The sequence below is a fragment of the Silurus meridionalis genome, chromosome 13 (genome assembly GCF_014805685.1).
Source record: "Silurus meridionalis isolate SWU-2019-XX chromosome 13, ASM1480568v1, whole genome shotgun sequence".
Lineage (NCBI taxonomy): Eukaryota > Metazoa > Chordata > Actinopteri > Siluriformes > Siluridae > Silurus > Silurus meridionalis.
In genome coordinates, this window is record NC_060896.1 from 18,100,639 (window position 1) to 18,244,817 (window position 144,179).

The 144,179-nt window shown below is 37.2% G+C and overlaps 5 protein-coding genes and 1 long non-coding RNA gene across 17 annotated transcripts in view; 5 read left to right on the plus strand and 1 right to left on the minus strand.

Moving 5' to 3' along the window:
• st14a (ST14 transmembrane serine protease matriptase a) overlaps window positions 1–16,531 on the plus strand; it is a 21,126-nt gene extending 4,595 nt beyond the window's left edge. For all 3 annotated transcript variants that reach the window (XM_046864187.1, XM_046864188.1, XM_046864186.1), the window contains 18 exons: window positions 1,444–1,603; window positions 3,210–3,340; window positions 3,440–3,510; window positions 4,167–4,333; window positions 4,423–4,452; window positions 4,540–4,774; window positions 9,504–9,649; window positions 10,803–10,906; window positions 11,006–11,103; window positions 11,422–11,555; window positions 11,679–11,783; window positions 12,111–12,218; window positions 12,311–12,427; window positions 12,625–12,744; window positions 13,108–13,291; window positions 14,357–14,625; window positions 14,843–14,979; window positions 15,133–16,531. In XM_046864187.1, coding sequence (XP_046720143.1) covers window positions 1,444–1,603; window positions 3,210–3,340; window positions 3,440–3,510; window positions 4,167–4,333; window positions 4,423–4,452; window positions 4,540–4,774; window positions 9,504–9,649; window positions 10,803–10,906; window positions 11,006–11,103; window positions 11,422–11,555; window positions 11,679–11,783; window positions 12,111–12,218; window positions 12,311–12,427; window positions 12,625–12,744; window positions 13,108–13,291; window positions 14,357–14,625; window positions 14,843–14,979; window positions 15,133–15,294 — 2,478 coding nt within the window. In that variant the 3' untranslated portion in view covers window positions 15,295–16,531. The remainder of the gene's footprint in view (window positions 1–1,443; window positions 1,604–3,209; window positions 3,341–3,439; window positions 3,511–4,166; window positions 4,334–4,422; window positions 4,453–4,539; window positions 4,775–9,503; window positions 9,650–10,802; window positions 10,907–11,005; window positions 11,104–11,421; window positions 11,556–11,678; window positions 11,784–12,110; window positions 12,219–12,310; window positions 12,428–12,624; window positions 12,745–13,107; window positions 13,292–14,356; window positions 14,626–14,842; window positions 14,980–15,132) is intronic.
• A 6,893-nt stretch (window positions 16,532–23,424) lies between these two features.
• On the plus strand, window positions 23,425–76,932 carry aplp2 (amyloid beta (A4) precursor-like protein 2). 4 transcript variants are annotated; one of them, XM_046864093.1, is made up of 18 exons: window positions 23,426–23,700; window positions 46,785–46,958; window positions 47,831–47,960; window positions 53,998–54,110; window positions 55,623–55,888; window positions 56,840–57,045; window positions 57,179–57,346; window positions 59,135–59,268; window positions 59,465–59,539; window positions 61,449–61,607; window positions 63,732–63,860; window positions 66,475–66,574; window positions 66,887–67,051; window positions 67,559–67,594; window positions 71,179–71,264; window positions 73,581–73,658; window positions 75,258–75,434; window positions 75,577–76,932. In XM_046864093.1, the coding sequence occupies exons 1-18, from the start codon at window positions 23,629–23,631 to the stop codon at window positions 75,676–75,678; spliced, it is 2,370 nt and encodes a 789-aa protein (XP_046720049.1). In that variant the 5' UTR covers window positions 23,426–23,628; the 3' UTR covers window positions 75,679–76,932. The 4 variants fall into 4 exon arrangements, with proteins under 4 accessions (XP_046720051.1, XP_046720049.1, XP_046720052.1 ...); XM_046864095.1 differs by lacking the exon at window positions 73,581–73,658 and having other exon boundaries at window positions 23,425–23,700; XM_046864094.1 differs by lacking the exon at window positions 67,559–67,594 and having other exon boundaries at window positions 23,427–23,700.
• Window positions 76,933–85,066: 8,134 nt separating this feature from the next.
• On the plus strand, window positions 85,067–91,141 carry LOC124395802 (ATP-sensitive inward rectifier potassium channel 1-like). 2 transcript variants are annotated; one of them, XM_046864646.1, is made up of 2 exons: window positions 85,067–85,645; window positions 89,611–91,141. In XM_046864646.1, exon 2 carries the CDS (start codon window positions 89,634–89,636, stop codon window positions 90,726–90,728), a length of 1,095 nt encoding a protein of 364 aa, XP_046720602.1. In that variant the 5' UTR covers window positions 85,067–85,645; window positions 89,611–89,633; the 3' UTR covers window positions 90,729–91,141. The 2 variants fall into 2 exon arrangements, with proteins under 2 accessions (XP_046720602.1, XP_046720601.1); XM_046864645.1 differs by lacking the exon at window positions 85,067–85,645 and adding an exon at window positions 87,157–87,405.
• A 4,318-nt stretch (window positions 91,142–95,459) lies between these two features.
• On the minus strand, window positions 95,460–97,036 carry LOC124395751. Its single transcript, XR_006927673.1, has 2 exons — window positions 96,447–97,036; window positions 95,460–95,567 (listed from the first exon to the last, which is right to left on the minus strand). It is a non-coding gene; the product is annotated as an uncharacterized LOC124395751 (long non-coding RNA).
• Window positions 95,619–117,421, plus strand: prdm10 (PR domain containing 10). Of its 6 annotated transcripts, none has more exons than XM_046864550.1 (24): window positions 95,619–96,500; window positions 99,277–99,418; window positions 102,628–102,789; window positions 103,621–103,680; window positions 104,090–104,194; window positions 104,990–105,170; window positions 106,821–107,062; window positions 107,203–107,403; window positions 107,506–107,578; window positions 108,099–108,216; window positions 108,287–108,404; window positions 108,501–108,782; window positions 108,911–108,922; window positions 110,055–110,399; window positions 110,496–110,651; window positions 110,958–111,137; window positions 111,266–111,376; window positions 111,597–111,797; window positions 112,053–112,196; window positions 112,355–112,525; window positions 113,427–113,564; window positions 113,839–113,980; window positions 115,372–115,472; window positions 116,305–117,421. In XM_046864550.1, exons 2-24 carry the CDS (start codon window positions 99,344–99,346, stop codon window positions 116,494–116,496), a joined length of 3,510 nt encoding a protein of 1,169 aa, XP_046720506.1. In that variant the 5' UTR covers window positions 95,619–96,500; window positions 99,277–99,343; the 3' UTR covers window positions 116,497–117,421. The 6 variants fall into 6 exon arrangements, with proteins under 6 accessions (XP_046720506.1, XP_046720510.1, XP_046720508.1 ...); XM_046864554.1 differs by having other exon boundaries at window positions 113,427–113,510; XM_046864552.1 differs by having other exon boundaries at window positions 95,619–96,437.
• Window positions 117,422–117,571: 150 nt separating this feature from the next.
• si:ch211-151h10.2 (uncharacterized protein LOC567699 homolog) lies at window positions 117,572–125,909 on the plus strand. The gene is made up of 9 exons (XM_046864556.1): window positions 117,572–118,004; window positions 118,417–118,612; window positions 118,704–118,768; window positions 120,319–120,457; window positions 121,792–121,937; window positions 122,147–122,327; window positions 122,418–122,501; window positions 122,697–122,792; window positions 125,428–125,909. The coding sequence occupies exons 1-9, from the start codon at window positions 117,871–117,873 to the stop codon at window positions 125,707–125,709; spliced, it is 1,323 nt and encodes a 440-aa protein (XP_046720512.1). The 5' UTR covers window positions 117,572–117,870; the 3' UTR covers window positions 125,710–125,909.
• Window positions 125,910–144,179: the final 18,270 nt, after the last annotated feature.

The window sequence follows — 144,179 nt, forward strand, 5'->3', positions numbered from 1 at the left end:
CTTTACTGGCAGTAAATGTATAATTTGGACTTTATAATGAGAGTTAACAGAAACATATTCCAAATTAAAAGCCACAAAAATCCACTGCAGATTTTTAGTTGCTTTTTTTGCAAGGAACTAATGAGGAAAACATCTGGCTAATGGACAGATGAGCAGCTAATTGTCCAATTGAATTGTCCAATGGAAAATGTTTTGCATCGTACACCTGATCTGGATATAAAAGTCAAAAATTTTAATTCATTTAATTTAACTCTGATATAATGTGGTAGACAACTAATATTAATCAGTTAATTTTATCACCAACTTAAATCAAATAGTTGAAAAAATACATATCCGAATCCTTCAGATTTATTTTTAAACATGGCTGCATGGCCAGTGGTTTATTTTCTCTGTCGTTTTGGTAAGAAAGCTTTCTGCTTTCTGAATTATTTTCATTTCTTTCATCTCTTTCTGTGTTCCAAGTTTGCTTTCATTAGAATGGCCAGAATTGCTTGCTTTAAGAAAGGTTTTTTTTTTTTTTTTTTTTTTTTTTAGGAACTTGAGGGTTGTAACATAAAAACCCAGCATTCCTTTTAACAGTGGATTTGTTTAATCAGAATGTTGTCTACATTTATTAATTAGATTTACTTAAATTATGCAGTATTTGCTTTTTTAAATCAATGTATTATTTATTTATTGTCTATTAGAGTCTGAACCCACTGGTCATGCACTGTTTGAATCTTGAATTGTTTCCCTTTCGAAGTATTAGAAATGACACTATTCTGGAAAGGGGTTTTGGTGATTTTGAAGCATGTCTCTGGGGATATGTGCTCATTCAGACACGAGAGCAGTAGTGAAGCCAGTCATTGATGACTGTTCAGAAGGCCTGATGTGATTTTAAATCAAGTCCACCCGAGTTTCTCTAAAAACATGATTCATAAGAAGATATTACACATGCGGGACTAACTTTTTATACAATGCAGATAACAATTTGCCAATCTACTTACATTCAAAATAATCAGCTATAACAAATAAACTACTGAGAGATGAAGTAAAGACTATTGCTTTAATACAACTTGACGTTGTTCTGTTGGAAGCAGAAAAATAGGTGTGTACGGATCTTTATTAAGATTCTTTCTTTATGAACTCATGAGACTTGTTGTGCAGTCTCAAAAAACATTGATTTCATTTTTAATGGGAACATAAAAAAGCATTTACAATAATTATTTACAGTTTGCCCCTCTTTTCCACATGACTAGAACTAGACAGAAGAGCAGCTGACAAACTCTAAAGAAAAGAAATAGCAAAAAAGAATTAGAAAATCTTTTAATTTAAATAAACCTTTTTCTCTCTTTTTTTTCCAAGTGATACATTTATTATAGCACCTATAGATAATAGTAAGAAACCTATAATGAAAATAAGATGGATACTTTAGGTTCTTTGTTTATTTTTTTGCTTATTTAGGACAAGGACTGGGACCAAGCAGTCACATTTCTGCCAGCAACAGATTCCAAAAAGCTGGAGAAGAAGAAGCATCCAGGGAAGATTGGTGCTATATTTGGTGTAATCTTCTTTGCAGCTGTTGTGGCTTTGATGACAGGACTTCTTGTATGGCATTTCCACTGTAAGTTTTTGTTTTAACCTACATTTCCACTGTAAGTTCTTGTTTTGTTAAATGTAATTTACATAATTGTGTTTTAGACCTGAATGATCATTTTGGTATTCATTTTAGTATTTATCTCAACATTTGAGCAATTTAAAACAATCAGAACTGTAATGAACCAGGCCTTGATGAAAATGTAGATGTATTTTGCCTTCACACATAATGAGAAGGATGTTTAGTGAGGCAAAAATTTAATTTCATTTATTGTTTTTTTTTTTTATTTGAGCTTAAATCTGGTGCTTTTCAGTCTGAGTAAGTTTATAATGTCATCTCAATTAGAATTTCACCATTCCACTGAGAGAATGATTGTTTACATGTGTAGAGTCTTTAAAAAGGTTAAGGAACACATTAACTGTTTTTCACAATCTGTTTGAACACAATCAGAAAAAAACCTGAATCTCTGAGTTTCATGAAATGGATGGTTAGGAAAAAAATGTATATGGCTTTAAAAAACTACATGTGAATAAACCACAAATGTGTTGGAGAAATATACTTTGGTCCTTTCAAAATGAAATGGTTTGGTCATCATGCACGTTGCCATGTTTGGCGTAAAATAACCACAGTGAATTACTACAAACTCTTTGTTGGGAATTCCCACCGGACCAGTCAACATAGTAGTAGAGCTGATGACAAGCTATGACTCAAAAATGGCAGCCAGTGCTTTATTAGAAGCCTGTGTTTGGTGTGTGCAACATGCTATTTAAACAGAAGATCCTGGTTGACAGACTTCATTGCATGCTTCACCCTATAGCATGCAACTTTATGATTTGTGCTCTAAAATGCTCTAAAGTAATACATGATCATGGAATGAGAACAGGATTATTTGTGTTTTAATGGACATATCATCCTCATGGCCACTTTTCCTAACCAACCCCTAAGCAACTACAGTTTTACAACTTAGACCAACAGTCAAGTATGGTGATGGAGCGGGATAATTTGCTTCTGTCCAGCCGCTTAAGATGGGGTGAAATCGTTCCATGCAACAGGACAATTATCCCATACACACTAGCAACTCAACAACTGAATGGTTAAAGAAGAAAATTTACTTCTTGTTGAAACAATCAAATCAAAGTCCAAACCACAGCCCCACTGAGATACTGTGTGTGGATCTTAAGATTAATACAGTTGTGTATAAATGAATGGCATCAAACATCAATAAACTGAAGCCATGGTGAAAATGAATGCATTTCCTTCACGTTATTGCTACTAAATGTTTCTACATGTTAAGAGGTACTTTTGTTTTCTCTACAGGTTATATTTTAATGGTTCACTTTTCAGGACAAATCACTACATATTTAAATCTGTTGTGCTTTTTTAGTTGTCCCCTATGGTTACTTTGTTGTATATTATTGGTTGGTAAGGACCTCACAATTGCACTTTATGCCCTAATAAATTAAAACATAGAACTTAAGACTGATATTATTTTCCACCCTGTGATTGTCGGACATGAATACATCTGATTCAGTTCCTTTTTATTTATACAGAAGAACCTTTTAAAAACTCTGATGTCTGAAGATTTTTTATTATCTGTTGTAAAAAGGTGTAATGTGCATGTTTGAACTTTCAGTCCGGAGGGACAACAGGGTGAAAAAGATGTATGCTGGCTCTATGAACATCACAAATCAAGATTTTTTGGAGGCTTATGAGAACCCCAATAGTACAGAGTTTCAAGCCCTGGCCAGACAGGTTACATCTCAGGTAGGTCATATTGTCACAATATAATGGTTAAATCTGCATCAGTTTGTATATTGTTTGTTATAATGAAAATAATTGTGTCGTACCATTGTTTAATTTCAGTTAAGAGATATCTACACCAAGATTCCCCAGCTGTCCAAATATTATGTTCATTCTACTGTGCAAGCCTTCAGGTATTGTTATAAACCTGTGAACTTAAAAATGCTACAGTGTAAACCCATTTTTATTGGACAAAACTTTCATAACTTATCTCAATTGGTTATATTTATAATGCTAATTTTATTAGAGTGTTAGCTTGGTTACTGCAATTACAGGGTGTACCTAGAAGAACTGATGCCACACAAAGTATCCAATATTACATTGGATATGCAAATATTGATTTGGATTTCTCCTCTTTACATTACTTTCTATTTTATTAATTGATAAAAACAAATTATGGACACTTATTTCTGAAAGCATTCTCACTATGCATTTTTTCACAGCTGCCTAAAACTCTAACACTATGCATTTATATGAATACTATTAGACTTAAAACATACAAATATTAAAATATAATTTTAAACATCCAAATAAATTAAAATGATTGATGATAATAATAATATTATTATCATTTTTTATTTTCATTATTTTTTTATTATTAGGTCATTTAACAGTTTGGAATTTTGACAGGTTAGAGAAACACACCCAGCGCATGCAGTTAAAATAAATTTCATGTTGGAAAAGTGTTATATCAGCCCTTAGTTTGGTGACTTAACCCCAACAGTGAGTAAACCTATTTCGTACTATTTTCATTTTATAAGAATGTTGTCACTTTTCCCTATATCTCCAGTGAAGGCAGTGTAATAGCGTATTACCTGTCAGAGTTCCACGTTCCAGTGTCACAGGCGAGTGCTGTGGATGACACCATGAAGAACATGGATGACATGATGATGAAGGCTGGGCGGCGTGTATCGGAATCAACAGGAGAGCTGAAATTTAATAGAATATTTACATCAGGTACATAATCGTTGCATGGTTTTACACATTATATTATATTCCAATTAATATTTGTTTAATTTTATCTATGGGTCTTTTTCTGTTGATAGCTTTAGATTCACGGATGTTTGCAAATCCTTGTAAGTCTTACCTATATGATTTAAATAAAAATAAATGTATATGTGTGCTATGTGTAAGGAATGATACCTACTTGTGTTTCCCTACAGCATATTACAAATATCTAGTTCACACCAAGACTAATCAAGTCATTGATATCATGACACCTGGGTTTCCAAACTACCCATACCCACAAAATTCTTTCGCTCAGTGGCAATTACGAGCTGACCCTGGCTATGTCCTCAAGCTGGACTTTACTACTTTTAACATTGAAAAAAACTGCAAGAACGACTTTCTAAAAGTGTATGACTCACTGGTGGCACTTGAGAGCCGACTCATGGCTGAGTAAGTTTAAAGTGTTTCTTTTCTTTCTTTTTTTTTATTATACCAATATATTTTCAAATGTTAGATACGATGTTAGAGGTCTTTAATCAACAGGCATGTCTCATTTACAATATAACCACTCGTGGTATCTCAATGCCTCCATATGTTAAAGCTATTCTACTTATTAGTTATTAATATATCATATATGATGAACATTTGACAGCTGCAGTAGTTGTACTAATTCAGTTCTGCTTTATGTAATTTTGTGGTTGAGTTACACTTAATCCAGTGGTTGCTAGTGGCAACTTAGAACATTTAGGTATTTAATTGTTGAAGTTATTGTGAGCAAAACTTGTAAAACCACATATAAAATGCTCAGCACATGGCTTGAAGTAATGTACTCCTATCTTCCAGAAGTTTCCAAACAAATGTAAGAAAAATCTGTGTGTGGAATTGATTCTATATGTTTGGGGTTGACGCTTAGTTTTCAATGTTAAATGCACTTTTTATATATGTTTCCGAGGGTGTCAATCAAATATGTCAACTTTCTTATTCCCAGTGGTTGATCAATATCAGTCTAGAGTGACTATTTATGCCTGACTTCATCTGCGGTTGTTTTGAATGCATAGTACAGAAAGACAAAATTGTTCAGAGCTGGCTAAGCCTTAAACAAGTTCAGTCTAATCTAGTTCATCAACAAATCTAGTTTAATTTACTCTTTCCTGTGCACACCCTGTGCCTGTTCATTCCACTGATGCCGTGTTTAGCGAAGTGGAAGGTTTTGCCCTAAATTTTATATCATAAAAATCATGTTGTTTTTCAGAAACCCTCCTGTTCTTTGCTCTCGTCTACTACATATATTTTTAATAATTTGCCTCTATCATGCATATATTTCATAGTCATGAAATGAAGTCATACAATAAAACGTGTATAATTACAATTTCCCCTAAGCTACGATTAACATTTGCACTCACATTCCTTTAAGAATTGCAGTTGATGTACTGTAAACATTAAAAAGGATAAATGGTGGCAGATTTTTTTTGTCACCTTTAATGTGATAAAGCAACCAACAAAATTTGAGTAAAAAATAAATGAAAGGCTTTTAAGGACAAAAAAAAAAAAAAATACAATCACATTTAAACTGTAAAGTAATTATCATACATTTATAAACTATGGTGATGCGTTCTCACAGAAATATATCTACACCGGGGTAGGCATCAGGGTACGGGAGAAATATATAGGGTTAAACATATGAATTTAAATTGATATTCCTATCCTGTTTCTTTCTATGAGTTGCTTTGTGACAATATACATTGTCAGATCTGCTATAAAAATGAGATGAAATCCAATTGTATTAAGTTCAATTAAAAGTATAAACCTTTTTTGACATGAATAATATGCCCAAGGTAAAGCATGGGGTTGGAAACATCATTCTATAGATCTGATTCTCCTCAGATAGTGTGAATTGTATATAGCGCCAAATACCGTAATTTCCGGACTATAAAGCGCACCCATATATAAGTGAATTTTAGAAATATATTTTTTTAACATAAATTAGCTGCACCTGTCTATAAGCCGCAGGTGTCTACACTGAAACTAATGAACTTTTCACAGGCTTTAACGAAAGACACATTACACACGGTGTAACGGGTGAAATATGTTGCGCTTCCTTTAGGAGCATATCGGTATTTTGGGAATAGCCTGGCACTGCATTTTTTCCGGTATTACTGCATGTGTGCAGGACAAGGATTATGTCCTTATTATTTTCTGATGCTCATTTCTAAGTTTCTTTGTATAACCTGTAACGCTGTTGCCAAGAAAGAATTAAAAAAAGCACGGGTTTGGAATCCTGTCTGTGCTTATATGATTTCTGTTGCAGACTTAACGCGTTACAACGGCTTGTATCTAAACAGTAGTCCACCATGAAAATCATTGTTCACTGTTTTCCGCCTTCCTTTCACAACTATTTCTCTCGGGAGTTTATCTTTTGGCATCGTCGTGCGTTTAAAAAAAAAAAGTTTTTTCTCCGGATGCCATGCAGCTGAGAACACAGCTGAGGTGCGTGTTTTCGTTTCCGTTCCAATTTCTTTGGTCTAATGTTATGGGGTTCAGTTTTTTGGCTTGAAGTTTGTGAAACCTGGAAAAACCCAGGAAAAATTCATAAATAAGCCGCTTCGTTGTTTAAGCCGCGGGGTTTTAAACATGGGAAAAATGTAGCGGCTTATAGTCCGAAAAATACGGTACCAATTTACATTTATGACTGAAAGTACCGGTATGTAAATACCCGACCATCTTGCATTCTTGTATTTCTTTATACTGGAATCATACGACAAAACCTGTTCCACAACCTTAATGCCCCAGTCTATTAAAAAACAAAAAAACAATGGTTTACAGAGTTTGTATGGAAGAGCCTAAGTGGCTAATACCAAGCCCTGAAATCCACTGACCCACAGACATGCCATCACTCTTGTCCCATAACCATGTTCCACATTTTATTAGAAAGACTTCCCAGAAATGTAATGGCAGTTATATCAAAAAAAGAATGGACACACTCCCGGTTTTCCTCATAACACCATCCCAAGGTTTGTGGAATAAACCGCAAAAGAAGCATTAGTATTACGCAATTACGCCGAGTTGCGTCTATTCATTTTGAATGTGTATTATTTAGCTGTGTGTCTTAGCTAGATAGCTAAAACAGGGTAAACAAGCTTGGCAACCACTGTATCTCTTTCTCTTGGTTTTCTCTCTCTCTCTCTCTCTCTCTCTCTCTCTCTCTCTCTCTCTCACGTGCTTACACATGTAACTTAATATCTTGATACAATGTACACATACACTCATTAACAATATTTATATATAAATCATTGAAGGTTACCCTCTAACTATTTTCAGCAAAAAATTGTAATGTTTGGCCATTGGCTTTTTTGGAAATATCCTTTGGTGAAATTCAGTGGTGAACCAGTGTATTAATCAGTGTTTTTTAAACATATCTTTGTGTGTGCTTATGAATACCTATTTTTCTGTCTGGTGGGCCATTTATGTGATTTAATTATTGTAATATCCATTTATATTTTAATGTACTTGTTTCTGTAAGTGCTATGACCCATTTTTTTCGTGACTCGCATTCATGAAATGTTTTTCCATTAGTCAGTACAATAAGACAGCAACTTGTCCTTCAGGTTTTTGAATGCCACATCATGAGGGTCCACCATATGGTATTTATTGGAACATATTCAGTATCAAATTAAAGTTAAATCATCATAGAATTCTCAAAATGTAACAGCTTGTTAAGCTTCGTTGACTTCCCAGCTCACCGTGACCTTCTGAAATTATATTTAGTAAACATGTCATTATTTGCCTTTTTTTTTTTTTAAAGCATATAGACCATTAGGGTTCTTATAATTGAGTGATTTAAAAAATAGTCAGGTACCATCTTTTTCATTAGGAGTACCTGTACACATACACATTTATGCAGTTATCTAATCAGCACATCACGTGGCAGCAGTGCTAAGTACAAATTGTGCAGATACAATTCAGGTCAAACATCAGAATGAAAAACCTGTTATCTCTGTAACTTTGATCTTGGCCTAGATGTTGGTAAAATAGGGACTGGTTTGAGTATTACATAATTGGCTAAACTCCTGGGTGAAAAAAGTGAGCTCAAATAAACTCCTTCACTTGCATCAACAATTATTTGGACCACATATTGAGAGGTCCCATGACATGAACGGCTACAAATGTGAACCTTTGAATCAACTGCAGACCTTTTTTATGTTCTTGATTCATCATGGCAAAACAAGGAAATAGGCCACACTTGGGCAATAAAATTGGTCTGTTTTCCAAATACGTTCCAATCTTTGAACATAGAGTGTGTAAAAATAAAAGGCTCAAATTTTATATCAATAAATGCAATGTTTTTGTGAAACTTTTGAATTAAAGCTGCAAGTCTTCACTTAGAATGATATCATACCTATTGTGGTGGTGTACAATCATAAGTAGAAACACTGTCACTGTCTAAATATGGTGCTTGTTGGCCAGAGCTTGTGTCCATGAACCTTTGTTTAAGCTTGCAGTTTTGCTTATAGGTGCTAAATATAAGACTCTATGATGTGAAAGTTTTTCTGTCATATGCATTGATAATTAACAACTATATACAGTTTACAAATTGTTTTCACAGGACATAATGTGATAATTTGAGAACTCCAAAAGCTAGTTCTCGTATGCATACAAAAATGAACTGAATTAGCCATTTGGAATTACCAGCTAGTTATGTTAACCAGTTACATTGACAATACACCTGCTAGTTTGCAGCCTTACATAGAAATAGGGTCTGGGGGGAAAAAAGCCAAGAGAGCACATATTTCAAGATATGGCATATGTAAGTGGATGCCTACTTTTGGTTAGCTTATTTTAATATTCATTAATAGCTCCTTAGTGTAATGTAAAAGTTTAATGCAGCTTTTTTTAATGAAACAATAATAATGACTGTATCCAATTACATCCTCCTTTATAGTAAGTTAAGGATTTCCTTAAGTGTATATTAACTTTCCATATGCAGCATGCTGAATAATCTTTGTCTCTAAGGGGCACACAGCATAGCTTACATTTCAAATGTTCTGCATTTGCAGTAGCACACACAAAAAAAAACCACTTTCTACTGCAAAAAAAAAAAAAAAGACAAATAAATAGTGCTTTTTTTATTTGAACTGTTCTGATGTGATAGTTGGATCTTATTGCCTTTTTTGTATAATAGGAAATGTGGAGCCTACTCTCCTAATAACCCTCTTGGCTTCATCTCATCTGGAAATGTGATGCTAGTGACTCTGATAACAGATGATCAGGGGGACTATCCTGGTTTCAGAGCACAAGTGTCTCAAGTGGTGGCTGGCAGAGCTAGAGGTATGAATGAGAACTATTTTGATGCGCCATTGGTTGTTTGGTCTGCACATTTCACTTATTGTTTTTTCATGCATACTTCATAATCTTATCATTGTTGAAACTGAGGAAATTATTTTTGCTTGTGCTGTAATGCCTTAGTTTGATATAGTGTTTTCCCATTTATAGAAAATGTATTATTGCATTTTTATTGTTTTCTTTTTTTTTTTTTATTAAAGAATCGCTAGAGGATGACAAAATCTTTGCTGTGAATCTTAGATATGCGAATATATTCGGTCTACATTCATGCTTTTGAAATTAGTTTGGTGGCCAGCAGAGCATTGGAAAGGATTAATATAGGGTGTGACTAGAAATTTAGATTGTTGAATTTCTGTTCAATTGAATCATTCAATTTAATTGAATTCAATCAATTTAATACATTTCTTATGCAGCAGTTTTTAAGCAGTTTCTTAATAAGGAAGCCAGAGGTGATAAAGGCAAGAAAGGTCTCCCTGAGACGACATGAAAACAAAACTTTGAGAAGAGCCTCACTGAAAAAGAAATCTATCTTGTTCTGGGTGACAATGAATAGTGCAGTTTTGAGTCATTACTCATACACAACTCTATACTATAGAGCAGGACTGATGAATTGGAACACGGCCTGCACCAAGGCTTTGTCATCTGACATGCCCAACCTCACTAATGCTTTTTTGACTGAATTGACTTCTAAATCACACAGCCACTTTTCAGAATCTGTTGAAAATTATTCTCAGGAAAGTGGAAGCTGTTATTGAAGTAAAGGGTGGAATAGCATTGTATTATTCACCATGCTGTTTTAATTGGATGTTACATATGCCATTATTAATAGGTGTGTTTATCAGGTTGGTCAAAACAATTTTACATTTAGTGAGATAATCTATCATTGAAAGTACCAGTTAGTAACTACCAGCTTATACAAACACGCCTGCTCCAAAATACTTTGTAAGCAAGAAGACATTTAAGTATTGTTTGAACTAGGTTTGAGCAGCAAACCCATGCAGTAGGCTAATTATCAATAAGCATTAGAGAGGAGAGTCCATGACTCTAGCAACAGTCAGTTGCAACATGTCTTCAGGAATGCTTTATTGTGAATTTGATTAAAGCCTATGTTCCTCTCTCGTGTTTCGGCCTTCTGTAGAATCTACATGTGGTGGAATTCTGACCGGAACTTCTGGAACCTTTACATCACCAAACTATCCAAAATATTATCCACCAGAGAAGAGATGTGAATGGACCATTCAGGTAAAACAGCCTCTTGCACTGAAACTGCATGCACAGAAATGTCTAACTACTGCCATAACTGCATATTATAATATTGTTGTGTGAACTTGTGTCTTGAAGGTACCATACAATATGTTTGTGAAGTTGGTCTTTTCTAAATTCATGATGTCCGTCGGCGGTGCCTGTGTACATGATTATGTCAAGGTCAATGATGAATTGTGAGTGATTTTAATGGTTGGCCACATTACTATTAGGCACATGTATTAAAATAAACAAGCTAATAGTGTAAAATAAACATTAAACACATTCATTAAATAAAACAACAAATTATTATTTTTTTATTAAAACCAACTAAAAATAATTCTGAATATAAGCACTAAAAAACGGGCTTTTTTAATTTGCATGTATTTTTATCCAAATAAGTTCATGGTATATTAATACAGCACTGTTTGTATGGATATTTTAGTCAAAACTTCACTATGAAATTTAAGACTGTTAAAAATTAGCTGTTCAGGTTGTTGACTTTGTCTCCAAAGGCTTTGTGGTGAACTCCCTTCTTCCACCATGCGTACCAGCAACTCAAACCAAATGACTGTAGTTTTCTACTCTGATGCATCATATGTTGATCGAGGCTTTAATGCAACCTACACAGCCTTCGAGCCCAGCAACCGTAAGTACCACGCCATAGACTCCATCAGGAACCCATGGTGTACTGTATTTGAGCCACATTGTTTAGCACCAACAGTACAATCTGCATTAGTATTAACGAATTTATTCCACTTCTCATCATCAGCGTGTCCTGACAAGTTTCTGTGCAACAATAAACGCTGTGTTAGTAAAGCCCTGCGCTGTGATGGCTGGAATGACTGTGGAGACAGTAGTGATGAGAGGAACTGTGGTATGTATTGACCTGAAATGCACCCACATAGTTATCAGGCTTGCTATTAATTAACTTGCTCAAATCCTGGTCCAGTTTAAGTAATTGGTCTAAATCCACAGTGAAAAAGTGATCTTTTTTTTATTTTATACTAACCTCTTGACATTACAGGTGAACACCACAATCTGTTAAACTTCTTGTACTTGTTTTATTAGATGAAAGCTGTAATTATTCAACCAGTAAAATGGATTCAAACATACGTAATATAATTTGGAGAGCATAAGTGTGTGTGAGAGTGAGGGTTTGTTTTTCAGAAATATTCATTATATTCATTTTTCCCTTGAATAGAGTGCAGTCCTGACATGATCAGCTGCCTGAATGGTTTGTGTAAACCAATGTTCTGGAAATGTGATGGAATCGATGACTGTGGAGACAAAACTGATGAAATGAATTGCGGTAAGTGTTTTGAAGCGCGGGAATTCTTTACTGCAATTGCACCTTGTATGAATTCATATTTGACATTAGGTTTCTCTCTCTCTCTGCCTTAGCTAACTGCAACAAAGGACAGTTTGCATGTGGAAACGGTGCCTGTATCTTAGATAAACAAAGGTGTGATGGGAGAAATGACTGTGAAGATAAGTCCGATGAAGCAGATTGTGGAAAATGTAAGTTGCACATTATATGATAGTTTGCTGTTTTTGTGTAATTAAAATTACCTGATGTTCATACTAAGGTTATCTATGATGCAATTCATTTCTAAGTTATTTAGGTTATTTCTTTTTTCGAAAGTTGACGTGTTACTTGTATGGTGCTGTTGATTTGTTTATAGTATATATTTTTCTGGCCCCTTTTCCACTTTCAGCCTCTGTATGTCAGGAAACTAATTTTCAATGCAAGGACGGCCAGTGTGTCACAAAGGAGAATCCAGAGTGTGATGGAGTGCAGGATTGTACTGATGGGTCTGACGAGAACTTCTGTGATGGTAAAAAATTAAAACACCATGGAACAACATTTATAATTATATTTCATTAAATTTGATTTATATAGTGGTTTTCTGTACTGAGTGCATTTGAACTAAACTAAAAGGAAAATAATAAGTAGACTGCAAGTAATAACACATGGGTGAGCACGATCACTTGTTGCGCATCTTTTTAAATGACCTTTCCCTGTCAATATCTGACTCTCAACCAGGTTTTAACTGCCACACAGTGGTAACATGGAATATTGACTCCTTTACTATATGTACTATTGGAGCAATTTCAGTATCCTCATGTACCATGTTGTTCATCATCTTCTTTTGTGTGTAAGGCTGAGGTGCCACTTCTAATAACATCTCTCATTATAGTATGTGGAAACCAACCTTTTAAAACCTCGCGCATTGTGGGCGGGCAGGATGCAGCGGAGGGGGAGTGGCCTTGGCAGGTCAGCCTACATGTCAAAAACTCCATACATGTGTGTGGAGCATCAATCATCAGTGATCGCTGGATAGTCACGGCAGCTCATTGCGTACAAAACGAAGGAAAACTCAAGTAAATATTGCTGTTTTAATGCTTCATATTTACCAGTGTGATTAGTGCCCAGGCAAAACTTTCAAAACATGGTGTAATGTTTAATTATTATTATTATTGATTGTAATTGTATGGTAATTGCAGTAGAAATTTTAATTAATTCTCTTCAGAGTTTATAGACTCTTTTAACAAGTTATCAGCACAGGATAGTTTTGAGAAAATGGTCACTAACGAAGAAACATTACGATGCAGTTTTTTAATGCTTTAATAATTTTTACACATTTATGTCATAATTGTCTATTACATTTTGTCTTACTCACTTTTTAAATGCAGTCCCTTATTATTTCTCATCTTGCACGCAATGCACAACATGCAGATATCAGCAATCAGCTCGGTCATCTATTTCGCTCACAAATTACTAGTTCATGCAGTTCATTGATTAAAAACCACAATTAGCAGTTCGTAATGTTTTACAAATGTAACGAGATAAAATGTGCTAAATAACTACATCCATTTCAAATAACAACAACTAAGCTGTTATATTGTTCTATATTTTTGGGACCTAAATTAGTGAACTTACATTATTTAAGTCATGTTTAATCTCTCCAAAGTGCTACATTCCCCTGTTCTCATTGAACTAGTAGACTCGCATTTGAACTAAAGGAATTACTTTTTTGTTTGATCCATTCAAGGCAGATAATTATCATTTGTTCAAATTGTTCACAAACACAATCTGTAGCACACTAGTTCAAACTCAACATTAATTCACTTTCACAAAAAAAAAAAAAAAACCTTGTTCTATCAATAGATCAAACCAATGACACATTCCTTCAGAGCTGCCAAATAGTCACGTGCTTGACACAGTAGGGACAAGTCAGTATGTGTCAGTACATCAACCTGAATTTGAATGTTTCTTTCGCTTGAAAGATTCGTTCAGAAACACAGATTTGTTCGTGAATTAAACCTTTCTATTAATTCTTTTCTTTTATCTTGTCCCTAAGTTCCTTAAGAATATGTACTAAAAAAGGGATTTTGTATAGACCAAATAAATAAAATAAAATGTGTTTTGTGTGTTTGTGTGAACAGGCTCGCTGAGGCTGGATCTTGGGAGGTGTATCTGGGCCTCCACTCACAAAAGCAGACAGATAAAGCAGAAAAACGTTACCTACAGAGGATCATTCCTCACCCCAACTACAATGAATTTACCTTCGATTATGACATAGCTCTCATGGAACTGGATAATCCTGTCACTTTCAAAGACACCATCCGGCCCATCTGTTTGCCATCCTCCTCTTACGTCTTCCCTGTGGGCAAACCGGTATGGATCACCGGCTGGGGGGCCACCAAAGAAGGAGGTGGGTTTCACAGTTTAATTGGTGTTTAATGCGTTGGATGTGAAATGTTCATTACCCAATCTAAGGAGTGTATTTGGTCATCAAAAGCTCATCACAAAAGCTTGGTGTTTTCTAATGGGTGTGATTAAGCAAAGTTTTTCCCTGGCAGGACTTGCTAAATATTTGAGTGTAATAAATATTAAAATCTGTACGTGTGTGTGTGCCTGCATGTACACAGGCTCTGGAGCAACAGTCCTGCAGAAAGCTCAAGTGCGTATCATTAACAGCACAGTATGTGATTCACTGATGAATGGACAGATCACTTCTCGCATGACATGCGCTGGTGTTCTATCAGGAGGGGTTGATGCCTGTCAGGTATTGTTTCTTTCTTTTCCCCCCCATTGAGTTTATTTGTTCTAGTCATGTGACCCTTTAAAGAAAAGAGCTCATATTACATAGTTATAATATCGTTTGCCTGGTGAGTAATTATACTTTTTGTATTGTTTTTTTTTTTTTTTTTTTTTGCAGGGTGACTCAGGTGGTCCTTTGTCTAGCGCTAATTCAGCCGGGCGAATGTTTCTGGCAGGTGTGGTGAGCTGGGGTGATGGATGTGCCCGTAGAAACAAACCTGGAATTTACAGCACTGTCCCCAGATTCCGTGCCTGGATTAAAGAGAATTCGGGAGTATAATTGCCAAGTGTAATAGGAGAATTGAGTTACCAGGACTTTAGTGAAGCACATATGAGCAAAAAATGTTCTTTGTTCTTTTAATGTGCTTGAGACAATGAGTGCAAAAAGAACAAACAAGCTGTTTAGAGAGCTGTTTGATAATGAGGCTGTCTGTGAAATTAGGTCATTGTTGTATTTGACCCCCAGCATGATGAGCCTGTGTCCATGAAACAGTCTTTTATATAATACCTGCCCCCAAAATACATATAACAGTCATTTAGTTGATGGAAATGTTATATGGCATAGAAAACTGTTTTACATTTGCTTACTCAATGAAGTTCCAGGGTTTTTTACTGTAAATAGATTCACTGTTTCTACTTTAAAATGTATTTCTTAATGACGAACTGCTCGAAAAACAAAATTATTAGATATATATTTTGTAGATATTAAATGTTCAGAATTAGGATTATATAGTTCTTAATCTTCGAACACTCTGGGATTCATAAATACAAAATACACTCAAATGTGACTAATGATTTTTATACCTTCTGTCTGTTTTTTAGTTTGCTTTTTTTTTTGGCATAAACTTTTTTTTTGTAAACTTTTATTAACGTGCCATTTTTTTTTCATTGATTTTGTGATTTTAAGAAGTATGTTCACTCATTTGCTAGTTTTGTTTTTCTTTTATTTATCTTTTTTTTTATTATTTATCTTTTTTTTTTTTTTTTTTTTTTTTTCAGGTTGTAATTCTATATGCCAAAATGACAATTTTTCTTATGTGTAAATGTCCTTGCTGTGCACAAGACGAGTGTTCTGCAACTGTGTATCTTAATAAATGAATCATTGTCCCTTTTTTCTTTGGTTTCGATGTGAGTGAACAGGTGTTGTTGCCAAAAAGGAAGCACACTTGTAGATCTCTTGGGCTCACTTTTAATAATGTAATTTGGTGGCATTTCATGTAGTGTATACAATAAATGCTATTAAACAGCAATCATTCTTATTCTGGAATATAATATGCATGGTAGCAGCACTTGGAGTTACAAACTGAGTATGATCTTTCTATATTCTGACAGTGTTTTAAAAATGCTGTAATAACCTTGTTAGTTTTCTTTTGGTAACTTCCTTGCCAGTGGATTACTCACCATTCAATGTTTATGGGTTTCATCTGTGGTGCTTGCTGCAACAGCACATGGCCTCAGCATTGTTTATGTGCAGATGGTATTAAATAAATAAAAAAATACTAGGATTTTTTTATTCACCATATGTTGAGTGGCACTTATTGCTCATATTTTCTTTTGCTTCCCCTCTAGGCATTTTGCACGGTGAGTCATTTTTCCCTCATTATACCATGCACAGTTTATGGCCAAGCCTGCCTCTTCAGCCTGCCCCTTCAGCTGAGTCTCCCTAATAATGAATTATAGCTTATTAACTCTCATCTGGTCACACATTTCTCCTGTAGGAGTATTTTACTGTAGGTGTACATCCAACAGTGCAGGACACACATGCTGATTGGGACTGTAAAAATAATTTAATTAAATTTTTACATAATTGGCTGTTTTTCAAGTGAATTCCTTTATTAATTGGGTATACCATAGGGGGTCTGCTAATTAATGTTTGAATCCCAAATAATATTTTGTTAAAAAAAATTTGAACATGGTTAAAAACATCATAAAATGGGTAAAAACTTCACAAGATATTTTACAAATATGATTATTTATATAATTATGCAACAATTAAAAATATTATTAAATGAAAGTTCTTTTAACTTAAAGCTGATGTTCATGTAAAATTAATGAAACTGTAAATCTAGTTAAAAAAAAAAAGACAACCGTAAACAAGTTAATAAATTGTCATTTTAATTGCAAAATATTTATGATGCATAAAACTTGTAGAAAGATTTAAAAATATACAGACAATGATGCATGTACAACAACATAGTTCTAATTGTCCAAACATAATATAACTAGCATAATATAATTCTTCTTCTTCTTCTTTTGGCTGCTCCCATTTGGGGTCGCCACAGCGGATCATCCGTCTCCATACCACCCTGTCCTCTACATCTGCCTCTTTCACACCAACTACCTGCATGTCTTCCCTCACCACATCCATGAACCTCCTCCTTGGCCTTCCTCTTGTCCTCCTACCGGGTGGCTCCATCTTCAACATTCTTCTACCAATATAATTCATGTCCCTTCTCTGCACATGTCCAAACCATCTCAATCTCGCCTCCCTCACCTTGTCGCCAAAACATCCTACATGTGCTGTCCCTCTAATAAACTCATTTCTAATCTTGTCCATCCTCGTCACTCCCAACGAAAACCTTAACATCTTCAGCTCTGCTACCTCCAGCTCTGCCTCCTGCCTTTTACTCAATGCCACTGTCTCTAATCCATACAACATCGCAGGTCTCACCACAGTCCTATAAACTTTCCCTTTCATTCTTACAGATACCCTACTATCACAAATCACTCCTGTCACTCTTCTCCACCCACTCCACCCTGCCTGCACTCTTTTCTTTACCTCATCTAGCATAATATGATTGGTTTCTATTAATATCAGTGGTTATGTTTGACAAGTTTTATACTGAGGGTCCGTGCCCCATGTCTCTATTGCCTATGGGGTCCTTGACCTAAAAAAAACATTGAAGAACCCTGGTGTATACTGTGAAATTAAATGTCGTTTTCCCAGGACCTTCATGCAACACAACAGTATGCAAGACTACATAGAGTGCAAATACACTGGTTTTTGAAGTGCAAAATAATTAGCAGTACAAAGTGTCCAGCACAAAAAATATAAAGAACACCACAAAGCTGTAAGATGTACGCTATTGAATAATGTAGCAGTAATAAACTTAGCAGCAACACCGGCAGCTAAATGAGTTCCATAAAATAAAAGTGGGCAATGGAAGGCAGCAGGGTGTTGAGTGACTGTGTGAGCAAATGTGAAATGTGAGCAAAGTGGAGTCCATGAACACTCAAAGCAGACAATGAACATTGTCTCAAAGCAGCTTTACACAGATAATGTGGTGATAAAAATGAATAAGATGTTCTTTATAAGTGTAAGTTTCTCCCTGATGAGCAAGCTGGTGGCGACTGTGGCAAGGAAAAACTCCCCGAGATGGCACAAAGAAGAAACCTTGAGAGAAACCAGACTCAAGAGGGAACCCATCCTCATCTGGTTTACCGAATGTACATTTATTACAGATAAACGATGTACAGTGATGGTGATCAGAAGCAAACTGTAGTCCTAAATCAATGTAGCAGACTGTTGACATTAACTAAAGTTCAAATCTATCCTCAAAGCTCCCGTTCTTACTCTGTAATTTAATGAAACCTCGGGGCGTTAATGAGAAACCATCCCCAGCTGCACAGAACGACCTCCAATCGAAGAGAACACTATCCAAAGGCAGGCCTGGACGAAGTGGGCAGATCCAAGGAGAGAGGGGCAAGAACAGTGGTCACTGGAGACTAATGCTGGTCCCTTTATTGGGAATTGAAGAGGTGACCTAAACAACTATTTGTTGTTGTCACCTGTTGTTGTTGTCATACTAATATATAATGTATGTAAATACTTAAACAGCTACATTTATAATTTGGTTTTATATTTGATATATTTTTATAAAAGGAGGTGTACAAAAAATCTTTACATCATTCAAAAATTATATGCACTTTATTTACAGTGCATATACTTTTAGTAAATATATGTACAAAAAACTGTGTCTAACAAATCAGTAGTTTTCACTCAAATTTTTGTATTTCTTCAAAACAGTCACCTAAAACTATTGGAAAGGCATGAAAATATTACAAAAGATTACATTCTCTTAAGTTTACATGTAAATGCGTTAAACAATTTAGAACCCACCCATTGTTCAAGTGATCGAAAATATTGAAACATAAATTAAATATAAGCACTTGGTTTCATCTGTGAAGTGTATTTTTAAACAACATGATAACCAGAGAACTATCAGGAATGTAAAACTACTAAACATAGCCAATACAATCATTTGGAATGTCCTGAAAATAAAAAAAGAAACCACAGGTATACAAACCACCAGACATGAAACAGGTTAGCAACAGCAACTAATGAGGACATACAATAGTCAGTGACTTCAAAAACATCCTTCAAAGGGCAGGAGTGAAATTATTACAATCCACCATTTAAAGTCTAATCACAGAAATATTCATTCCAGTGCAACCCACTCATCATTCGCGTATCGTCCAAAACGCTCCACGGACGATGCCATCTCCACAACCCTCCATCTGGCCCTCAACCACCCAGATAACAAGGACTCGTATGTTCGGATGCTGTTCATAGACTTCAGCTCAGCATTCAACACGATCGTCCCTCAGCACCTGATCGAGAAGCTGAGCCTACTGGGCCTGAACACCTCCCTCTGTAACTGGATCCTGGATCCTGGACTTCCTGACTGGGAGACCTCAGTCAGTCCGGATCGGAAACAGCATCTCCAGCACCACCACACTGAGCACTGGAGCCCCTCAGGGCTGTGTGCTCAGTCCACTGCTGTTCACTCTGCTGACTCACAACTGTGTAGCAATGCACAGCTCGAATCATATCATCAAGTTCGCCGATGACACGACCGTGGTGGGTCTCATCAGCAAGAACGAAGAGTCAGCATACAGAGAGGAGGTGCACCGGTTAACAGCCTGGTGTGGAGCCAACAACCTGTCTCTGAACGTGGACAAAACTAAAGAGATGGTTGTTGACTTCAGGAGAACACAGAGTGACCATTCTCCACTGATCATCGATGGAGATCAGTGGAGATCGTCAAGAGCACCAAATTCCTTGGTGTTCACTTGGCGGACAACCTCACCTGGTCATTTAACACCAGCTCCATCACCAACAAAGCCCAGCAGCATCTCTACTTCCTGAGAAGGCTGAGGAAAGCTTATCTCCCTCCCCCCATTCTGAGCATGTTCTACAGAGGGACCATTGAGGCATCTTGAGCAGCTGCATTACTGCCTGGTTTGGGAACTGCACCGTCTCGGATCGCAAGACCCTTCAGAGGATAGTGAGAACAGCTGAAAAGATCATCGGAGTCTCTCTCCCCTCTATCATGGACATTTACACCACACGCTGCATCCGCAAAGCAAACAGCATTGTGGACGATCCCACACACAACCGTCACACACGCTTTTCACTCTCCTACCATCAGGGAAGCGGCTCCGAAACATTCGGGCCGCCACATCCAGACTGTGCAACAGTTTTTTTCCCCAAGCCATCAGGCTACTCAACAAACAACTGATCTGAACTCTCACACACACACACACACACACACACACACACACACACACACACACACACAAACAAACTGTGTGACTGATCTATACAAACCGGACTCAACACACACTCATACTCACTTCGTGTGATCTGTACAAACCGTACTCAACACACATCACACACTTTGCACACCCATGATTCAGTACCACTCACATCAATTATTATCACAAAATGTTTACATGCCGTTTTTGCACATCGTCCGGGATTGCTGCTATTTGTTCTTTTGCACAATATTCTGTCTACATTTTTTTGCTACTGTTACTTTATCTCGATCGCTGCTATTTGCTCATTTGCACAATATTCTGTTCACACTTTTGCCACTGTTCACTTTATCTCGTTATGACAGGTTTACTGGCAGAGCTATTTTGTGTTTTGTGTATTTGTCTTGCACTGTCCTGTGTTGTACTGCACTATCTTGTGTTGTCTTTTTGCACCAGGTTGCACACATGCACTTTATGGGGCAAGGATTTTTCTTACTAGTCCTTGGCCCTGTGTTTTCTGTTTCTGTGATTGTTTTTTATGTTGTTTTATGTAGCATCAGGTTCTGAAGGAACGTTGTTTCATTTCACTTTGTACTGCATCAGCTATATATGGTTGAAATGACAAAAAAACCTCTTGACTTCTTCTTCTTCTTCTTCTTCATTAGCAGAAAGAATCAGAAAGCCTGATTGGAATTTGAAGGAAGGATTTGCTCATGATCCAACACATTGAAGCTGATTGATTAAGCATGGTGGAGGTTGCGTTATGGCTTGGGCTTTAATGACTGCGTATGGAATGGCTCTCTAATCTTTGACCGATTATGTTACTCATGAGGGTAGCAGCAGAATTAATTGTGAGGTCTACAGAAACATTCTGTCTGCCGATTTACAAAGCAACGCATCCAAACTAATTAAGAAAAACTTAATCAGCGGGACAATGAGCCACAACTATTTGCCAAAACAAACAAAGCAAACAGGGGATGGGTGGAATGTTTTAAAATGGCCAGGTCAATCACCAGAACCTAATCAAACTGTTAATGTTTTTCACATCCTAAAGAGGTAAGCAAATGATTACATATTTATACAAAATATTAATTACAAATATTAACTTTAATTGATGACCACATTTGATAAAAATGACCACAACTCTAAAAAAACAGAGTAAAGCCTTACCAGATATAGACAGACTCCCAGGGTGACCAGCACCACAAACACACATTACAAGCACAACACAAAAAGCAGTAAACTAGTGAGATAAAAATGTGCAGTAGGGGATTAATCACTCCAACCAGTGACTCCACTTAAACTAAACAAAGAAATTTAAATATAACACTTTACATAAAATGCCAGTCAGCACACACGATAATCTGTCCGGTTTCCTTCTTACTAGTTGGTCAATCACTGACAGTTCATACGAAGAGTTATGATCATATATTTTTAGCTAAAAATAAAGCAATAAATAAAAACAAACAGAACACAAAAAACAAACAGAAAAATCAGCAATTAAAAAAAAAGAAAAGAAAAGAACAATATCTTAATCATAACTGTTCACAACAAAATCTGCAAGACTCAGAGACAAAAACACTTGAAAAAGAAAACAAATGTAAAATTTAATTTACTAATAACTCAACAGAAATTCACCAAAGCGAAAACAAATATTCAATGTTTCTACAGCAGCCTAATAGCATTGGAATGTTAAATAAATTGTGAAGAATAAAATTAAAAGAACATGTTACAGAATAATGTCAATGTCACAAGAATACAAATAGCCACACTGGAATCAAATCATGTCACAGCATTTCTATTCCTCAGAAGTTCGGGCCACCAGGTAAAACCTACTTTATATCACAGAGAAACCAAGCATTTTGGCTGTGGATGTGATGTTTCCGAATGAATCGTTTGTGTCCTGTGTGCTATTCAGCCATTAACAGTTGACATGTGGAGCAATATCACTGGTAAAAGATGATTCTGATCACCTTCTCTCAGCTTCTCCCACGGGGGCTAGCACATGAACCTATAAACATTAATAAACTGTTGTTAGTTTGAATTGTATAAATAACCAGTGCATGTGATCACATGATTGTTTTTATCTATGATACCTGGATGCATTAAGTCTATCCTCTTTCTGTTGGTTAGGTCATTTCTCATTTTTACAACGGACTGTTGACGGAACAAATACCGCCTGTGTCTTTGTTCAGTCCCTTGTCATTTCTACACTGGACTACAATCTGCTCTTGGCAGGTCTTGATAGACATTGAACCTCTTCACCTTATGTAGAATGCATCTTTTAAACTTTTTTTACACTTGATGCAGCAATGAGCACAAAATTTCTCTTTTTTTTTTTTTAGGTGTGAACAGCTCTGGAACAGAGGGTCATAAAGCAGCCATACATAAATCACATGTTACTTAAAAGAACGTTATGAACGGGCTCTGCCACCATTATTTTATTTAATTTTAAAGAACTTGGCCATTCGAATAGAATGGTGGCGCATGAGAAAACGATTGAAAAATAAAACAAATTGGGTGTTACACAGATGAAGAAGGTATATAAATATTGTGTGTTGACTGTGTTTTGAGTGGTTTTATAGAACTGCCTGGCATTATTTCAGCTGAATAAAGTCTTTAATACCACTTTTTAACTTGGGTATTGATTTGTTTTTACTACTGATGATAATTGGCCACGACAGACTTAATATATTTCACATTATGAAGCACAAAATCATAAAAAAGGACATACTGATTCGAGTGACAAAGGGATCATTTAATGCTATGATTTAAGGCTATGATAATAACTTTCGACTTCCGGTTAAATGCCGAGCCGCCTGTAGGGGGCGCGCATGGGCATGTAGGTGGAGTGCTGATTGGACGGCAGACAGGAGACGGCGCAGTACATTCCATGATTAGACGAGACACACGCAGTGGCTGGTTTATAGCTCTGTTGTGCTGGTCGTGTAAAAGAGGGAAAAATACACACACATTTTCCAACGATCGACGATTCACGAAGGGAACACAGTGCTCCGGGTGTACGCGTGTGACAAATCCTTTTCAGCAGCGGTGAAGCGGAAAAGCTGTTTGGGAGATGGGATCAATCCCGGCTTTGACTATCCTGATTTTGGGAATGGTTGTCCCTAGCTTGGCTGGATACATGGAGGTAGGCTATGACTCGCAGCTATTTAACCCACTCCGATCAGCACAATATTATATATAAAAATACTTGCGTAATGTTTTTGGAAATGTCCAGGTTTTCCAAATTCTCCCAGCGTTTATTTCCCATTTTAATGGATTCTCTGAATGATGAAATGCGTTCTTGAATTTCCTGAATTCCGCCGACAGGGACGTATATTTTAGGTCAACCCTTTGCCTGGGCTTTGATTTTTGCTTCTGATTATTATTATTATTTTTTTTAACTATTTAATGGTGCAGGGAAGCAAGATATAATATTTTGAGCATTAATGCTGTTAACCTAGAGCACTTTTACCATATTTCAGTACTGATTTTCCATAAGGATGTAATATGTAAATAGATCTCTTATCCCCAATGCATACACATTTATTGTTTTTAATGTCAATAGTCTAAATATGATTAGTAGTATAGGGTTTTGGTGTATAATGCTACCTAAATAATGCAAACTGATACAACTGGTGTATAGGGAATTTGTTGCACCGCATAATAAATTAGCAAAATAATCACAATACTGTATTTTATCCATCATGCATCCTTAACTATAGTCTTATCTGTTCATAGAATATCTGTAGTTACATTTGGAAAATCATACGCCATTGGATGAAGATTTTAAAGCTGTTAAATGTTTATTTTGCTGCAACCCTGAGCTGGACCTGTCCCACATCACTGTGGTATTATGTAAGGTGATCTGAGTTATTGGTGTTGAAGGACTGATGTTTCCTCTCTTTCGTTTCCTGGCTTGCATTGCGTCAGAGTTGGACAAGGGACAAGGCCTCATCCTTTGGGCTGTGTTTATTAATGAATACTGAGTGTATGAAATCATAACCAGTTTTCAAAAGAATACTGATTACAAGAAACTATAGCAGTTAAACATGCTTTTGTATGTCAAGAAAATATTACATGTTACAGCAGTTACAATTCTGGTTTTGGGATAGAAACATCTGTAAAACAAGCACATTTTTCTCATCAAAAAAAGAGTCAGTATTTTCTTATTTCCAGTAAATTAAGAGTAAAGAAGGAAGTTTGAAAACAAAAAATTGCAGCTATATTTGAAACACACACACACACACACACACACACACACACACACACACACACACACATTAATTCACTAGCAGGAAAGAACTGAAGATTTGGGGAAAACAGCTACAAATTGATCACGACACAGCTCTCATTGCAAACATATATGGATGACATAGATCATTGCAAACATTCCTACCCGCTAATCTGGCTCCAATCGGGAAAGAGAAATGCTTGACCAGGAGGGGCTTTAGGGTTTCCAGATACAAGTTCATTAGTAAAGGACAATGGGTGAAAACAAGCTAGAAATTGCGCCAGACTATTACTGGAAAGAAACATTTTGAATATATCTCTTATTATACAGTGATTAGATTGCACATTTGTGGCAAAGTAGATGCTCCATAATATATATATATATATAATGTATGTATGTGTATATATATATATATATATATATATATATATATATATATATATATATATATATATTATGGTGTATTTTTTTTCTACAAACCATTTCAATGCTTGTTAACAGAATGAATTTGGAAGATGCACATCCAGATTAGCAAAGGAAATGGAGATCCCTGTTCATTAAATGGATGAATTGTTTATAAATTTTTGAGTGGGTTCTTTTGTTTCAGCAATAGAATCGCACCAAAAAAGTGACGTCTCTCTACAAATATTCGAGAAGCTGTGCTCGACTTTGTGTGAATAGAGGACCCAGCTGACCAGTTTACATCAATCATTTATTGGTCACTACTATTATTAATATCATTCATTAGTACAAAGGTGCAGTCTACATTTGTTACAGTTACTAAGAACTTGCATTTGCTGGGAAAAAGTTATCTAACATTGGTTCCTCTTTCTTTTTATGACTCCCAAACTGGGGATATTACCTAAAAATCCTTCTCTGTTCTAGCACCTAGTTGGTGGAATGAACTTCCCCTCAAAATCCAAACAGCTGAGTCACTAGCAGCCTACAAACAATGTCTAAAGGCCTACCTCCTCCAGACGTGCATATATTAGCACTTGGGAAAGTTTTTTTGTCTTTGTCTAACTTTACTTCCTCCCAGTGGAGTTCTTAAGCTATTCTTTGTCTGTGACCTATCGAAACAGCATCAGCATGTATTTATTGATAGAGACTTCAAAGCACTTTAGTGCCACTCTGGATAAGGGGTGTCTGTTTGGCAAACGCCATAAATGTTCAATTCTGTCCGATGTGTGACTTTCAAGTTTCCTGATAATCCACATAAGCCATAATGAGTTACAGTTGTTTAAGTAAATGAATCTCAAAAGAACTGATTGTTGTACGGTAGCCTTCACCATATTACATTCTGTAAGATGAACTTTTTTTTTTTTTCTCTGATACAGTACTTGTATTGTAAGATTACAATATGACTTGCACAACATGATACACAACACATACACCCATTTGAATTGTGTTATTTCTATTTCCTTTTGTGTATAAACTATTAGTGAGTAATGGACAAATTACACCAAGAATAAAAAGTACAACTATGCTTAAATGTAAGCTGGTTCAAATTGCTCCTTTACAATCTCAGCTTGAGTCGTGGAACAAAAATAATTGATTTTGAATGCACTTAAGCATCTATATAAAGAGTAGAAGTATTAAACATTGGAATCTTTTTAATTAATTTATGCAATTAATGTCAATTTGTAAATAGAAATAAAGTTATTATAATAATAGTACTGTTTTTTTTTTTTTTTTAAACAGTGTAACGGGCAGTAACAAATCGCTTCTTTTATACAGATTGATGGTTTCTTTTGATTCAAAGCTTTTAACTGAAGAGCTTTTTTCATTTTTAGGAGGCAGCTTGAGACCCTATGGCATATCACATGCACATTCAACACTGGTACACAGTTTTTGGTTGAAACACAAAAGCCCTAGGAAAACGTTTTGTGCCACTTATTAAAGCAGCCTTTAACTGCACCCACAATACCAGTTTTTCATACGTCCATTAATATTAACATTAAATAACACGTGTTCAATTGAAATCAAGAATATGATATGGATGGCGTGGCGGATGGGGTGAATGGCTTGATATTATGCTGTTGGAATTTTTATTTGATTAATATAGATCTGTGCTATTCTTAGCTGGTGCATGCGCGCTGCGTCAATCACATAGTCAGCAAGCGAAGATCTCAACTTTGAAAATTCATATGTATCCTCCCACTAGGGACGCAGTGCTTATTATAAAGAATGTTTCAGTAGAATCGTCTTAGATTATTTATTGTTAGGGCCAAGAGCCGAACCTGGGTCATGGCATGAAAGTCGGACATTTTAGCCACGAGTTACAGGAGATGCTGTTAAATTTTTAACATAGTTTAATGAAACTCCAAATCATCAACGGGAAACACAAAATCGAAAAAAGCAAATGTTATCATTCAGTAAATACAGAACTAATTATATAGGTAAGGCCACAGATTATCTCCTTGAAAAGATATTTAAGCAATAAAGGCAGAAAAGGAAAAATCACATAGGCACAATAAACAACTGGAAAGATCAACAGGACTTTTTTTCTCGAGACATTTAGGAAAACTAAACATAGTTCAGAGAAGTTAAGAAACAGGGCAATTTAAATAAATATTGTGAAATGAAACACAGGTGACATAATTACCAGTAAGAGGAAAGATGACATGAGTAACATTAGGGACCTCGAGTGATGAACACAAAAAAATAATGTACCGTAATTTCCGGATTATTAAGCGCACCCAAATATAAGCCACACCCACTGAATTTTACTGAATTTTAAGATGTTTATTTTGAACATAAATACGCCACACCTGTTTATAAGCCGCAGGTGTCTACACTGAAACTAATGAACTTTACACAGGCTTTAATGAAAGACAGTGCCTGTTACACGGCTTATATCTAAACAGCAGCCTACCAAGAAAGTCATTGTTCACTGTCTTCCTCCTTCCTTTCACAACAATTTCTCTTGAGAGTTTTTCTTTTGGCATCGTCGTGTGTTTAAAAATCACCATCGGTGAAGCTTTTCTCCCGATGCCGTGCAGCTCAGAACACAGGTGAAGTGCGTTTTTTTTTTTTTTTTCATGCCCGGTTGTTTTCAGCGTGACGAATGATTCGCATTTCAAAAAGTAGCGGCTTATAGTCCGGAAAATACGCTACTACAAGGATACTACAGGATATAACTATTATAAACTTTGCCTCTTATTGCCTAATTTGTTGACATGTGGAGGCCATAGTGCGAACAACTTTTTAAAACTAAGCTTTGTACATTTATTCAGATTAGCTAGAAATCGTAAGAAGGCAGTGGTGAATTGTTCTTGATGATGGTATTGAAATGGTTTGTGATGAATTACAACCACTGGAGCAAAATAACTGTACTGGTGTGGGAGTGCTTTAAATCCTCTTGTGTGCAATATATCTACAGTGCATGCAATACAAGCTCTGGCGCACAAGGAAAAAAAATCTGTTTGCTCAAGCACAATCATTCCCCACAGTCAGGAGCTGTTTCTTTTCTCAACTATTGATTCTTCTCGAACTTACTCTTGTTGACAACAGTGGACTGGCCCAACTGGCTTGACTGTAACCTCAAATATCATTGGCCAGCTAGGGTAAGGTTTATTCTTAAAAAAACAAAACAAGATATAACACTGCTAAGTTTGTGTATATTTGTGACCATTCCACAAACTTTTGCAATTGTGTTGGAATGTGGCGTGTCTTGTATTCGGAATGAAATCGTATATTTAGCAGATTTGATTTTTAATACTATTCGGTCATTCTTTTATTCATAATCATAAATTAGCTAAACAGTAATTTGCTCTAAATGAAAAGAGAAAAATTGGATAAAGATTAAGCCAAAAGGACATTTTTTGGGCTTTTGTTACTTAAACACCACAGTAACAATTCTGTGTAATTTACCTTCCAGTGAAAACAAGAAAAACAGCCTCTCTTAGCCTCTCTTAACCTCTCTAACATTTAAAAACTGCTCTTACATACCTGGAAGCCTTGCCTCTGCTCAGATCCCGTTTCACTTGAAGATAGGATTTTCAGTCAGAAACACACACGCACACAAATGTTCATTTGCTGAGTTTAGAGCTGAGAAAATTGGAGCATTGTGCATCGGCAGTGGTTCACTGATGAATGAGAAGATAGGCACAATTTAACATCCAAGACTTTAACCAGTAATGTATATGTAAATAGAAGCAAATGGGTGCACATTGTGCTTTTATCCTCTTTCATAGTAGGACAAAAACACCCACAAAGATTACCCAAAATATTAAACATATGTGCACAAAAACTTAATTAGGACTGGCTTACATGGAAAGTTGACTTTATTGGTACTATTAGTATCTATGTACTTAGTAGCTGTAGTAATATTGCTGCAATCCAAAAAAGTACAGTTTTACAATCAGTATTTATAAATTGTAGTTATTTTTATTTTATTGTTTTGTAGATGATCCATATAACCATATTCTTAGTGTTTGGTCTATTCTAAACAGAATAAAATAGCTGATTTCAAAGGCCTGGTTACTAAAGAGACTCACCTTATATGGTCTTTTATTATAATACAATATGGGATGATGGAAAACCATGTTAAACCTACAGTACACATTAAATCCCTTCTTATGTAACTGATAAAATAAAAAAGCATATCAGGCTTTCTTAGCAGGTAATTAGCAGACTGTTAACTATATTACTACGACAAGAAAGTCTGATATGATTGCACACACAATAACAGTGATTTTACAGAGTTTTAGTATTTTATTCAATGCTACAAATGTTAGAATTTTGTGTAGACTTAGCATTGTTTGGAAACACATTTTCAAAGTCTGTCTCAGTACTAACATGCTGAGCCATGCAGTAATACATGCAGTCTTGCCTTCAAAGTAAATTATATCCATCCAGCTTATTAAACTTCAGCTAGCAGCAGTAGTATTGATATGTAAAGTTACTTACAGCTTTATACAAAATGTTAGGTTTTAAACCAAAAAAAATGTCATTTCTTGTTCCACAATTTTGGGTGGATCTCCACAGCAGACCATCCACACTTTAGATTTGGCACAGGATTTACTACAGATGGCATTTTTGACACAACCCTTGTGAATTTATTTGAGCTTGGTACCGGCACTGGGGGTGCACTAAAACCAACAAACCGTCATATAAACGTCTAAAATAGAACCCCTAATAAAACTAATAAAATGTCCATTTCATTTGGGCTGTACTGAACAAATCTGCTTTGTAGCACGTAATCTAGAAAGCTAACACATTTTAACAGGAACTGGGTGTACAATGAAACAGCCCACAGAAAGATATAAACCTTAAATTGCAAGTTAAAGCTGATGTTATACTTAGAAAGTGGTAGCCATTCTTTACCCCCTGGCTTAATTCATTATTATATGAGATAATAAGAAAATAAATGCTATTCACATTATCTGTCAGCGGCTCATATTGTGTTTGTCTATATGTAGGCATGTTAATGTATATATTCTGTCTCAATTTTGTCTTAATAGGGATCAGGTAAATGTCCAGAAAAGGTCAAAACGATCATGTTTTCTTATTATTCTTATTATTTGTCCCAACAAAGTGATAAATGCATTCACACACACACACACACACACACACACACACACACACACACACACACACACACACACACACATTGTGTTCTTTGTCACTTTCAAGCAGGGGAGTGGTTTTGATATTCACCACAGCATGGACAAAACCAGTCTCAAGGACAGAATATCACCCCCAAGCCATCTGTAAATTTTTCCACAACATCTTGCCTGCATGGTTCATTAACACCCCATTTTTCTCTCCACATTGACTCCCAACAAGCACTATCTCCACTCTGACAAACAGTGACAGTTAGGAACTGCTTTCTAAGTTGGGGTTAAGCTTCCTAATGAACTCATTAGAATTTTGCTGAAAGGGATGTTGAAGATTCAGCAAACATTTAAAAAAGGTTCTCCGGTTTGATGAGACCAAAATGTAGCTTTTGGCCTTGGTGCAAAATGCGTTTGGCCGAAACTCAACAATGATAATTACCCTGAGAACAATATCCTTACAGTGAAGCGGTGGTGGTGGTGGAGTGAAGAGTTAAGAGTTACCTGTCCTCCTCTGCCTTTCTTTTCCCATCACTGGCTTTTGGTGGACAGTCTTCTTAATGCAGAGATATGGTTATGACACATTCTTTTCACATTTCTGCTTCTATTAGGTACAATATTCTTAAAAATAAGTATTTGAATGTTTGTAGGATTTACATGGATTTATCAGTGTAGCAGCAGACGAACCAATAAGATTTTAAAAACAGGGTCACAACAAGTTCAAATGTCTGAAGTAGTTCTTGTTTGAAGAAATGATTTGAAGGTCTTCACAGTGTTGTTTGTGTAGTAGGTTCTGGGTAAAAGTGTATTTTTATACTGAGATCCTGTGCTAATTTAACATTAAACAGAAGGACATATTTAGGACATTAAAACATACCACCACAATATTACATACTTGTGATGAGCAACTTGAACGTGAGAATGTTAGATCTTACGAGCTCATAATTTTAAAGATGAACTGTGCCTAACCTTTCAGGCTTCAACCGCTGTGACTGGCTATTAAGAAGCATTTCTTTTTGGTTTTTGTTTGAGTTTTTGTGCATTGATGAAAAGGTATAAACTCTGGTTATTCTGTGACATGAGTGAGAACAGGGAAGACTTTTTTTTTTATTGGGGCTCAGGTGCAGACTGGTTCTTGGGCCAGAGAACAGGATCACCGTCTATTTTTGTTCTTAACTTCTGGCCTGATTATGTCAGGAATTTAATCCTCTCACTGCAATGTAGACACTAATAGTGGATAAAGAGAACTAAGGTTGCCTGTTCAGTCACATGACCTGAACATATAGAAAGAACAGAAAAAATAGTAGTTAATTGAGGCTAGATTGGTTAAAGTGGAAAAACGGGTTGCACACAAAGCTCATTATTTGGTTGGGTAGGAACATATCTCTGTTTTCTTTGTGCTAAGCTGAGACTCTTAACCCTCTCAAGGTTGTTGCTTCAGGTCCCACATAAGGCTCCCACACTGGGTCACATTGGTATAGAGTCTAGGTGTTAATTGCACTGACAATTTTTTCTGTACCCTGCTATGAAAACTCCAGATAGTAAGTACCATCCAGTTGCCATTATATCAGCATTGACTCAAGGGCACGTGTCCGCACAGACAATCAGTAAATGTGAGACCTAGCCTCTCCTAAATATCATTATAATATGTGGAAACGAAATGTTTCTACACCAGTGTTTATTAAATTAAATATCTCACTGCAACATCAGACCGTTCATTTAAATACCAAACTGATTTTAATGGAGAGTTCTGCTGGTGTGAAAATCCCCTTTAAAGCCCCTGACATGGCACTGATAGAACTACGCTGATTCACAGCTTCTGTGGCATCCTATGACAGATTTAAGTGCACTGTGTTTTAATGGGTGGAAAGATTAATGCTCATTGGACAGCAGGCTTTTAGTGCGTAAATTTTTGGCTCATGTCCAGGTGAACTGTGGCTTACTTATACTAACTTAATGCACAACTTCTCAATGTGACTATTGGAAAACCTTTTATGGGGCGGAACCTCATAACCAGCTGCTAATCACTGAAATGGTAATGACCTTGACTCACATCTTAAACTTACACATTTTGGAACCAATCAGACTCTCACAGCATCCCGAGCTTCAGAAGTCAATCAGTAACTGCTACATATTTTTTTTGTTTATTTATAGCTCTTTATCGGTCACTGAACATGAGATAGCTATTTAGCAGTTAACAAGCACTACTAATTTTGGGAAATCGGATGATCTTATATATATATATATATATATATATATATATATATATATATATATATATATATATATATATATATATAATATAATGTGTATGTCAATAGCAGATATATCATATATACATAAATGTACACCATATAGACAAAGGTATTGGAAAACCTGAGTTTTCCAGCTATATGCAGCTTTTGGAATGCCTTCTTTATTTGTTTGGTTCATGACTGGCATTTACCTGTTATTACAAAGTTAAAGCCACATGTGTGTTTGTGTGAAAATGAAGGTACATCCTTTTTGAATTCTATGGTTTTACTTATCAGTATATAATAAAAGTCAATTCTTAAGCATGTTTGTGGACGGGTGATGATTTGCACTACTTTGCAGCCACAGGACCTCAGCAACTTGCTGTCATCGAATTGTCTGCGAACTCTGTATTCCAAAGTAATCTAGATTATGTAAATGTGAGGTCTGACGTTTAACCCTTGCAAGCATGGCAGCAAATATACAACAAAATGGTTGGAAAAGAACAGAATCAAGATGTTACAGTGGCCCAAGCAAGGTCCAGACTTTAAAAGAGCTGTGCATAAACAAACGCCCACAAATTTCAACAAACTGAAGTAACATTGTAAAGAAGAGTGAGCCATACTGATGTGGGAGAGTGATAAAGAACAGGATTACCTCAAGTTATTGCTGCTGAAGGTGGTTCTACAAGCTACTGAATCATCATGTGTATTTAGTTTTTCAGACATGCTTTCTCCAGTTCTGCTTGATTTCTGCAAAATAAAAATTGACAATCTAATATGTCATGTTGTTCATCTGAGGTTGTATTTAACTCATTCTAAGAAGTGATAAGGACCACATGATTTTTATGTCCTGATACATAAACTCAAACCAGGGAGTTCTTTAATTTTTTCACATTGACAATTTGTTTAGTTCCGCTGGCCAATGGTAGTAGCCATATATAGCTTTAAACTGGTTAAATACAAATAACATTAATCGTGGAGAAAAAAGATGCCTTCTATAGTTAGCATTTTGATATGACCTCAGATCTGAATAAGAGACCAGCAACGACTCTCTTGGTGTTCTGGGATTGCTATTGTGAGTTTGTGTGGGAGTGTTAATCAGCTAGGACGTCATTTTCCCAATATGGCCAGTCAGAGGAAATGATGACTCCTTTGTTTTTACTCACAACAGGTCATTCACACTGCGTCACATGCATTGTGTTGTAATAGAGTGGTCGAATTCCTGTCATGATTTCTAGCGGAACTATGCATCAGATGTGAAATTTCACACTTTGCTAGATAAGTGAGAGCGCAGGCAGCCATTTGAGCTACTCTGTGTGCATTTGCATAGAGCAGGCCTTTGCTTTAAAGAGCAAGCTCTGTACTGCATCATGAGCTTTATTTTCACTTTCAGCTGGACAAAGGGCAGATTGAATCCGAGCACTGGCAAAGTGGCTGATATGAGATGGGGTAGAGATTTACAGTGGAACAGAAAGGCTTGTAAAAGTGTTGTTTTTTTTTTTCTCATTGTACTGTTGATTGTTATTGAAAATCTGCTTGACATTTATTTGTTACCTGTTTGCACTAATAAATGTGCTGTTACTACTAATCATTCAAAGTAGAGATCTTAATTTCTTTTTTTCACATAACATGAATTAGCAAAAAAAAAAAAAACCAACAACAAAAAAATGACTTTAAATGCAGTATGAGGCCATATGATATTGATGTTGTGGTAAATTGTCACTTATCATCTACCTAAAAAATGTTGTTCATGGTTTTGGGATTCCCTACTGGCAGTGGCCTCTTTCAGAAAGATCATGGCTGTGCTACACTGCAAAAAATTGTACAGGAATAGTTTGAGGAACATGACTTGGTTTATGGTGTTGGCTTTGCCTCTGTTTTCTCCATCCAAATGAGCGTCTGTGGAATATGCTGAGGTCAAATGCAAATGCAAGTAAATTTACAGTGGTCATTTCAAATCACCCCAGTGACTTTTGTTCACCAAGATGATTTGTTCAGATTGTTCATTGTATTATATTCTTGTATTATGCTTTGTCTTCCTCACCTTTCCAACTGTTTACTTATGCACAGTTCCTCCTTTATGTTGAAAGGGTGTGGATTGGAACGTTCCACATTCTTTAATCAACTGTCAGCAGATCTAGTTAGTCATGTTTTACAACAGTACAGAGACTTGAAAATGGAGTTCAATAGCAAATTTTACTTCAGACTTCACCAACACTTCACAACAGCTGAGCTGTTATATTTTCTATATTTTTCAAGTACTGACTTTGGAACACAAAACAAACACAACTTACATTTGCAGTAATCAACTCTTAGTCAAGGCCATTTTTATTGTGTAAGTTTATCATCAATTACTATATATTTTTGTATAAATTGCGATTATGCTTCATGCACAAATATAAAATGTGTTCAAAGTATTGTGTTCTCTTCGTAGCATGGCTTTCCCTTTTTTCCTCTTGTTGAACTAGTAAGAACTAAACTGATGGACTGACTTCTTTATTTGTTTGGTTATATGATTGACATTTACCTGTTTTTTTCAAATTGTTCAGGGTCTAGTTCCTTCAGCTTGTTAAGATTCTGATAATGAGTAACTGTAGCACAACCTCTGGATACAGTCAATTCTCCTGATCACATTACTTATTTGGATTGTTGGATTAAAAAAAGAGTAAAAAAAAATCCTTACTTTGTATTTGATTAGCATAAAATATAAAAAAATAAATTGCTATTGTGGCATGTGCAAAGGTTTTGACGCCCTTTCAATCGTGACATCTCAGATCTTAACCCTTTTTTTGGCTCATTACAACTTGCTAGGCAGGTCACAAATTGGAATTATGAAATAAACATTTGTGTCTTAAAACTAAAAGTCTAAAAAAAGCCGCCTTTAACAACCATGGGCTCCTCTAAGCAGCTGGTGCAGGATCTGGCTGTGAAGCCAATTGAGGCTTACAAAGCAGAGGAAAGCTACAAAAAATATCAAAGCTCTTCCACTTTAAAATTTCCACTGTGCAAAATGTTGCTATCAAAGACAATTAAGAGGAACTGCAGATGTCAAGGCAAAATCTGGAAGACCTGATAGAACTGCCTGCATACCGATTAGAAAGACCAAACAACAGTAAGTTGTCTCTTAGACAGGACCATAGACTTTGTGATGATATAAGATAATAAGCATGTAAAGGTCATCAAGAAAAAAATTACAATCATTGTTACAAAAAATAAATAAATAAAGGAAGTGCCATTTAATTAAAATCGTATTGGTTGGAGATGTTCTACTTAAAGGTTGTGTAGTAGCACAGGTGGCACAGGAATCGCATGGACAAGCAAAATGGATTCCAGTAAATAGTAGCTCATTTTGACAGCATATAATGTTTTCATGAAATGAGACTTCTACAACAGGACAATGATCTGAAACATCCCAGAAAGCCCACCATCTACCATGTCAACCAAGAAACACAAGCTGAGGTTTTTGAAATGGTTTTAGAACCTTGCAAAGCACCCCAAGAATAGAACTAGAAGCATTTAGAATAAAAGTGCAGGAAAATCTTGAAAAATTTAAGCTGGCTACAAATATAACATGGGAAGACTGTGAAATCTGCTGAAGGGGGTAGTACTGAATATTACAGTATACTAGAAACTAGAGAAAATGAAAGTCTTTATAAAAAGATACAATAGAATCCAATGACTGTGGTTTTTATTAGCGCTGCAACTAACAATTATTTTGATAATCGATTAATCGTACATTTGCTGCTTTTAGATTTAGTGTTTGTTTGCACCGGTTTGACTGAATCCATTACTGTGTCGTACACAATACACAATAGCACTTTATTAAACGCCACCATTTTCACATGATGAGGATTATTACAGTTTTTTCTTACCGTGCTGATGTTTCACCTTCATCCCTGACACCAGTGTGTTTTCTTTTCACGTGCTCTACTTTGCATAACTTACAGGTTACAGTCTTCTTTATTGATTTTAATATAAAATGCTCACATGCCTTGGATGACTTGGGATGAACACTTGTTCCTGCTGCTGGTTGACCCTGTAATGTTTGCCATTTTCGCACACGGCTGTGTTCTTTTACCGTCACGAGAAACCGAAACTTTAGCAGCCCAACTAACCGATAAAGGCATTCTTTGATAACGAATTTTATTAACGATTATTATAGATTTTATTGATTAGTTGTTGCAGCTCTAGTTTTTATTAAGGGGAATTGGCAGTTTGATTGGATGGATATGGATAATATGTGGCAATATTTCACAAATGATTCTTTGCTTTTATTCTGTTATCATGGTTCTCCATGAATTTAATGTCATGTCAATGTTTGTGTTATTGATCAAGTAAATGCTTAAAATCTTGCATCCTGTTCTGCCAATACCTCTAACTGCTTTATGCTTAGAGGTGGTACAGGTTTGTATTCAGGTCCAGTCTATCAGGATGTATTTCCCTTCTTAACCAATCAGCATTGCTAACATGGCACAGCAGATTCACAAAGTCTGCAGCTGAGATGTTTGGATTTCCCCTGTGTGCTGTTGTTACCTCTAAAACGCCCTCTTCGTGTCTCAGTTTAGATATATACTGTGCAACCTTGGCGGAAAATTGATTTTTAAATTAAAATCTACAAAAAAATGTTTTCCCATTTCCAGTTATCGGTTGTTTATTCGAAAATTATTCAAGTCTATCAGTTTAGAAGATGGAAAGCATGCGTTAACAGGAGGAGCAGAGCTACAGAGTGATGCAGTCACAGAAGTGGAAGCATAGTGTTGAAGCACATTTTAGTATTCGGCACATCTTTGAGAAAGTTAGTAGTGCTGCTGGGGAATGCAGCGAGGAAATCACACTGGAGGCATTATGAAATTCCTTAGATCAGAGGTGATTAAAATGTGCAAATACAGTCAGTCTCTGTGTGGGAGGAGAAAATGTAATTGACTATCAGATTCTTTAAGGCTTTTATGCATTTTGCATAGTTGTATGCTCGAATGAGATATTACTCATTATGTGACTTATATTTTATTTTATTTAAATGTAAGTTGAGCCTTTTAAGGCGTAAATACGAATCGGTTGATCATCTTTCAAATTTGTATTTTAATTTTTACATGTTTTACATTTATTTATTTATTTCCAGAAATAAAGCTAGGATATAAGGATCTGATCTGATGCGAGTGTTTGTGAGAGTTTGAGTGAGCTGTAGTGTTGCTGGAATGTGTGGGAATTGCTTGTAGAAACTCTGGTTTGCTGGAACTGATGTTCTCTTGGACATTCACTGCAACATACAAAGACCTCATGTGAAGTTGTTGTGTGTGCATTATTGAGGCCACTTTACTTCTTGCTTTCTCACACAAACACACACCCACACACACAATCTCTTTCAGTCTCTTTTTCTCTCTTAGTTTCAGGTGCATAACAAATAATTGTACATTTGTGTTGCCAAAAAGAAGTAACAGAAAGGAAAGAAGGGAGAAAACATTAAAGAAATTAAAATACCAATCGGTTAGAATAAACTGTTTCTAAACAGTGAGAGCTTCGTCCATCTTGTATTTTCAAACGTTTCAAACTTTTATTATAACACGGCAAACTTTCGTTTCCAGAGTCTAGCATTCGCATGCATATGAATGGAAGAAGGTGAAAATAAAAGAGTACCCCTTATGTAAGAATCCTAGCAAAGCCCCTTTCTAGCCGGAGTAAAGGCTTTAAATAGTACACTTTAAAAGATACATGACTATCAAGAACACCCAGGCTAACATCAGTCCACAGCTAGCTTGTGCTGTTACTGACTAGCAAAAATTGCATGCTCGCCTGTGATATTAATTTCTAGACCATGCAGGAAATGTGCCTTTTTTTTAATGTGAAAAATTGTCACCTCACTTTTTAAATTGTGATATCCTTTCGCAGATATATAATAAGCACATTAGCTCCATCATCAGCATGTAATAATGACAATAAAAAAAATTGTCATGTAATATGAAGACGGGGGAAAATAACAGAATAACGAGGTGAGGAAAGAAGATCCACAACCTGAAACATGAATGACAAATGTGTGCCAGACTGAGAGGAGTGAGGTGAGCTTAAATACAGGACACAGGTGTTATTAACATGACACGAATAAAATGTGCTCTGGCTAATAGGAAATTTAGTTCATGTGTGGGTTCGGCATATCTGCTGGGAAACAAAAATTTGGTTCTGTGTTTATTACAACCCCAATTCCAAAGAAATTGGGACTAGCGGTTGAACGATTAATCAGTTAATTTTGCATTTTTCTAATTAATTGCCGGGCTTTGAGTTCTTATCATTCATTCTTAATCTAGCTTCACATGATATATTCATTGGTTCAACCAGCCGTAGTTTAGGCTACAGGTAGGCATGGGGACCAAAACCCGATTAAAGAGATCTTATTAATCAACTGTTAGATTTTATAAGATAAAGGAGGAAAAAAAAGAAAACCGGACAAACCAAATAAATCTGCATCATATATTAGCCAGCGGCTGCCATGGTTTCTAAATATCAGCATCGTCCAGAGAAAAACCCACATAGGTCGACCTCTAGTTGGGACACTGTGTAAAATAAATAAAATGATGATTTGCAATGATTTGCAATTCTCAGAAATCCATATCCCATTTACAAAAAACCCTTCATCAAATTAAAATTGAGGATATATACCAAAAATAAGGTAATTTTAAACTTATTGGCTGCAACATGTCTAAAAAGATTAGGAACAGTGCCATGTTTACCATTGTCAAGCCAAGAATCATTTCAACCTATAGCTGATACAGTAGACAATGAAATTAGACAACGTTTCTCCAGAACCCTGGTGCTACATAAAACAACATAAAGCAACATGGAGCTACAAGAAAACTGAGCTAAGGACTAAAGTAAGTTGTCCTCGCCACATAAAGTGCATCGTGTGCAACTTGGCGCAAACAGTGCAAGACAAGACAGTGTAGGACAAACACACAACACATAATAGCACCGCCTGTAAACCTCCTGTATGTTATACAGTACAATGTGCAAAAGAGAACTGTATACAAGAGTGTACTGGTACATAAACACAAAATGTAAACACAAAAGGTTGTGCAAAACAGCAATAGCAGTAGTTAGATGAATGTGCAAAAACAGCATGTAGACATGTAGTTATAATAAAATAAGAATATAGCAATCTGTATACATCTGTGAACTGAGGAGAATGAGAAATGAGAGGAAGTGTTGAGAGAGAAATGTTATTCTATTTGTGTCTGATACAGGATTCTAGCTGCTCAACAGTTCTGGGTGTTCTTTGTTGTGTTTTTTGTTTCATGCAGTATACTCATCATCCAGTATTGGTTTGTGCCCTTGTCTCTTGTGAATAGAAATTTCTCCAGATTCTTTGAAACATTTCATGATGTTATTTTCTGTAATTAATGAGATATTAAACTGTTTTGCAATTTTATATTGAACATTTATTCTGAAATTGTTCCAAATTTGTAGACACAGACTTTCACAGATTGGTGAAGCTCTGCCCATCTTTAATTCTGAGAGACTTTGTCTCTATAAGATACAGTATTTATACCCAATATGACCTGTTTTCAAATAACCTAATTAAAAAGCAAAATTTTTTCCAACTGTTTTATTGTAATGTAAATGTAACTCTTACTTTCTCTAGACTTTTAGTTGCCCCTTCCCAGCTATTTTTGAGACCTGTTGCAGCCGTCAAATTTAAAACCTTTCTTTCTTTTTTATGTTCTATTATAAATAAAATATGGGTGCTGTTGTCCCACACACACTGAACTGCGGTGTTTGAAGGCTATAGCAATTTTATTTAAAAACACCATTGAACTTTATGCTAGAATTCTCAGATCCCCAGTTCTCAGTGGGTTTGGTTCATCAAACTAAATGTGTGAATTCTTTCATATGGGTAAATGTCTTGGGAGGGTCATGGCACCAGTGTCCTTCTTAGCTAGCTTCTGTGGAGATTGCTCCGAGCTGGGAAGTTGTGAAAACTTGAAAGCTGTTTAACTTCAAAAGCGGAACACAGAGGGACACAGCAGCACTCATTACATTACTTCAGATGTTTATGAAAGGATTTTGATAGCATTACGAAGAAAGCAAAAGCACTGATAGGGAAGCAGTGCTATCAGATCATTTAAAAGGAAATAAAAAAAGAAATCTACAGAAAATTAACATCTGAACAGTTTTCTAGTGTAAAGATTATACATTCAGTAATGGATAATAAATGGTGCATATGAACTTCTGTAGTGCCTGTGACATGTACAGTAATATGTGGTGGCATGAAAGGGAAAGAAACTGGGATGCGAGTGAAAGAGGGCACGCTAGACACAAAGGGACAGAGTATTTTACTGCTCTTTGGTTTGACTGATTTACATACCTTTATTCTGAGCTTTTATTCCCCCGTGTCCTTTCTCTGTTTTCACTCTCTCTGTTTGGTGTCCTGGTGATGGTGTGGATTCTGGCACTCAGTAAAGAGCCTGGGGGATGACACCAGTATATGCGTAGATTCCACAAGTGTGTGTGTCTGTGTCTGTGTGTGTGTGTGTGTGTCTGTGTGTGTATTTATCTCTATATTATTTTATTTGTTGCGTGTGGCTGATATGTATATATGTGTGTATGTGTATATATATATATATATGTGTGTGTGTGTGTGTGTATGTGTGTGTGTGTGTGTGTGTGTGTGTGTGTATGTATGTATGTGTGTATGTGTGTATATATATATATATATATATATATATATATATATATATATATATATATATATATATATATATATATATATATATATATTGTATGTGTATATATATATATATATATATATATATATATATATATATATATATATATATATATATATATATATATGTATGTGTGTGTGTGTTTGTGACCCCCACCCCCTTTCTTTATTCTATTTCTACATCTGGTTTTCTATCTGGTTTTCTTTGTGACTCCGTGTGTGGCAGTTACTCTTTGTGTGTCTGTTTTTCTCTTTCTCTCTGTCTGTCTCTGTTTTTTTCTCTCTCTCTCTCTCTCTCTCTCTCTGTCTCTCTCTGTGTCCATGTATTTTTGTGCATGTTTGTGTGTCTCTGCGTGTTTGGCAATCTCGTGCGTGTTTCTCTCTAGATGTCGCCTACACCCTACTGCTTTAGAAATCTAACATCACGACTAGCAAATGTGACGCAATATTTATAATTAATGCCGTATATTTTTTACCACAGCACCATTAAAACATTCTTCCCCAAGTAGTTTTTTCCTCAGTTTCCAAAATGGTCTCCTGCCATCATGTACATCTGTCATAGCTTTGAGAATCTCTTCACCATATACACATACATGATATTAGACCATATGGTTTATACAGATAGGACTCGTCTGTAGACCTTTTTCAAACTTGCTGCGTTGGCTCACATTGCAAGTGTCATGAATTTGTGTTAAAATTATAGTCATTATTATAGTCAAAGTTCTGAATCTGAGGACAATATGGCAGCACACAGACAAAAAATAAAAGCAGAAAGTGTGTTATTTAAATCAGTGAGCTGGGGTTTTTTCACACCTTGTGAGATTCCTGTGAGTTTGCAGCCATAAACAGCATCGCTGAGGCTGTGTTTACATCTTTTTTTCCGTCTGTAGGGGTTTAGTTTAATGAAGGACTAGGTGGAGCTGCTTCCTGTTTAAGCCAAAGAGGAAAATAAGGATAAAGTAAACAAGTAGATTCTACAGAAGGGAAGACTTTTTATATACTGGATATCGAGTGTTTTTGCAAATTGTAGAATTTTGTGAATTTTTTTTAACATTTAAATTTTTACATTTAATATATAGCAACCAGCTTAAAACAACATAAAATATTGTTGTCACATGCTGGCAGTGGCAAGTCATTTCCAGATATTTCTGCAGCACTTTAATGTTGGACAGCTCATGGCAGCCTCAATGATAAGTTGTCGTGTTGTACTTTCATCAATATTTGAGGGACATCCTGTTTTTTGTTATTGTCACTGTGGTGCTTGATACAATACATAGCCTTCATATTGTTCTATATTACATCTAATGCAATTTGAATTATTTTGTGCCACTCTCCTGATTAATATCATCTGACAATAAGATACTGTATATGCTTTATAAGCTTTCATGTGGAAGGAAATGCAAAACTCTCATTTTTAGTCATTGATGGCAGGCATAATAATCGCACACCTGATAATTATTTTAAGCACTAGAATTGGGGGATTTGTTCTGAGCACAGCTACATGCCCCTATTATTAAGGGCTGTAAACATTTATGCAACCAGGTGTTTGTAAAATACTGTTATTTTTTATATAGGTATATCCACTGTTGTTGATAGTAAAACTAGAAAATTACTTGCCATTTTAATCTTCATGTACACATGGTTTGTAGTTTCAGAAATTCCAGATCAGAATGATAAATAATTGTCTGTGTTTTTGCATTATGCTCAACCGAACAGGGACCTGTAAGTGGTTTTATTGACAGAAAGTGATGCTTTTGCAGTATGGTAGAGGTTGTAGTTTGTGACTTTTGAGTATATAAATAATTGTTTTTATTATAACATCTAGGTGATTCGATGCATGTGCGTGCAATTTTGAAATTTCATACTTTTTTAAGGGATTTATAATTTTTTTTTCTGTAGAGTTACTTCAAAAGGATCAGCAAAAAAAAATAAAAAATTGTAATTCTTTTATACCCAAATCCGCTGATGCAATACAGCCAAAAGAGAATGAATTCCTGGCGAAGGTGAATACTTTCTGGAGGCACTGTACATGTCTGATGTTTGCTAAGTGGAACATGGAGAGAAAAAGGGCTGAATAATTTGACTAAAGATTAAATAGGTCTGCAACAAAATGTCATATGTGACACTTTACAGTTATTTAGTGATAGTGATTGATGATTACAATAATGATCAAAAACGAGTGATTAAAAAAGCCTGTATTTTAATCACTGTTTCCATTTTCGTGTCAGTGTCATGTAAGCAGTCTCCGACGTGAGTTAACAGCTTTATTTAACGGGCAGGCAAAAATCTACAAATCGAGATCTAAAATCATACACAGGTCGGGCGATCGGCTCTCCACAAGACTAAAGCAAAACAAGAACGCGAATGTGAAACCAAAACAAGATCAAGAACAAGGAATAAAAAAATGGAGATGAGACGTGGTATGGACTGAGGAGGGCAAAATACTAAAGAATACATTGTTTAGAGGAGATGGATACACAACCAATTACTTGATGCGGGGGACGGGACATAAACCGTAACAAACAAAACACACATGGCAGAGCATAAACATTAAAGCAGTAAGCAGTTTCATACATGTCATGAGCTAACCTTAAACCAGTTGGCACAGACTCATTCAGACTATTTCTTCTGGGGACATTAGTCAAGAAATTGTAAATGAACTGTGTAATTTTATATATATCTTTATTTAAATACATGGTGTGTCTCTTGGGAAAGCTGTTTGAATAGAGTCTGCTTTAGCACATGCTAGAAGGTTCTAGGAAAGCCAGTAGACATGCACACTTTCAGTAACTGAGAAATGTGGAATTCAAGTGCCTAAAGGCTGACTCAGTGATTTTCTGTATTTTTATAATTGTTATAGTGACTGTTGGTATTCTGTTACTCATAATTAGGGTTTAAGCACCTTATCTGCTGTTTATGTTTGTTATTAGGGAGTAAAAACAAAATGTGCTGGAGCCATATTGTTGTTTGTGTTCCTATTATTATTATTATTATTATTATTATTATTATTATTAGCTTGATGAATATGGCAGCCCTTGAATTGTGCTGTAAATTGATGTGAAATCTGGCTTGCTGCTTGACCATACTGCCATTATGCCATAAGTCAATTGACTTATGTCACTATGGATCACATGTTCAAGGTAAAATTCTGCCTATAACTTTTACATCATTTGATGATTGATTAAAGATCCCTTGTTCAAACCTAGGGTCTTTTTTGACAGATATATATATATATATATATATATATATATATATATATATATATATATATATATTAGAGTTTTCACACAGCCAATTTCTGGTTCAGTCTTAACCAGTTGCCTCAGATAAACTTCAGACTATTCCTGATGAAAGTTATGAAAAGGTTTTTGATAATCAAAAGTGTTAGTCTGTAACATGCAAAAAAAATTTGCTGGGGAAGCTGCAAAACAGGAAATAAGGCCTATTTTGATGATCGCTTGAAGATTCATGTGAATCTTGAGAATTCTAATTAGGACCTCACCCCCAGGGGCTCGGTGATGAGGGAAAATTTGGTTTAGCATCATATTTCTTGTTGTCCCTGATGCCCCTGTAAGATTTTAAGGTTGGCTGATGTAAATAAATATTATAAACGTCTTGGTTTCAAACGTGTCCCTCAATGAAAAAATATCTACTCTTCAACCCATGTACAACGGTATATTCAATCATGTTCTATAGGATTACAATGCCTTTCCTGCTAGAACTTACAACACACACCAAACCTTAAAACCTGATATTTACATTTTTGTGTCATTGGTGTATTTTTGTACAGTCATAAAGCATAGGATCATATATACTGACAGTACATTGTTTAAACCAGAGCTGTAACTAACAATTATTTAAAAAATCGATTAATCTGACATTTTTTTTAATCGCTTAAGTGGATTTTTCTCCTTAATTAGATGTTTTGTATATATTTTATTATAACTGTATATAAACATGTATTTAAAAATGCAAAAGCCACAAATTTAGTTGAACTATCTTTAATTTTTGCACTTTATAAATTTTATAATGGCTGCTTGTGGAGCAGTGCATGGGGGGTTTCTCCTTCAACCAATTTACTCATACTGGGTTGTTTCTTTCTGTAAAAAAACATAAACAAAACACAGCATTTGTGTATACAAGGTGATGCAATTTGTGTAAATCAACATTTTTTTTATTGTTTTTAATGATAATTACAGATGGCAATTTGACAACCATGGGTAAAAATCTATATAAAATATATTATTTTGACAATTTTTGTTTAAGAAATACAAACATTTTGTTCAAGCGTCTAGAATATACAATAGATGTAATTTTGTATAATTTATTTATTTATATGCATGAATTAAATATGCAAACATTGAAAACAAGCATTTGAACATATATTAAAGCCACAGTACATGACGTTTGAAAACGGATAGATGAAGTAGACAAATGCTATAAAAAGAGAATGGAACAGAGAAATGCAGCAAGATAACAGGTGTGGCTAATTGGTGTACAAATGCATAAAGATTAGCTGAAAACCACAACAGTGACAAAACATTTTTATCGTTTGCTGCTTTTAGATTTAGTGTTTGTTCGCACCGTCTTAATTTAATCCAAGCAAACTGATTCCGTAACCTGATGCTCGCAAGGCACGACAGAACAGATCCAGTGCGACTGTCCCGAAGTTACAAACAAAAACGGTTTACACAATAGTGCTTCATTAAACTACACCATTTTTTTATGAGGACTATACAGTTTTTGCTCATTGTGCTGAAGTTTCGCCTTCATCCGTGACTTGGGACACACAATTTTTCCTGCTGCCGCCTGACCTGTACTCTCTGGCATTTTGCAAGCGGCTGTGTTATCTTATAGTCACGCTAACCCGTAACTTTAGCAGCCCAAATAATCCATAACGGCATTCTTTGACAACGAATTTCATTGTAGATTTTATTGATTAGTTGTTGCAGCCTTAATTTAAACTGTATTTAAAAAGTGAACAGTAATCAAACTGTACCATAAACTATCATTTTAGAATCTCTTTACAAGCGCTGAAACGATTTTAGTCAGTATAATAATCAGTAAGAGCTTTCCTAGCTTTTTCTACTGCTTGACCTAAAATCTTTGCCGTGGGATTTGTCGGAGACTGCCGCTCTCAAATCCTGAATTTATTTTTTTTTAAATCTGCACTGAACTATGGCAGGCCTTGACTTTGATGGTGAACTTGCCCAAAAAAAGCATGTGGTCTTATCATGTGAAATTTCTGTTGATGACTAGTGTTGGAGGAAGAAAAATCAATGTTGTTATTTGACCCCAAGGTGGTGTTAGCTACTGAAGGGTAAAGCAATATATATTTGCAATTCTATTAGTATTTCTGATTCTGCTTCTTTAAAGGCTCATAGGATTGAACAGATGTGTTTTTTTTGTTTTTGTCCAAAGGGTAAAGATTAGAGAGACATTTATGTATTAACGCATCTTTGTCTTTTCTGTTTTTTCTCTTGTCCTGCACAGGCATTAGCAGCTAACCCAGGAGCCGGCTTTGCGGTGGCGGAGCCTCAAGTGGCTATGTATTGTGGGAAACTCAACATGCACGTCAACACGCAGACAGGTCAATGGGAGCCGGACCCTTCTGGGACCAAGAGCTGCATTAAAAACAAGGAGGGTGTGCTGGAATACTGTCAGGAGGTGAGTTAGTTGTTTAGGATTAATGCTCTGTAGAAATACTACTATAACAGGGAGTGCTGGAAGAAAGTCTCTGCCCGTTCTTTTATGCAGTATAGATTGGGTTTGAGGAAAAGCGTAGCTGCTTCTTTTCATGGATGGAGTTCAGTCTAAATATGTGGTTAGATAATTCTTTTTTGTTAAGCACACATATTCTCTTGAGTTGCCACAACAGGTTGGCACACTTTTTTTTATTTATTTATTTTATCTGTCACAAATGCAAGGCAACACAGGGGCATTTACTTTCTTTGTTCTCTCTCTCTCTCTCTCTCTCTCTCTCTCTCTCTCTCTCTCTCTCTCTCTCTCTCTCTCTCTCTCTCTCTCTCTCTCTCTCTCTTTCTATACATAATAAACAGTCACACTGATTGGTAAAGTTTTCTGGCATAGGATAGTCATCAGGACAAAGGTTTTTATGCTATCTGGTTTTCGATTGCAATTTGTGTTTTTTCAGTAATATTAGATGATGAGATGATGGTGGGGGATCAGCTGTTTATCTTGGCTATAATATAGGTAATAATAAAAATAATAATAAATTGTATTCGTTGTCTTAATGTTTTGGTATAATTAAAAGGACACACTTCAAGCTGCACTGCTTTACAAAACACATTACACATAAGGGTGGTAACAGTCACTCTGCTGCACCTATTGCACAATCACGATGTGCTTTATTTTAGTTCGACAGCACATTCTGTCATGGTAAACCTTGCTTGGTGTACATTTATATGGCTTTTTATTGCGAACCTTTTTGTGGTGTTTCACAAAAGGATATAAAAATAGTCAGGCATGCCTCATTGACCGCTGATGATGTTAAAATGTTTCTCTCGCTTTTCTGATAGATGTACCCCAAACTGGAAATCACAAATGTTCTGGAAGCCAACCAACCAGTCAAGATTGAGAACTGGTGCAAGAAAGGAAAGAAACAGTGCAAGTCTCAAGCTCACACTGTGGTCCCATACAAATGCTTGGGTGAGTCATAAATATATAAATGTATTGCTACAGTTTATAACTGCATACTATTATATACTTCTTCACCAACTTCTAAACCAAAAAGTTAGATTAAGCAATAATGCAGGGCAAGCAGTGTCAGTTCGGTTGTGCTTGGACATCCTTATACAATAGGCCTTATTTTTCACAGTTTGACAAAATATTGAGCCTCATGGTTTAAGTTGAATTCTTATTATGGCTTCAATTAACAAAGGTGTTTTTAATAAAAAACAAACAAACAACAAAACATAAAAAAAACAAACAGTCCTACAATCATCCATCTTTTCATCCACCCATCCATCTATCCATTTATTTTTAGCTGGCCAATCACATTGTTCTTCAAGAACTTTGGGTTTTATCAGGACTTTACAAAACAGCTTGGTGAGAACTAGCTTCAATTCAAGTCATTTTTGACTATATTTATTATTAGGTGATCACCCTATTTTTGTTCAACCCTTTTCTCTTCGTTTGTTGGCTAGGGTGATGGTGCCAGTATATAGAAGGTTCACCCCATAGAACTATTTGGCAAAAAAGTTGTGAAATTTGGCACACAACTTAGGGAGGGTCTAAGGAACATTCTTACCAGATACGGGTCAAGTGCTGCCAACTCTTATTACATTGGGTCAAATTTGATACTTCCCATCCCGAGGCATCTTGAGGTTTGGCCAGCTCCAGTCACGTCCCACCTCATGAAGATTGTGGGCCTTTAAAGAAGTAGATGCCGAACTCGCAAACATCCCGTACCATCTAGAGACGTACCAGTGCCAATTGGATCTCACTACATGTGTGGTTTTGACATTGGACCTCCTGGAGTGTTTAAAGGCTCTGGCATGGAGAATGTTGAGCAATTTTATGAGTTGCTCAGTAGCTCCTAGTTTTATAACCATAATGACTATATAAGACTGTAGAAAGAACATTACTTATAATCTTATACTCCAGTACTCATGTTAGTTCTCACTCTCCAGTGTTCTGTATTGTTGAAAGATTTATGATCACACTCTTGATATCACCCAAATGAGGATGGGTTCCCCTTTTGAGTGTGGTTCCTCTCAAGGTTTCTTCCTCATAACATCTAAGGGCGTTTTTCCTTGCCACAGTCGCCACAGCTGCTCATAAGGGATAAATGCACACCATTCACCTTGACTGTTCAATTCTGTAAAGCTGCTTTGAGACAATGTCTGTTGTGAAAAGCGCTATAGAAATAAACTTGACTTGAAGTATATTTATGACGATCACTTTTGCCCATCATTTAAAAGACAAACATCCCTGGATTTTCTTGTTTGAGCCAAGTTCAGTATATCATATGCTTCATAATTAGACTGTTCTCTATCTGAAAACTTTTTAAAATATTGTAGTCTTTTTTTTTTTTTTTTTTTTTTTTTTTTTTTTTTTTTAAAACCAACTTTGGCACACATCTTCAGAGTAAGTGTCCCTGAAGTTATCAAACACTTTTTGAAACCCCCAAAAGGCTGTGTTTTAACGATGACTATGCTCACTGACATCTTCAGGATGTCAGTGACCTGAGACTATGCACCAAAATTTGTTTGCATCAAACTGCCATTTCTTCTCCATTTTTAACCAGCCTTCACAAACAATGCATCACATTATTGTAAACAAAGTCTGGGGGGAAAAAAGAAGAGAAAATGTAAATCATTCTCAGAGGACATAATACATATAAACAAAATGTGCAGGTGTGTCTCAGCAATGCATGACTACACTTCAATTAGTTATAGTAAAATAATTATAAACTTCAAAAGTATCCACATGATAGAAATACCTTGTCCTTCATCTGTACTCTTTTCTTGATCGATTTTCTTTGACCGATTTGAGTTGTGGTGCTGGAGAGCGGAAAAAACCGATAGTGCTAACTATGGACTGTGAAATGGTCTGACACTTAGAGGCTACATAAAATGCCCATTTGGTTTTGTGTGTGTGTGTGTGTGTAAAGAATTGACAGTGCATTAGTTGGGTTTCAGAGTGTGATTGACTAGTGCTGCTCAACTTTTAGCCACACGTACACATCCATTCACAATTTAAATGATGAGTCTTGGAGTGCTTACTGGGTATTCTACCACATGGTCTCTTGTCTAGCCTTCAACCTGCAACTGCTGTGGACAATTTCCCTCAATGAACAGTATATACACCTTCAATTTCATACAGGATCCTTTGATTTGAAGCTCTAATAATTCCTATACTCCAGTTAGCATTTTTGACACTTTTCCCTATGTCATTCGATAACCTGGACATGGACAAATCAGAATTTATCTAAATGCTTGAAGCTCTTTATTAGTAGCTCGGCAAAGATGCAATGGGTTCTACAGAATACTTATTGAACACAAATCAGCAAACACGTTAGAAGCTAAATAAAATAGTGAATATTTTGAATGGGTTGAAATTTAAATTTGACTACGTGGGCATACATGCATTATTTTTGTGGAATGTGATTCTGTGTGTTGCATGCGCAGTAAAGGGCATGCTCATGCTTGGTTGGAGATAAAAGTGGATGTGATTTTGCTTGTGCACATCCCAGGGAGTATCTTTGGCTGGGTCACGTGGTCCGAGGCATACTGTGCTGGAGAGGTGCAGATATCGACATCTTTTGACACAGGAGCATGATTTGTAAGATGAGGAATGACGTGTCTCAACAGGATTTTTGTGAATTCATTTATCCTCTGTAAACAAAAGTTGAGATCTTGATTTAAAGTGCACAGAAGGTCATGGTTGCTTTATGTGTTCTTTTAACCATTAAGGAGATGGTTGGATTAAACTTGCTAGTGAAAATAAAGATAAGGATGAGGGGAAGGATGAATGCGAACTGGTAGAATAGAGGCTAGTCTTGGACACAAGTGCACACAAAGAAATTGAATTCTTCCTTCGCAATCATGCCTGATAGTTGGTTTGAGGCATTCTTTTTTTTTTATGGTGCTGTGCATAATGATGGAACATCTTCATCTTGGCCTTTGTGGTCCTTATGTTGTATAAAGAATTTCTTGTCTTTACCATGTAGACACATACCAGAGTGCTAAAAAATACCACACTGCTGAAAGCTCTGCTTTTATAGAGGTAGTCAGACCTTCTTTCTTGATGTTTTGCATTTTAAAATCTCTTGTGGCCATTAGTCATCACCTAAGTTTATTTGTTTGTTTCTAGAAGTTGATGAGGACAAAATGTTATCATGAGGTTGTCTTTTCTTTTCCTTTTGACTATAGCTCTACTATGCAGCTATCCAGTTGTTTTTGGCCATCCCATCCTTAAGCACCTGGTAGTAAAGAAATGCCCCCAAAATATTTAGCAGTGTCTAGCCTAGAATTTCTGCTGAGAAGAAGTGAGCCTTTCTAAAAAAAAAAAAAAAAAATGCACACACCAGCTGACACTTTCTTTCTGTTTACGGTACTACAGAAGAACCGTATCTCCGTTGGCACTGTTGCTTATCATGGAGGTCATAATGACAAAAAAAAACAATAAAAGCACAGTGAGGAGAAAACCTCTCCTGAAGGACCTGCTTATAGTGTTGTGAGAGAGATTCACCAAACAAACGTACTCAAAATATAAAATGTAGACTTTTACAGAAATGTAGCTTTCAGAAGGGGTTCCACAAACCTATCGAATTAAACATTTAGGAATTAAATGCATTTTTTAAAAGGGCAGTTAATTTTCCCCTGGCAAAACAAGCTGATTGGTAAGATTCTTAAGAAGAGATTCGAAGTGTTTAAATTGCATTTGACAGTTGTTCTTGGGACTACTGATGTATCCAAAGGTCACGGAAAAGCATTAAAAGTAAAAACAGACCTGTCAGAGATAGAAGAAATTTAAGAATTTGTTTAATTCTTAATTTTTTTGGCGCAACAACCAGCAGAGTCTAGAACACTCTGGAGGAGGCAGGTGAATCACTGTCAAAGTCAACATTCAAAAAATGCCTTCATGACATGAATTTAAAGAGAGTTAACTTCAAGATGCACACCACTGGTAACACTCATGGGCAGGAAGGCCAGATTAGACTTGCTGAAGAACATCTAAAAAGCCTTCCTAGTTCTGGAATAAGAATTTTGACCCATGAATCCAAGATTGACCTGTGCAGGACCGATGAATAGAGAAGATTATGAATAAGGAAAGGAAGAGGTTATGAACCAATACATACATAACCTGTAAAACACGGTGAAGGCAGTGCTATAGCCTGGGGTTAAATAGCTGTTGTTGGAATCTTGTTTGATCATTTCAAACCCATTGTAATGGTATACATCGACAAAAATTACAAAGCTTGTATAACTGTCTAAATACTTATTAACCCTCCTGTAAATGGAAGGGCAGCAAGTCTAGTTCAATCTAATGGTAAAGTTGCATAGTTACAACCAACAAAGAGTTTAGGGAAAAAGACCTATAAAACTGTGGTGTCCAAAGTCTCAGCCCAGGGCTAAATGTTTTCTATAGACATTAACAGCCCCTGCAGCTTCTCTCTTAATAACCAATTTTTTCCTTGTACTACACCTGCAGATTGATTCAGTGAATGATCCTTAGTTTACAAGATCTACAAACTGCTATAAATAGAAGAACCTTTTGTAAAAAAAAAAAAAAAATTTTTTTGGCTTCATTGCATTCAGTCATTTAAATGGAGGGACCACTTATAATAAATGCTGAAATTTCTACACTATTCTCTCGATTGGATGCAGGTATTCTCAAATTTCAGCTGAAATTACATTCCTTGTGCTCTTAGATTACTTGAAACGGCAATATATCGGATCTAAACGGGCTCTCTTTGAAACAAGTTGCTATAGACTGAAAATCTTCTTTTGACAGTATTAGAGATGTGAGAAAAGATACATTTAAGCTATAACCTTACCTAAATTTCACTTTTGCCTGGAAACTTCCACTTTGAAGAGTTGGATTTTGGCATGATACAGTCTACTTTTACTTCAAATCAAATTTACATAATTCTGCCATCCCTGCTTTTTTTCTTCCACCCCTGCTTTTTTAGGTGTGAGCATTTTGTGTGTGTGTGTGTGTGTGTGTGTGTGTGTGTGTGTGTGTGTGTGTGTGTGTGTGTGTGTGTGTGTGTATTTGGAGGGACAGTGGTAGAATTTTCTTTCCCTCAACCGTCTCATTTTCCAAAACACCATCTCTCCCCCTCACTCTCCTCCCTCTCTCTTTGTTTGGCGAGCAGAGAGCATCTATTCCTTTGTGTTTCCTGTGTACATCTCTATATCTCCATATCTCATCTCTCATCATCTTTTACCTTGAGAGGTGACACACTGTCTCTTCTCTAGAAATGTCTGAAGGTTTCTCAGCACCTGAAGGGTAATTACACTGGTTTGTGCCTGACTCTAATAGTTTTCACTACAAAACGTGTAATGTTTTAAAATTTGGAAGATTATTTTTCACATGATTGATAGCTAGTGATAGCCAGAAATGTTCACCAACAAAATTAATGGTCCATTATGCAAAGAAAAGCACACAACAAAACCCTGCAGTTATACAAATGAGTCACACTTTAATGGTTTGTTGTGCTACCAAAATGATGTGCTATTTTTTATAGTGTTTTATTACACTTATGCCATTGTGATGTGATCATGACATCCTTCTGAACTGTTTAATGGTAAGTTTAAATGTATGTACATTTTACATCTTTTAAAGGAACAATACTATAGACATGAAACTCGGATATATTTTAGAATAGTCAATGTGCAGCTTGTATAACAGTACAGATTTACTGTCCTCTGAAAATAACTCAACATACAGTCATTATTGCCAAATAGCTGGCAACAAAAGTGAGTACATCTTTAGTGAACTCAAAAATAGGTTCAAAGTGTAAATATTTTGTGTGAGCATTGTTATCTAACACTGCCTTAATCATCCTGGGAATGGAATTCACCAGAGCTGCACAGGTTGTTGTTGGGAACCTTCCACCTCCATAATGACATGTTAAGTTAGTTTATATATATATATATATATATATATATATATATATATATATATATATATATATATATATATATACACAATTTCTTATGGTGTATGTTTGCAGTTGGAGATTTTGTGAGCGATGTGCTCCTCGTGCCAGCAAAGTGTCACTTCTTCCATAAGGAGCGCTTGGACAAGTGTCTCAATCATCAGCAGTGGCAAGGGGAAGCAAAGGAGGTAAGCTGAGGAACATTTTTGAATGGTTATATTGCTTTTACCACTCTGTATCCTCTTTTCTCTCTACGGACAACAGATACACTAAAATCCTCACATTTGCGCTTGAAGATCTGTTTAGCTGCTAATTCCTAGTCCTCTCATGTTACAGGCTTCTGAAACACAAGCAATACAATCTTATAAATGCAACTTACAAAACCAGTGCAGGTTACTAATTCCACTTTTACTGCTACAGGGTTAGTCCTAGCTTCATTATTTTATTTTATTGTTTTACATTTAGATACACCTCACTGTCACTGGTGAGTAGGAATGTAGATATTTACATACATATACTATATGGACAAAAGTATTGGAAGCCATGTTTTTCTCCAAATTATTACCAAAATGTTGGAGACACACAATTTATACTTAGATTTATGTAATTTGGCAGACGACTTTATCCACAGCGATTGACAGTTACCTAGTTATGCAGCTGAGCAATTGAGGGTTAAGGGTTTCGCACAAGGATCCAGCAGTGGCAGCTTAGTGGAATTGGGATTTGAACCCATGACCTTCCAATTTGAAGTTCAACAGTTTATCCAGTGAGCTACCACTTCCCAATTGGATGCCTTGTTAGTATTCAATCTTTGGTTTACATGGAATACAGTGGAAAATCTTGTGTGGTCTGATATAGAGCTTTGACCTCAACCTTATTGAACAGTTTGGGAATGAATTGGACTGATGACCCTCTCTAACACCTGACTTTTCTTATGCTTTTGTGGCTGTATGATCACAAATCCCCAGTACACTTCTGAATCTTCCTAGAAGAGTTGAAATGGGGAATGGGATGTTCAAAGCGCATAAACTTTTTCCATACAATGCACACGTATGCGAATGCATATGTGTACAAAATCACGTTACAATCCATATCGATTTTTTCTGCCTGATGATTAATGTGATGCCACAGATTTAATCCATATAGCAACTTTGTTCAGTATCTGGTGTACACCCACTGGTAATGCAGGAAAGATAACGACATAGAGAGAGACTTGATAAGGAAATAATGTATACCTTATTTTTGCACCATTGTAGAAACAAGAATTTAATAAATAATCCAAAGTTTTTTTGCCTTGATTCATTTCAGACTATTTTTATTTAATACATTGTGCAGGCCAGTAGCAGCAGATTAGAGAGCAGGTGTCCAGTATCAGCATTGACTTAATGGTTCTTGAACTCAGTAGAGATATAGTGACCAATGTGTAGATGTCTCTTAATTTTTTGCCTACTCTCCTTTTTTTATTTTTCTTTATGTTGACTACAAGATTATAAATGCAGAATTTATTCCTAACTCATGCAGTGTTGTTTGCTATGATGCTTAGGGTTAGGGTTAGGGTTATGGTTTTGTTTCTCATATTAGCTTTTTCCCTTTGTCATACCCACCTTCAGTAAAGTGTTAAGTGTGAGTGTACCAGTGAATGAGTGTGATGTTCTTAATCACTCTTTAAAGCTCTTTCCGTTTGTATATTCTTCTCTCAGGCTTGCTTGAAGGCGAACATGGTGCTGCACAGCTACGGCATGCTGCTACCCTGTGGTGTGGACAAGTTCTATGGCACGGAATATGTTTGTTGCCTGTCCTCTCCTGCTCAGGAGCCTACTCCAACTGCCATTGCTCCTCAGGAGGAAGACACAGATGATGATGAGGATGATGATGGTTTTGCTGAGGATTATGATGGCGACAAGGTGCAGGATGATGATGATGAGGATGACAATGATGAGGAGGACGATGTAGTAGTAGAGGAAAGGTGATCATTTTCTAATTCTCTCCTAGTGTGTGTAGATTTTCTAAATATCCTTGAATTTAGCATTGACAGGACATAATAAGCAAAGGTGAAAGTTTGTTGTTCAGTATGAGATACTGCATATCACAATTATGCTAGAGAGTCTTTGGCATTTGTGAGTCAAACCCGAACCTACAAGAAATTTTTTTCTAGTCATTTGTGATACGATCAGATTTTGTTGCACTTTCATTATTTTCCCAATGTTGTTTTGATTTGACATGAAAACACTTTTTTATTGCCAGAACATTACAGTGATTTTTAATAGATCTTAATGCAAAAATCACAAGCATACATGAGAATATAGTCACTTACTTCTCATTTACGTCTCATATTTATAATTATCCAGCAACATTCAACGTAATACTGATAAGAAATCCAATGTAGTAGTAGTAGTGAAGACTTTGGTACATTGGGACTCCGAGCCCCAGAATGCAGTGTAGCTATATGATGCAGTTAAAAGTAGACTTGCTTGAATAGTTATCGATCTATGAAATGATGAGTGCAGTGACCATGACTTCAGCGGTACGTCCCAGATGAGGTGAAGGCTTAACAGCCTGAAGCACTAAATGTTAATGGGCATTTCAGGAAACATAAATAAAAAGGAAATAGGATGATAAAAGGACTTTAAAGCTCAGAATTTAATAAAAAAAAAAAAAGTTATGGTATTGGATGATATTGAACATCATGTTAAACATTAAAATTAATAGTTGGCAGGGTGGCGCTTTCTTGCAACTCACCTACATTTTCACCTACTTTTCTCCTTTTCCCCTGTTTTTGTATTTAATTTTCTGCTCTTTGTCTTCACCTTTTCATGCCGTCTCACCCTCCCCTTGCCCTCTGTAGTCTTTATTTGTATTATTCATGCCAAAAGAATTGCTGAGTCAAACAAACTGAAACATTTTATCCTCCTCACAGTGAGCCAGTAATTGATGAACAGCCAACTCAGAAGGAAGATGACGATAAGAATGTGGATTACCAGGGAGATGACGACGTTGACCAGTACCACTACGTGTATGAAGATGAAGATGAGGACAGAGAGAGTGAAGAGAAAGACGGAAAGAAAGACAAGGACATGGTTGTTGAGAACCAGGACAATGACATGTCTTACCAGGAGATTAAAGGTTAGTTACAACCATCTGGGTGTTTGGTTATTATTTAGTAGTAAATACACTGTAATGACTGAGAGATGTTGGTTAAGTTGGTATAAATATGTATTGGTGCAATGTAGTACACTAACTGTTTTCCCCGTGTTAGCTGTCTGCTCCATGGATGCGGAGACAGGCCCGTGCCGTGCCTCTATGCCCCGCTGGCACTTTGACATTCACCATAAAAAGTGTGTGCGCTTCATCTATGGAGGTTGTGCTGGCAACCGCAACAACTTTGAGTCTGAGGAGTACTGCATGGCCGTGTGCAAAAGCCTGAGTAAGTTTCAGCAAGGACTCGACCTCAACCTTTTCAGTCAGTATTAGTTCATGCACATAAACAGACTTTACAAATGAGTGCACAATAAATATCTGATCAAATCCCCATAACTTCAATGTTTATCTAAATGGAATGTTTTTAACGTATATGGTTTGCTATTCTTGTGCCTCTCTGTGTTAATAATGTTTAAAGTTTATATGGAAACCAAATTTTCAGTTTTCAGCTTTCTGGAGTTAAACAAGGTGGTCATAAATAGCCATGTGTTTTGCACCTTAATGCTCATTAATAGTTGATTTACTCTGAGTAAGGAGGAATTTTTTTTTTTTTTTGGAGAGAGAGAATTGGGTTTCTGTACAAAAAGATAATTTTTACCATTTCTTATCCAATCACATTAACAAGTGGGATTTTGCTGCACTAGTCGTATTGAACAAAATTTAGCCAGGCAGAAAAGGCAATCTACTGAAGGATGGAGCTAGAGCAAGATGCATCTTCGAGGTATTATTTACTGTCTAATTTGTGCTAAATTAAGGAGTCTCACCTTATGAGCCAATAGAAAACAAAATGCCAGGAATGTGATGCTTTTGAAAGGTTTGAGGAGGCTGTTTTTGTTTATTATTGCTTTGTGCAAATCCTGAGGAAAATCGTGACCATTGCTAAGAAATGTGTTTGGAAAAATGCTTCATGATGGAAATTTGTGTCCACAGTTCTTCAGCAAATGTTGATTTTAGGCTATCCAAGAAAGAATATACACAGCATGCACAAACTTGGGTAATTTGTAGGCACTTCATGCAGGGACATAAGCGGGGCATTATGGTGAAGCTAGCAGGTCAAAGAGAGATGAGATGAATGTTGGGGGGTGGGTTACACAGATAAGTAAGTATACTCTTGTACTGTAAATGTTTATAAAGTTGTTCACTGTGTGTGCAAAGACTTAGGCATGTCTAGCAATGACTGCATAACTAAAAGGAAGAGCCAGAAGGAAGCACAGAGTGATTTCGCCCAAGCGGCCAGCCACCCCACTGTCAACAAACCTGTGTGAATGGTTTGTGATGAGGGGTGACAGCATCCATGCATCACAGTTCACCAAAATACTCTATGCCCATGAAACTTTGAGATCTATTAACAAAACTTAAACACTAATTGGAAGGTTTATTTAATAATTTGGGCATACTTACTGTTCTAGGTGTATGGATACTATCCAAATACAAAAAGATAAATAATCAGCAACTATCATATCTACCTGCTTGTAGACTGCTTAATATTATTATTATACAAATCTGAATTCTGACATGAACAGGGATGCTGAAAGCTGGTTGCCTATAAATCAAAACATTTCTGCAGTTAAATATCATAATATAGTGTCAATCTGTATGTTTTTTTTCTTTTATATAAATTGTATGATATGTTGGGCACATGATTTCAACCTACTCAATACCCTAGTGATTTTTATGAAAGTTCAGCTTTTTCTTGCTTTTGAAGATTTTCTTGTTCAAAGTTTAGTGGGGTTTAGGTAGGGCAAAAAAAAAAGAGAGAGAGAAAATCACAGAGAGGTCTTCTCCAGAATGGTTCCACAGTGTGTTAGTTTTATTTGTCTGTTGTCTTTTTTGCATGAACACCTCTACCAGCTTTTTAGGGATACGTTATTCTTTAGCTTTTTCTGTGTTACAGCATTATTTCTCTTCCTAACTCCCTACTGACCTGTATCTCTGTAAGTGCACTTATCTTTGTGCCATTTGTCTTTTTGGTCTTTCTGCTAAACAGTGTACTTCTATTCTCTGTCTCCCAAAGCACTGCCCTCCACTCCACAGCCCATGGATGATGTGGATGTGTACTTTGAGACTCCAGCTGATGATCAGGAACATAGTCGCTTCCAGAAGGCTAAAGAGCAGCTAGAGATTAGACACCGCAACCGCATGGAGAGGGTGAGGAGAAAGGGGTAGTAGGGAAAGGGGGGAAAAAGAGAAAACGGATGGGGAAGTTCAATTTAAGAGAGAGGGAGAAAAAATAAAATATATATGTACAGTGGGGATTTTATTTTTTTTAGGTTTTCGGTTTCTATGCATTTGAGACCCCTCCTCCCCAAGCTGCTCACTTCTGTTCTGCTGCTTTGTTTCTCAGGTAAGGAAGGAATGGGAGGAAGCAGAGCTTCAGGCCAAGAATCTCCCCAAAGTAGACAGACAGACATTGATCCAGGTAAATGCAGCTTCATGTTAGTAGACATCTAGCCACCGAAGAGCAGAATTTGCACCCTGCAGAACTTACTGCATCTTCTAGTTATCTATGCACCAAAATACAACGTTATTAGAAAGCATGAATTGCATATTCATCTCATTTTGATGCTGATTAAAAAAAGTTTGAAGACTTTGACAATGACCACCAAACAATATGTTTTACACATTTTAAACTTGTGTGAAGTAACAGCTATAAATATAGCTGCAGGTGGCGATCTGCGGGGTTCTACACTCCTCGCTAATATCTTCCCCAGTAGCCAGTTCTTGCAGAAATACTTAGAACTTATGAGGATAGCTTGATGCAAGCTGTGTGAAATGCTAAAAAATGGTTTCTCCTGCTCATATCTTGTTGGCTTGTTTTTGAAGTAATTAAGTGATAGAAAGTTTAGATATGGCTCAAAAAGCATTTGGGTTTCTGAAAAGTAAGTAATTTTCTTATACTATACAAGTTCCTTGGGGAATGAAAAATAAATAAAGCAAGTGTTCTATAAATTAAATGTATTGCAGCTGAATTGAATTGAATGTTGACTCAGTGTACCTAATGTCCTACTCCACTCTGCCCTCAATTGCTACTGCACACTTTATATCATATTTATGAGCTGTGTTTGTGCTACATTAACAGACACTTTCAGTATTAGATTTATGCAGGTCTATTAGATCTTAGCAGCATGTCAGAAATGGAGAGATGCTGAACACATTCACTGCCAAGACAGTCTCTCTATTCTGTTCCTTTTTGCTGTTTCAGCAGTGTGAACCCCATTCTGCAATGCAAACCCAAAAGGTTGTCATCACTAGTCTTATGTTATAACCAATCAGAAAACTTGTAAATGTGGGTGATACATCAGCAAAAGTCAGAAAAGATTATTGCAATCCATTGTACTTTGTTGGTTGTTGTTTCTTTTACAGTCTTTTGTGTGTGTGTGCTTTCATTTTTATTTCTGTCTGTTTCAAACACTTCAAGTGCGTAAGCATTTAAAATTTAATATACCATTTGAATACTCAATTCTGATTAAATGGAAAGTGTGCATTCAATCCAGTGCACAGGGAGTTCCACTCAGTAATCACCGTTCATTTTTACTGACTTTGAAACAACTGTAAATATAGTAACATAGTCATAGTTGTATACTGAGTATGGCAATTGCTGTAAACATTTTCATAATGAGCGAAATGGATGACTTTGAGTGTCATGTGACTGATATGGTAAATATTATGTATAGGAAACTGATCATAATATAAGGGAGAAAAATCATGTAAAGTACATGGTCATGGATTATCCTTTACATAGCCATCTTGAGACAGAGGTTTTCATTGGGAGTGATGAGGATGGACAGGATTAGAAAAGCGTTTATTAGAGGGACCGCGAATGTAGGATGTTTTGGGGACAAAGTGAGAGACTCGATTGAGATAGTTTGGACATGTGCAGAGGAGGGACATGGGGTATATCAGTAAAAAAATGCTGAGGATGGAGCCTCAAAGGAAGAGGAAGACCATGGATGAGGTTTATGGGTGTGGCGAGGGAAGACATGCAGGTAGTAGGCAGAGTGGAGAAGAAGAAAAAGCCATCGTGAGACACATACTAATTTTAGAACCATTTTAGGCAGTTAAGGTCAAGACCGTGACTTCAGCAGACCACAGACAGTTGACTGGTGCTTAATAAACATAACTTTTTACAGTTATAAATGTTTGGTGTGGATTAAATGCTGAAATTGTACAAATTGTTATTCGGTCCTGACACAATTCATTGTCAAAGCATTATCACACCCTGTCTGTTTTAATAGAGATTTCAAAATGCCTCTGTTATACTGGATGTAAATAATACAAAGATTTAGGAGCTTATGCAGAGTTTGGCTAAACATGAACTCCCCTTGCAGCATTTCCAGGCTATGGTGGCATCTCTGGAGGAAGAGGCAGCCAGTGAGAAGCAGCAGCTGGTGGAGACTCACTTGGCTCGGGTGGAGGCCATGCTTAATGATCGTCGTCGTTTTGCCCTGGAGAACTACCTTGCTGCCCTGCAGGCTGACCCACCCAGGGTGAGCTTACACGCACGCACACACACACACACACACACACACACACACACACACACACACACACACACACACACACCCCCACACCCCAGCTCACTCAAATAAACATCTGCTGTATGTTTTTAAATAGTAACCTGTAGCCAGAAGCTTTCTATGTGCTCAAGCCTCACTGACCTATAAGGACCATTGAAGCTTAGCAAATACCTTCGGTACGTGTTTTTCCACAGTGTTCAGTAGTATGAAATATTCAACTTTATTTGGTTACTATTCTATGTCTATCAGACACTGCTCTGATTTAGTGTTTATTTTTGCTAACCTGGGACTAGTTTAAAAAAAAATATATTATCTGGGCAGTAGTTACTCATAAAAACAAATCTATAAAATGAATGCAACTTTACATCATGTATTAAGGCTACACATTTTTGTCATAGATGGTTTATTAAATCTTTTTACTAAATAAATCAACACACCCAAAATCAAATGTGACTACCACATGTAACACAAATATAACTGTATTGCGCTGAAATCAGGTGTGATTGTGGTGGAATGGATTAAGCACATGGTGTATTACACTGTCATTTCAAATACCATATCAATATAATTTTTGTAGACATGGCAAAACTGACATTAGGTGATTGGTGCTTTGCTGAACAATGTGATGATATGGATGCTGAGGGTGCTTTTATATATTTTCAGGAATAATATGACTATTATTTATTAGGGGTCGACCGATTGATTACATAATCTATTAATTTCTTTCAATTAATCAGTATTGGCCGATTGTGCAGCAATTTAGGCCGATTACCATACGATGTTGTATGGTTTAGAAACAGTGCCATTGAGTAAAAGACAGGAGGTGGAGCTGGAGGTAGCAGAGCTGAAGATGTTAAGGTTTTCATTAGGGAGAGGCGAGGATAGACAGGATTAGAAATGAGTTTATTAGAGGGACAGTGCATGTAGGACGTTTTGGAGACAAAGTAAAAGAGGCGAGATTGAGATGGTTTGGACATGTACAGAGGAGGGACATGGGGTATATCGGTAGAAGAATGCTGAGGATGGAGCCACCAGGAAGGAGGGAAAGAGGAAGACCAAAGAGGATGTTAATGAATGTGGTGAGGGAAAACATGCAGGTAGTTGGTTTGAAAGAGGCAGATGTAGAGGACAAGGGGGTATGGAGACATGATCCGCTGTGGCGACCCCTAATGGGAGAAGCTAGAGAAAGAAGACGACGACGACTAGGCAAGTGCCTCTGACTGAACAAACCGTGTCTGTTCGTTCTGCGCTTGCGTGAAAAGGCATAATTTATACCAGCACGCGGCAGTAGTCTGTATTCCGCATCGAAACAGGGAAACCGTTAGAAGTGTGAATATTTAAAGCAAACAGCGTGTTCACCAAAAATCCCCGCCATCATTACTAACAGTTGTGTGTAGTTTTTTAAATCATGTCTGCTAAGTTGCAAGGACATGTGGCAAGAATGACGAGCTCTGCCGCATGCAGAACCTGTAGATAAGAGCCAGCGGTGCGGAACACTGCGAAAATACTAAAGCCCACTGAAGCTCAAAACCCATCCGACATTGCTTAATCTAGCCTTATATCTTTCATTGGTTAAATATGATGCTACTTTTGGAGAATAAAAAAAAATAAAAATTTGGAGAGAGAATGGGAATAACTTTGTAAATGTAAAATAAATGTTTAGTTTCAGCAATTTTCTGTATCATGTCATTAATTAACTGTTAGATTTAATTAATTCAATTAAATTTATTTTTATTTGTATAGCGCTTTTCACAATTAACATTCTCAAAGCAGCTTTACACAAATAATCTGGTGATAAAAAAAATAAACATGTTCTTTATAAGTAAGTTTAATGATTAGATGAAGGTAAAAATAAATAAATCAGAAAACATCAGGCAAAAAAAAAAAAAAAACTGCATCAAATATCGACCAGAGAAAACCCAATATCGGTCGACCTGTATTATTTAAAATGATAGCTAGCTTGTGAATTTGTATAATTGCGTTGATTCATGCGTTTATTATGGGGTGTATTTGAATTTTTTCTTCTTCCTGTTTTCTAAAACTAATAATCCAGCATTTATGTTATATTAATCCCTCGTTGTTTTTTTTTACTAGCCACACCGTATACTGCAGGCTCTGAGGAGGTATGTTCATGCAGAGAATAAGGACCGGCAGCACACAATTCGTCACTATCAGCATGTGCTGTCTGTTGACCCTGAGAAAGCGACCCAGATGAAGTCCCAGGTACATACACAGACACAGCATTATTGTGTGTAATTTACTTCACCGTATATTTCTGTGTAAATATTTGTGTAAGTATGTGTGTGTGTGTGTGTGTGTGTGTGAGGACGGATTAGTTTTTGTGCAGCTTTCGTTTAGCTTGGCTGTTTTTAGAGATTGGATTGGACTGGATTGGGTGGAACCTTTGAGTCAAAGCCAGAATCATACTTTGCATTCCAGTCTATCCTGAGCCCAAACCTGTTTTCTGGGAAATCAAGAGACATAAAGAGTGTGTAGCCCTAGTCCTGTGATGAGGATTGTGTAATTTGTCTTCTTTTTTTTCTTTTCTTTAGATTGTTCATTTGGCCTCAGATCAGTTTGAAATTAGTATTTATCCGCCAAATGTAATATTTTCTGTATAAACGTAACATTTGACTAGGCTTTTGAATTGAAGCTGGCTCGTACTATTGTGCTATTAGAGGATTTGGGATTTATATAACCCTGTGCTTCTGTGATGTTTGGAAGCACATATTTTAATAGATTAATGTCAGATAAGGTCTTAGTTCCCCTATTGCTTTTTATGCAGTCAGCTGTGGCTTTTATTAATATTTGGAAAACTGTCTGTTTTAAAACTGGGGAAAAAAAGTGTAGTTTAGTGTTAAAGTGTGCTGTAAGCTGTGAGGAAATTGTCACTTTTTGATGGTGCATGTTCATCTGGGTGAAAAAATCAGCCCACAGAGGAAATGTTACACTCAGGTCTTCTTTATTATTGCACATATATGAGGGGAAAAATTTTGATTTTCATTCAAATAAATGCAAATGACAGGAAGTAGTTCAGTTTGCATGTTGCCACGTGCTGGGTGCTTAAGCTGCACATTACAGCTTATACACTAGTTTGCGACGACATACACATTGCAGCCCAGTTAAAGCTGAAAATAGCTTTAGTCTATTAGGCCATTATTCAATTTATAGCTAATTGTCTCATTCTGTGCATGTATTTGTGTATATGTGTTTGAGTGTGTGAGAGAGAAAGAGTCAGTTTAGGCAGGGAGAAAGGGAGGGAGGGAGAACAGAATTTTGGACTCAACAAAGGAAATATGGAGACTTTTGATCTTTTAGGATAAACATCACTGTCAGTGCCATCTGCTGTTAGATTTTAAGTATTGCATTTAAATGTAACTTATGCTGCATTTTGATTTATCTCAGAAGTGGGAAGCCAGAGCTCATAATGATGTAATTTTCATCCGGAAAAAAAAAATTAAAACAAATCAGGATAGCGCCATGTTCATAGTTTGTTAGCAACTAGCTAGCTGTGATGAATGCTGCGTGAATTAATCTCACCTTTGAGTGCACACATTTAGATGATATATAATTTAGAATTCTTAGCTGTGTAACAAAAAATACATAATGCTGTCAGTTGTGTAATTACATATAGTACAATAATATTGCTGTTAATGCCACTGTCTGATCAAGCAGCAGTGCTTTGCATAGTGTGCTCAGTATGCAGCATTGTAAGCAGCACATATACTGCAGAATAAATTGGCACTTTACACTAGCCAGCAATCTAAAAATATAAGCCATGGTTGAAGGAAAGTGGGTTGCCCTGCTGTAATCTCACAGCATGCTGCTCAGGCCAGACCACAGACTGAATGTTATTGGGTTTTTCTGAGGCTCTACATAATTCTGAAGTTGATAGTGGCAGCTAACCCAGTAAAATCCACTGTACATTATGCAGGTATCTTAGTCTGTTCACCGGTTTAAAATGTCCAGCACGTAAAAAAAGAACAGGTCACTCAATCTCAAGTTTAAACAATAAGAAGAAATAAATAGAAAGTCACTCACATTTGACTATTCACCAGCTGGCTATAAGTTCTCTAATTTCACAACTGGAAAGCAACTGAAACCCTTCAACCAATTCTAGTGCACCTAAATTACAGAGGTAACAGAATCCTTTTACTTTTTATAGCGAATTATTGGATGATCCTATTTGTTTCAGTTAAACTGGCATAATTAAGCCTTATTGGCTGCAACTATACCAATTTGAGTTTGCCCTTTGATTAGTTTGTATTTATACCCCTGTGTGTCCTTTTGTTATTATTGCTTAGTATTACATTTAGTTGCTTTTGTCTCTGAAGTGCATTTATGCAATCCATTTCTTTCCTTTATTAATGCCCTGGTTTTGATCTCGGTTTTGTTCCTTATTGCTCTATATTTACCCAGTACATGTTGTCGCCCAGCCTTTACCCGTTTCCTGTTTGTGGTTTTGCCCGCTGGCTTTTGTACCTTTCCCTTTGGACAATATTCAAAACTCTGTATTTGACCTGCGTTTGCCTCCGTCACTACTTTACATTAAAGGGTGTGATAATGATGTGATGAATTGTACATGAAATACAACACCGATTCGGACACTTGCACAGCTCTGACTTTACTGTTTTTTTTTTCTTTCAAAATCTGCTCCTACTGTAGCTTGAATATATGTAATATAATATCTAAATGTAATATTTAGCACTAGGATGAAGCCTGTCTGATGCACAAGTGAGATGTGTGCAAAAAATGCAGGTCACTTTTCAAACCTTTTCACTATCTTAAATGAAATACAAATGTTTTTTTTTTATCTGAATGGATGTGTGTGTCCTAGGTGGTGACCCACCTGCGTGTGATTGAGGAAAGGATGAATCAAAGCCTGTCTTTGCTCTATAAGGTGCCCTATGTGGCAGATGAGATCCAGGATGAGATTGGTAAGTGTGTAGGAGTGTGTGTGTGTGGCTGTGTGGCTGTGTGTGATGGGCATGCATGGGCATTTCAGCTAGTGAACTTCAAATGTGTGTGTGTGTAGATATTTTAAGGTTATAAAAAACATGACACTGTTGCGTCACCTTCTTATATTTGTCAATATTCCTGATTTCTGCTCCAACGCCTTGTGACTCCCTTTCTTACATTTATTTTTGACGTTGAATTTCTGTGCTACTGTTATTTTTTGCTCCTGCTTTCACTGTGCTCTCTTTCACACACAAACACTCACTCCCTCTCTCTTTCTCTCTCTCTCTCAGATGATCTTCAGGAGCAAAAGGCAGACATTGACCAATTCTTGTCTTCAGAGTCAAAGTCTGATGTCACCGTCTCTTCTGAAGAAAGTGTGGAGGTTCCATCTTTCGAGGGGAAACCTTTCCGCCCCTTCCAAGTCCACTCCCTGGGCTCACAGTCAGAACCTGAGGGTAAGTTCCTGCTGGTACCTAGGACTTGTTTATTTCTGAGTGTACCAATACATTCACAGCACTCCCACACTTCAATTCGACATAGTGGTCTTCCTTTTATTGTTTCTTGAATAAGCAATTAGCTACAGATCCCATTTACTGGTACATACAGGCCCTAATAAGTCACATTCTGATCAAGAGGTTAAACAACAAATATTGACCCTAGAACCAGGTGCACAGCTAATCCAGGTCTTAATGAGGCTAAGTGCAGTGAGCTCTACTGAATCATGAGAACTTTTCTAAGAGCTTGCCTTTGACATTATCTTGCTGCTTTCTCCAATTCTTCTTTAAATCCAAAGTTTTTTAGCGGAGACCTTTTTTGGCGGTCTTTTTTTAATTTTTTTTTTATTTCTGTTGTTAGGCTCTGCTAGATAATCCTTCTCACTTGGCTTTCTCTTTCTTTTCTTCCCTTTCAATTCCAATCTTTGTTTTTCTTTTTTTCTTCCTCTGCTTACCCACAATACCTAGGCGATCTCTCTGAACCCCCACGTGCCTTCAAGAAAGGTGGGTCTTTGTAGCCGGTTGTCTTTTCACTCTCAGACTTCTTAACACTTTTTTGTATGGTGGTTGTGTCCCCCCCTCTTCATTTCCCCCACTTTTGCTGCTTTCAGTATTGTTTTGTCCATTTTAAATCTTGCCTTTTTTCAGTTATGACCGTGTAACTGGTCATTGCTAGTTCAGCTGCTTCGTCCACTGTGTTGTCTTTACATTTACGTTTATGGCTTTGGTGATTGACACATACTAAGAATACCATCAGTCTAAAACTAAAAACATTTTCATGAGAGGGCATAGAGTTAGAAAAGCATAGTTGTCGTGTTAAATTATGTACTTGTGGGGGAAAAAAAATAGGTCTTTAGATTTTGTTTAAATACTGCTAGTTCATTGGATCAACCATTTGGCTGAACAGAGAAGAATTTGAAGCATCCCTTCTTTGGACCCAGAGAGATGTTGGGACCACTTGAGCAGTTGTAGAAGATGGATAGAGCATGGTGAGATCAGTGCTGTGATAAAGGGGGTCTGATTCATTGAATTTTCTTAGGTGAACATCATTGTCGTAAATCTAAGAGACAGTGCAGCAATGAGGTTGTGTGGAGGAACATTGAAAGGTTGGACATTTTTTTTTTTTGGTGATTGCTAAATCAACGTGCTTCTGTTACACAAGGTGTTGGTTACTCTGTCCTTCCTGGCAGCTTGAGCCACTCGGGTAACATACCTGGAACAAAGAGGAAAAATGACCACGTTGGTCCAACTTGAATGGCTGTAGAAGATTCCCAATCTCCTGTTCTTCATATAGAATAATTGTACTAGATTATGCCAGTGCCAGCTTTGTAGTTTCTGAAATGTGCCCCTTTAATAGTTGCTAATAGTCTGTGCCTTTCAGTAATTTTGGTGCCTGGCAATTATGTAAAAATTAAAGTATGTAGGTTTTTTGTTTAAAACGAGAGAGAGAGAGAGAGAGCGAGAGAGAGAGAGAGAGAGAGAGAGAGAGAGAGAGAGAGAGAGAGAGAGAAAATGTGAGAATACTGAGTCTGAGGTAAAAATAAAAAGTCTGTGTAATATGTTGATTTTGAGCTTCCAGGTGGTGCTCTGACACATTTCAGCTTTAGAAGAGAAAATAATTGATTCAGGGGGAAATAGTTAGCTTTTTTCTTCCTAGCTAGCAGGTGAGGCTCTTTCTTTTTGTTCCTTTTGACTGGGTGTAAAGGAACGATAGCCAACCATTTCATCCTCATTTAGGCATTTCTATCATTATCCAGTTGTGGTAATGTTTAGCTTTAAGAATAACTGGCTTGTTATTAACTGTATATCTTTGTGACACTGTTTTTCTGCATGTCATATCAAAAAGGATTGGGTCGTCTGGGATATCTGCTGTGTTTGGCTTGCGTGCTAACGTTTTCAGGCTTGAGTCTAATGTGTTTGACAGGCTGGAGAACAAAATAGATCGATAGCTGTAAGTTGTGATTAAAGGGGGCAAGTGCACTATATCGCCAAAAGTATTGGGTCACCTGACCTTTCCTGCTATATATGGTTCTTTTCCAAACTGTTACCACAAAGCTGCAGGCACTCAATTGTAGGGCGTCTTTAGATACGCTCTAATAAAATTTCGCATTCACTTTAACTTAGAAACCCAACCAAACCCTGTCCCAGCATGGCAATGCCCCTGTGCACAAAGTGAGCTCCCTGAAGATCTGGTTTACATGCTTTGGAGAGAAAGATTTTGAGTGGCCTGCTATAGAGCTCTGATCTCATCCCTACTGAACATCTTTGGGATGAATTGGAACCCTGACTGCATCCCCAGGTCTTCTCACCTACATCAGTACCTGCCTTTTGTAACACCATTGTGGCTGATGAACACGAATATCGATAAGAACACTCTAAAATCTAGTGGAACATCTTCCCAGAAGAGTGGAGGGAAGTATAAGAGCAATTTGGGACTAAATGTGGAATGTGATGCTCAAAAATCACATACCATACTTATGACTAGGTGACCCAATACTTTTGGCAATATAGTATACATTCTGGTCCATTTCCTAACTAACTGAGAAAGAGCTTGTTTATTGCTTCAAGTGCACAATGCAATTTTTTGTTTGATTGTGGTCTTATGATTCTGTGACCAAATGGGCAACATGTGTTGGAGAAGAAGCAAAAAAAACATTTGGTAATCACCAGCATGATGTTATTTGTTATAAATGTTGAATGTAGTGTCATAGTCACACACAAGTTTTTTGTATGCTTATAATCCTCCAGTAATATTGTAATGGCAACATATAATTGAGTCCTCAGTCCCCAATACTTGGGTTGCATTCCACACTGCTGTGTTAAATTCTCTGTACACCATTAGTATGTAGGTAAGGTTGCCTGATTAGCATGGCGTCTTTTTGCATTTTAAAAGTTATAGAAATAGCTCTTTCTGTGTGCTCGGTCAGAGTAAATGTACTTGTACGATTGTATGATTCAGATTGACCTTTGCACCCAAGTTTCATTAATCATGCAACCCGATCCCTGTGTATTAAATGCTGAATCATTGTTGAAGGCTAGCTGGAACAAGCAGTTCAGCAAAGTTTTCCATAGGGTTTTTTTATTTATTTATGCCAAATTTATGATTGTGATCAGGAAGAATGTGCTGTTAAAGATGGGGTGTTATATTTATTTACTTTTTTGGCCAACAACATTTAAAAAGTGGTGGTTCAGTAGTTAAGACTCTGAGTTACGGATGTATGATGCTTTATAATGAATTGTGTGTCCTTTATATATATTTATATACTTGTGCACCACCACCACCATCCTGCCATTCAGGACAGGGGGCCATTTCTAGTTGTTTCAGTCATGCAGCACATACAGTGGGGGAAATAATTATTTGATCCCCTGATGATTTTGTGAGTTTACCCGCTTACAAAGAAATGATCAGTCCAGGTTTTTATGGCAGGTTTATTTTAACACAGAGAGACAGACTATAAAAAAACCATAAAAAATACCATTAAAGAAAGATTATGAAATAATCATCCTTACCCCATGAGGTGAGATTTTGCATGGAGCTCCAGAGCGAGGACGATTGACATCTTGTATTTCTTCCAATCTTGAATAATCATGCCAACAGTGCTCTCTTTCTCACCAAGCTTCTTGCTGATGATCTTGTAGCCCATTCCAGCCTTGTGCAGGTATACAGTCCTGTCCCTGATGTCCTTTGAGAGCTCTTTTTCTTTTCTATGGTGGTGGTGGGTGTGTGGGATTCAGAATTCTTGCTGGTTGGTATGGGCTTGAATACTTATTTCACTTGATTAAATACAAATTCATTGATATTCTTTTTTTTTTAAAGGTTTTTTTATATATATTTTCTGTCTTTCTCTTTTTAGAAAAAAAAACTACTATATAAAACCGAGACTGTTCATTTCTTTGTAAGGGGTAAACTCACAAAATCAGCACAGGATCAGATAATTATTTCCCCTACTATGTGCATACATGTTGATGATTTTTTTTAAACATTACTTAGAATGGCAGTTCCCAATGATTTTGTATTTGAATCTGTGTCCAAATGTCTTGAAGATTTTTGTGTGAATGGCAGTGCTCTTGTATTCTATTGTATTTAGGCTCTGGGATGATGAATGGTCTGGATGGTCTGATTGGAGCAGAGGAGAGAGTTATCAACAGCAAGAACAAGATCAGCGACAATGAGGTGAGACATGCGTGGCTTCTCTGTCATAGTGCACATGAAATAAAGCTGTGTCTTGTAGGATTAACTTGGTGCACTTTATATGGCTGACGTTTTTTTGGACACCTGACCATCACACCTACATGTGGACCTTCTTCAGAAGTCTGAAGCTTGCAATTGTATATACTCTTGGAGTGCTGTTCCAAATTTCCTTCCTTTGGATAAGGGGACCAAATGTTTTCAGCATGTCAGTTTTTCTGTGCATGGAGTGATGTACATGAAGACATGTTTTGCCTTGATTGGATTAAAAGAGCTGTTCCAGATGCTCTGGAGGAAGATAATCAACAAGCACATACATGTATGGGTGTAATAGGCAGGTGTCCATAAACATTTAGCTGCAAATCCTGCAGCACATTCTTATCCTTTGGATTATCTGTTTTAAAATGAATGAATTTTGCTCCTTACCATAAAAGGTAAGAAAAAAAGAACATCTTAATGTACATTGATGTAGATTATATTTAACTTTCACGTTACATGCGCTTTTGGATTCTAAAATTAAAGAATGTTTAAGTCTCTCTTCCATTCATTAGTCATTCCATGTCATATTTCCCCTATTTTTGTTCCCATATCCACATCCTAGTACTGATTTTGACTGCACTGTTTAATAATGAGTCACTGGGATGCACTTGACTAAGTGTGGTCTTGTGTGTATGCATGCCAGCATGCCTCTTTCTGTTACACCTAGAGGTTTGTGCAGGAAAACCTGAACATCTGCTAACACATTCAGTGATTGGGCGTTGGCCTGAAGGGTATGTGGGTTAAAATACTCTGCAGGAGATGATGGCATTGTCATTCTACATTTAGTGCACACAGAGATGCATGGGAAAACGGATTAAATCTAAACATAGTTATTAAGGGATTTAAACGTATTTCAAAGCAGTTTGTCCTGTGCATTCTGTGAGTTTGACTGTAGTGTCATCGATAATGATTATTAATACAAAACAAGAAATTAGCATATGATGTCATTTTTCAAACTACACAAAATGCATAGTAAAAATTTACTATTTGTCGAAAAAGAACCAGTTGCCCTAATATGTCAAAAATAACCATATCTAACTTTTGTTTTAGTAGAATAGACAATTAAGAATAGAGACAAATAGTTTGTTTTTTGTGGCATTGATTGTGCTTAATAATACTTAAAACTGCTTACTTTTAATATCTATTTAATATCTATTTTTTTTTTTAAGAAAGTTTCTATGAGAATGAATTTTGATAAATGTCTATTTTTCAGTGGAAAACCGGAAACACATTTTGCAGTCTATATTGTTATTTAAGAGCTGTATTTTAAAACACACCATATTTTACATGTAGTTTACCTACAGTTTGTAAGATTTCTCTTCCTTGGTAGAAGTACTTGAGATGGGGTTTCCCTTTCCAGTAAAATGGTATCTATTAGATTTATAGGGCAGTCAATTAATTATCATTTTATCCATTTTATCCTATTTTTTGCACAATCAATTCAAACTACCAGAGTAACACAAGTTAGATAAGGTTAAAAAATTTGGAGCGGAACAGAAATGTCCTTTTGCTGGCACACACAATTTGTGGCTGAGATCTTTCTTGAGTCTGTATGTAGAACTCGGCTTATGCTGAAGGTCAGAGTCATGCACAACTACCTTCGTTTTTGACCAAATCCACGTGTCTAATTGTCATGCAACAATTCCCGTAGTGCAATTCTCAGTTATACTATATGGCAAAAAGTATGTGGGGACCTCATCATTACATTCATATGTGGGCTGTTCCCAACTTCAACCTGCTTCCGACAAGTTGGAAGCTAAATTGTCCGGAATTGCAATATCTTTAGGATTTCTTGGAACGATGTGTCCCGGCAGGAGAGTCCAATAATGTCCATGAAGACATGGTTTGCCAAAACTGCAGTGTCCTGCACAGAGCCATGATCTCAACCCCACTAAATACCGTAGGAATTAACTGAAATGCATTCCAGGACTTTCCAGCCTGTCACAAATGTGGTCCAATCTCTAGTGGAAAACAGTCAATGCTGTTGTGAGAGGAGCCAACTTCCTATGCCCATGGTTTTGGGATGGCTTGTTCAACAAGCAGTGGTCTGATGTCCACATTCTTAAGCCATATAGTGTTTAAATGCCGTTGTGTGCCTTTTTTTAAATTTTTTATTTTTTTTATTTTTTTTAACTATTGCATCTTCTCTTCCGTGCATAACACGGTTCTGAATATGGCCCCCAGATTATCTCTGGGTTGTTCTCACTTACACTCTTAGACTCCTTAGAGTAAGTAATTACAGCTGCCTGTCTGTGTTGACAGGTGATTGATGAGACAATGGATGTTAAGGAAGTGATTTACAGTGCTGAAAAAGTCAGCATTTTGAATGTTGATCCTATGGTAAGTATCTTTCCCCCTCCACTCTTTGGTACAGCAGGAGAATGTTTAATAAATTATATTTGGTACATTTGAGTTTTGGAATGGAGGGGTCAGTTCTCTTGTTTGTGCAATACATTGAAGACATTTGGGTTTAAGATTATAAGATGAATCTGATCTGATTCATTCTGAAGAATGTGCACCTTTTACGGCAGACCCCAAATACTGTAGATGATCAAAGGTTTTAGAACAGAGACTCAAATTTATGTAAAAACTTTTTTTTTTTTACCCCATAGACAACTCTCTCAACCTCATATTGGTTTATTCGTTTTAACAAATGCAGACTTCACAGAAGAAGCCCAGAGTTTAAACCAGGCGTAGACAATTAGGGCTATTAAATGTTCAACAGTGCAAGACCAAACACATGTTCCAGTGTGTCTAATTACTTGATCATTTTAATTAGAATCAGGAAATAAAATTAGAAATTCTGATCTTTTACTTAAATTTAATCTTTTGATCTCAAACCACAATGTCTTTCATGTAGAGCAAAAACAGTAGAATTGTGCTTCGATTGAAATACTTTCTAATATGACTCTATATACACGCACACAGCCAGATCAGTCTTTACTATAATAAAGATGTGCGCAAAAGAAACCTTGAAGCTTCCCTTATGACCTTTGACACAATCATTTTCTTCACTTATGTTCTCTATTTTTGTTACCTAAAAGCATGATTTGAGTGTATTGCATGCACGTATGTATATGTAAGTGCATGGAATGTAGCTTTTACTTGACCATCTTCCATCCATCACATAAACGCAATCAGTGTATCACACCTGAACAGTGATGAACAGTAAATGGCTTTTCTAAGTGGCTAAGATTCAACTGGGGTTTAAACTCGATTTCTAATCATAAACACTGACTCCGAGAAATTTGGAAACTGATCTGCGTTATTGCTTCAGTAGTATATAAGCCATGATAAATTTTACTCTTGACTGTGTCTATATTGAGGGTTTCACCAAATTAATTAATTGCAGATTTTAAATGATCTATTTATGTATCCTAAACTGAGCAGTTTATAGACGATGTATGTATGGAGAAGTTCATTCAGATGGTTTTGCAGTTTGTCTTTTTTCTTTATTTTTTCTAACAAACAGCAAGGAATCGTTCCCCCTCCCTGTTTATATTTTATCTGATCATTACTACTCAGTGTCTGATGAACATTAAATGCTATGCCAGCATTACTGCAATGAGTAATATAATGCGGCCTTTAATGCGGATTTTGATGGTATAATTAATCACGGGAAAAAAGTTTAAATGTTTACGAACATATCATTAAAAGTGTTGATTGAGTAGAAAGTTCAGTAGGATTGTTCTAAAAGGGTAAAATGGTGTGCTTTTTTCTGAAAGAGTTTATTTTTATTTTATTTCATTAAATTGCATTACCAAATGGTGCTATTAGTCAGATTTTTAATAAACAGATTTAATGTTTTTTATTTATATATATATATATATATATATATATATATATATATATATATATATATATATATATATATATAAAATAAACTTTTATGACCAAGCTGTAAATCTCAATATGTTTAATTTGTACTTCTTTTAACAGTTCAGTCACAGAGAAAACCAGGAGATGCATCACCCACTGGGTGAGGTGTTCAGCTTTGCGAATGGTACTCTGATTGGCTTGCTGGTGATTGCAGTTGCTATAGCAACTGTGATTGTGATCAGTCTGGTCCTGCTCAGAAAAAGGCAGTATGGCACCATCAGCCATGGCATTGTGGAGGTCAGTCTAACACACAGACATTTATAATAATAGTTATAAAAATAATAGGTACAGGGGTAAAATTATCAAAAGGAATTTTTTTTAGACCATACAAAGATGATAATTTTTTTGTTATTTTTTCTCTCTTTTTTTTTTGTGTAAGGTTGATCCAATGTTGAGTCCTGAGGACCGTCACCTGAACAAGATGCAGAACCATGGCTATGAAAACCCCACCTACAAATACCTGGAGCAGATGCATATCTAATCTAGACCATCAGGGGGCGATATGGGGCCACAGAATGGTGAACATACTACTGACCAATAATATAACTGCTCTCTCTTAGAATCAGAAATGCATATCGAGTTCATTAAGAAACAAAACCAAGTTATTTAACACTGCTACTAGTTCTATTATTGCAACTGCTGTATCATGGAGCTCCGTTTATAATCTTAAACTCAATATTTTGAATGGTAACATTGAATTTTTAAAATCTGATCAATCATCCGATAAAATCTGATTATGAAAACCTTTTGGTTTTTCCTTTCAGTAGCTTGCTTGTACATGCAGGTTATTTGTACCTACTTATATGTATAGTAAATCAGAAAGAGAAAGTATGATGAGTGAAATTACTTCATTTACTTTATGTACTTTATTATTATATAACTAAAAGTCTATATGAGTATAAAGCAGGTGTTCCATTTTCTCGGTTATTTCCTGAGCTGTGTCGTGTAGGGACAGGTTTGGTTTGTCATTATGTCTGTTGCTGTTGCCTGTACTCCTAGTCACATGTTTGTTGAATCGGTGTGTGGATTGAGTGCTTAGATGAATAGTACCCTCAGGCACCCTTGTTTTGTTTCAAGGGAAATCGAATTGTTTCAGAAGGCATATTTTAGTCACAGCACCATATGTTTGGTCAAATTAATTTCTCTACTTTTATGATTGTGAGAATTGGTTAAATGGAGGCAGGATTATTGGCAGATGCCTCCAGTCTCTCCCATGTCTAGTGAACAGCAATGTAATGTCCTGTACTCCGCATGCACATGCATGTGATACTTTAGTCATTCTAACTGACTACTATGTTCAACTGACCACCTAAAGAACTGTTTACTGATTGCAATCATTGATAATACTGGACACTAATGGCAAAAAAAAGTGAGACCTGGGAGCTGGAGACTTCCTTTTTATTTTATTTTTTGTAAAAAACAAACAAAAAAATTGTATAATGAAATTCTGCAAGACTCAAAACATGTTTTAACATTTTTGCCTTTTTTTAATTTATTATCCTAATTTTTAAGTGCATAATGGTTTCTATTCTTTTCTTCTAACTGTGGCTGTCACTATGCACTCAAATGGCTTGATATTGAACCCTGTAATTGCCTGCTTGATTGTGGGAAGGGTTAAGGGGACACTAATATACTGGATATATAAGATGGATATATTGTTAGTTCAAATAGATGATTCCTTTCTCTGTGGTTGCAAGCAGGAAACATCAATAAATTCACTTCTTCCATAGTCAAATGGTCTGCTTTCTTTTTCTCATTCTCCTAGTCCTGTTCAGTTGTGTATCACAGGGAAATAATAAGTGTGCAGCTTCATCACAGCCCTCCAGGGTAAAACGTAGTTCATAAAAAGAAAGCTGTAGGTTTTAATTCATTTATTTGCAGGTCTGGTGCACAGTGTGCACAGTATAGCACAAAATAAGGCCCAAAGTGTATATTAGAAGCAATATATGGCAGGGTTTATATGATAGCATTAGAAATAAATTATAAAATCAGTAGTTTCTGTACTGATAATGTACATGCAAACACTGTTTGAAGTAGAGTATCAGGTTGTAGTTTATGTATGGTGGCACATTTTTCTCAGTGAACGGAGTTTGACAATCAAATAAGCTGAACAGTAGGTATAAATGAAATAGTATAAAATCTCAAATTAGTTATGATCTAACTAGTTATATACAGTATCATAAGCATATTTTGTTGGACTATACTGCTTATAATGACCACAGACGGTTGTTTTATGAGGCCAATTCGTTTAAAGAGCTATTTTACAAGGTTTCGTCAGAAAAGGTTTTAGAATTTCTGTCATGTGTTAGTGTAAAAAATTACATTTAATTTGTCTATATTTATTTCTTTGGGATTTTAGGATATCTTTGATCTTATAAACTGTTCTTGCCATGAAGATAGCCTCAGTAGCTGACATGGCAGTAAATTATAGTGTAACTAACTAACTAATATACAGTATCCTCAGTCTGATTTAATTAAAGTAAACAGAATAAATAACACTGACAATAATTGTACAATCTTTTGATGCTTGATTGAAAAATATGTGAAAGTTAATTGATGTCTGCATACTCATAGCAATTTACAGATTATTCACTGTGCAGATGTGGCGGAAAAAGACCAGGGTTTTTGAGGCTTGTCATTGTGACCTGTGTGTGTTTTACTAGGTCTCAAAAAAACCATTACATACTGTCAGTCAATACATAACATCCCAAATATAAAATAGACAGTGCCATTTTATAATGAATTATAATACAAACAATAATTCATCAGATTTAAAGAGTAGTTAAAATCACCAAGAAATCATTATCAGACTGCACAAATGCTAGAGAGAAACACATTGAGAATCTAATGATAAAAATGTCAAAATCACTAAGCTGTTAATTATTTAATAACTTGGGCATGACATAACTACAGTTGGAAATTGTAATTTAATGAATACTGGATAAATAGTAAATAATAAAACAGTATTTAGGTTGTTTATTATAAACTAAGTGATAATTAGTGAGTTATATACAGTATATCATGAAGTAAGATTATTAGTTTACTAGTACTGAGATATTTCTCTTTACAATACAGTTCTAAAACATTAACTTCATAGGACACAATAATACTATTTGTTAATTAGCAAACAAAACTGACTTTGAAAAAGAATGAACACTAAGATTATAGGAACAACAATTTGAAACAATATAATACAGGGGTGGCCAACCCGCATGCGGCTCTTTGGCTGGTTTCATGCGGCTTTTACGTTCATATCGTAGTTTGTTTTTGTTTTTGTTTTTTTAATGTGCGTGTGAGTTCAATACGGTATTTTAAGACTTAAATGAGCTTGCCCCTACTGGGAAACTTTGCGGTATATCAGACGAAACACAATTGTAATGACGCAATAAAAAAGCGCAGCAGCACACGGTTATCTGGATAAGAGCAACATGTCTGCGGTGTGTGGAGAGCGATTTGCAAAACATGCAATGCTGAAATTTCAAGAGGGGGTGTATCTGCAAAGAGTTTCCCCAAGTCGGGTTTAATTTATCACCTGAAATCCAAACATCCCGATTGCCATTCTAAATATGAGAAGAACGCGGCGCAGAAAAGTAAAGTCAATCCGAGCATGCGCACTCCGTCTGTGGAGGACGTTTTTGAAAAGGCAAAAAGCATAACACAAAAAAATATGGATTTCATTGACTTTTGAATTGGATTTTAATTTCGGTGCATCCCTAAAATATTATCGTTGGTGTGGCCCTCTGACACAATTCAGGTTTCTCATGTGGCCCCTTGTAAAAATTAATTGCCCATCCCTGCGGTATATTCATCTCACGCGCATGCGCATTTGACGAAAATACCGTATTAAACTCAAGCGAAGTGAACACGCTCAAACAAAAAAAAACAACACACACACAAAGTCTGTGTTTTCTACCCTGAAACACGTGAAATCAAAGCATTGATCTGTTCTGACTGACACCCATGTGAAAGAATTGCTTCGAGTGGCAACAACGGAATACGAGGCAGATTTGAAGGGGATTGTTCAAGGCAAGGAATGCCAAAAGTCCCACTAAGTAACATGCACAGTAAAAGAAAAACGCTATTGTAAATTATTATATTTTTGTTTGTGGACTTGGTTAAACTAAGAGTTTGTGTGTGTGAGACAGTGCACCATGTTCATTGTTGAAAATGACTGGCCTGTGGTCTTAGAACTGTAGGAGTCCATTTCTGTCATTATGTTGGTGTGTGACATTTACACATAAATCTGGCTGAGAAGAGGTGTGTGTGTGTGAGAGAGAGGAAGGGATGGGTGATGTTCATGTGTGCCCATGTGTATGATGTGGCTCTTTGCGGTAACAGTAAATATAGTAGAATGGCCTATATAATGATAAAAGCTGACAGAACATTGCAGATCCAAAAACAAAAAAAAAACTTAGTATGTGAAAAAAAAGCACTAAGGCCAATCAACATAAACAAGGAGACATAACTCTGATCAGAGGTCAATACAAGGTCAAATACTATAATCAGTGATGTCTCAGTGCTATGATGAGGTTTAAAATAACAGGACTTCATGGTTGTTATTTAAATGAATGTATAAGCATAACTGCTGGGTTAAGTGTTTGGAGTTTTAATAACTTTTATTTTTAAATATTTAGGTAAATAGCAACTGGTAATGGAATATTTTGTTAATTATTTTGATACATATAATTCATTACTGTAATTAATTTGGTCTCTTAAGGGGAATTCAAGATGGAAAAAACAGGCAACACATTTCCAATCAACAAATGTCCAGTTTTGGTGAGCCATGCCTACCTCTACATTTTGTAACTTAATCTACATACAAAAGAAATGCAATAATTTATAGTTATAGATTAGAAAATGTGTATTTCCTTTGATCATCATCAGTCATGTCTCTGTCTTATCCCCTGAGGTAAGAGTCAATAAAAGCATTTAAACATAAGCCTAATCGTCATCTCTTCATTCGAGTGATCATTCAACTTGTTCAAGCCTGACATTTTACAAAATTACTTATAGCTACAGCTTGTGAAGGTTCCCTGGCGGTCTAGTGGTTAGAATGCATCGCTCTCACCACTGCGGCCCGCGTTCGATCCCCGGTCAGGGAACCAACCCCAGCCATTAGGGTTGCACAAGCCTTAGTGCCGGTCCCAAGCCTGGATAAATGGGGAGGGTTGTGTTAGGAAGGGCATCCAGCGTAAAAACATGTGCAAAATCAAACATGCGGATGATCCGCTGTGGCAACTTCTAACGGGAGAAGCCGAAAGAAAGTTTTACTTATAGCAACATCTTGTAGATTTTCTCTTTGGTTCCTTACACAAAAGTAGTTTTGTTACAACCAGTTAATTGAAGGTTTAAAAGTATTTTATAAGTAGAGGGTTAAACCGTATATTTCTACTGGAATATATTGAAATATATTTATGGTTTCCTAAAAGTATATGGTGAAAGAGTTGTAAGTGCTCGTTGTACATCCAATTTCAGATTTGATTCCTCCTTTGCTGTTTATATAACCTCCACTACTCTGTGAAGTGTGGCTGTGGGGATTTGCCCATTCCATCGCATGCACATTAGTGAGGTTGGGCACTGATGTTGGAAAGGAGGCCTGTTTCACAAATGACATTTCAGTTCATCTCAAAGGTGTTCGGTGGGGTTGATATCCATTTAACCCTTTAGATGTCACAAAACACATTTCAGAAATTCAACTTTAGCCCTGAATGGCCTGTAAAACCATCTCTTCCTCTTCTTTCTGCTAAACAAGCATATAAACAGAGAGAGAAATATAGTTCTATGAATACATTTCGGATATCTTGCAACATCCTGGAGTGTGCCCAGTTCCAGTTACATGGTTGATGTGAAAAACAAATAAAATATTTTTGGAGCAGACATTTTCCTTCCAGGTATAATATTCTTAACAATGAAACCTTTTGTAAAAACTAGCCTGAGTAATACTGCTAACATTTACAAGAACGCATACCAGGCAGAAGGAAATAACTCTATGCACAGTTTGAACATGCATCTATTATTCACTGTTCATTTGGATTGTTCATTTACTTCTGTAATATAATGCTGAACTGCTTATCTTCCATCAGTCTTGACCCTTTTCACCCTTGTTAAATGGCAAAGGAAAAAAAAAACTTTAGAAATAAGAAAAAAAAGCCTTACTGTTCAAGATACTGTACTTACTGTTTAACCAACAAATTTGGTTGGTCATTTTGTTGAATAGCTATAAAAAAAACTATATGATTCAAACACATAATAATCTGCTTTCTCTGTCGAATGGGGCTTTCTGCATTCAATGTCTGTTTCTAATGACAGAAAACAGATTTCTACATGGATTTAGTAGATATTTGCAACAAAAAAACCATTAAACCAGTCAGTAGATATTCTCACTTGAATACTGCAGACTTGTGGTAGCATTAGGAACTGCTACCATAATAAAAAATTCTATCACTGTGCTCATACTTACCTTCCAGTTTCCTTAAAGTACTGTATATTGTTACATCCACTCACTCATTTCAATTTAATTAAATCCTATTTGTATTGTGCTTTCAACAACGAACACTGTCTCAAAGCAGCTTCGGAAACAGTAATAATAAATTAGTTCCTATAAGTTTAGCCCTAATCACCAAGCCAGAGGTGACGGTGGCCTCCTTAGACAATATGAGGAAGAAACCATGGGAGGAATCTGACTCAAAATGGAACCCACCCTAAATGAGTAGGATGAGATATTCTTTGTAGATTCATCATTGTTAAAAGTATCAGTGTTTGCTGATTGAGAATTAATGCAAAACTGTTTGTAGTACTAAGCCACTTTAGGAAAATGTTCATATCAATTACAAAGACATCTTGATTGTTCCTAAGTAGAACCATCCAAAGCAAACTCATATATCACTCATTTTAATTCACTTTAATCCTTGTCAGAGTTTTAATGGATACAGTGCCATGATGCAGTAATACACTCTGTTACTGGAAAGTGTGAGGAAAGCCGAGAACTCCAATAAACTCTGAGTAAACCAATGTGGACTCCATTATACCATCAGGATCACTTCAACTACGCAGCTCTGTATTTTAATGCTTTGCTATAAACCTACTCCTAATGTCACCCAGATGAGAATAGGATTACTTTTTAGTCTGGTACTTCTCAAGATTTCTTCATCACCTTCAATTTTCTTACGTTCAAGTCGCTCATAAATGAGATTTACATCCCACTCTCACTTTTGCCTTGCTCATAAGGAATTTAAATGGCAAAAATACTTTATAAAATAACAATTATGTAGTTGATATTATTATCACCTAAAGAGAGTGATGATAACAAAGGATCATCAAAGGAATAATAATATAAAATGTATGTAGGTCTTTAGTGTACCGAGCTATGCATAGATATAAATATTTTGTACAATGACTAAAATAATATAGCATTAAGATTCAAGGTTCCATAATTGATCCGTTTATAAATAAACCCATAAAGTTTTCTGCAAGAGATGAGTCCCACGACTGCTTCGGAAATTTTGTTAATTCATGTTCATTTGAAGTCTCTATCAATAAATACATTCTAATACCAGTTCATTAGAAGAAAGACTAAGAATACAATTAGTCTAAAACTCTGAAGCATGTATAGACTATGATTATTTTAAATAGGAATATTGTTAATGTATCCACTGCTGGAAATGGTATGCCTTAAGACACCATTTGAAGACTACTAGTGACTTAGCTGTTCTGACATCAAGTGAAAATGTGTTACCATCTCTGTGTCAGAACAGAAAGTCCTGAAGCATGCATTCTTTGTACACTAAGAAATTGTGGGTCTTTAACTAATGCTAGGCTAAAGATTATTCAACAAAATTTTGGAAGGTGAGAGGATGCCTGAGGAATGGGAAGGAGTGTGCTGGTACTGATCTTTAAGAATAAGGAAGATGTTTAGACCTGCAGTAACTACAGGGGAATAAAATTGATCAGTCAACCCATGAAGTTGTGGGAAAGAGTAGTGGAAGCCAGGCTGAGAAGAGGTTACCATCTGTGAGAAACAGTATGGTTTCATGCTGAGGAAGAGCACCACAGATGCCTTATTTGCTTTGAGAATGTTGATGGAGAAGTATAGAGTCGCTCAGAAGGAGTTGCATTGTGTGTTTGTGGATTTAGAGAAAGCATACGACAGAGTGCCGAAAGAGGAGTTGTGGTATTGTATGAGGAAGTCAGGTGTGTCAGAGAAGTATGTGAGGGTGGTGCAGGACATGTATGAGGACAGTGTAACAGCAATGAAGTATGCAGTAGGAACGACAGACTGGTTTAAGGTGGAGGTTTGATTACATCTAGGATTGGCCCTGAGCCCTTTCCTGTTTGCAGTGGAGATAGACGGACGAGGTCAGACAGGAGTCGCCATGGACTATGATGTTTGTGGATGATACTGTGATTTGTGGTGAGAGTAGGGAGCAGGTTGAGAAGAGCCTGGAGATTTCGAGGTACACGCTGGAGAGAAGGGAAATGAAAGTCAGTAGGAGTAAGACAGAGTACCTTGTGTGTGAATAAATGGGAGGGCAGTGGAGTGGTGCGGTTGCAGGGAGAAGAGGTGGAGAAGGTGGAGGAGTTCAGGTACCTGGGGTCAACAGTGCAAAGTAATGGAGAGTGTGTTAGAGAAGTAAAGAAAAGAGTACAGGCAGGGTGGAGTGGGTGGAGAAGAGTGATAGCAGGAGTGAAGAAGGGTAGAAGGGTATCTTTGAAAATGAATGGGAAAGTTTCTAGGACTGTGGTGAGACCTGCGACCTGGTGAGACCTGGTTTAGAGACAGTGGCATTGAGAAAAAGACAGGAGGTGGAGCTGGAGGTAGAAGAGCTAAGAGTTAAGATCTTAATTGGGAGTGACGATGATGGACAGGATTAGAAACGAGGTTATTAGAGGGACAGTGCATGTAGGACATTTTGGGGACAAAGTGAGAGAGGCCCGATTGAGATGGTTTGGAAATGTGCATAGGAGGAACATGGGGTATATCGGTAGGAGAACGGTGAGGATGGAGCCACCAGGAAGGAGGAAAAGAGGAAGGCCAAGGAGGAGGTTTATGGATGTGGTGAGGGAAGACATGCAGGTTGTTGGTTTGAAAGAAGCAGATGTAGAGGACAGAGAAATTTGGAGAAGATGAACTAATGCTAGTCTAAAATTGTAATATGTCATTGTAATATATTCTAATATGTAATCTGAGATAATATATTTTTGGAGATGATAATGGCATATCTTAAATCTACTTAATTGTAGTTCACATTGTGAATTACGTTTGTTACTACTCCTATCATATACACAATATGTTATTGGGACACCTGACTTTTCTAGCCACATGCGGTTCTTCCTCAGACTATTACTACAAAGTTGGAAGCACATAATTGTATAAATGTAGTACATTTTACATCACATTTTCCCTTCACCTGAACAGGGAAACCGAACCTGTTCCAGCATCACAATGCCCCTGTTCACAATGCAAGCTTCATGAAGATATGGTTTACATGGTTTGGAGTACAAGCCAGTGGTTGCCTATAGAGCTCAGACTACAACTCTATTATACACTTTTATAGTGAATCAATTTGAACACTGTCTGCACCACAGGCCTCCTCACCCTACATCAGTACCTGACTTCCCAGAAGTGTTCTGGGAAATAAACGTGGAATGATATGGGAAATAAATGTGGAATGATATGTTTAAAAAGCACAAATGAATCTTATGGTAAGGTGTACACAATCTTTTGTCTATATAATATATCTAAATAGGCACACAAAGTCATAAATCACTTTTTTTTTTTTTTACATGCAGCAAGCATGCCTCTCGTGTTGTATTAATAAAATTGATTTTTTTTTTATGTTATTAAGTGAATGAATCTGTGGGTGAGTAATTGCTAGATTATTTGTGTTGTGTAACTTTAATGTAAACGGTATGTTTAATCCATTTCTTTACACATCATGTACACAGCCCTTGTGTCTCAAGTTACCTTAGTGGAGGTGAGATGCAATACTACTGCACCTGCAGAGCTGTGGCTTCTTACTGGCATTGTTTGTATGGGCACAAAACATGCTGACAGCTTTCTGATTTCATATGAAGCTTTTTTTTTTGTATATACATATGTTTGATAGTAAATAAAAATTGAAACCACATTTTTAGTTTAATAACAGGACAACTTTATGGATTAAATATCTCCTCAGTTTTTTGTTTCGAGTTAGTGAACTTTTATATGGGGCTCATAACTGTAAGATACCTAGACTGGAAATTCCACAGTAATTTATTCGCAAACTTGGTTGCCTATGAAGTGTTGTAAAATGAATATGAAACAAAGTTTTGTACTACATAAACGAGTGCTTCATGCACAATACATCAGTGTAGCTCAAGAACCCAGTCAAGACAGCAATGGGATTTGAACATGTGACCTTGTAATCTGCGAGAGACAGAGAGAAAGCGCAAGAGTGTAAAGGAAGGAGGTAAGTTGCTTAACCATTGCTATTAATATTTTTAGCTAAATTAGCAGCAAATTTACTGGTTTATGTGTTTGTGGTTTTTAAAGTCTCATATAAATATATATATATATATATATATATAATATATATATAATTTTTTTTTACAGAAATAAAAAAAAGTTACAGCATTTTCTTCCAATGTAACATTGATGAAGTGAGAAATCCAACATAAACATAAACACATTTGACATTCACATTCTTTTAGCTTGTTTATGTAGCATAAATAGAATTTTTTATATAATGCATATAGATATTTTATGTATATCTGGAATATTAGGAATATAGATGGTGCCTATAAAACATGTTGAGGGGCTGGTGATCAGTATGTATATAATATATTGAACATGGCCTCAGGAGATATAAAAAATATTTCAGTGTTAATACATAATCGCAAAAGCATTTTAAATATTTTATGCTCAGAGCTACTGTACAGGTTTATCGGATGAGGAACTTAAGAGATGGGAAAAGATCCTATTGTTTGCCTTGATTAATTAATACTAATAATTTCCTGTTGTTAGAAGAGCACTTGTGAATGATAAATGCAACTTCTTGTAAACACCCACATGTAACTGGTAATGCAATTACTTTTTTTTTTTTTTTTTTTTGATTGTCACGCTCAGTTCCTTTAAAAATATGTTTTAAATAGGTCAGTGTCAAAAAGAGTTTGACATGAAGTAATGTGTCTAATAATTATTTATTATATTATAAATGTACATACATTAATATAATATAATAATGATTAGTTAAATTAATGTTTAAAACACACCTGTATATTATAAAGTAACTCCAGTGTGAGTGAGGATATTTTAATGTTATAATTTATGATATAATATGATTCTATGGTTTTTCTTAATCATACCTACATTTTATAAACAAATATCTTTTTTATTATAAAATGTACTTGGTGTTAAAAATCAATGCACAATTTATAATTGCTGTCAATCAATTAAAATGTAAGTTTTTTGGACATGGACAAATATGGATGCTTTATGCAAATGTATGTTTATGATTAGTGTAACCATAATTAACTAGAGCATGAAGACAAAATATTCTTGTAAATGTTTTTAAGTATTTATGATGTTTTAAGAGGTGTAAATCACCAGGACACCAAACAGAACTTTTGCTATGTTTCCACACGGACGGTTTTAATAGCCGGATGTGTGCACCATGGCGGTTTTTGGTGCTTGATTTGAGACTTGGTGCATCAGTAAAACAAATATTTATTGATTAAAAATTATTATTATTTTTCAAATATCTGAGCAAAGAAAGGACATTGTGAGTAAATGTGCACGTAAATTAACACTTTCATTTTGACAGCCCTAATAATTATTTAACATTATGAAACAATTTTCTTATGTAAATGCATGTTTTAAGATAAATCTTTGAAAGACACCCCTAATGAATTGTGTTTACAATGAAAAGTAGCCTCTTAGTATCTTATAAGGAGGAGGGTGGATGAACAGGGCAGGGCAGTCACATACCACACAAACAAGGTGAGAGCAGAAGTGTGTGAAAAGACAAAGGAGTGACTGTTGTGAGTATATTGCTCTCAATGGCTGATACAGTATATTGAGATCTCTCATTGAGTTCAAAATTTTACAGATTAGTCATAAAAGGTCAAAATTAATTACCTAAAAGAGAGAGAGAGAGAGAGAGAGAGAGAGAGAGAGAGAGAGGAGAAATCACCAATTTTTACTTTCATATCTACTAAAGAACTTTAACAGGTAAGTGCCATAGTGACTACTTTGCTTAGGACTCACATATATCTGCAAGTGCTCAGCAAATATACATAGTTTAAAGATGTTCTTCACAGCTGATAAACTAGTCGGTACGTTTTTTTATATATTAAGTCTAAAAAAAAAAGCTCTTTGTTGCTTTGTTAATATTGTTATTATTAATAGAGCATTACGAAATATTTGAGCAGAATCATTAGCTTATATCTTTTAGACAGCAGATTGTCATAGTTGATATCTTTCCATGTGATTATCATTAAATGCTGCATAAGACTCAGAAGACTGCTTGCTAGAATTCCCGAAGAAAAGCATTTAGGTTAAACCAGGTTGCTACTCTGAAAGGCAAATACGCTGCCACTGGTTTTAACATGCTTGTTACTTTATTTAAACACTATAGTGTAGTATTCACATCACTGGAATGGTTCCCGCTGCTTGTTTACCTCCAATATTTATTTATTTATTTATTTATTTATTTATTATTACTACTACAAAAACTATTATTAGTATTATTAGGTGTCCAAACACTGAAGGTGCATAGGCACCCTATTGTTATTCTTCCTTTTCTTCTTCTCTTTCTCATTTTTTTTTTGTGTGAGGGTAAAGTGTTTTGTTCTCTGCATCAATCAAGTTCAATACACCAAATTTGGCAAAAATCATTTTCAGGATCATGGCCTAAGGCTATGACAACAAATTTCTTGCCAGCACCAACTACTGGTTTTGCTACTCCAACAAATTTTGCCCAATCCTTACCAGGCTCACATCATCTTAAAACCTGTCAAATTTGATATTTAAGACTGTTCTCCTGTAACACACTGGCACAAAAACAGGATGTGAGCGTGTACCTTAGCAATGCACCTTTGTCAATTCATGAAACTTGAGTCTTCAGGACCAGGAAATGGATGTACCGACGAAGTTTCTTGAATGTGCCACCTTGTGGTGAAGAACTGTAACAACTTGACCACAACTCATGACCAAAGTTCAGAATTGGCATATGCACCACTCCATATTCCAGTTTACCCAGTTTACCGCTTTGTTCCCATAACATTCTTTTTTATTCTGTTAAAATAAAAATCTATTCTGTTCATACTGAAATAGAATAGATTTTAATATCGATACTAATACATTACATTACTCTGTCTAGATCAGAATCAGAATACTTAATTTGAAAGCACATGTCTATAAACACTTTTTTCTCAGAGTCAAACACAATAAAACTTATTGCTGAAATAACTAATGTACTGATGCATATTATTAAGTTTGCTGTGTCCGTTTTATTTGTTAGTTTAAGCTACAGTTTATGATGTACTAATGATATCTTCCAGAATTTTTAGTTGAAGGTAGAATTCTATTTTATCAAAGTAACAGTACACACATCCTTTATTTAAGTAGAAGTACAGATACTCATGTTTAAAAGCCTCTGGTACAAGTTGAAGTACTGACTACACTTTTTTACTTAAGTTAAAGAAAACAAGTTTAGGTTCTGAGATGTATTTAAGTAAAAAGTAGCTATTACTACTACATTTAGTGTCACACTGTTAACTGGACCTCGTGTCATATTAATATATTATTACAAAATAATTTAAAATTTTGTTACCAAATGGATGTATTCAGGCTGAACATCCACCTTATAGAACACAAGCAGAGAAAAGATGATGATGATAAGGTAATCAGGAATGTCTCTGTTCTCAGTCATGTTTACATCACTGACTCCCTCTGCCTCATCCACGTTAACCCCATACTGTACTTCTTGTTGCCATCTGCCTTGCTTGTTGTTAGCTTTGTAAACTAGTCTACATCTGTGGTGTGTGAGAGCCAGGAAATGATACATCAGTTGTAGGTTGAAAAAGCTGCGCAATGACAAGAAAAATGTTTGATTGGCTGAAAACGGCGTGCGGTAAAAAGAAAAAATATTGATCATGTCACCAAATAGATTAAAACTAAAGTAACAAGGCTGGTTTAAAAATGTAAGAAGTAGAAAGAACAGATATTTGTGTAAAAATGTAATGAGTGAAATTAAAAAGTTGTCAGAAAAATAAATAGTTAAGTAAAGTACTGACACCAGACAAATCTTAAATACTTAAGTACAGTAATGAAGTATTTCATTCAGATGTTTTGTAAAAATGTATACAAAACTATGAAATTATCTTTTTCAGTGATATACTATATATGACAAAACTTATATCATCTTTTTTCTAGGTTGAGTCTCATGTCATTTGAAAATGATGTGTTACCTGAAAGAGATGTTCAGAAACTACCTGACCAAACACAGACTTTGTCAAAAACGCTTGATGAACAAGGATGGACACTGTAACATTGAATATGGCAATGTGAGGTACAGCAATTGCTTTGCCTATGTGCTGGACTTCTGGACCACCATTGTGGAGATTCGTTGGTGCTTAATTCTTGTCTTCTTTGTGGCCTCCTTTGCTCTCAGCTGGTTCATATTTGGACTTCTGTGGTATTGGATTGCTCACAATAATGGAGACTTGGCATGGCAAAATCCACCAGCTAAACACAAAGTATGTTTACGTAATGTTGATGGACTGACCACTGCATTCCTCTTCTCTATGGAAACGCAGACAACCGTGGGGTTTGGTGGACGCGATATCACCCCATACTGCCCTAGTGCTATTGTTCTCATTATTATCCAGATTCTTTTGGGGATGATCATTAACTGCTTCTGGTGTGGAGTAGTTATGACCAAAATTTCTCTTCCCAAGAAAAGGGTCAAAACCATAGCGTTTAGTGAGATGGCAGTTGTCTGTCCGAAAGGAGGAGACCTCTGTTTGCAGATAAGAGTGGCTAACTTGCGTAAATCTTTGATGATTAGCAGCCAGATCTATGGAAAGCTGCTGAGAACAACAGCAACACCTAATGGAGAAACAATCATCCTGGACCAGGTCAATGTTGACTTCAAGGTAGATGTTGGAAAGGATAACTTGTTTTTTGTATGTCCCTTGACTTTATATCATGTAATTGACAAGTCAAGTCCATTCTTTGGGATATCAGTGGAGACTTTAAATCAACAGGAGTTTGAGCTGGTGGTATTTCTGGATGGAATAGCTGAGTCCACCAGCTCTTCTTGCCAGGTCAGAACTTCTTACTTACCTCAGGAAATTATGTGGGGTTACAAGTTTCTCCCCATTATCTCCCACAGCAAGGAGGGAAGATATCGTGTGGACTTTTCCAATTTTGCCAGAGTGGAGCCAACAGTGACTGCCAACTCATCCACATGCGTCAATGATGATAACTATAATTATAACTGCTACACAAATAGCTTTGATAATTATAGCTTTTTCGTCATCACACATTAATAATCTCATCAATATTAAAATGTGAGTTTTGATGGCTAAGCTTTGGATGTTTTGATTATTTCGATATACTTAGTCATGAAACATAGCCATTTAAAGTCCCATCATGTCTTATATTTCATATAATAAATGTCATTTATAGTACAAAAAGTTAATAGATTTTGTATTATAACACGCACAAACATGTTTTGGTTGATGATATTACGCTATAAATTAAATACTCACTTTGTTAATATTTTCTAAATCATTTTCAGTTATACTTGATTTACTGTTATTCTGTTATTATTGTGATACTGTTATAATAGAATACAATTGTGACCCATGTAAATGCTGAGATACTGTTATAGTGTACTTGCTGTACCCTAATCTGTCATCATTAATTGCTCATACGGTTAATAAAATTTTTTAATAACTTTCCTGATTGTCACATTTTTCTATTGATGTTAATTCTTCCTAAAACTATACATTTTCATGAATTAAGTGGTCTATTCAAGTTCCAGATATTCTCTATTGCTGTGCTGCTGCCCACTTAGCCATGGATAAGCCAATAAGAATTTTACAAATCTAAAGATAAGCCAGTCCGGCTGTTTTTTTTGTTGGAACTGAAAGTCAAAATAGTCATTATGTGAGCATTAATGTTTCTTTAATCTCCAACAGACCATTACGTTAAATTCTTTATATTATCATAACATCTGAATGATTTTAATATTACAAAAATGTCCTTTTTTCATTTGGCAGACATGTTTGGAATGTTTTGAACACATAAGTATCTTGTTATGGTGCTGTTCCTCATGTATACAGTACCCTCTGAAATTCTGTTGCCTTTAATACACCGAAGATATTTGTGTTTGAAAACAAAATTCTGACGATAGATCAGAAATTTATCATTTATTTCCAGGGATTTACATTTACAATAAAGTTTGACAACTTTATACATTGGCACCTTTAGTGGCAGACAACCCAAAATTTTGGAACAGAAAAAACTTAGTAATCTAGAATCAATGAATATATATTTATCTCTTGCAGCAAGCCAACAAACCACCCACATCAGCAATGGTTTTGATGAGTTTATTATTTACATTTACATTTACATTTGCGGCATTTAGCAGACGCCCTTATCCAGAACGACGTACAAACGTGCTTTAAATCTCTAGCAGTGAATAAATCTACACTGGTACGCAAGAATACAAACTCAATATAAATATAACTCGAATTCTACAAACTTGGAAAGTGCTAATTTAGGTATTTTAGGAAGAGGTAGGTCTTCAGTCGTCGCTTAAAGAAAATCAGGGACTCTGCTGTACGGACATCTAGGGGAAGTTCATTCCACCACCTCGGTGCCAGAACAGAGAAGAGCCTTGAATTGTACTTACCTCTCATTCTGAGAGAAGGTGGTACCAGTCGAGCAGTGCTGGAGGATCTCAGACAGCGTGGTGCAGTGCGAGATGTGATGAGGTCACTGAGGTAAGATGGTGCTGGTCCATTTTTGGCCTTGTAGGCAAACATCAGTGTTTTGAATCTGATACGTGCAGCTACTGGAAGCCAGTGAAGGGAGCGCAGCAGTGGGGTGGTGTGGGAAAACTTGGGCTGATTGAACACAAGTCGTGCAGCTGCGTTTTGGATCATTTGCAGTGGACGAATAGCGTTCAGGGGAAGACCTGCCAGCAGAGAGTTGCAGTAGTCCAGTCTTGAAATGACAAGAGACTGAACAAGCAACTGGGCAGCCTGTATGGACAGAAATGGTCGAATCCTTCGGATGTTATAGAGAAGAAATCGACAAGAACGAGCAACATTAGCGACATGTGGGAAAAAAGACAGTTCATTGTCCATAGTTACCCCAAGGTTACGAGCAGTGGCTGAAGGGAGAGCAGAGAGTCATGAAGTGTTATTTGTAGATCTTGACCTGGAGATGAATCACCTGGGATGACCAGCAGTTCTGTTTTGCTGGGGTTGAGTTTAAGTTGGTGAGCCCTCATCCATAAAGATATGTCTGACAAGCATGCTGAGATCCGAGCGGAAGCTGTGGTATCTGATGGAGGGAAAGAAAAGATGAGTTGAGTGTCATCAGCATAGCAGTGATAAGAAAACCCATGTGAGGATATGACTTCACCAATGGAGTGGGTATAGAGGGAGAAAAGGAGGGGACCAAGTACCGAGCCTTGTGGGACACCAGTGGTGAGTCTGCATGGGGCAGATGTGGATCCCCTCCATGTTACCTGGTATGAGCGACCTTCCAGGTAGGAAGCAAAAATTATCTTTTCCTATTTACAAAATGACTCACTTTTTTTTACATTTTTTAGAAAAAACTCAGAGATTAAGCCAAGAGTACACATTCAACAACTGGGAAACAGGAAACACGTCATATTTCAGACATTACATAATTCAAATACAGATAATATTATATTTGAATCTAGTTAAACACGTGTATTTGTCAGCACAATAATTAATCATATGTAACAGAAGGTTCTGCTAATTATCTTACATTCAATGGTGAGGAAGAAAAAACACCACAAAATGTTCTGTCTAAATTCAAGTGTAAGAAACATAAACACAAATTATTCTTAAATAAATATTAAGATGAATGAGTTACTGGACACCCAATCTGTATGATTTGTTTTAGAAGGTAGTTAACACCAAATATTTATGATAAAAAAATACATGATATGCCAAGTTGAATATAAAATGACATTTGAGGGTTTTTTAAAGTGATCTTTATCTTTTCAGTAATGATGTGTTATTGTATTTAGTTTGCTTGTCTGAGTCAACCACCTTGTAGTATGTCCAACAATAATTAATGAGCTTCCACGGCCTACCAATTTCCCCAAAACTTAACTGAAAATTACATAACAAGATAGACAAATTCCAATCTATTGGAAACTAATGAACTGGGTCCCTTGTACTTTAAAAGCTGTTACATATTTACAGTTAATGAGTTTGTTAAGTACAGTAGTACTACTAAGTACTACTGTAGTTAACAAACTCATTGTAAAGTAATGGAGAGTGTTTTAGGGAAGTGAAGAAAAGAGTGCAGGCAGGGTGGGGTGGGTGTAGTAGAGTGATAACAGGAGTGATTTGTGATAGAAGAGTATCTGCAAGAGTGAAAGGGAAAGTTTAGAGGACTGTGGTGAGACCTGTGATGTTGTATGGAATAGAGATAGTGGCATTGAGTAAAAGACAGGAGGTGGAGCTGAAGGTAGCAGAGCTGAAGATGTTAAGGTTTTCGTTGGGAGTGACGAAAATGGACAGGATTAGAAATTAGTTTATTAGAGGGACAGCGCATGTAGGACATTTTGGAGACAAGGTGAGGGAGGCGAGATTGAGATGGTTTGGACATGTGCAGAGGAGGGACATGGGTTATATCTGTAGGAGAATGCTGAGGATGGAGCCACCAGGAAGGAGGAAAAGAGGAAGACCAAGGAGGAGGATTATGGATGTGGTGAGAGATGACATGCAGGTAGTTGGGTTGTAAGAGGCAGATGTAGAGGACAGGGGTTATGGAGACAGATGATCCGCTGGCGCCCCCTAATGGGAAAAGCCGAATGAAGAAGAAGAAGTAAATACTAAGATTACCTTCTGATGACTCTTCCAAGCAGATCAGGTTTGTGCACCGTATATATGTGATATTTGTATTCAGTATACATGGAGTCTTCAGAAAATGTTTACAAAATCTGTTGAATCTGGCCAGGGCAATTTGAAGATCTGAACCTTTTCAGTTGCTGCTAATTGACATGCCTTTTCTTGCATTGACTATAAGTCAAAATTGCTTTCACTTTTAATCTCTGTAAAGTCTTTTTTCTCTTTTTCACACTAATATCATGCATGTATGCGTGTCCTCTTCTATTTCACCTAATATATTCATCACACGCAAATACAAAGGAAAAAAGGGGCAATTTCCAAAATTATTCTAATTCAGGGAGGATATTTTTGCTTGGTGTGTGCAAATATTTTTATACTTCAATATATGGTAATTGTGGTTGCATTGTGTGGATAAATTATAAAGTTTAAATTATGCAAATTGTAAAAATATTTGTTTATATTTCTGAGGTAATTGTGAACACTAACAGAAGTGTCTATTTTCATATTTAACAAGATATTATACTCCAATGCCTGGATGCTTATACACAACTGACTTAATTTATTAAATAGTTTTAAAGTTCATTAAAATAGGGATGGACTTTTTTTCTTAGTAAGAACACTTTATAATACTTTAATGGGTTCATAAATGCTGTGCGATTTGTATCCCAATTGTATTAATAAGTATGACAGTAATTTAATATTGAAATTTATTTTTAAACATTATTTTAATTGTGACATCCCTTGTCTTTGCCAACTCAAAAATGACGTGCATAAAAATAGCTCTGATTTATAAATAAATTTCCATTTTCCACAAAATCTTACTGAAAATTAAATGACAAAATACACAAATCTATCGGAAACCAATTACCAATAGATTTGTACTTCTCTGTTCGATATCTACAGGTAATGAGGTTGACTAGGTTCACCAAATTCAATATTTTGTCGCTTTTGAAGCAAACAATATATCATAATTGTAGATATAAAAGCTATCACATTATTGTTTTCAGCATTTTAACCACTCTTTATTTACTTATGTTGCTTCAAAGTTATTGCAGTCAAATTCTACTGTTTTTTTTCGACAAATCCTTCATAATTTCACATGTTTTTAATGAATCTACACCCCAAACCCAAAACAGAAATAAATAAATCAATCATAGGTACATTTGTTTTTTTAATCACATAAACAAGTATTCAGATTACAACACTCGCTCAGGTGCATCGAATTTCTTTGGATGATCTTTGAGATGTTTCTATAGAGGAATCCACCTGTGCCAAAAGACATTTGTAAAGTTATCACAAATCTGTATTTGCTTTGTCATTGGGACATGGAGAATTGGATTAGAATCCAAAACAATAAAAGCTTCTTTTTTTCAGGAGGATGTAACATTACAAAATGTGAAAATATTAATGTTTTTTGTATACTTTATATGTCCAAAATGAGACATATTTTTGAGACTGAATGAGTTAACTTTCTGAACTTAAATTCTAGTGTTTTTTTTATTTATTTATTTTTTTTATCCAAAAGGCATAAACTGTATTTATTGTACGGTTTAAATATTTTAAGGACGCGCAGGGCTTCTGAGACTCTTCATTGGTTAAAACAGACTTTTTATTCATTGGTTAAGAGAAATGGCGGCACATTCCTATTGGCCCTGTACCGAGTTTGCAATGCGACTCCAACGCCATGCTAAATGCGTTGATAAGAAAATAAACTCTATCCAAGTAGAATAATATATACAAATTTGTGTTTAAAAAAACAAAGCGCAAAAATATCTATTTTTGGCATTTATTTTTCACATATAAATAAAATCATTATTTCACTTGTCCCCTTGTTGCTAGGCAGATTATGGTAATGCGCGGCCATCTCTGCAGCTACCATTCCGAGGTAAGACCAACATGAATTGTTTTGTTTAAATAATCCTAATTGTGCGGTCAATTTAGAATCTAAAACCTTTTTTTCTACCTGTTTCTATTTTTTTTTTAAGATTCACCCCATACCGTCTTTTAATTGTCCACTACAAATCTTAAAAGTCTGTTTGACGGGATTGTTGTTTAGTCCCACCCAAAATGGAGACTCTCCTTCCTTGTTCTACTGAAGAAACTGGGATGGGCTCAACTATAAGCAGGGAGCGAAAGGTCTATTACCTATATTTAAACTCGTTTAAAATTCCACTCGGTTTGGTGAAAATGATGGCGAAGGTATGTAGGAGAAGAGACACGACCGCCTCCGTGTCTCTGTAACGTTAATGGCTGCCTCTCTGTAGTTATCTTCAATTATGATGCTAGCGCGGGGCGGTAAAAACCCGTGTTTCTGCCGTTATGATTTTTGTGGTATGGTCCGGCTGGATCACTGAATCTGACGGGTCGAAACAGGGGGGAAAGAGTGCAAATATTAATAAAATCAGCGTATCGGAATGAGATATTTGATAATCATTCTGGTCTTATTTAAGCACAAGGTTCACCGATTTAAGCAGGCTTCTGCACATTTGCGTCCATTTCCCCGCAGAACTGAACGCGCTTTCCCCTTCTACCCCAGAGACATAATAGATTTGACCGTTCCTCACATTTGCAGTGTAACTACTAGGTTCTGGTCAGTGTATTTTAGCTGCAGGGAAAATGGTAGGATAGTATAAAGTTCAAACTTGGACCACTATAAAGCATTTACAGTTTGCCAGCTTGTAAATGGTTCAGCTAGCTAGAGCTACACTTTAATATTCTCCATTAACAGTCAATAAAACGATTCTATTCAGATATCTGAACACCTAGGAGTGTAGTGTAAAGGATAATATTCAAGCATATAGCTTGTTCGCTGACCAGGTTACTTCTGGGATATTTCTAGGCCCAACCAGCTAACCATCATCCCAATATTCATTTAAATAACAACTAGCTAGCTAATAATTAATTTTCAATAATATGTATGTATGTATGTATGTATGTGTGTGTGTGTGTGTGTGTGTGTGTATGTATGTATGTGTGTGTGTGTGTGTGTGTGTGTGTGTATATATATATATAATAAATATATATATATATATATATATATATATATATATATATATATATATATATATATAAATAATATACACACAGTGCAACCGGAAATATTCAAAGTGCTTTCACTCTGTTCACATTTTGTTATGTTTCAGCCTTATTCCAAAATGGATTAAATTTATTATTTATCTCAAAATTCTATAAACAATACCCCATAATACCAGTAAACAATAAAAAACCTCTGAGACAGCATTGTATTGAGGCACAGACCTGGGGAAGGAAATAGAAAAACTTCTGCTGCATTTAAGGTCCCAATGAGCACAGTGTCCTCCATCATACATAAATGGAAGAAGTACCCATCACCAGGACTCTGACTAGAGCAGGCCGCCTGGCCAAACTGAGCGATCATGGTAAAAGCACCCTAGTCAGGGAGCTGACAAGAACATGAAAGAGCTACAGCATTTCTTTGTGGAGAGAGAAGAACCTTCCAGAATCATCTCTGCAGCACTCCACTAATCAGGCCTGTATGGTAGAGTGGCCAGATAGAAGCCATTTCTCAGTAAAAGGCGTGACGGCCCGTCTGGAGTTTGCCAAAAGGCATCTGAAGGACTCTCAGACCACGATTTTAACTCTTTGGCCGGAATGCCGAGCGTCATGTCTGGAGGAAACCAGGCACCGCTCATTACCTGGCCAATAGCATCCCTACAGTAAAGCATGGTGGTGGCAGCATCATGCTGTGGGGATGTTTTTCAGCAGCAGGGACTGTGAGAGTAGTCAGGATCAAGGGAAAGATAAATGCAGCAATGTACAGAGAGATCCTTGATGACAACCTGCTCCAGAGCGCTCTGGAGCTCAGACTGGGGTAATGGTTCATCTTCAGTAGGACAACGACCCTAAGCAAACAGCCAAGGTATCAAAGGAGTGGCTACGGGACGACTCTTGTGCATATCATTGAGTGGCCCAGCTGGAGCCCAGACTTGAACCCAAATGAGCATCTCTGGAGAGATCTGAGAATGGCTGTGCGCCGACAATCCCCGTCCAACCTGATTGGCTTAAGAGGTTCTGCAAAGAAGAATGGGAGAAACTGCCCAAAAATAGGTGCCAAACCCGTAGCATCATACTCAAAAGACAAGACTTTAATTTGTGCCAAAGATGCTTCAACAAAGTATTGAGCAAAGGCTGTGTATGCACATGTGATTTATTTTTGTAATACACTTGCAAAGATTTTAAACATAATTCTTTCACGTTGTCATTATGGGGTATTGTTTGTAGAATTTGAAGGAACATTATGAAATGTGTGTGTGTGTGTGTGTGTGTGTGTGTGTGAAATTAAAATTAAAATAATTTTCTGATTAAAAAGCCTTTACTGTTTCAATTGCAGCCATTACTTTTACTTACTCAGCATATTCCTATAACTATGTTTTATTTATAAACTTGCATGCAACTAAGTTGCAGTCAGTAATTGGAAATCATGGTCATTACCAAATGCTGATTCTCCTCTCACCCGGTTACTGCAGCAGCCTTCAGTTGCTGCTTGGAGTTTTAGACTTTCCAATTTCATTTTTTTCTTCAGTAATTGAAAAACTTTGTGTCAGGTGATGTTGTGCTGTCTCAGCATCCCAGAACATTTTCATTTCTGCCTTGAGAAGCCTTTGGGTTTCTTTCACACTGTTTTAGGCCACCATCTATCTGTAATATAAATGTCTGCCCTGTCACTTTTGCAGTTGACTAAAAAAAGAAAAAAAAAAAAGCGTGTCATTTCTAAAGGCTTAATGGTCCATAATAAAAAGCTGAATGTCTAAACTTTAATCACATTTTGATTGCATTATTTGATGTGATTACATTATGAAAATGATGGCACTGTCCAAACACTTATGGACCCAGCTGTTTATATCTTAATATGCTATTATTTTGTTGTGTGGCACAGTGTGACATAATGTGATCCAAATGATTTTGTTATTGTTGTAAATTTTGGTTCTCTTTTTAGTTCATGGCACAGCTGCTTGTTATTGGCTGAGTGGATGCAGTGCTGGATTTGAGGCTATCCTTAAAAGATGGCAATGGAGGACCAGGAATCATCCTCGGTGTGGAATCAAAACCCCAGTAATGAAACCAACAATCCAGCACAGGTACTTTATAAATTCCAGCTGTATTTGTTCGATACAGGTAAACGCATGTTTATTATTTTAAACAACCTCTTATAAAATGGCTAACTAACATGACCAAATGAACATTTTTTTTTCCATGAGTAGTTATCAGTGTTTAGTTCAATCCTATATAAAAGACAACAGAGAGGGGGTCATTTTAATTTTTGCATGGTCGTACTATCAAATTAGAGGTGGAAAAATCTTACATCATTTACTTTGATTTCGTTTTATTTTTAATTAAAAAAAAGGGGCGTGTAAACATTTGTACTGAAATTTTACTGAAAAAAGTCACAATGCATTACGTGCAAATTTAAAGCGGATATATTCACTGGGAACTATATTAAATACCAAAAACAAAGGTTTCAAAATACTTTTCTTTACCTTAGACTGATACCCTGACAGGCATGTTCATTCTGTCCTCCCATCTATACAAATATACAAAATTGCTTCATCTGCTGTTGTGCATGAGAATTTTTTTAGAAATTCCTCCCACAGGTATAACCATGGGAATAGATGGGGTATATCAGAAGCAAATGGAAGGAAATTCGCTCCCAGCAAGACACATTCTTTCAAAATGATTCATTTTATCACTAGGACCATGGAGATGCGTTGGTTTTGACCCTAAAGAAGAGACAAAACCAATTTTTTTAAATCTTGCCGACTTTTTGTAGAACTCTAATTTATTGTGAGCTTGTGTCTCTTGGCTTACAGCTAGTCTACAAATTCAAGGGTGTCTCATATCATATAGTGGGGTAGCAGATGTACAATCTTGGTGCATTCAGATCAGATAAATTGAACATAGAACAGATCTATTGAAGAAGTATATTTGTCATTTTGTAAAATGAGTACAACGGTAATATCAGATGTCATAAAATATATGAGAGGTGACTGAGTCTAACACTAAAACACCCTGTTTTCACACAGCCAATTTGCATTAGTCATCTACAGTTGTGTTCAAAATTATTCAAAATGCTGTAAATGGTTTTAGGGAATTTAGTGTACATTTGTAATTGTATTCAGAATGAAATCCTACAAGGACTTCTTAAAGAACCATATGCAACTAAAATGACATCAATTAGTTTTGTAATACAGTAGTAAATGTTTCTTTTGTGAATTCTTCATTGACATAATTATTCAACCCCTTAAAGACTACCACTCTGAAGAACAGAGGTTCAATGAAGTGTTTTCAATCAGGTATTGAAAACACCTGTGGATATCAGGGAGCAGCAATAAAGCCTAATAAGCACCAATTAGGCAGCTTTATAATGACTGTGGTACTCAGCTCCTTCTAGACATTTACTGGTGTGGTTACAAACATGGTGAGGTCAAGAGAATGGTCCAGGAAGACAAGAGAACAGGTGATTACTCTTCACAGGAAGGGCAATGGCTATAAGAAGATTGCAAAGATGTTAAACATACCAAGAGACACCATAGGAAGCATCATTCGCAAATTCAAGGCAAAGGGCACTGTTGAAACGCTACCTGGTCGTGGCAGAAAGAAGATGCTGACTTCGACTGCTGTGCGCTACCTGAAGCGTAGAGTGGAGAAAAGTCCCCGTGTGACTGCTGAGGAACTGAGAAAAGATTTGTCAGATGTGGGTACTGAAGTTTCTGCTCAGACAATACGGCGCACCCTGCGTAATGAAGGCCTCCATGCCAGAACTCCCAGGCGCACCCCCTTGCTGTCCCCAAAGAATAAGAAGAGTCGACTGCAGTATGCCAAAAGTCATGTGGACAAACCACAGAAGTTTTGGGATAGTGTTCTGTGGACTGATGAAACAAAATTAGAACTGTTTGGGCCCATGGATCAACGCTATGTTTGGAGGAGGAAGAACAAGGCCTATGAAGAAAAGAACACCTTGCCTACTGTGAAGCATGGCGGGGGGTCAATCATGCTTTGGGGCTGTTTTGCTTCTGCAGGTACTGGGAAGCTTCAGCGTGTGCAAGGTACCATGAATTCTCTTCAGTACCAGGAGATATTGGATGACAATGTGATGCAGTCCGTCACAAACCTGAGGCTTGGAAGACGTTGGACCTTTCAACAGGACAATGATCCCAAGCATACCTCCAAGTCCACTAGAGCATGGTTGCAGATTAAAGGCTGGAACATTTTGAAGTGGCCATCGCAGTCACCAGACTTAAATCCGATTGAGAACCTCTGGTGGGACTTAAAGAAAGCAGTTGCAGTGCGCAAGCCTAAGAATGTGACTGAACTGGAGGCTTTTGCCCATGATGAATGGGCGAAGATACCCGTAGATCGCTGCAAGACACTTGTGTCAAGCTATGCTTCACGTTTAAAAGCTGTTATAACTGTAAAAGGATGTTGTACTAAGTACTAAGATTGCATGTCACTTGGGGGTTGAATAAAACTGATAATGATGTGAGCTCAGAAAAGACATTTGTGGTTATTTCATTATAAATGTTGTTATATTTGTCTGATCTACACGTGCCTCTTTGATTTAATTGTAAGCAGGATGACTGAATGATCATAATCAATGTCAAACCGACCAAAACAATCAATTTCAGTGGGGGTTGAATAATTTTGAACACAACTGTATGTTTCATCAGCCTTCATGTTCTGATGCTGAAGTTGAGGAAAATCTTGTTGGATTATTTATTCTGTCATAGTTTTCCTTTCTATAATGTCTATTGAGGAAAATACTGGTACGCAAGTATATACACATCCATATATCTCATATTATCATCTATATTTAAATTACATGAAAGATCAGACAACAGAACCTGAAGTCTGGTGTTTTTGATTGAATAAATTGGTAAAAACATTTCTGGTCTTATTCCCTGGTCTTTTTGTTTTGGCTTTAAAAAACAAGTCATGAAGCTCGTGGAGCATTATGGAAAATAGTAAAAAGAAATCTATAAATCACAGTAGTAGGACACTAAACTACTTTGTTTGGAAAATCTAGTGCAAAATGTGTTGACTATACTGTCTTATACTAGCACAGACACTTATTGTTGTTGTTTTAGAACTTGTTAAAAAAATATTTTTTCTGTATAGATCATTGTCAGTTTTGTTTACATTTTTTATAATGTTCATATAGTTTCAATGTGTTTTTTTTCTATCCTTTCTTTTTTTCTTTTCCTTTAACCCTTCTAATCCTTATAAAACTTAATGTAGGTACTCTTGCTGTGTTTTTAGGTTTGTAACTGTATGCTCTCCTGGTCATTCATAGGTTCATTTTGAGGGTGGAACTGTGGCTCAAATTGTATACAGTGGAGAACAACCAGACAGAGGGCAACAGCAGGTTGTATACACTGCTGATGGAAGTTCCTACACCTCAGTGGAAACTGCCGAACACACACTGGTCTACATACACCCTGCTGATGGAGCACAGGTGATATAGCCCAACTTTCTTAGATCTCTCTTTCTCTCTCTCTTTCTTTTTTTCCTCACTCACACATGCATACACACAATTAGATTTGTATATGTAGACACATATATATGCAATATACTATAGTAGCATATTAAACAAAAAATATGTTCATTAACTAATATTTTTCTTCAGATGTGTGAAACAACATAAAGCATGCCACCTCTCATTGCAGACCACTCAATTTTAGTTCCTTTTTTTGTTTGTTAAAGTTCCTCTTCATTAGATTGGCTGCATTTCTCTGTAAATATCCAGTCAGAATGTTTCTGCACACTTCTGAATTCATTTTTTTGATGATCATGCTATCATCATGGGTTGCATCATCTACAAAGATTGCTGAGCCTGTTCCAGAAGCAGCCTTTCTAACCCCAGCCATGACCTCCACTGTGCTTAAGTGATAAGTTTCAGAACTTTCGTGATTCATTTTCTAGCATGGCCTCTGCATTTCTACTCTAAGACTTTCAAGTGGTTCATAAAAACCTAAAATCGAGGTGGTTATTTTTAAAATAATAAGTATAACAGGGCACATATTGTCATCTAGACAGAGCTGTTGGCTGCGTGTTCTAGTATTTATGATCACTAGTAAAATGGGTGTTGTTTAATTCATCTAGCTCTAATTATCAGAAAGTTAAAGCTGGGTTTCTTATATATCACTTCAAATGCATGTTTATAATAAATTCACTTGATCAAATTCATGTTTTATATCTCAAAACAAAACTACATACTGATAAATGAGCATGCATGTGTTTAGTGATTACTTGAGATTACTTAAGGGAGTCCTGTCTCTTTGTTTAGGCCGTGTTTACAGACCAGCCCCAAGTGGCATACATTCAGCAGGATGGCACAACTCAACAGGTATACAAGCTTTGTTTGAATTCATCGAGATTCTTTTGTTTATAACAATGTTTCTTTAACTGGGTTATGGGACCCCAGAGAGACATGAAGCATAGCCACAGGGTCTGTGGTAATTTTATTTATTTTTTAATAAATGCAAAGGTGGAAATCGTACCCTGTGTATCCTTGAACCCTGTGTTCAGTGAAGATTCAAAGATAAGAATCTGTTTGTGCTTTTTAGCTAAAATACTGATTCATACATTTTAAATAGTAGGCACACCTAGATTATGTTCATAAAATGTTTTATGTAAGTTTGATCAATTAATTTTACAGTTAATAGCATCCCCATAAAAACAACTCCTGGTTTATAGGTCTGTAATTATCAGTAATTGTCAGTAAATAAGTAATTATTGTATCTTTTCTGACACAGGTCACAGTGTTATTGCCAGGTGGCCAGAACATGAATGCTGCAAATTTACATGTACTCAGCAATGTAGCAGATGCCCCACAAGCTATACTGGAACCTGTGTCACAGGTAAGGCAAAGGGCATAATCAAAAGGCAGGTCTAAGCAGTCTTGTCATTATTTTCATTGCATCTGGTGGCTACAGTAGACAAGCTTAACAATTGGTTATGAATGTAGATGTTGCTCTTAATATTTGAACTATCAATTGTAAATGAGTCAGGAAGCATATTGTTTCAAAGTAACTTTTTTTTTTTTGAGAATGTAACATAACATAAAATGAGCAAACCTACAAAGAAAAATGTTTTATGAGTGTTTAAATGTGGAACATGATTGAAAATGCACCTGAGATTTTAAGTGAATTTGCCTTTACTTTTCTCCAAAACTCCACAGTAAAATTAAATAAAATTTAGAGAGTAATAGACAGGGACACTGTAAATAAAAATAATTTGAAAGATTGAGCAAACCTATAAAGAATGTTTTTATAAAATGTTTTATGAGTGTTTGAATGTGGAACATGGTTAAAAATGCAGTGATGCTTGGAGTGATTTTGCCTTTACTTTTCTTAAAAACTCCACAGTAAAATGACTGTTTATGAGTGTTTGAATATGGTGATTTAAAAAAAACTATTTTTATTAAAACAGATCGATGTAAACTACACATTCGAGTTAATCGATAAAACCGATTTATCGCCCAGCCCTAGTAAGATATATTGTTTCCATGAGACCTACAACATTGTTACAATAAATGCTGTATGAATCAACTTTGAATTTGTGCTGACTGCTCAAATATACGGGATTCAGTAATTGAAGAATGTCAAATTGTCAATAATTGGATCTTACAAAAAATGTTTCCCTTCCACACTTAGAATCAGCTCTCCGACAATACTCTCCCTACGATCACAGAGCCCTCAGTCAGTCCCTTGGCAGCTACAGACTCTACTGTGGACTCTGAGGATGAAGATGATGATGACGATGATAATAGAGATGATTCAGACTTGGACGATTGGGAACCCAGGCCACCTCAACCGTTTACCCCTCAGCATCTGTGTAAGTGCAGAATCCTATTAGTAATGAATTTTAGTGTGAATGTATCAGTGCTTTCTTGATAGAGTATTAATAAATAATGGGCCATCCTGCACTTTTTTTGTGTAACCTGATTTATGAAATGCGATCAGATTTTCATCCTAAACTCCTGAAACTGAATGGCATAAACAAATGATAGTTTATATATTTATTGATTTAACCAAAAATATCTTTGTTGAAAAAAAATGTGAACCTCAGTTTAAGTAACTGGTATTTATACTCAAAAAAGCAAATCCATATTATCCATATTGCCCTTTTGGCCTTTAACTCTGGGATTAAGATGAATATTTCGTATGCTTAATATAAGTCCTTTTTCAACATTTCTACTCCGCTAACATCCGGACTAAATGGATGCTTTAAGCATTTGCTTGTTTACTTTTGTGTGCTTACAGTCATTGTCTTATGGTTAAGCTTCAGTTAATGGACACATGCCCTGACTTTCTCCTGTAAGAATAGGATTTATAAGTCTATCAACAATTTAAAGAAATGCTTCATGTTTGGAAACAATTTCTAATTTTGGAATGCATTGTTTATTCTTAAGTTTACTTTTAGAATTCTCTTTTGAACACGTCATGGCTCGCATTAATAAACCTGTATGGTGAAGACCAGACTTAATGGTGAAGTTCTAATTTTGTTCTTGAAACATTAAAGGGCTTTCTAAAATCTGGCTTGTTTGCTATTAACTTGATTGAAACCCCTGACAGATGTTCAATTGGCTCTTTAAATAAATTTATATTACTAGAGGTTCAAATACTTTTTCCGCCAAAGACAATTTAGTGTTGGACAGTTTTATGTCAGTGTTTTGTGTCATTTGTTTAAAGGCATGTACTTTTATTCCAACTTTAGGAACAAACATGTTTCAGTCCACATATAATGTAAAACTATAACAAACTGTACACTTACTGTTTGTTTGAATTGGTCAGTGTTGTGATTTCATATCTATTTGCAATTTCAAAAACTTTCCCCTAAAAGTGTGTTTGATTTTGTCAGCATTGTATCAAGTAGTGTGAATCCCTGTTTTAATGTGCAGCACATCTGCAAACCCAATTCATCATCCATTTATTAGTGTAATGACAATATAAAATGCGCAATAAAAGAAAAGAAATTATGTTTCTATACATAATTCAACTATATCTTGAAAGCACACAGTTGTCTAGAATATCTTGGTATGCTTTTAAGAGTTCCCTAACCCAAGCAGTATAAAATTTGCTTATTTAGTCATTACACCATGCACTACTGGGGTTTCTCCGTTCTTTCTTCTCAGTCTGCCCTTTTTCTTATGAATGAAATAGTGACAAACAATTGAAGGTTCTTGCATTTTTGTAGTGTGTGAGCCTTGTCTGCAATTGATTGCATGTATTATGTATACCACTAAACTGCTCTTAAGTAATTGCCATCCTATGCAGTAGTGTAAAGGGGCCATTATTCATATATTGTGAACGTGTAGTCTGCACTGTGCAAGTGCTAAACTGCTGCATTAACAACAAAATATTATCCTGGATGCATTATTGAGTTGACGATATAATATTGTTGTCAAATGTCAAGTCACAGATCGATATTAAGTTTGTCTTTCATTCTAACATCTGCACTGTGTGTAACTATATTCTATTACAGGGTGTGAGGAATGTAATAATGCCAACCCAGGCGAGTGCTTGAAGCATGGTCCCCTCTACCCAGTTGTTAACAGACCTGTGATGTCCAAAGCTCGTGCTAGCCTCCCTCTCATCCTCTACATTGACCACTTTCAGGGGGGTGTCTTCTCTAAAAGGCGCATTCCTAAGCGTACACAGTTTGGACCCGTGGAGGGGCCACTGATGCCACACAGTGAACTGCCGGGCACCCAATTTCAGCTTAAAGTATGAGATACTATATTTAAATGATGTTGCTTTGTTGTAGGTTTTTGTTCTTAAACTGATCTACTGGAATTAAGTAAATAAGAAGAACAGTGTTTATAGTTTTGGTTTCTGACAAGACTGTTCATATGGTTCCTCTGCAGTTATGCATGTCAGACCCACAAAAAGACATAGAACAATCAGAGGACATGTGGATAAACCTGTCTGATGAAGATCGCTGTAACTGGATGATGTTTGTCCGTCCTGCGGAAAACCACATGGAACAGAACCTGGTGGCCTACCAGTATGGCTCAGACATCTTCTACACCACCATCAGAAACATTCCACCAAAACAGGAGCTTAAGGTAAGCATCAGCAGCGAGTATGTTGTATTAAGAATATTAAAATAAATGTATTTTTTCCTCCCCCTGTAACTTTGCTGAAGTGAGCATTCATGTCTTTTTCAGGTCTGGTATGCTGCATCATATGCAGAGTTTGTGAATAAAAAGATTCATGAAATCACAGAAGAAGAGAGGAAAGGTAATTATTATTATTTTATTATTACTGGTCAAATAGTTTTTACTATTACTTCTGTTTCTGATTGTATATAATAGTGATTCTGATGGATATTTGTTGTTGCTGTATTTCCATTACTCCTATTGGAAAGTGCCCAATATGTGGGTAACAAAGGTCTCAAAAATGAATGATAACTGTCAGATTGCAGTGCAATTCCACAATGCAGTTCAGCCGTGCCGATGTTTAGTTGGTTGTTTAGCTGTTCTGTTGGAGCAGAGTGCACAGATGAAAAGATGAGTAAGCTGGATAGACTACATTACTGAAGCACTGCTGCGCTTGTTGCTTGAGGTAGAAATTAAGCAAGAGCCATTTTCTAACTAGCAGCACCATCAGCAACAGTTGAACGGCATTGTGGGTAATGTAGGTATTGTTAATCAAAGTGAAAATGTCAAAGTGATCTCTCCACGAACTCATAATTTTATACTTCATGTGTTGTTGTTTTGTTTGTTTTTTTGTGATGAAATACACAATGTACTTTACCTAGTTCTACGAGAGCAGGAGAAGAACTGGCCATGTTATGAGTGTAACCGGCGTTTTATGAGCTCAGAGCAGCTCCAACAACATCTTAATATGCATGATGACAAACTGGACCTCATACAAAGGTGCAAACCTTTTTGTTTTATATTTAACATTATAGCGTGGGGATAGATTTAGAGTTTTTTTGTTGTGTAGGCCAAAAGCACGTAGGCGAGGACGGGGCAGGAAACGGTTCAGTACTGGGAGGCGGCCAGGCAGACGACCGAAATTTATCCGTCTGGAAACTCCAGCAGAGGGAGCAGATAAAAGCCAGGTATGATCAGATAGTGTTGTTATTATTCAGTTTCACACTTTTGGGTTTTTTTATAAAATTTATGTATTACTTAGCCTGTACCACCTGTGGTTATAGGATTATCTGGCATTCTCAAAACTCCCCTACGAGGAACAGGCAGGAAGGGTTATAAACGGTCTAAAGGTGGATGAGCTGGGAGAAGACACTGTGGAAACTGTTACAAGTGGTACATTAGAGACCCGAGTAGGACAGACTGAAACACTAAATGAAGTGAATGCTGCTGAATCCCAAACCTCACCTACTAATGATACACAGGCTGAAAAAGAGGACCAACATACACCAGTTACTACAGATTCCCATCTCACTCCCCAGGATATGAGGCGTGCCCGGAGGATTCGGGTAAGAGCATGCCCTGAAAGTGCTTACATCAACCTAATCTGTGAAATGTAATGCTTTAACATAAGAGTGGTGCTGATTGACATTAGCATGTGTCTTTGTCTCTCATTCACTGAATGCTGCATATTAAGGTGGACTTGCAGGTAGGTCTAATGTAGGCTAGGGGCAAGGACCATCTACATAGTGTTGTGAATGACACATTGGACGTGCACAACTTCTGCATCTTCTGCATATGTATATATATATATATATATATATATATATATATATATATATATATATATATATATATATATATATATATATATATATATATACACAGTGGAACCCGGTTATCTCGCCCTCGGTTACCTCGACAACCCTATTAAGTCGACGTTTTTGAAGTGGAACCACAAAATTCTCGCTTTTTCTAAGCATTTTTTATCGGTTATGTCGACTTTTTTTATGTCGCCGAACCATGATATCTCGAGCACAAGGGGGGAAAAATTTGCCATTTAACGTCGGTTATCTCGGTGCAGCCGCAGAAGAACTCGCGAAAGTGCCGGAAAAAATCAAGGCTTACAGCTGCTACAGGTGTTGTATTGTATACTGGTGAATCTCTGCTGTTAGTTAGTGCACATATGCCTTTTGTTGTTAAATGTTATGCGATGAACGGGAGGCGAAAGCCGCGACTGGCGGCGCGGAACGTGGGATGAGCAAAAGCATAGAATGAACACCGGCAGGATCGGGGGGAATCCGCGGTGCGCTTTGGGAAGAAAAGAGCAGCCGTTGAGAGAGTGCCGGTGGGAAGACACGTACATACACATGAGAATACACATGAACGATAACAACGACCGCCGTGAACCAACATATACCAACAATAACGGACAGTGAGAGTGTGGAAGTTTAAATAGGAGCTGGTGATTATGCTAAACGAGCACCATATGTGCGTGATTAAAGCCGGGAGCTTCAGAGAAAGCGGCCGAGAAAGCACCTGCCACGCCGAAGGGGGTGCCGAAGGGGGCGTGGCAGGTGGATTCCTGACAGATAAACATGTACTGTATGTATTTTTATAGCATGCCTTCATCAAACAAATCGCGGCAACGCTGTTGTGTAAAAAAAACCCTTCAAAAACACGTGCATGCACATTCTCATTTATTAACGCACATCATGTACATAAAGAAATTTCAAGCATGTTAATATATTGCCGCCAAATTTGTCACAGATTAAGACTTTGTGTCCTTGTCTTGCCTTTGTATTATAGTCACCTCTTTTCTCAAAACTTCTTCCTTTTAGAATGCTGCTCTTCAGCACCTCTTCATAAGGAAGTCCTTCCGCCCCTTCAAGTGTACACTTTGTGGAAAAGCCTTTCGGGAAAAGGATAAACTAGAGCAACACATGCGCTACCACAGCAGGGAAGGATGCCGATACACCTGTCACCAATGTAGCAAAGGGTTTTTGAGTAGTTCAGTACTGGAGGAACATCTTCAAATGCACTTGGAACAGCGCAACTACGCGTGCCTATTTTGTACCGAGTCCTATGACAGGCTGGAGCTGCTCAAAGAGCATGTCAGTGTTCATTTAGTCAATGGCTGCTTCTCTTGTCCCTCCTGCAAAAAGACTTTCACAGATTTTATACAGGTATCGTACAGCACATGTTGACTTAATTATTATAGACAGTTTAGCTTTAATCACTCGTTTTCCTGCATGTTTCATCATTATTGTTAATATGAGCAGGTAAAAAAGCATGTGCGGAGCTTCCACTCAGAAAAAATATTCCAGTGTATGGAATGTGATAAAGCCTTCTGCCGTCCAGACAAGCTTCGGCTGCACATGCTACGCCACTCGGATCGCAAAGACTTCCTTTGTTCAACATGTGGCAAGCAGTTCAAGGTAAACTTGCTTTTATCGTTATCTGACTAGTTTATTTGGTCAGTCAGTTTCACAGCCCTCAAGAATTTTTTTCTCATGCCATCTGAGGGACATTTGTCTTGACTCTGTTGCTGCTTGCTGTCTTGCATTGATGATGATAATAATAATAATTATGAATTATTATGGTTTTATTTCTATAAATTCTGTACATGTCATAATAATGACAATTTGAAATGGAAGTAACTAAAATTCTTAAGTTTTGTCTTATTAGTAAGTTTGCTTAAAATTTATTAAAAAATAAATGTAAAACCAACATTTATTACACAGAGAAAAGATAAATTGCGGGAGCACATGCAACGCATGCACAACCCAGAGCGCGAGGCCAAGAAAGCCGATCGCATCCACCGCACAAAGTCTCTGAAGCAAAAGGAGCCCACAACCGACTTTGAGAGCTTTATGTTTAAGTGCCGGCTCTGCATGATGGGCTTCCGTCGGAGAGGAATGCTGGTGACAACCTTCTCTTTCCTAAACAAATATCATTTTGTGTTTATTAAAGATCTTGCTTAATATAATGCATCCAATTTTCCTAATGCTTCTTTCAGGAATCATTGTTTTAATTGCTTAATTAATTGCAGGTTAATCACCTTTCAAAGCGCCACCCTGACATGCGAATAGAGGAGGTCCCTGAGCTGACGCTCCCCATCATTAAACCCAATAGAGATTACTTTTGTCAATATTGTGATAAGGTAAGCACTGGATTGGATACTTTTTGTAAAATATAGCTTAATCGGATGTCACCAGTGAACTACTACTTTGAACACCATGAAATGTGCAATGGTAGCAATGTATTTGTCTTTCGAAAATACCGCCAACAGCTATATCAGAGAAAGCTTTATATTTGGAATGAAGAGGAACCTGTTCTGAGATATTGCAGTAGCTGCTTTCTTGATTTTTGCGCTTTTTCAGGTTTATAAAAGTGCAAGTAAGCGCAAAGCTCACATCCTAAAGAATCACCCTGGTGCCGAATTACCACCTAGTATCCGGAAGCTGCGCCCTGCCAGGCCGGGTGAGCCAGATCCCATGCTGAGCACCCACACTCAGCTAACAGGCACCATTGCCACAGCCCCTGTCTGTTGCCCACACTGTGCAAAGCAGTATAGCAGTAAGGTAGGTGTGCTTGGTTAAACATGGTCTTTCTCAGAATTTCTTACTCCCAGGCTGAAAAGGCATATTTACAGTACAATTTATTTTTTAATTCAATAAGTAATTTTTTTTATACTAAACACAAATTCCTGAGGTCAATTTAGGATAATATTGTCACTCTATGGTAGTGAGAAAGGAAGCTTGGTTTTAGGTTTGCAATAAAAAAGTACATATATTTTCAAATAAATAGCCTATTAAAATGTGTTTCCTTGTGTTCAGACTAAGATGGTGCAGCACATCCGTAAGAAACATCCAGAATTTGCACAACTTACCAACAACATTCAGGCTCCTTTAGCTACAACCGTCATCAACAGCACTCCCGCAGTCATCGCTACCGATGGTACCACTTCTGAGGCTGTAGTGGTAAGAACCCACAATAGATCTTTATAAAATCAGATGGGTCATGGTTATATACACACTTTCATGTGATCACTAAGTCTTGCCTGAAAGTACACTTTTTGATATGGCATTTTATGTATCCATATTCATGTGCCCTTCATGCTCTTTCTTTTGTTCCCTAGACAACAGACCTTTTGACACAGGCAATGACAGAGCTGTCTCAAACTTTGACTACAGACTACCGCACAGTGCAGGGAGACTTCCAGAGGATCCAGTATATACCTGTGACTCAGGCTGGAGGGGGTTTGAGCCAGTCGCAGCACATCCAGTTGCAAGTGGTGCAGGTTGCTCCGGTAAGAGCACAGCCAGTAAAATTCATTGGGGGAAAAAAGTTCACCTTGTTTTAGATGTTTTTATTTAATAGGGCCAAAAATAGTCAGGGCTTTTAGGTGATTTAGGTTTTTTTTTTGCCCAAAAACTAAACCTACAATAAAAAACCAGGTGGGGAAAAAATAATGCCCTTTTCTACATGCACAAACATTGAAAGTGTAATTAGCAGCCAGGCATTACCAAACGAAATGCGCAAGATTAGTTCAAGAAAAGCGTCACTACTTTCTTGAAGCAGAATTTGTATTTATTTATTGTACTTTATTTATTTTTGTGTTTTGGTGCACTCAAATGCGTCTCAATCATGCCAAAATAAAGAGTACATCATTCACGAGGAGCAATTGTGGTTGCTCATAAATGTGAAGGATTATAAGGCCATCTCAAAATAATTATTCTACAGTGTGCAATGTTTACAAATGGATTCAGATAAATAAATGCCCTTGAACATTAGACAAACTTAAGAAATGTTATAAAGCAGTGAGTGACTCAATTTTTTTCCAAAATGATGACATAAACTCCTTTAGAAAATAGGAAAAAGGAGGTTACTAGGAGGTTCTATGTATTACTTACCAACATGGTGTAATTAGTTTTTCTTTCTTTGCTGCTGAAAGATCTGTTGTGCAATTATTATTATTTTTGGGTCACTTGCGGTTATTAGTTATTAGAGGATATTCTATTCCATTCTCCCATTCTCCTCTTCGTTATAGATGCTGGTTAACACTGCACATTTTTTCCCTTAGGCCCTGAAAAATATAAACATAGAATTGGTTAAGGGTGTATTTTCTTTCTTCCATGAATGTACATGCTTGTAAGAAACATGCTATGTGTTTATAACATCTTTAAAATCTTGTGCTTTCTTCTCTTCAGCCATCAACATCCCAGTCCCAGCACTCAACAGTTGATATGACCCAGCTGCAGGATCCTCATGGCTTTACTCAGCACTCCATTCAGGTACAACACATCCAGGTTTCTGAAGCTGTGGGGACTGTGCAGGCCAGTGCGCAGGTTTGCATGCACTAATAATTGTTTTTGCTGCTTTGCACACAGATGATTTAATACCATGGATCCTTATAGTCATTTTTCTGACCAAGCATGTTGTGTATGATTTTGATATTGATATTGAGACTGAACAATATCATACTATATCAAATGATTTCAGGGAAACGCTGAACCCGGCTTGGATTAGTTTTATTTGGTGTTTGTCACCATCATAAATAAATGTTTCTGTTTATTTTTTTAACCTATCATTGTTGCTCATTTATTAAATCTTCCCAATTAGGTCACTGGCCAACCTTTAAGCCCTTCTTCTCAACAAGCAGCACAGGACTTAAATTCAGGTCGCCTACAATCATCAACCGGTCAAACACAAGGAACAGTTCAGCATGCTTACTTGCCTAGCAACTGGAACTATCGGAATTACCGTAAGTTTGCATATTTGCTTTTAATGTGCTCCTTGCAGGTTTCAGTAAAGGGGTTTATAGTAAATCTGAATGTGCTTGCTATTCATTTGTCCCTTAAAATGCAAACAAGTCTGGCAATATTAAGAAAATATAATGAAACTTTATCAGCAAAGGCTTCTGAAAGCTGTCAAAGGAATTACTCCATGTTCAAGTGATTTCTTTGAGACTGTAAAGTAGGGTTTACTACATTCCAAAAGAAACAGTTTAAAAGAAATATTTCTCCCCCAAAATGTTCCTGTCCAAAATTATTCAACTCTCTATGTTAATATTTTGTGGAGATTTTTTACACTTAATATAATTAAACTAATTTTTTTGCTTGGTGCTCACCAGCTTTTGTCACTTTACTGTAGTCTTTGCCTATTCCTTATTTGCAAAAGCTTCCAATTTATTGGAAACCATGTTCTTTGGTTTCAGTGCCGTCCCAGCTTTCTTTAAATACCACCATACATTTTACATTTAAATCTGGGGACTGACATGGCCACTAAAGAATATTCCAGGACCCATCCTGAAACGTGTTCCCCACCCTGAGATGACTGACCCACCTCGTGCTATCTCTTTATCAAGGGATAAAGCCTTGCCTTTCCTATATCAGACATGCTTCTGATCTGTGGGTTAAAGATAGTTCTTTAGTTGCATCACTCAAACAGTCTACCAAATCTCTAACCAAGGTCCATGTTAACAGTCCAAGTCACTGGTGACTGAGGACAGTTGGACTCGTTTTCATGGCAGCATACAGAAGCTGATTCTATAAATTCAGGCCTTCCATCCAACAGTAAACATTGCCGTTGCCATTGTAGCTTGGATGCAATTATCTGCCGTCAACACTGACCCATACTGCTGCTTCCCAATTTGAGCACCTGATTTGGGGCCTGAACGCACTACATTGAGAATAATATCTCAATTAATATGCTCAATTTCTTCTTGCATATTCAGGTCGACTTATTATGTGCTCATTGTTCAAGAGTGGAGTGTGGTCAGGTGTTGCCTTCATTAGCTCATGTTCTGTTCTGTTTGAATATCAGTTTGTTTTTGCTGTTTTTTTTTTTTCTTCCAGCTATACGTAATGAATGTTTACTGCTGTATAATGTGTTTTTGATTATCTGATTATTACTACCCACTGTGTCTTCTGGAAGTTTAAGTGCTTTCTTGCCTTATATCCATTATAGGGGTACACATCATATGTTTTCATTATCAATTTGTATAGGTGACTCACCTGATACACAGATGATTGTAACACATACTAGTTCTTTGTAAAAGCCTGAATTTCTAAACTGTTACTGTCTCAGGAAAGGTTAAATAATTTTTAGAGCAACTATAAATGTTCCAACTTTTATTTTTTATTTCTGTTTTAGCCTCAGAGATACAGATGATGGCTTTGCCTCATGCTCAGTACGTACTGGCGGATGCTGGCACACCTGTCACTGCAGCTGCTAACAGCAGCCAAGTCAAAACGGTGAGACACTGACACGAGCAAGGCTCATATTACCTTTGTCAGAATTCTGCTTATGCATTCACTTTAATCAGTTAAACTTTAGGACATAAGCCTTATACCATATAAACCTGATAGATTTTGCAGACTACAATTTAAAACTATTTGTTGTTTCAACATATACAATATACACAATTTTATCTTTAGTTAATATGACTTAGCTCATATAAAAATAGGAAATATTTAATATCTATAGATGAGAAGACCTCCTGTATAGTGTGAAATATATTCTATTAAACAGTTTTGTATAATAGACATTATATAAAAGCCAACACATTGTAAAAATCCAATTCAATTAAATTTTGCTAGAAAAAAAAATGTAAGTAAAGCAGCAAAGTCTGCCTACTGGGCAAAATGGCTGTGTGTGTGTGTGTGTGTGTGTGTGTGTGTGTGTGTGTGTGTGTGTGTGTGTGTGTGTGTGTGTGTGTGTGTGTGTGTGTGTGTGTGTGTGTGTGTGTGTGTGTGTGTGTGTGTGTGTGTGTTTATATATAAATAAATACGTTGGACTTACAGAGAATATAGTGTATTTTATCTACACACAATATTAGAAAACAGGCTCGAGAGTGAGTAATTTTGACAAAATCTTACAGAGCTTTGACTGTGACTGTTCTAACATGTATGATAGCAAAATGTTATGTTGTAGTGAGTTTGACAAAAAAATATAATCATCTGTTTTGAAATACTATGAACACTCAATGTTTTCCTAAATGGCTGAAATTCAGAAGCAGTTCATGTTGAAATTGTAATTGTTGTAATGTTTGCAATTGATGCTTAAATCATTTTGCTTATCTCACAGACTCATTATGTGATTTCTGAGGGGCAGACAGAGTTGGATAATAAACAAGATAATGCCCCAGCCACTACCACTGAGGTAAACGGTGACCCACTGGAGCAGCCATCTGCCAGTCAACAGTCTACCACCCAGTATATAATCAAAACCACAACTAATGGATCTGGAGCGAGTGAAGTGCAGATTACAAAACCTTAAATCTGTATGTGTCCTGTTGCCTTTATTAGCCTGTCATGATTTTAACTCACTGTTTAGTCATCATTTTATTTAAATGAATCTTTATTTTTATGTTGAGATACTACTTTACATGAGAGATTTCTTTGAGTCTGACTTTGAGCAGATTTTATTTTTGGTTTAGCATCTGTAATTTTGCTCAATATGACATTTTAGAGTCTTGCTGTCAGTCTAGATTAACAATCTCTGATTAATCTGACACTGAATGTATAAAATGTATAGAATAATCAAATCTCTTGAATTCATTTCTACATCCCTTTTTTTTTGTTTTCCTGTATTCATGTATGTTTTAAAATGTTGACTTGTGGGTTTTGGTTTGTAGCGTTACATTTGGTTTGTGTGAATATGTACTAAAGCTGCTTACACTGTGCAACTAATGAATTTTCTGATTCATGGATGTTTAGTATTTATTTGGCATATGGCTTTTGCTTACAGTGAGCTGGATATTTATAACCAAAAAAATCACAAATCAAAAAGGATAAATGAAGCCACAATTTAAAGAGGAAGAGATGTTCAATGTAAAGATTAGCTATTTCATTTGTATTGGTAGAGATTAACATGTGTAAGCACCTTGTCTCAAGAAAATATTATCATGTCTCTAATATTGACACGAATTTATAATTTTCTTTGTAAACACTTGTGTATCCTAAATTTTGGTGCGGGTGGCCTGGGACATCGAGGTTGACACACACTTATGAGCACTGCAGTGAAAAATCATTATCCTTTTTTTTTTTTTTTTTTATTTAATAACAATTTTTGCAGCTAGACACTTGTGTAGTTCTTTTTTGTGTCTTTGTTGTGGAAAATGTTATGAGGTTTCCGGCAAAGGTATTATCTCTGAACAATCTATTATTTTAAATAATAAACAAATGAAGAGATTTTGTGGAAACGTAGAGCCGCTGCATGTGCAGGTATAAATGATTCCTCTTATACAGTTTTCATTTTCAATGAATAAAAGGAGTTAATAGATGCCAGAATAAGAGATTGTGTTATGCAGGTTGTATTTAAATAATGTTTTTTTTTTTTTTGTCTATCAAAATGGCATGTATGAAAAATGAAGTGTTTATTTTAGAACTCAATTGATGCTAGAGATGAGAGTGGTTAAAGGGTGCTTCCATTTCATTGTCTCGTAGGGCTGATTGAACGAGTTCGTTTGGGCTCAGTCACACTGCATTCCACACATTTTTCTGTAGCCTGAACAAAACTTCAAAACAAAAGGAGCTAGAAGACACAGCTGCTAAGCTGGTGTTACAGGACAGACAAGTCTTTTAGCTCTTATTAAACCAATGGAGAGCACATGTACAGTCATACAGTGTGCCAATCAAAGCTTCAACGCCAATGCCTCAGCTGGCAACGCTGGATGTGAGGGACCCGAATGGTTACAGGAAGGGGGAAAGAGAAGGACGAAAAGGAGGGGATGATGGTGAGGCAAAGAATGGTGGGGTTAATGAGCAGAAGTGGTCCTGGAAGAAGTAAGTATGTATGTGTTTGTGGATTAGATTGTTTTTGATAATGAATATAAGCACTACTGTGACTACAGTATATATACTTTAGCATTTATGGCTCCTGAATGAGGAACAACCTGTGATCTTCCGAATTTAAAACAAAACACAGTTCTTTCACTTTTATCTTCACTGACTGCTTACTCCTGATCTTTGGAACACTGACTAAGGCACATACATTTTCATATATTCATTAAAATCTAGGGGCGGGTTTTTTGGAACTAGGAGGACACCCACAAAATAAGAACAAATATGATTCCAGTAGCTTGTGATTGGTCCAAAGCCCCTGAGGCTTGGAGATGGCTCCTTTTTTTTGTTACTACTCTGTCGTTAAACTGTTATAAGTAGAGAATCTTTAACGTTGATATTATTTTTTCAATAGTTTGCAGTGGGTGCATCGTACCAGATGGATTCAATATCTGGCTCTTGTAGCTTCCTTGTGGTCAGTGATACAGAAAGAGATACAGATTCTCCAGATCGGAGGCTGGCTGATGCTGGTTTGGATGCTGTGGAAGGGCCTTATGCTCTGTGTTTCTCTATTAAAGTTCCTTTACCAATGTGGTATGCAATATAAGCAGGTAGGTTAATGTCCTGTACATACACACAGCTTGTCTCAAGATGATATGTTCTAATAGTTATTTTTTTTTTATTGTTAAACAACTTTTTTAGAAGAAGAAATTCTCAGAGAACAGTGAGACTGTCAGGAAAAGCACTGTCCAACCTAATCAGGCGTGGTATGAAATTTTATTTATTTAATTGTTCCTACTCTAATTAGGACACTCCTATATGTGTGTCAACCAGAGAAAACCCTTCATATTGTAATTTTTTCTTGTTTTTACTGCCTCTAAGATTTTTCTGTATTTCTGCATAAATGTAACTGGAAATGTGATGCATATTGACTTGGTTATTCATCATGGTGGACACTTAACTATGTTTTGCTTGATGATCCACATTAAACACTCACATTGCTTAATCCTTAGATGTTACTCTGGGCTTCTTTGTGACTTCTCATAATATAATTTGCCACACCGGTGGAGTAATTGCTGAATTTCTATTCTTTAGGACAGTAACAGTGATGCAGATTTTTTACAATTTCTATATCAGCTGCCTCACAGTGACAGTAGACACCAAAGTCTTTACAAATTGTTTTGTAAACTTTTCCAACCCTGGAAATAATCAACTCTTTTTCTAAAGTAGTTAATTAATTAATAAATTAATTATTTCTCAAGCCATGCCACAGTTCTTAAAACCGGTCCTTAAAACTTCATATTCATATTCATAATTATCAACCTATCTAGAAATACAGAGAAATGTAAATTATTCACAAAATTGTTTCTCTACATTTGTAACCTAATTTTCATTCATAAAAAAATTTACAGACATATTTTTAAGACCTCTTAACTTAGAATGGGAAACTTAAGTGAAAGTTAGTCATGGCATTTATACAAGAACCTCACTGTTGGTTCTTTATTCCTCTGCTGTGAAACTGGCAGGGAAATAATAATTCGATGAAGGTGTTAGGCAGCTGCTTTGTTGGCTACATTAACAATCTTTTCACTTAGTCATTCAATCTTTTTTTTTACTTTGTCAACATTTATTTATTTAGAGAGTATAATGATGCATATTGATTATCACCATATTTCTGTAAAAAGTGGCTATCCAAAAGCAGACTTGGCTATCAAGCTTTCAGAAATCTTATAAATCTTTAGAAATCTAAACTGACTGTTTGTAACAAAACATTTGACCCAAGGCATGGTTGGTAGAATTCTTTTTTTTTTTTTTACAAATTACCTAAAAATTATTTACGCCTTCATAATGTATAACTGGCAAAGTACAAATTAACAATCTACATAATGTGTATGAACAACTTATAATTAACTTTATGCTCTGCTTTAAAAGCAATGCAGGATCAACTTAAAACTCAAACCCCCTTCTTACACTTCAACATTTAGTTCTTATATTACTAACTGGCAAAATGGAATTATAAAATAACCAACCATAATGATCCAACCTATTATTTATTCTGAATCTGTCCATTCAGGTTGCTTTAACTTATTTTCTCATTCTCACCTCTTCTACATCCCCTGCACTCTCTTCAAGGGCAAGGCCAGACTTCCAGAAACAAAATTAGTAATCACCAGGAAGTCAATTTCAAGTTCTCAAAGTTCCCTTCCTTATTGTATTACAAGGCTACAGGCACTCCTCATACTACAGGGCGTGGTTTGCCTTTAAAAACATCCTTTTGGTCTGTATAATAATTTATTTTTTTCTTCTTTGTCTACAGTTACATCAATCAGCAAGATGCAGGTCATATGCTATTATTGGTGAGGGCTTTACTGGATGGCTTGGTGGTCTCTCTTCTCCAGGAACAAGTGTCAGATCCAAGGGTTTCCCAGATACAAGGCCTTCTCTCCAAACTGGAGGTCAGTGGGATAGATATCTGTATTATCAGCTGTATTATACATTTTGGTAAAGTTCTCACTGTCATGGTTTTTTGGGCAAAATGGAGTTGAGTAAGGCTGTTGCTGTCAAATCCATATCCATATTTTCAGTAGCTGCTTGTGACCATAGATTTTGGTGAGTCAGGTGAGGGATGACAATAAAAAAATGACATAGTTTCAAGCAAAGTTTGATTACTCTGTAATAGGATGTTAGAGGCCTAGCCTAACACACAGTTTAGCTGCTTGTTTTGAGCAGTATTAAATATGCCATTGTTCAACTGTTTAAGTTATATCATTAAACTTGTTGTTTAAACAAGGTTCTAGCAAAAACTTCCAGGCCAACAAGATCTTAAGAAATACACAAACCAGAAAGACCAGAAACTAGCTCTAAAAACTCTGGCTGGTGTCAAGGGAAAATATTTTTTCTCATCTTTCTCACACCCTCCTTTTTTTGCCAATACTAGTGGATTACAAATGATCTTGATCACTAAGTGTAATTAACGTGGGTCAGCTCAATGTTACTATGACAGAGGTTGTTGCACTTCCCATTCTGGCCACTAGGTGTAATAAGAACTCTTTTTATGCTATGCTCTATACGGGCAAATCGGTTTCTTTCACTTCTAGTGGCAAACTATGTTTTTTACAGATCTTACTTTAAAAGAAGCCCTACAGCATTGAGACATTCTATACAATTGCCTGCTTCCAACCTTTTGGCCATCTAGTGTATCTGTCTATAAGTAAGGCATAACTTAAGGGAGACAGATCATGGCATAAATAATAATAATAAATTAACAATTAAACAAAAATTGCAAAGCCTCAGAAGTAAAGATGGACAGAGACTCGCTAATCTGTGGAATTTTGCATCTACAAATTATTGAACAATTTCAGAATAATGTTTCTCATCTACAGTACATCATAATATGAAAATTCTGAGAATCACTGTGCACAAGGGGAATTTAAAAAAATCAATATTGTATGCCAGTGCATTAAAACCAGACTTGATTCTGTAATGGAAATGACTGCATGGACCCAGAAACGCCTCTAGAAAGCAGTGTTCATGAACACAGTTCACCTTGTCATCCACAAATACAGGTTAAAGCTATATCATGCAAAAATGAAGCCATATGTGAACTTGATTCAGAAACACTGCTGCCTTCTATATATTATATAGATATATAAACATAACTTGGTGATATGTATATATTCATATAATGTATTACCAAGTCACCATCTTTACTTATCTGACTGAAAAAACTGTATGACTCAAGGAAGTGCTTTTTTTCAGGTGAGCTCTAATCTGCATGCACCTTTTTTAGGCAGTGTCTCGAGTATTAACAGGGGCAGTAAACAATAGTGTCCCTACTGAAGAGCAACTGCGGCAGACCGATAATGAGGAGGACAAAGTGATTAAGAATAAAGTAGAAGACAGAGTGAAATATATTTGCACATACCTGCAGGAGAGGTAAAGCTTATGCCAACAAACTGCATTTGTATTCTTTTTTATTACCTGTATATTTTTTTTAAATAGACTTAGAATAACAATGCAAATTGTATAGCTTCCTTTACTTATTTAGTCATCGGCAGATAGTAAAGTATGAGCATACTTCAGAGAGTAAACCCATACTTTCTTACTTTCTTACTCTCTTTCCTATCCTTTTCTCCTTTGCTTAGAATGAGCGCTCTGCATTTTCTCCTTCAGACCCAGGATCAGTATGGGTTATGCATAGCTAATGTTCAGCAGGAGTTGCAGGAGTACTGGGAGCTACTAGAGGATTTGCACACTAAAGTAACTCTGCAGCCAGAAAAGTGCCAGGGTCCAGAGGATCCTCACACTGTCCTCACTGACACTGAGGTAGAATTATAAATGAATGTAAACTAAAGAACAAGTGAATTTGCTTGTCAATAAATTTCTCTATTGTATGTTTGCATATCTGTCCTTAAGGGTTTATACACAAAGCTGGGCCTGTTTCAGAGTAGGATTCATGAATGTCAGATGCTCCTGAGCACAAGCACACATCTACTCGAGGTGAAAAATGTCCTTATATATATATATATATATATATATATATATATATATATATATATATATATATATATATATATATATATACACACAAGTGTTAAAAAATGTATTCTCTTCTTCCCTTTATTTCATACTCACACAAACTATCATACATTTGTTAAAAAAGATTTTTTCTGATTTTTAAAACCTTTTCAACAGGAGTTGGAAAATAGGTTACAGGCTCTGGCTCAGACTATGGGCCTAACGCAGAAGTCTGCTTGGACGAAAGATCTTTTGCAGTGTAACACTCAACAGGTACACTACCCTCAAAATCTAATGTTGAGCAATTTCAGATGCCATATTAGTTTGGCGTTTGCATCACATAAGTATTGATTATAAATATCAAAGGATTTATATAGAACATTTTGACCCCACCCTCTCAATGTGTGCTTAACTATGTTAATGTGTGATGTTAGCATTGGCCTTTTTTTCAGTTCTGTGCTAGATTTGAAAAAATGCAAGTCAATGGGTGTCAGTGTTATTTGTTCGGCTCCATGGCATTCGGTTTAAAACACATTGTCACTGTCGTCAGTAAAACTGTTAAATGCTTAAATGTGTTTCTGCTATGAATTATTGAAGAATTGAAGTAAGCACACAATTCATTAGTAGTAGTTAAGCAGTCTACAAGACTAGCTATTGTTATGCATGCTGCCTACATTTTCATTTAGCTTTTTTTTGTGTTTTTGTACATCAGAACACAAAAAGAGGATTTAATTGAAAGATGTACAGTATATCTATTACAGTAGATACAAAAGGATTCAAATATTTAAAATGAATGGGGTCAATTAGTGTATTATTATTATAATTAGTATAATTTATATAATAGTATAATTAATGTAATTAGTGTTGAAAAGTAAAAATAAAACCGCTAACAAATTCTTGAGAAAACAACTTTTGTTATCGCAAGAATAAAGTTGCTCATGATGGTTCTTCTAAGAAATAACAGACATTTCTCTAAATTGTATGCAGGTCTACACTAAAGTAATGATTTTATTTGAATTGATTTAACTTCATTTAGATTATTTTCCTTTACATAAAGATCTTGGCAGCCTTGAACAGATTTTAAAATCAGCCCTAAAATGCCACCGGGTTTTACAGACTCAACCTTGTTCCAAAACTAGCACAGGATGGTGTAAACATGGCAAACGTACCAGTGTTGTATTTTCCTGTGACGCACACTGCAAGAGGGCAGGGTCAATTAGCATATGAGGAAATGAAACATAAGATTTATCTTACATTCTGTTTATAACACCCTACTTAATAACATGGTAAAAACCTTATCTGATTACCAAAAATATGTCTTTCTTTAAATTCAGGTTATTTTTCTAGTCAGGCTGTTTAGTGAGCCATGTTGTGTTGGATGGATCTCACCTGAGTGTTACAACTTTACATGCTGCCAAGATGGTCTGGCTGTTGCTACAGTTGGTACTGCAAACTGCTCATAACGGGTTGCAATGTTCAGTGGACTTGAAGTAATATGAGAACTTAAAAGGGTGTCAGAATATTTTCATGTTTCTCTGTGGGTGTCTAAATCTTGCAAGCAGTATTGGGCCTGTGTGCAGTGCTTGCTTATCCACTGGGACAGCTGAGCCTGCCAGGAATTCAACAAATATTATTCTTTATAAAATCCGTATTCACAACACGTTTTGAGTGACTAATAATGAAAATGTCCCTATTTGGCAGTAATAAACAAATGTTCAAAAGAATTGTTCTCATTTCCATAGGTTGTGTAATCCGGAGGCAGTGCACTCACTGCCCCACTTACTTTTTATAAATTTAGATATTTATTATAGTTTCAGTATTAGTAGTAGTTTTGTCCAGTGGCAATGCCCAGCGTTCTCATCCACTCATCCATGCCACTCCTGGGTGGCACACATGTAGATTCTCCACTAGAATGCCAAGGGTTGGCGCTCAAGTTTATTGATTCAGGCATCACAATACAACAGCCTCACATTACACATACACTTTATTAACTGCAGCAAGCCATTTTTTCTTTGCTAATTATAATATCAAGGTGGCTACCTGGTTAGCCTTAAACTTAGTCTTTTTGGGGGGTCAATTTAAATTGTGATTTTGATTGCTAATTAGAAATCAAATGCAGATGCTTTCCTATACTCCTATACTAGTGACATAATCATGATTTGCAAATAACATTTTGCAGTGTTTCATTTTACCTGTAACCACTGGTGGATCCCTTTATGTGTGCTTAAGATATTAAGAAAGTCTGATGGAAAGTAATTAGAAGTTCCTCCCAAATCATCAACCCACCTTCAATTTAAGTAAAGATTTGTTCCCTATTGTCATGGACATTTTTCAAGATTAATCAAGATAATGGTTTCCACATCATACATTGAAGCATCAAAATAATATAATGGCTCAGCATTGTTTCTGACTCTTTGTAAAAGCTAATGGTCGCTAATTAGAACAAACTTCCTCCTACAATCAATACTGATGGATTTTGCTTCAAAATCTAAACCCAGAATCTCACCCTCAATTTAAATATAGATTTTTACTCCTTTGTGATGGACATTTTTTACCATTAGCTAAGATTGCTTGAAATAAGTCTATCCACAACATACTCTACAGTGAATTATCACAAGACACCAACATTTACTTGCTTCCTTGAAATACACTTTGCTCTATTTCGGGTCCAAAATGTCTGTGAAAACTCATACAATGTTTGGAATGAAACAAACATAATAGTGAATCTTGCCATGAAAAGTGCATAACTCATATTGGAGTGGCTCAAAAACTCTAATGCCTGCTTGAAAATGCACATGTGAACATGTCTAACTCATTAACGACAGCATTCAGTGCAAATAATAGACAAAATATTTCAAAGTAACATGCTCGCTTAGTTTTATATATATATATATTTTTTTTTTGGCAGTTTAAAAAAGTCTTCAAGGATTTCACATCCCTGGCGCAACAGACTCAAACCTTTGAGATGCATCTGCAAGACCTAAGTGTGTCACAAGAGAAAAACAGCATTAAATCATCTGATGTGGAACACATGCAGAGCTACTTATCACATCCCTCATCACTTCCTGTGTACAGTATCGCTCTGCCGAATGAAGATACCTCCTTGGAGCATGATCCAAGACCCCTACACACACCCAGCTCAAAATTCTCAATGATAAACTTGCTTTGCGGGGTGAGACGACGGAGGTGAACTTTGACCTGAAATGAGTGAATAATATTGAATAATATTGTGTAATGGATATCAAAATGTTCTAAATGACTTTGAATGTAAAAATGCTTTATTTATGAGTTGTGAAAGTACATACTTGCTGCTCAATAATTAATTAAAGTACAAGAGTTCCAGATATTCTCCATTATTTTATCTTTAGGTTAATGTATCAAATGTTCGAGTTGATACAGTCACTAAACTTGTATCTTCATAATGTACCTTCTGCTTCACCAGTTAAAAAAAAGAAAATGTTTAAATATTTATATTTATTCTTGAGTCACAAAAAACAACATTTACCTTTTAGAAAAAAGTGCAATATACGGCCAATGGTTTCTGGATACTTGAAAAAGATGGTGGACACCTGTCATCACATTCATTCTTCACCGAAATGTTGGTGCAAAGTTTCAATGACCGAAGTATCTGAAAGTTATTTGTAGGCTGTGGTATTACAATTTGTCTGCACTCAAACTAAGGGGCCAAACATGTTCCAGCATGACGATTCACCAGCACAAATCTGGGTCTGCGAAGGCATGGGTTTGTAAAAGCTTGTGTGGAACAATTAAAGTGATCTTTATAAAACCCCTACCACTGGCTGCATCCAAGGCCTTCTAGCATGACATCACTGTCTGACCTTAATGCCCAGAGTGTAAAGCCTTCCCAGAAAAGTGGAGGTTATTATAACAGCATAGGAGAATTCCTAACAACAAAAAAAACTAAATACTGCAAAATTTACAAGCATCACAAACAACTCCACCTCAGTGTGGCCAGTAAATAAAATACTGTGATTGGTCTTGTGTTGTTTTCATTTCACTAATGGACATGGAGGACTCAAACATAGCACAATTATAGCTGCAATAGGTTGCACTTAACATTGTATCATAAGAATATTTTAGTTTCCTTTCAGGAAGTCAAGCTGCGTCAACAATGCTTTGGGAATGCTTCCACATTGTCCACGCTCTGAATCACATGTATAATCAGTCTAATGGAAACACGCAACGTCACCAGGCGGGGTGATGTCATGGAGAGGAAGCTATAAAAAGCACATGCACCTCTTTGTGCACCTCAGTATACCCTGCCACATATGGTGCATTAATGGAACCCTAGGGGACTTAGGGGGGCTCACGGCCTTTCACAAGGCTACTGAAGTAGCGCCAGAGAGTTTGCCCCACTGCTCTAAAAACACCAGAGATCTGTCTCGAAAGACTGATTCCCTTAAGAGAATATCTAGCAGCCTAAAATTCCTGCTGGACGTGCCTCAATAGGTCCTGCGGACTGTAGACAAAGGTTTTATTACCCAGTTCAGTTCTTTGCCCTGGTTTTGATTGGTATGCCCACCGAGCAGGCTCTGGTCATGGAAGGAGATGTAAAAGCTCTCTTGAGGAAGGAGGCCACCTACGCCCTGACAACCTCAGGAAAATGGCGTGTAAACCCTGCCACATATGGTGCTTCAGGGCACACTGAGTGCCTCCTTTGCCTTCGGCCTGGAACACTAGTGGACTTAGGGGGCTTGCCACTGGAGCAGGACTAAGGCATTTGCCCTGCTGCTCTAGGAGCACCAGATGTCAGTCTCGAGAGATTGATTCACTTATATAAAAACGCTTCTCTCCCTGCTCTGTAATAAAGTATGTGAGTGTGGCGCCAGCGCCCCGACTCTCCGGGGAGTCCGCATTTGGACAACGTTAATGAAGTGACACTAGCTCGATTAGAGTGGTTGGCGGTTTGACATTGAGGTGTTGTTCTCACCCAAATGAAGGAATGGTGTTACGACGGCAGTAATGCAGTCGCTTACTGTAAAGCAGGTTTGAGAACTGCTGGGTCTGATGGCAGCCGTGTCCATCATGTTATCACTTGGCCTCCTGCATAGGATTTCTCCAATCGGGGCTCAGGAACGGAGGCTTCTCCCAGAGAGGTAATATTAGGGTCACGCGGTTAGTCTTATGGGCCTGTATACTATATATATATATATATATATATATATATATATACATAAGTGTCTCTAACTTCCTGACAGACAGACCACAAGCTGTACGGGTGGGAAAACACACCTCATCCACCCTCACCCTCAGCACTGGAGCTCCCCAGGGTTGTGTTCTGAGCCCCCTGCTGTACTCGCTGTACACATATGACTGACTGTGTGGCCACATCCAACTCCACCACCATCATCAAGTTTGCTGACGACACTGTTGTGGTGGGCCTGATCAACAACAACAACGAGACGGCCTACCTACAGGAGGTTAAAAACCTGGAGAGATGGTGCCAGGAGAACAACCTTCTCCTGAACGTCAGCAAAACTAAAGAGTTGATCGTGAACTTCAGCACAAAGCAGGAGCGGTCATACCAACCGCTAAACATCTGCGGGACTCCAGTGGAAAGAGTGGACAGTTTCCGGTACTTGGGTGTTCAATCACACAGGACCTGTCTTGGTCCTGTCACACTAACACCCTGGTGAAGAAGGCCCGGCAGCGTCTGAACCATCTGAGACGCTTAAGGGACTTTAAACTACCCTCTCAGGTGCTAAAGACTTTCTACACCTGCACCATTGAGAGCGTTCTGACGGGTAGCATCACTTCCTGGTTCGGGAACAGCACCATGCAGGACAGACGAGCCCTCCAGAGGGTGGTGCGTTCAGCTGAACGTACCATCCACAGCGAGCTCCCTGACCTGCAGGACATCTACAGCACACGGTGCCGGACCAGAGCCAGGAAGATTGTGAAGGACCTCAGCCATCCCATCAATGGACTCTTCTCTTTCTTGCGTTCAGGGAAACGCTTCCGCTCCCTGAAAGCGAACACAGAGAGAATGAGGAGGAGCTTCTTCCCGCAGGCCATTCGGTGTTTAAACCAGGAAACACCCAGGATCTAAAAGCTGGTCCACTCTCTCCATCATCACACTTCTTCTCTGTACATACCTCACCTCTCGCACCACGTCACTTTATACTCTGGACTTGCACAGCAAAGTGCACTTTATATTTATTTATTTTATACCACACCATTCTGCACATGGACACTTTATGGTCACTCTATACCGCACACGGACACTTTATGGACACTTTACACCACACCATACTGCACACGGACACTTTATGGACAACCCACCACTAAAATTGTCTATTGTTTACACTTTGGTACACATTGTTTACTGTTTCACTGTCTACTGATTTTCTTTGTATATACATTTTTTTCTCTTTGTTTACATACCTATTTTATACCTATATATATCCTTTATACCTTATATTTTATTTTATATAGTTTTTATACTTTATTTATCTGCTTTTTTTTCTTTCCCCCCACCCTATTCCCCTCTTGCCGGACCGTCGTATAAAGCATTTCACTGCATGTCGTACCCTGTATGTATGTGTATGTGATGAATAAAAATTTTATTTGATTTGATTTTGATTTGATATATATATTAACCCGGATTTCTTTCTAAAGTCCCGTGTTGGGAGTTTCTTGTCATCAAGTAACGATAATGACAGATCCGTTTCTCACAGGATGGGGGGCGGCCATGTGTGGCTGATTTATCCTAAGTCTTTGGAAGGGACTCAAAAGAGACCTGAGCCCCATGGTCCTCACTTTTTTCCGGTTGACATGTCCGCCGTTCCGTGTGACCTAGAGTGCCTGTGTGGGATTTAGTTGCTGGATTTAGGCTGGTCTGCACCTCCCTTCGAACCTTTGCCCGAGATGCCCTTGAGGTTTCTCACATTTAAAACTGTGTTTCTGCCAGTCATCTTCTCCCTTAAGAGATTAGGGGACCTTCAGGCCTTCTCCATGGCCCCTTCTCTCCTGGAGTTACCCCTGGCATGGCCAGTGCTTTTTCTTTTTTTTTACGACAATCCAGGTTATATCCAAGGTGCCCTCGGTTGTCCCATGACCAGTTATGCTCCAGGCACTCTACCCAACTCCCCTTCAGGCCAGGAAAGCTTGAGCGGCTGTGTTCAGTGCAAGCACTAGACTACGACTACATACGTCCACAGAACGAAGCCTTGGAGAAGTCTGAGTAGCTTTTCTGCTACAGCCCCATAGAAAGGGCCTCCCTGCAAACAAGGAGACCCTCAGCAGGTGGATTTTAAAGGCTATTTCCTCCTTCCTTGAGTCCTCTGGTCTCCTTTCTCCTTTTGGGGTCAGAGCTCACTCTACTTCAAGTGTAGCGGCCTTTGTGACCTTGTTCTCTGGATGACATCTGCAACTCTGTGGGCTGTCTGCCTGGATGGATTACATTTGTCAAGTTTGGCCTTGACATTAGTGCCACTCCTAGCCCCTCTGTCCTTTGATCGAGCTGTGCACTGCCACACTAGGCAAGGATTGGTCAGTCGGGCGGTATTGGACACTTGTTCCCAAAGCGTTGTTGACGCAGCTTGAGTTCCTGAAAGGTAACGTCTCTGGGTTACACATGCAACCCTGGTTCCCTGAGAGATGCTGCGTCTCCAGGCCACACGCCCTGCATCCCTGCAGCGCTTCCTTCACTTTTGCACTGGCTCCATCACATGTGCTTTTTATAGCTTCCTGGTTGTGACGCCACCTTGCCGGTGACATCGTGCCTTTCCATTCAACTGATTACACACTTGATTAAAAATTTGGACAACGCGTTAGTGTTCCCAAAGCATCTCATTCCTCAGGGACCCAGGGTTACATACTGTGGCAGCAGGGGCGTGGCCGAGCGTCGGTTTGTGAATGGGGGGCGAGGCAGGACGCAGGTAAGTGGGGATTTGCCTCACCTGCAACTAATAAAACCTGATGTCTGTGCTTTTGTTCTAGTGATCAGGAGGCGCATAAAAGCCGAGGGAGTGGAGGTGTGTGTGTGTGTGTGTGTGCCAGTAGTGCCGTGCGAACACTGAGCGACCAGACACCAGTGTGACATAACAAAAATATTAAATAAAGAGCTGCGGTGACGCCAGTGAACCGACCTGTTGTGGCTGTCCTTTTTCCTCCCTCCCACTCGCTCTCCCACAGTGGTGCTAAAACCCGGGATAAAAGGAACGCAGGTCGGGCAGAGATGGAACCGTCACCGCTGGCGGACCTAGTAAAGGCGATTGCGGAGCTCCAGCAGACCCAGCACCAGGCGCTCCTCCAGGTGCGTGCGGAGCAGGAGCAACGGTTCGAAGCGATGGTCCGAGCCCAGGCGGAGGACCGGGTGGCGTTCCGTGAGGCTCTGGGGGCGAGAGAGGCCCCGGCCAGCCCCCCTTCCCATCCTTCACCATGCATACCGCTAACCAAGATGGGTGCGCAGGATGATGTGGAGGCCTTTCTGGAACTTTTCAAGCGAGTGGCATCCCGCCGGAGAGTGGACCGGAATGGAGAGAGCTCTCCACCTGCTGCCGCTGCTTTCTGGGGAAGCCCAGCTTGTGGCACAGCAGCTACCGGCGGACCGTATGCTGGAGTACAGCAATCTGAAGCGGGCTATCCTCCAGCGAGTGGGCCGGACGCCGGAGCAAGACCGACCGAGTTTCCATGCGCTGATGCTCCGCGAGGTCGGCCGGCCATTCGCATTCGCTCATCAGCTTCGGGACCCGTGCCGGAGGTGGCTGCTGGACGAGGAGCGGAGCGCGGACGAGGTCATGAATCGCGTCGTCTTGGAGCAGTTCGTCGCACGTCTTCCGCCGCGGACGGCGGAGTGGGTTCAGTGCCAGCGACCGGAAACCATGGAGAAGGCGGTGCAGCTGGTCGAGGACCACCTAGCGGCGTACGCGGCGTCGGGCGCAACCTCCTCCCCCTCTCCCCCTATTCCCCTGCCCCGAAGACGGGAGCCGGTTCCCTTAAAGCCGGTGGCGCGGCCACGAGCCCCTACCTCTACTGTTTCCGCTTCCACTCCCTCTGCTCTCTCTCACAGATCTGTGCCTTTGTCTCCACCGGTGGGTGAGGCAACTCGCGCGGGGGCGGAGCGGAAGCCTGGGCCAGTCTGTTGGCGCTGCGGGGAGCCGGGACACTTCCTGGACCAGTGTCCTGTCATGGATGTGGGGGTGTCGGTCCGGCTCCCCGAAGCGACACAGGCTGCCCCCGATCAAGCGGGAACGTACCGCATACCGGTGAGTATCCAAGGGGGTATGCACCAGGCGTTGCTGGACTCGGGCTGTGAACAGATTGCCATCCAACAAAGCCTGGTGCGGTGCGAGGTATTGGACGCGGCACGTCGGGTGAAGGTGAGGTGTGTGCACAGGGATGTTCACGAATATCCGGTGGTGGCAGCTTTACTGGTCCGCGTTTTTGCGCTTACTTCGGGAAGTGTGCACGGATGGGACATGCGCTTCGGGGAAGCCGAGCGAGACGCGCGCTGTGTTGGCTGGGGAGGCGGAGTCGGAAACGCCCGTCCTGCCCCCGGCAGTTTCTGCCCTACGGGAGATCTCCCCCGGGGATTTCCCCCTTGAGCAGTCGCAGGATGACATGCTCCGACAAGCTTCTCCGCGCTTTCGTTTCCCTACTTCGCCGTCATTTGCGATAGACTGTACCGAGTGACGCAAGATGCGCGAACCGGTAAAATCTCGACCCAGTTGCTGGTCCCAAAGAGCCGCAGGGAGCTTTTGTTTCATGCGGCTCACCACAATCCGATGGCAGGCCACCTGGGCTGCGCGAAAACGCTAGATCGCCTAACGGAGTGGTTCTACTGGCCAGGCATTCACGGCGATGTACGTTGGTGGTGTGCGGCATGCCGGGAATGCCAGCTGGTAAACCCGCCGGCCATCCCTAAAGCGCCTTTACGACCCCTGCCCCTGACCGAAGTCCCGTTCCAGAGAATCGGTATGGACCTTATCGGTTCGTTAGAGCAAACCGCGCACGGGCATCGCTTCACGTTGGTCCTAGTTGATTATGCGACGCGATACCCGGAAGCCGTGCCTCTCCGGATCATCTCCGTGCGTAACGTTGCCGAAGCGCTTTTTTGCGTCATCTCCCGTGTCGGGATCCCGAAAGAGATCCTAACCGATCTGGGCACGGCGTTTATGTCACGGACGCTCCGTGAACTGTACGAGCTGTTGGGGATTAAAGCGATTCGCACCAGCGTTTATCATCCACAAACCAGCGCTTTTATAGGACCCTAAAGAGCATGATCCGAAAGTTCGTACAGGGGACGCACGGAATTGGGATAAGTGGCTCGAGCCCTTGTTGTTCGCAGTACGAGAGGTCCCACAAGCCTCCACGGAGTTTTCCCATTTTGAATTGCTTTACAGACGTAAGCTGCGCGGAGTACTAGATGTGCTCCGGGAAAATTGGGAGGAGGGACCTTCGAGCGCAAAGAACGAGATCCAATACGTCCTGGACCTGAGAGCAAAACTCCATTCACTGGGACAATTAACCTTGGCGAATTTGCTACAGGCGCAGGAACGGCAAGCCCGGCTGTACTACAAGGGCGCGCAGATTCGGCAATTTTTACCGGGGGACAAAGTCCTCGTTCTGCTACCCACGTCAAGCTCTAAACTACTCGCCAAGTGGCAACGGCCTTTCGTGTTCACACGGCAGCTGGGGGATGTTTACTATGAGGTGCGGCGCACAGACAGGGGCGGGGCGCTCCAGGTGTACCACCTCAATCTTCTGAAACTGTGAAACGAGGCGGTGCCTGTGTCTCTAGCGACAGTGATTCCGAAGAGGGAGGAGCTGGGACCGGAGGTAAGACCAAAAACCGCGTCCAAACCCGCCTCGGTCCCCTGTGGAGACCACCTCTCGCCGTCGCAGAGAGCACAGGTCGCAGAATTAAAGCAAGAGTTTGTGGACATATTCTCTCCCCTGCCTGGGTGTACGAATCTCATAGAACACCATATCAAGACATCTCCCGGGATCGTGGTGCGCAGTCGCTCGTCCTGCCTGCCCGAGCAGAAAAAAAACATGGTACGGGAGGAACTTCAGGCCATGCTCGACATGGGGGTGGTCGAGGAGTCCCACAGCGACTGGAGCAGCCCGGTGGTCTTGGTTCCCAAGCCCGACGGGTCGGTCCGGTTCTGTGTGGATTATCGTAAGGTCAACGCAGTGTCTAAATTCGACGCGTATCCAAAGAAGTGCACGATTGGGTGGGTGGAGGTACGGTATCTGGGTTTCCACTTGGGTCATGGGCAGGTCCGTCCCCAGATTGATAAGAAGGCAGCGATTTTGGCCTGTCCGAGACCTAAGACCAAAAAGGAGGTGAGACGGTTTCTGGGGCTGGCGAATTATTTTATGAGGTTCATCCCTATGTTTTCGGACGTCACCAGCTCGCTGACCGATCTCACTAAAAAGGGAACTCCAGATCCGATCCAGTGGTCGGAGACGTGCCAACAGGCTTTTACGCGTGTTAAAGCCGCGCTCTGCGGGGGTCCGCTTTTGCATGCACCTGATTTCTCTCTCCCCTTTGTTTTGCAGACCGACGCGTCAGACGGAGGGCTGGGGGCCGTATTGTCCCAGATGGTGGAGGGGGAGGAACGGCCGGTGCTGTTCATAAGCCGTAAGCTGTCGGTGCGGCAAAGACGGTACAGCACTATCGAGAGGGAGTGCCTGGCCATCAAATAGGCGGTCCTCACCCTCCATTACTATCTGCTGGGACGGGCCTTCACCCTCTGTTCGGACCACGCCCCGCTCCAGTGGCTCCATTGCATGAAGGATACCAACGCGCGGATCACTCGGTGGTATCTGGCACTTCAGCCATTTAAGTTTGAGGTGGTCCACAGACCGGGGGAACAGATGGTCGTGGCCGACTTCCTCTCGCGTCGCGGGGGGGGGGGAGTCGGTGGCGAGCCGGACAGCTCCCCGGCCTGAGTCGGGCGGTGGGGGCGTGTGCCAGCGGGGGCGTGGCAGAGCGTCGGTTTGTGAATGGGGGGCGAGGCAGGACGCAGGTAAGCGGGGATTTGCCTCACCTGCAACTAATAAAACCTGATGTCTGTGCTTTCGTTTCAGTGATCAGGAGGCGCATAAAAGCCGAGGGAGTGGAGACGTGTGTGTGTGTGCCAGTAGTGCCGTGCGAACACTGAGCGACCAGACACCAGTGTGACATAACAAAAATAATAAATAAAGAACGGCGGTGACGCCAGTGAACCGACCTGTTGTGGTTGTCCTTTTTCCTCCCTCCCACTCGCTCTCCCACACATACGTACTCTAGAGACATTATATAGAATGTAGTTCATAAATATGTATATAGTGGTCAACACATCTAGACCAATTTAATATTTCTTTCTTTCTTTCCAGAGTTGCATTCATTCTTTTTTCCCGGGATCTTGTGTTGAGGATAGAAGAATTTAACCATTCTTCTTTGGTACAACCCAATTTTAATGTGTAAATATAAATCCTTTATTTTCTCCTCAGGGAAGGAAAAAAATATATTCATGAACTGGTCATTCAATTATTCAGGTGACATAATGTTATTGCCCTCAGAGGTTCATCCAGTATGTACTATGTATGAAGGGTGTTGTCACTTTATGCAATTTCTTTTTTATACTGAAACACCTATCTCTTCAGACAACTTGACTTTTTCTAATTGCTCAACAGACAGACAAACAGATCTTTAGCACACTGAAGTATCTTGTTTTCAGCCTTATTCTTATTACATGCTCTTATTTTCACTATTAAACAAGCTGTGACTTTTACTGTCCATCTTTTGACTTCAGATCTCCTATCACAATTGCTTGTTTAAATGAAAGGCTATGCACTGAGTTGGTTAAGGTTAAATGTATTTTTGCTAGATCAAAAATATTAATCACCACAATATTAGCCAATCAGGCTCCCAAATGATTTGCTTTTTTAAATCCAAACAGTGACCTTTTTTGGCTAGGCAGTGTATATATGCAGATACACAACAGTGCCCCAGTTGGCTCAGTGCCTTAGTGATTGTCCACTTGCACCTGTTTGTCTCTATCATGCTGGTCTTTAATTAAAAAGTGTGGGCTAAGTCCCATGCCCAGGGGGCTTCTCATAGGATTAGAATGTGTGCTTTACACACAGATTCACACAAATGGCTAAATTTATTTGTGTGTTAAGAGAGAGAGAGAAAAAGAGAGAGTTGGCATCATTTCTAAATGTTAATTAAAAAAGAAAATAAATATTTCTATGAAATTAAAGGAATCAGTTTCCAAGGTGAAAAAAATTAACTTAAAAAAAAATTAAAACATGTTGTATTTATGTTGCAAAAAGAAAATAATTGCTAGAGAATAAATAAAAAAAGTATTCCCACCTGACCCTCAAGGGGGTTTAAAGGAATTAAAAAAAAAAACATTCAGATTTGAATAAACATAAATGTTGCCAGATATCATTCTTTAGGGTCATTGCTGGCTGGTGTATTATTATTATTATTATTATTATTATTATTATTATTATTATTATTATTACATTTTTTTTTTAGATGATGTGTCGATGTTCACAATCTTATTAAAATGTCTTTTTATTAATCTTCGAAATAGCTAAAATGAAACTTTGTAGCTGCAAACATATGTTTTTTTTTTTTTATCTCTAGTTGTGCCACTCTTTCCTCAGGTAGGCACTGTGGCATTTTCTGCAGCCCCCCCACCATGAGAGCAGGTTGATTCCATCTCTCTGCCCCGGAGACCTGGCACAGGCACCACAGAAGGAATTTTCCACAGTTACGCTTGTCCAGGACATACACACAACCACCTTTGTCCAAGCCAGAGCTTACCACACCTCCATCCTGTCCAAAATGTTCTCAGCAGACATTTTTTTCCATCTTTCCTTCCTACTCACAATCTCTTTCATTCACTTTCCTCCCTCTCGCTCCTAGTTTCTTTCTGTTCCCTTTCTTTATGTTGCCTATCTTTAAACACATCCTTTAGCTGTTTCTATCCCTTTACCTGTCTGTACAGCACAGTGTTTGCATAGTTATGAATTTAATCTCTAAATGAAATAAAAAAGTCAATGTTTTAATTAAAATCAATTAAGTGTTTTGTGTATAGTAATATTGCTCAAAGCAGCTTTACAGAAATATACACATTCTAGGTATAGGATTTAAATTCATACATTCATCCCTATTGAGCAGCCAAAGGAAAAACTCTTTAAGACATAATGATGAAGAAACCTCGAGAGGAATCATTCTCAAAGTGTACACATCCTCATCTGGCACTGAATAGTACAATTGTAAATCATTTCTCTTTGGTAACTGTATACTATTTATTCCTAAAGTGCACAGAAAAATAATTAAATAAATAAATATATAAAATAAATATATACAGTATATATTTATATATATATATATATATATATATATATATATATATATATATATATATATATATATATATATATTTGTATTCTATATATTTCAAAAAAGGATAAAAAGGTTAAAAAATCTGGGTCAGTGACAAAAATTAAATATGCTTTTGATTGTGTGCAAATAAGAAATGAGAAATGAGTGATGTTAACAATGGGGAATTTTTTTGGGTAATTAAAAAAAAATCTAATTTGCGCATTTTGTAAAAGTATGAATTAAAATTAAATAGTTTTCTTTTCTTTTTTTCAATGGTCCTTTTTTAATTTAATGAAATCACATATTATTCCTTGTCTACATTAAGCACCTTAGAAAATGACTTGGAACAAATGAAGACCATCCATCATGGTCGATGGAGGTAATCCATTCTTTGAAACCTTTACGCTTATTGTCACCTAAATAATATATATTCAATGTATTAAAATTTTTACTTCTTTGTTGTTCTGCTATACACAATCATTGGCACCTCAAATTACATTTTTTGGCGAATCCTCCTTGGTTAGGCTAGCAGCACTGAATCACTCACTGTGATGCTGAAGAGGGGTGGCATCTAAGGAAGAGAAGTGTCAATGGCATTTTTTTTTTTTACAAGTTTATTGTTACCCACCCGATTTCCAAGTAACTAACATTCATTGTATTTAGCAATTAGGGGCATCAGAGATGTAATGTACCATTTATATCTGTTTAAATAGTGCTCATGAAAAGTGTACACATTTGTGTTTATGCTCTTTTGCTACTAGGCTCATCCTTTATAATAATAGCTCTTTAATTTTTGAATTGTATATATTAGCTAGCTGCATTGTTTAGTTTGCATTCAGCAGGAATGCAGTGCAAAAGAGATTTATATTTTGTTCCAATCTAAAAAGCTTTTATGTACAGCTGTACTCACTTTTAGAGTGGGATTGATTTTTAGCCTGGGAATGTCATCTTTCTAGTCTACACACTCACTTGGGATGTCCACAATGACAAATTCACTCTACGGAGTAGGGTGAATATGAATTCTCAGAGTCTGCACAATAGCGAACATCTTTTTTTTTAGATGGCAGCATAACAGTTTTGACACTAACAAATCAGTCATAAATATCCCAGTAACTGTCAAGCCTCAAGCAATAAGCTTCTTGTGATTTAAAGAAGTAATTAGAGTATGAACTGTGACTCTATTTTCTTTATGGGAAATGTGCATTTATATTATTTGCACTAGGATGATATTACCACAGTCATTGCTGTATTATGCAATAACACACTGTGTGTGGCACACATACGAACATTGGAAAAAGAATGCACACTTCTTCTTCTTCTTCTTCTTCTTCTTCTTCTTCTTCTTTTCTTTTCTTCTTCTTCTTTTAACAGGGCCAAACTAATCTGGTTTTGATTTAAGGCAAAATCAAATGTATTAAATAGTATTTATTTAATAGCTTGCTTTCTGTTGTCATTTGTCATACACATTTAAACATGTACAGACAGTCAAAGCTTATTACTGGCTTTAAAATCTGCTGTCTGTTCATCTGTTATTTGTTGGAAAGCCTTGTTAATGTGATATTTAAAAATGTAGTGTATGATTGTATGGACATAAGATGTGTATTTATTAACATGTGTCTGCATGTCTTTTGCCTATAATACTGCACATGCTTTAAAAACATCTGACATTCTATTCTACACTTTGATCAAAAATAAGCACACAAAATCCTTTCAGAAAACATAAAAAAAAAGAAAGCTGACGTATTGTAAAGACATTAAATAAAATTTGTGGAAAGAAATATCACTGCCAAGTGGCATAGAATACATTACATAGTGTGTGTGTGTGTGTGTGTGTGTGTGTGTGTGTGTGTCTGTGTCTGTGTCTGTGTTTGTGTCTGTGAGCGAGAGAAAGATAATGTGTGTTGGAATACAGAGATATTCATTTTGTCATTAGTGTTTTCTTTCTTATTTCTGCTTAGGGAAATCCCAGCATGCCCAGCCATTTTTGGGAGGAAAGACTTCATGGCAACACTATAAGTTCAGGGGGCATGAGGAAAGATTATTTGCTAATGCAGTCTGTGCCTGGTGTGCCACTGTCTATGTGTAATGGCAGTAGTACTAAGAGTTTTATTTAGAGCCCATTTGCATGAGGTTTATAAAATGCAATGTCCAGAATCCAGTAGTCTGAATCAATAAGCAAACCATGGTCAAATAGAAGGATATTTAAAGAGACAGAACCAAAAGCAGAATACATTGAACAGTCAGAATCCCAGACAGAGGACACTACACATACAGTATTGTTCAAAATAATAGCAGTACAATGTGACTACCAGAATAATCCAGGTTTTTAGTATATTTTTTATTGCTACGTGGCAAACAACTTACCAGTAGGTGCAGTAGATTCTCAGAAAACAAACAAGACCCAGCATTCATGATATGCACGCTCGTAAGGCTGTGCAATTGGGCAATTAGTTGAAAGGGGTGTGTTAAAAAAAATAGCAGTGTGGCATTCAATCACTGAGGTCATCAATTTTGTGAAAAAACAGGTGTGAATCAGGTGGCCCCTATTTAGGGATGAAGCCAGCACTTGTTGAACATGCATTTGAAAGCCTGAAGACATTGTTCAGAAGAACAGCGTACTTTGATTAAAAAGTTGATTGGAGAGGGGAAAACCTATAAAGAGGTGCAAAAATTATAGGCTGTTCAGCTAAAATGATCTCCAATGCCTTAAAATGGAGAAAACCAGAGAGACGTGGAAGAAAACGGAAGACAACCATCAAAATGGATCGAAGAATAACCAGAATGGCAAAGGCTCAGCCAATGATCAGCTCCAGGATGATCAAAGACAGTCTGGAGTTACCTGTAAGTACTGTGACAGTTAGAAGACGTCTGTGTGAAGCTAATCTATTTTCAAGAATCCCCGCAAAGTCCCTCTGTTAAAAAAAAGGTATGTGCAGAAGAGGTTACAATCTGCCAAAGAACACATCAACTGGCCTAAAGAGAAATGGAGGAACATTTTGTGGACTGATGAGAGTAAAATTGTTCTTTTTGGGTCCAAGGGCCACAGACAGTTTGTGAGACGACCCCCAAACTCTGAATTCAAGCCACAGTACACAGTGAAGACAGTGAAGCATGGTGGTGCAAGCATCATGATATGGGCATGTTTCTCCTACTATGGTGTTGGGCCTATTTATCTCATACCAGGGATCATGGATCAGTTTGCATATGTCAAAATACTTAAAGAGGTCATGTTGCCTTATGCTGAAGAGGACATGCCCTTGAAATGGTTGTTTCAACAAGACAATGACCCCAAACACCCTAGTAAACGGCCAAAGTCTTGGTTCCAAACCAACAAAATTAATGTTATGGAGTGGCCAGCCCAATCTCCGGACCTTAATCCAATCGAGAACTTGTGGGGTGATATCAAAAATGCTGTTTCTGAAGCAAAACCAAGAAATGTAAATGAATTGTGGAATGTTGTTAAAGAATCATGGAGTGGAATAACAGCTGAGAGGTGCAACAAGTTAGTTGACTCCATGCCACACAGATGTGAAGCAGTTTTAAAAAACTGTGGTCATACAACTAAATATTAGTTTAGTGATTCACAGGATTGCTAAATCCTAGAAACAAAAATGTTTGTACAAAATACTTTTGAGTTTGTACAGTCAACGGCATACACTGCTATTTTTTTGAACACACCCCTTTCAACTAATTGCCCAAATGCACAGCCTTAAGAGCGTGCATATCATGAATGCTGGGTCTTGTTTGTTTTCTGAGAATCTACTGCACCAACTGGTAACTTGTTTGCCACGTAGCAATAAAAAAATATACTAAAAACCTGGATTATTCTGGTTAGTCACATTGTACTGCTATTATTTTGAACAATACTGTATATACACAGCAATCACACAATCCAAGGGGGAAACAACAAAGAACACTAAACAACCAAACCAGAAAACACAAAGAAAATGCAGGAATCATTTAAGCCCTCAGATGGTTCAAGCCCTGGACTAGATAGGTACATTATGCTAATGAAGCAATTTACATTTTACAATTTTAGATCAATTATCCAATAAAAACTTTCCCAGAATTGCTGGAAAATTTCTATTGAAAAAAATCCCTTTTCAAAGTATTGCCTAAATACAATTGTACACGGTACCCATATTCTTGAGGTCAAAATTTACACAAGGGCTGCCAATAACACTGACAATTAATTAGTTGACTGTAAATTCTTAAACAGGCAGTGACACCCCAAACGTGCTCTGCAGGCCTGAGAAAGAAGTCCATTAACTACCGATTTACTGTCAGCATAAGCCTGGGGCTTTGTGCACTGACAGAATCTGAATAGGCGTCACAATACACCCTCCTGCTCCTCCTTGTCTTCATTCTCTCATGGATAGATGAGTGTAAGGCTCTGGGCCCTGAAAGATTTTAAAAGAATGGGGACCCTGTGTCGGGGGTTTCACTGGCATGCGACAGGGTGACAGAATCTTTGTCTAGAGGCCAAGCTGTTTGTTAAGCCTTTAACTATTTGAACAAATTTGGGTAGGGTAACTTGTCTAAAGAATGTAAAATCCAAGGAATCCATTTTGTAATCTTTTTTTATTGTCTTTTATTGTTATAATGTGCTTACTGCATGCATATCCTCAAATTGTAATTAGAATTGGCTTTATGTTCAACCAAAAAAGTATACAGTATACAGGATAACATACCAATATGATTTCAAACTACTAAAGTACTTTACCTGTAATTTTACTTTGCATGCTTACATTTAAATCAAAGCAAAACAGCCTATATGAGGTGTTAGTTAATTAATAATTCCAATACTATTTCATAGCACTATTAAAGACATTGCAACATTAGTGATGTTGTAGGTCATAAGAAGTATTTTATATTCAGAAAAACTGTTATACTAACTAATATTATCAATCTTTCTATAATGTTAAGACAGTTAAGATTCAAAGCTTATTATTTTCAGGTATTATTATCATAATACCTGTAAAACTAGTAAGAGTACTTCTCTCTTGTCAGAATTGAATATTAAAAAATAAGTATTCAGTGTTTAATGTATTTTAATGGCTAGATATACCATATCTTTTATTAATTTAGATATATCACAGAAATATTACTAAAAATATTTTGTCTGGAAAAGCCATACTCTTAACACTAACAAAATCTTGTGTATTTAAATAAATGTTGGGAATAAAAGTGCCAATGTCCAATGTATAGTTTCCCTGTCCCCCTTGAAAATTTTTTTTGTTTCTTCCCTGATGTGTTCTGTCATTAAGTTTTGCACTTGATAATTACAAGCAATAAACATACCCTAACCTCTGGTCCTATATACCATCATTTTGAGCCAAACCACCTACTAGCACTTTTCCAGGTTTGCTTTGTCTTTTACATAAAAAAGAAAAAATCCTCTAAACAGAGTTGTAGGCTGATTTATCTTAAGTTTGTAATTGAGCATACCAGTTTAGATTTATTAATTGATAAAGACTCAAAGCACTTTTGTACGTCACTCTGAACAAGGGCATCTGCTAAATGCCATAAATGTAAATGTACTACAATCAAGCTAATATTATTTCTCAACTCCACTAGGCCTAGCCACTCTGGCAATGCAACAATGTAAAGCATCGCCCCACCTGGTCAAGTAGTAGATCATTTACTGATTGAAATAGCAGTCTTAAATAGTACTCTTATGAGACAATGTTTGCAATGTACAGGTATGCAGAAATAAACGTGCTGTTCAGTTACACCTTTATCTAGGAACATAGAAATAAATAGGCATTGACCTAGAACTTAAAAGCTGATTAGGGGTGATAAAGGAGAAGTTAACAAAAGTAATGTGAAGAATTTTACTTCTTCTAGATAAATAAGAGAGCTAAACTCTTTCTGGCACCATCACATTCTGGGACTATCAGTGCTTGATACAAAGGAGATTAAATTTGAAGGTACAATGCCAAGCAATTGCTGAGATGTTGCAAAATGTAACCCTAGGTTCTTAATACTGATCTTTATTCAGTATTTTTGATTACTTTAATACACTACATTTTGGCAATGAAAGACTGCACATTGTCAGCTACAGTTATAACAAATAGGCTGTGAATAGATTGGTGTTAGGTCCACAGTGTTCCAAGAAAACATTCCTACACCATTACACCACCTCTATCAGCCTGAACTATTGATACAAGGCTATGTCCATGCGTACATGTTTTTTTTGGTACCAAGCAGAAATCAATTCATCAGAGCAGGCTATGCTTTTCCAATCAACTGTCTAGGTAGTTTAGATGAGTCTTTGTCCACTGCTGGTAGAAATGAAACTTGACATGGTCTTCTACTATTGTAACCCTAGTGAATATAGCCTTTCTGTCAGCTCAAACCAATCTGGCCACAGTCTGGTGGTCCTGCAGGACCACTGCTCACTAAATGTTTTGTTGTTGTTGTTTTTATTGTACAATTCTGTTTAAAGATTTGAGACTGGTGTGTTTGAAATCTCCAGGACATCAGCATGTATTGATATACACAAACCAGCCCATCTATCACTTGCAATCATGCTAATAATGTATGTCAAGATCAATTTTTTTCCCATTCAAATGGTTGATGATTGCATTCTTAAGTTTAAAGTTAAAAAGTGGTATCAGTACAAATTATTTTTTGTTAGAATTAAGTGAGAGCCTCCAGTAAGAATTTATAAGATATTTAGATGAAATCTGTGGTGTCAAAAGCTAAACTTAAATACAAGCAAGCAAACAGAACCCTAATAAAATGCCTATAGTAGGATATTTACTGTTGTAGCTAGATCTGTCAATGAGTTATTTTGAGGAAAATTCATTTCTCTAACCTTGGAGATAATGGGGTCTGATACTGGCCTATAGGGTTCAAGTATGATTTTAAACAAAGGTTAAAACAACTATTTTGAACGTGATGTTATGTAAATATACAATTTATACCCTGAATTTTTCTTTTTTTTATAGCTTCTTTCTGACAGTATCTATAGTTTGATGCAATGTAGAAATAATCTGAATATAAAAAGTGCTGCTCTGTCATATTTTTTAAAAGAATTTAATTAATAAGGGCTAAAAAATTAATTCTGTATTAACTGCACTAGAGGACAAGTGAAAATCAATTATTTTAATTTAGATTATTTTGAGCAGCAACATTGTGGCAATGTAAAACAGGATTAAATAGTTCCATGTCTAGATAAATACAGTATATATGAATATGTCTACTCAGTGTGATACATGTAGAAACAAACATTAAGCACAATCCCATTGGTATTTTTTTTTGTGAAAATACTTTACAAGCATTTTCACACAGAATATTAAGTC

What these genes read in the sequence shown, in the direction of transcription:
- aplp2 (XM_046864093.1), top strand. Translation starts at nt 23,629, where the DNA reads ATGGGATCAATCCCGGCTTTGACTATCCTGATTTTGGGAATGGTTGTC. An exon ending in GGCAAGGGGAAGCAAAGGAG is followed by an intron (nt 54,111 to 55,622) that starts GTAAGCTGAGGA and finishes TTCTTCTCTCAG; the next exon opens with GCTTGCTTGAAGGCGAACAT. An exon ending in ACAAGATCAGCGACAATGAG is followed by an intron (nt 71,265 to 73,580) that starts GTGAGACATGCG and finishes CTGTGTTGACAG; the next exon opens with GTGATTGATGAGACAATGGA.
- LOC124395802 (XM_046864646.1), top strand. Translation starts at nt 89,634, where the DNA reads ATGATGTGTTACCTGAAAGAGATGTTCAGAAACTACCTGACCAAACAC.
- prdm10 (XM_046864550.1), top strand. Translation starts at nt 99,344, where the DNA reads ATGGCAATGGAGGACCAGGAATCATCCTCGGTGTGGAATCAAAACCCC. An exon ending in AGGGAGCAGATAAAAGCCAG is followed by an intron (nt 108,405 to 108,500) that starts GTATGATCAGAT and finishes CTGTGGTTATAG; the next exon opens with GATTATCTGGCATTCTCAAA. An exon ending in TTTGTCAATATTGTGATAAG is followed by an intron (nt 111,377 to 111,596) that starts GTAAGCACTGGA and finishes GCGCTTTTTCAG; the next exon opens with GTTTATAAAAGTGCAAGTAA.
- si:ch211-151h10.2 (XM_046864556.1), top strand. Translation starts at nt 117,871, where the DNA reads ATGCCTCAGCTGGCAACGCTGGATGTGAGGGACCCGAATGGTTACAGG. An exon ending in GTGGTATGCAATATAAGCAG is followed by an intron (nt 118,613 to 118,703) that starts GTAGGTTAATGT and finishes CAACTTTTTTAG; the next exon opens with AAGAAGAAATTCTCAGAGAA. An exon ending in TGCACATACCTGCAGGAGAG is followed by an intron (nt 121,938 to 122,146) that starts GTAAAGCTTATG and finishes TCCTTTGCTTAG; the next exon opens with AATGAGCGCTCTGCATTTTC.